The sequence below is a fragment of the Oratosquilla oratoria genome, chromosome 44 (assembly GCF_046742065.1).
Source record: "Oratosquilla oratoria isolate Oo_2021 chromosome 44, ASM4674206v1, whole genome shotgun sequence".
NCBI classification, from domain to species: Eukaryota; Metazoa; Arthropoda; class Malacostraca; order Stomatopoda; family Squillidae; genus Oratosquilla; species Oratosquilla oratoria.
Genome location: NC_134820.1, coordinates 23,482,805 through 23,592,804, shown reverse-complemented (window position 1 = coordinate 23,592,804; position 110,000 = coordinate 23,482,805). Strand labels below are relative to the sequence as shown.

General features: G+C 40.2%; 3 protein-coding genes across 14 annotated transcripts in view; 1 reads left to right on the top strand and 2 right to left on the bottom strand.

Moving 5' to 3' along the window:
* Positions 1–12,340: 12,340 nt before the first annotated feature.
* On the top strand, positions 12,341–39,139 carry Vha14-1 (V-type proton ATPase subunit Vha14-1). The gene is made up of 5 exons (XM_076180667.1): positions 12,341–12,479; positions 21,683–21,764; positions 21,899–21,981; positions 22,069–22,194; positions 38,922–39,139. Exons 1-5 carry the CDS (start codon positions 12,429–12,431, stop codon positions 38,940–38,942), a joined length of 363 nt encoding a protein of 120 aa, XP_076036782.1. The 5' UTR covers positions 12,341–12,428; the 3' UTR covers positions 38,943–39,139.
* fwe (calcium channel flower) lies at positions 38,885–73,166 on the bottom strand. 4 transcript variants are annotated; one of them, XM_076180665.1, is made up of 6 exons: positions 72,938–73,166; positions 53,271–53,343; positions 52,984–53,109; positions 52,734–52,841; positions 42,556–42,616; positions 38,885–40,641 (listed from the first exon to the last, which is right to left on the bottom strand). In XM_076180665.1, exons 1-5 carry the CDS (start codon positions 73,149–73,151, stop codon positions 42,583–42,585), a joined length of 555 nt encoding a protein of 184 aa, XP_076036780.1. In that variant the 5' UTR covers positions 73,152–73,166; the 3' UTR covers positions 38,885–40,641; positions 42,556–42,582. The 4 variants fall into 4 exon arrangements, with proteins under 4 accessions (XP_076036780.1, XP_076036779.1, XP_076036781.1 ...); XM_076180666.1 differs by lacking the exon at positions 38,885–40,641 and adding an exon at positions 41,501–42,126; XM_076180664.1 differs by lacking the exon at positions 42,556–42,616.
* Positions 73,167–92,723: 19,557 nt separating this feature from the next.
* Positions 92,724–110,000, bottom strand: part of LOC143022167 (proton-coupled zinc antiporter SLC30A5-like) — a 42,191-nt gene continuing 24,914 nt past the window's right edge. For all 9 annotated transcript variants that reach the window (XM_076180259.1, XM_076180263.1, XM_076180260.1 and 6 more), the window contains 13 exons: positions 108,638–108,855; positions 108,370–108,548; positions 107,607–107,774; positions 107,333–107,436; positions 107,052–107,215; positions 106,416–106,613; positions 106,123–106,279; positions 103,055–103,109; positions 101,814–101,941; positions 100,273–100,400; positions 99,888–100,114; positions 99,632–99,760; positions 92,724–97,624 (listed from right to left, as the gene is read on the bottom strand). In XM_076180259.1, coding sequence (XP_076036374.1) covers positions 97,460–97,624; positions 99,632–99,760; positions 99,888–100,114; positions 100,273–100,400; positions 101,814–101,941; positions 103,055–103,109; positions 106,123–106,279; positions 106,416–106,613; positions 107,052–107,215; positions 107,333–107,436; positions 107,607–107,774; positions 108,370–108,548; positions 108,638–108,855 — 2,020 coding nt within the window. In that variant the 3' untranslated portion in view covers positions 92,724–97,459. The remainder of the gene's footprint in view (positions 97,625–99,631; positions 99,761–99,887; positions 100,115–100,272; positions 100,401–101,813; positions 101,942–103,054; positions 103,110–106,122; positions 106,280–106,415; positions 106,614–107,051; positions 107,216–107,332; positions 107,437–107,606; positions 107,775–108,369; positions 108,549–108,637; positions 108,856–110,000) is intronic.

The window sequence follows — 110,000 nt, the reverse complement described above, 5'->3', positions numbered from 1 at the left end:
ATCTGCCTCTGTGTGTGTGTGTGTGTGTGTGTGTGTGTGTGTGTGTGTGTGTGTGTGTGTGTGTGTGTGTGTGTGTGTGTGTGTGTGTGTGTGTGTGATTCAACATGGTCTTTGGATCATGTGTTGGACTCGTGATCGACAACTATTTCCATCGCTGAAGAGAGCTCAGAGTTCATATATGACCGATCTGTGGGTAATGCTATGACCTTACACGCACACACACACACTCAACTCCCCGCCCACGAGAGTTGGAGTGGCGACTCGCAGTGCAGCGATACTGAAATTATTTCAGCCCTGGTCGGGATTCGAACCCCGACCACCGTAGTGGCAGCCGGGAGCTCTACCACCGCGCCATCGAGTCTTGTGGGGTGCGTGTGTGTGTGTGTGTGTGTGTGTGTGTGTGTGTGTGTGTGTGTGTGTGTGTGTGTGTGTGTGTGTGTGTGTGTGTGTGTGTGTGTGTGTGTGTGTGTGTGTGTGTGTGTGTGTGTGTGTGTGTGTGTGTGTGTGTGTGTGTGTGTGTGTGTGTTCTGGTATTTCTAGTAACCTTTCACCTTTTAAACATAAAGCCAATTCAACAATACTATAAGGATTCGTTCCAACTTTGAACACGCGACAGCATGTTAAAAAAATCTAGATACAGAAAAGAAAAGTATTTACTTATTATAATCTTTTTTCCAGTGCTAGAGATTACATTCAGTACAGATTCCGCCTCAGACCTGAAGCCAAATCTTCGAAAATGTGCCAATACCTACGATCATTAGAGTAAACCTGAAGCACATTTCTGAAGGAGGATGGATTTCGACCACTGCCTGAATATTATGGACTCGCAATACACAGAATAAATTGGAACGAACCTCACCCGATCTACGATTTAATCCTATTGACCTCCTGATGCTCAAATCACAAAGGACCTCCAAAATGAAGGACGCACGTGAACGGCTTTATGTTCTTTTGTTCAAACACATGAAAGGACGTCGTTGATGAGACCCTGAATTTCTTGAACTGGCGACGTGGTCATCGGTCGTTAGGCTGGAGTCCACGAGAGCCTCAGTACGAACTCGCAAAACAGCATTCGATTTTGAACGAAATGTCGTTGGAACGAGTATCTTTTATCATCTTAAGGGGCTCTCATGTAATCATTACCTTACTTACGTTGTTGGTTGGCAGACCGGACGGCCCTTGACCGCTTTCACTATGCCTCTCCAGATGGTTCTATCCTCTGTCAATTCTTTCCAGTCCTCTCTTGGTGCCACTCTCTCCACGTCCTTCTTTACTCCATCCATCCATCTGTACCTGGGTCTCCCTAATGGTCGTCTGCCCTCTACTCCTCCTTCCATCACCTTCCATTAATCATTACCTTGGAAGTGGTAATTGCATTGCCCCAGCACTTTCCTAATGAACAACTTTAACCTTCATTGTGCTTTCAGTGTCAAATAAAGATCCAGAATATCTCAGGATATTCATGAACATAACAGGATTAATATAATTGAAAATACCTGAGATAGTGCCAGTGTGTATGTATATATATATATATATATATATATATATATATATGTGTGTGTGTGTGTGTGTGTGTGTGTGTGTGTGTGTGTGTCTGTGTGTGTGTGTATGTGTGTGTGTACACGAGGGAGGCTCCAAAAGAATGTCTTCTTTTGTTTTATTCTGCATAAAGAGATCCGAGGGAATTGTTCATGGTATTGCTATGATGACTAAACCTTTGCGTTCATAACCTGAATTATGTATCTCTCTGCTGCAGATATTGACGGTGTGACAGTCTAATAAAGTTACCCCTGTCATTTATGTGCTTCAGAAGCAGAAATGCGTCAATGAATTCCTCCACTCAGAAATGGAACGAATCGACATTCACCGGCGCTTGGTGAACGTTCGCGGAGCCGAAGCAGTTAATGTCAGCGCGATTAGAAGATGGGCTCGTCGATTCCGGAGTGGCGACAGAGACGTGAGTAATAAATCGCGCTCCGGATGGCCATACACAGACCCTTGCTTATAGATGGCCAAAAGTGCATTGAAGAGGAGGGTGATTACGTTGGAAAATAAATTCTGAAGCAAAGATGTCCGCTCGTGTTAATGGTGCCACTCCCGTCTTAGTAGCTTTTCAACTTTTTGAGTTACGAGTAAAAAAAAATAGGAGGCAATTCTTTTTAGAACATCTCTAGTATGTATATATACAGTACACATATATAATGCAGAAAGATCACTAAAAACAACACGTGATCCACAAATTTTACTGGTAACCACTAAGGAAATCGGAAGAAAACAGTAATTCCCAAGCGCTTTCGTGTAATTACACGAAAGCGCTTGGGAATTATTGTTTTCTTCCGATTTCCTCCTTAGTGGTTAACGGTAATACATATATATCAATATCTACATACATATAGATATATATATAAATATATACATACATATATATATATATATATATATATATATATATATATATAACATTTCTTAGACTAGTCTTCTGTTAATGCTGGCATTCTTTGCATATGTCATCTTGTTATTGACACTCAGTTTTTTTTGTGAGTCCCGTGCTCACTTGGCTAAATTATTTCCGTAGTTTTGTGAAAATTCCTTTCATGGTGTTTCCAGTATTGTTTATGGAATTCAATTTTAAAGTAGTGAATTCTGCAACGAGCATATGCCGCTCCCTCCTGCCATGTACAGAGTTAGGTTTCTTCCTTCCTTCCTTCCTTCCTTCCTTCCTTCCTTCTTTTTCTTCCTTCCTTCCTTCCTTCCTTCCTTCTTTTTCATCCTTCCTTCCTTCCTTCTTTTTCATCCTTCCTTCCTTCCTTCCTTCTTTTTCATCCTTCCTTCCTTCCTTCCTTCTTTTTCTTCCTTACTTCCTTCCTTCCTTTTCTTCTTTCCTTTCTTCCTTCCTGCCCTTATTCTTGTAAGGTCCTCTGAAAGCGGATGCAGACGATAGTTCGTTATTGAGTTGAAAAAAGAGCACCAGCTATATTCTTCTCAATTTTATCTAGTTTCCTTTTTGCAGCTGAACTCCACAGGTAGTAAAAATTCAAGTTTAATTTGCAAAGCCATTTCAGTATGTCTTTCACTTTAGTTGGAATGCCTTTGAGTGTTGGTTTGTGTTTATTGCGTCGGAGCATTTACGAGAAGTGTGCACGTTGCACTGATAAGGATTTTTATTTTCATATTCATAGTTCAAAGTTCATGGTTCCTGAATTCCCTCATTCCATTGCACACTTTGTCCTGCTGTGACTTTCACTTGCTGAAAATCATCACTCCTCTTTCTGTCTCTTCTCCACTTGACGTTTTTTCTTTTGTTTTTATTCATTGTCCCACAATGCATTCTTTCTCCCAGTTTCATATTGCGCGCATAATTTCCGGTTTCTCCTCGTCTCGGTCCTTCAACATTGAATATGAGACCATCACGTCGAACTAGGAGCAAATCACCAGTATTTTTTCAATGTGTTTCCTTATCTCTACATTTTCTCGTTATCATCTAATGAAGCTCAAACTTGTCACTTATAAATCTCCTTTCTTTCTCACTTTTTATTCATTTATCTTTTTCATTGGCATCAGTCTACTGACGTTTAAACTAGTAATTACTCCTCTTTTTCTTACTTCTTTTTTCATTCGTTCGTTTTGAAATCACTCTTTTTATTCCATCTTTCCTTCTCAAATAAGTTCCTCTTTGATATTAACTCCTTGAGCTCTTCCTCCTCTAAGATGCATCTCTTCGTGTATCATATTATCCGCCCTATCAATTATTCCGAAGACCAATTTGGTGGCCCTTTGTTACGAATTTACAAGCCCTTAAGTGTCACAAATATCTACGTATATTTTGTCACATTCTCCCTCTTAACAGGTTGATATTTTTCTATGCAATTTCTTCCTTTAGATTTTCGAATTTCCTTTTCCTTTCTCGATCTCTGTATCCTGTCGACATTGAGTTTCCACTCTCCATTCAAACCTCAAGCACGGGTTTCTCCTGGGCGAACTATGCATTACCTCCCAGGTTCGTTTATCTTTCATAAAACTGCCCCCGTCCCCCACACCCACTCCTAGTCTCCAGCCCACAGCCTTAAGAATTGTCACCCTAGCCTTCGACAGGGTGACAAATCTTCATGTAGGCTATCCTAGGGTGACAATTCTTCATGTGGGCCATCCTGGGTTTACGATTCTTGTTGTATAAGTTGATAACAATAAGCATAACCCTCATTCAACCTAACCTAACCTAACCTAACCTAACATAACAGAACCAAACCTAACCTAACCTAAACTAACCCTAACCTAACGTAATCATTATTCCACTGTTGATATTCGGCGTACTGGGGTGACAATTCTTCAGGTGGGATGTCATGTGGTGACGATTCTTCATGTGGGCGTTCTGGGGTGACAATTCTTCATGTGACCCGGAAAATCACTTTCCACGCTACAACCTCATTTGACTGAGCTTTCCTCCATGGTCAGCTACTAGCCCCTGCCAGCTCCGTTTTCTTTTGTCTTTCTACACCACCGCCTCCTTATCCCTCCCCGATGTCCCCAACTTCCAGACCCGACTCTTTCTTCATTCTTTTCTTGTTTATTCTCTTCAAGTACGAACTAGACTGCACATATCCTTCGCCCTACTTCCACCAGCAATGGTCGTCCTTTTGATTCCCTCTTATTTTCATTTTTTTGTTTTGTTTTACGCAACTCTCTCGAAATCTTCCCAACTTCTCTCTTTCCTCTCCCAACCCCTGTTCTTCCTCATCCCAACACCTAACTCCCGGTCCTATCTTTCGATCTCACCGTTTCCCGGATTCACCCATCCTCTTCCTCCTACTCTATCCCATCCTCTCTACCTGTAAATATGGAAACCATCAAACCTATAAGCAGACTAGCAATCTCCCCCTGTCTCCACAAACTATTCCCATTCATTAACTCACCCACCTCCTAGATCCTATCATTTGCCTCCCTCATCTCCCATTCTCTCTCATTAATTTGTTTTGTTTTCATGTATAGATGTACGTAGTATATACAGACGCACAAGAACGTCCATTGCGTTCACTGCACCACTCTCTCTCTCTCTCTCTCTCTCTCTCTCTCTCTCTCTCTCTCTCTCTCTCTCTCTCTCTCTCTCTCTCTCTCTCTCTCTCTCTCTCTCTCTCTTGCGAGAGCGAGCCAAAGGATATTATGATGATGTCAACAAAACAACAGGTCAAGATCAGGCAGCCTGACCTCGATATGAAGTCGGAATGGTAAACACTGCACAAACATTCTTTCGAGTGTACAAATCATAGAGAGACAAAGGCAAGAACAAGGATCTTGTCCTTGTCCAAAGGGAGCTAAAGTGTATTCATAGGGGTCATTGGATCCCACTAGCTGGGTAAATGTGAGTAAAGCTCCCATGTACAAACCTTTCGATTGCTGCAGTCGTCACAACCCAATTAGCGCTAAACATTTTTGTTTACCCTCAATAGCTACACCCAGTCCAAACAAGATCTCTGCAATGTCAGGCCTGCAACACAAAAAGGAATTATCCAATCCTCTCCCAAATATATCTTTACGTGCTATTCTCCTTTCCCCTTTACCTTTCCTGACTTGTCCCTTGTATTCCAGTCCCCAAATATATAAAAATGGAAGTAAACAATACTTTGGCCTTGAAGGGATCTCCCCCCTCTCCCCCACCTTCTGCATTTATTTTTCCTATCCACCACATTCTCAGCCTCCTTTCTTGTTTGTACTGCGGGCAGCATCCTTGCGAAATATCTAACCGTTTGGCGAACCTCAGTATAACAATATCTTTAGCTGGAAACCTGTACTTCCTGTATATACAGTGGGATAAGGACATCAGTACGTTATCAAAACTTTAGAATATAAAAGGTCTCCATTAGAAAATAAAAATATCACAAACGTTTAGAATCCTTATTTTCTTAATCTTCCTGTATACGCTTTTGAGTTCATACGCAAAGACTCCGAAAGAGACTGAGTGTTGTTAGGTGGAAGACCTCGTGGCGTCTCAACGTGACATCTCTAGCTGAAGCCATTGTCAGGTGCCATCGACCGTCTGCGCCTAAGTACGGAACAACTGCGACAGGAGGTCTTGGGTGCTTTGGGCGTTCCTGTCGATGTGCCTATGCATGACCATGGTTGTGTTATGGTTGATGGTAACGTCATCAGCTATAACTTAGGTTTGGAGTTCGTCAAACGCGTTCTGCAGAGTAGACACAACATTTGGTTCGCCATTGTCGATGGCAAAACCGATCGTAGTTATTAACGTACTTCCGTCTAAACCCTGTAGATCTGTGTCTCAATAACAAAGATGAGGAAATCGAGGGGGCCAGTACTGGCTTCCTGGAATACACTGTAGAAGTACTTCGGCGATCGGGGGCAGCCCTCAGAACATCCTGACGGAATTTACTTAGGAAGCCAGTTATACTCACGAGCCAAGACGCCCATGCAATCCCGGGCCAATTGCCTTCTTTTGTGACTGACTAGGCCACGGTAGACTTGACCGAACGCTTTCGTGAATTTAATGAAAAATTGAGCTTTTGATACATCACGCTTGTCAAGGTTCCCGTAGATGCAAAATACTAGGACTAGGGTATTAGCTCTGGAGACCAGTCTGTTCAGCCTTTGAGAGGTGCTTCCAGATTTGGGGATGAGAATGACGCCAACAGACTTCCAACTGATAGGCCACCCCTCTGGACAAGTGCGGCATTGATAATGCGGCATACAAGTGCGGAGATGTCTAAGTAGGATTTTTCATAAAGCCTAATCGGGAAGTCTATGGACGATTCTGAGTTTGTTGTCTCACGGCGACTTGGATTGCTTGCTGTTAGTCAAGAGGAGAGTAAGATGGAATGAAACTTACGAGGAAGACTAAACCAAGAGGTGGTCGATACAAAGAATCGAGGAGGTGATTTTGTGTTCGTTTGTGGCTATTGTATCTCAAGGCGTTCTGCTGCTCCAGATGACTTAGCTTGGTCGGGGAGTGAGTCTTCTTTGCAGTCTCTACTCGGAATGCCCCGTCTGTTCAAAATGTTTCCGACTTCACCTCCCAGGGAGATCCTTTGGGCAGCTTCCCCTAAACTCGTGAATACCGTCCATCCTCATCATCCGACTCTGCCAGGAGATTCCCTCTATCCATAGCACCACATGGGAGGCAAGTTCGAAGCAAAAGAGTTACCCACTTCCTTTTGCACTCCATATCCTTACCACCCCACTGCCTTACCTGCTGCGATATGAATATGCGTTTCTGTGTTTATGTGTGTATGTATGTGTGTATACACACACACACACACACAGAAACACCACCGAATGAGCAACAGGTGGAGGTGACAGAGGCGCCTTCTGCTCCGTGTGGTGGCAGCAGGGAAAACGGCGGAGGTTTCGTGCAATCGATTGCTCGCCCGGGGAAAAGGAGTGGGGGTGGAGGATCGAGTAACGAGGCCGCGGGAGGAATGCTGCCGCCAGCCTACCTCGCCCGATCCTCTTCATCTTAACCCCAAAACCTGTGCACCAGCGGAGAGGTCGTTCCTTCCTTGTTGCCGAAGTCCTGCCCTCAACCCCCAGTGATTCGGCTGAAACAATACCGCCACGTAACTACCCACCCCCTTGAACACTCGAAAAAGAAACAATTTCCGTCCGTCTTAACCAGATGCCGTGCATTTCCACATGGGTCTCCGCCCCCCCCCCCGCGGTTATTTACCTGAGGGATTAGTAGCTCGAAAGCTCCCTGTGTAATTTCGAAAAACCATAAGCCTTTCTCATTTAGAAAAAAAGATACCAGGCGTATATATTCGCATTGTATTTATTTAACAGGTTAGGAGTTATCCTTGTAGAGTTCCGTTCACTAAATATTTGTGTGTGTGTGTGTGTGTGTATGTGTGTGTGTGTGTGTGTGTGTGTGTGTGTGTGTGTGTGTGTGTGTGTGTGTGTGTGTGTGTGTGTGCGCGGGCGTTTTTTTCACGTATTTAGAATTCAGCTCCTATAGAATACTGTGGTCGGTCTAGTCCTATTTCTACATCGTTCTATGCAGAAGTGAAGTCTGATAAGTCAATGGAACTCATATTAAGGCAAAAGTCTTCCATATTCGCCCTTGACAACGTATCTTAGGACTTACATGGACTGATTGCATACCACACCCCACAATAATACAGTTGACAGTCTGGGTTAGCTTTGGTATTTTTCACAAGTTTTGATTTATTCTCTTCCTTAATTAAGTTCCCCAATAATTTGCCCTTCATTGAGATATTATTGATGGTCTCCTTATCATTATCACATGCATTACGTATTTTGATCTGTCACAAGTTTCTTTTTTTTCTCATAATTTTATCTTATATTTACAATTCTCTCTCTCTCTCTCTCTCTCTCTCTCTCTCTCTCTCTCTCTCTCTCTCTCTCTCTCTCTCATCAAAGGCATATCAACTGAAATTATAAGGTATACTTTACACTTTCAACTTCATTTTTCACTTTGCTAATAATAGCTTTCATGAGCTTATGGTTTTCTGATCTTCATCGGTTGTTTTTATGACCAACATGTTGTTTATTAATTAACTTGCTCTTATGATTATTAGTCAGATGTCTTTTGTTTTACATTTTCAATCTATCTTTTCATTCAATTTATTGCGCGTCACTTCGTCAAGGCATCCTCATTATAGTTTAATTCAAAATTTTGGATTTTGTCATTCATTAAGTCGTTGAAATATGAACGCCACCAATTTTTATAACCTCTTCACTGTCTATTCAAATTGGCTGAAATTCGCATTTACTTCCTAGTTGCACATTCATTGTATCAAGAATTTTCCTATCAGTGTTTTTTTTTTTTTCTTCTTTTTTTTTTTTCTGGACATTTATCTTCCCAATGGTATTAGTTGCCAAGTGATCAAATTCTTCCCTATGAGTTGCTTATTTCACCAACACTCCACTGCACCACAAAAAAAAATCCATACTTGGGTTTATGATTTGATTTCTTTGTCTTATTTCTATTTCTTGCCTAGATGCGTCTGGAAGGAAATGTCTCCTTAGCACCAACCTATTTGGGACAACAGCGGGGGGACTACAGGAGGCCATCGCTGGTTTGGCGAGGAAAATGGCTATTGAGGACTGTCAGTACCTTGAGGCATACAAAGCGTGCAGACTTATCCCGCTGGATAAGAAGTCTGACTGTCGTCCAGTTGGTATAGGTGAGGTGCTAAGAAGAAGAATAAGGAAAAGTATCATGGAAGTCGCGAAGGACGAGGTGCGAGAAGCGGCTGGCAACCTTCATGTGTGTGCGGGACAATAGGCAGGTTGCGAGACAGCAATTCACGTCATGAGGAGGATATTTGAGAAACCAGACTGCGAAACAGTCTTATTTGTCGATGCATCCAACGTCTTCAACAACATAAATAGAGAGGCTACTGTACACAATATCAAAATAAAGTGCCTACTTTTGGCCAAGTACATGGAGAACACACACAGAGAACCAGCAAAGCTATTCGTCACCAACAGAGTTGAGAAGAAAGAGACGAATGTGGAGGTCATCAAATCATCAGAGGGCACCACTTAGAGAGACCCAGTGGCCATGGCAATGTACGCGCTTGGTCTTATGTACCTGCAGCAGAGGATACAACATGAGGACACCAGGGTTAAACAGGTAGCATATGCAAATGATCTCACGGTGGCAGGGAAAGTAGCGGACGTAAAAAAGTGGTGGTATCTGGGTAGGGCGAAGCGGTTGGACGGGAACCCGGAGGATACGCAAGTAAGCAGGTGGCCATAGGCGGGTTTTATCCGTGCCGTGGGCTAGAGTCTGGAGCGTCCTGTCGGCATCGGCGGCGGGCGACGGTTCGTCCCCGCGAAGCCCCGGCATTGCCGGTGACGACGCTCCTGACGTGAGGATGTGGATGAGCGGACGATGGTCCGTCATCAACGTGAAGTGGGGCAATTCAAACGGATATGGTTTGCATTTGGACGCGGTCCAGGTAACAGCAAGCATCTCCAGTGATATTGGCGTAACGGGTTTCGGCGTCCGTCAGGAACCGCGAGCCACACTGGACGAGACGTAAGTACCCCTGACCGTGGTCTTGGTGGAGGGCGTACCCGATGCTGTAGAGCCGCGATGCATCCGTCTGCAGTACCACTGGCAGGGCAGGGCGGGGTCGAAAGGCGCCAGTACGGACGGGGACAACAGAGCTCGCCTCACCGACAGGCATGATGATACCTTGCTGCACCATTGAGTCAAGTTCTTCCTTCACTTGATCCTGAAATCCGAACGGTATCGGCCTGGGTATGTGGCCAATGAGGTGCACCGCGTCGGCTTTTAGATGAATTCTCATGGGGGGAACCACCATCTTTCCGAGGGGGGCGGTGCAAAGGTCTTCCTTGGAGACCAGCGCGTCGCTAAATTCTCGTAGGAAGTAATCGTGAGCGGGTGGCTGGTGAGCCATCAACGGGTGGTGTTAGCTCAGCGCGCCTGTTTGCGTACGTCACCTCGAGGATAGGCTTCGGGAAGTCGGGCGTGACTATGGCCAATTCCCGACAGTAGCCAAAGGAGAGGAGAGAGGATTTGGATCCCCTCGTGAACCCGTATGTCGACGGTGCAGTGCCTGTCTGCGGGTTCCAAGGTAGCCCGGAAGTGTCCCATTGCGGGGGGCAAGAGAGATATATCGGCCACGTACATCGGCGCCGAGAGCGGAGGCTATAAGCTGGCTCTGGATATCCCCAACATGCCTAGGTGCCGAGTGTCTATCCACGTGATCCCCGCACCTGTGTCAGGTAGCATTCGGATGCTGACAGGTGGCGGAGGACGGTAGGAGCCATCAGACACTGGGCGGCAGATGCCGGCCTTCCCCGGGGGAAGGTGCTGGGGCAGGGGGGCCGCTGAGGCGGGGGGGGGTGTGTGCGTCTGGCGTGGAGCCCTTTGGCATGCTGACACGGTGCATGCGTGCGGGCCCTCCTTAACATTCGAAACTGTCACCCTTAACGCCTCGTGTGAGCGGCAGTTGGTCACTGTCTCCTGCAGTGACGTATTGCAGCAAGGGAGCTGAGGCGTTGTACGAATTTCTCGGCTGGGTGGACATGGCCTGCGTGGGTCAGCTGGGCTCCGTGCACGGGTTGTGGTCGCGGTGGGTAGAGCTTGGCTGGGAGGCTCAGTATCCAGGGGTGGGATGAAAGGCACCACTACGTGTCCACGAAAATGCGCCACACTGTTGCACGGCATTTCACGGTCCAAGATGCACACTGTTGCACGGCACTGCACTCATGGTCCAGCATGTACACTGTCGCCTATTCGTCTAGTTCCGTCAGTACTTCGTTCACGTACGCGTCACTGATTCGCTTATCGTCCCATGTTTCACTGTTGCAAGTTGCTAGCAATTGCAGGCAATTGCAATTAATCCTAGTCACTGCGCCATGTTTGCAAGCAATCCCGTAAGCAAAGGCAACAGTGAAACGCGGAGGACTATTAACGCGTTTATCAATCAATGGGTTATGCGTTCATGGGAGCGCGAGGTGCGCATGGGAATACAGACGGGTATCGACTGGCGTGGGGGGCAGCGTCTTTCGTTACACAGGGCGAAGGCGATGCCAGACCTAGTATAGATATGGAAATGGACCTTGTCGACCGAAACAAAGGGTTCCTCGTATGGGAAGCGCCACTGCTGGTCAGGGCACCCCACGACACTATGGTACCCTGCCCTATGCTAGTACCCTATGCTAAAGCGCATACATATATATTGTGTGTGTGTGTATAGTTGTAGTAGCAGTAGTAGTAGTAGCACTAGTAGTAATAGTAGTATATGTCTACTATTAATTGTCTTCGGTAAGTCTAAAAAAAATCAACGCATTATCTCGTTAAGATAAACAGAAACCCAACTGACGGACCTGAGATAACCCGTTGATAAAGTCCTTCTGTCTTTTTTAATACCGGATACGTGCCGAAAATACATAACTAAACAAAAATACAAATTCATTCTGCCACATATAACATTATAACGACCAATATAAACATTATTTTGCCCAATATTTTGCTTTAGCCGCTCTTTTTCGACCAAATACATTCTTTCATGTGATGTTTTTGACGATTGAAAACAGAAATATAATCTATTATAATTTATCAAAGTACTATTGATATAAAATTATATTATTTCTACTTTCATGATTTTGTCAGTGGAAATTCACAAAAATTTGAGAAAGAATCGAACGTATATGAGCGCTACCAACGGCATGTATAGTTAAACTATTTGTTCATAGTAATTTATGAAGACTTTCAACATAGAATACATATTTTGATAATACATATACATTATGAGTTAACTTTTGTATTGATAGTTTGTTTGTATATATATATATTAAATATTCTGAAAAAATATATACCAAAACATAAAAGAATACTTATTGACATGTGTATACTTTACACCGTACAGGCGACGTCGAATGTCATATGATTGTCTAAACAGAGCAGACGAAAAGTTGGAAAGATGGCTGTTGCTGCTGCTTTGGGAAAATTGATTGCCGTCATTGGCGACGAGGTAAATGAAGATTTCTCATTTTGTCATACATTTTAGAATGTAGATTCAGATTTAGATGTCTGCATTCCGTATTTTTGTCACCTTTACAGTGGAGCCTGGCTTACATACTACAAATGTATGGATGTAATCTGAAGCCTAAACCTTTGAAGTCATGTAATTTGTATAGATTATTATGTTATTGAATTTTTCCATCTATCCTCATCATTTATGTGTAAATGTAAGTGATATTAGATGGTAGTAGCCCAAATGCTATGCTCTGTTCAACTTAGACAGGGGGTGTAAATCCCAGGCAAAGTGGTTATGGTAGTACCTCATGATAATCACATTAATCATTATGATTATCAGTAATATTAGCCAGCTACAGTGTTTTATGTTCTTGGTTTGTGATTCCTGTGGAAAATGCATGGTAAATATAAAGTTGTTTGTTAGTCTCACATATGTAATTCTTATCTATATCACGGTCTCACTAATTGCTGAACAAACGGAACAAAACCGAGAAAACCCGAACAAAACAAATCCCAAACAAGGATGGGTTTTGCTCAAATGCACACTTCTATATATATATGGTTGCATTATTTGAACTATTTTCTTTAAAATGTGATTTCCATGTAATATGATAAATATCATCAAAGAGAAGTTACGTTTTTATCCTCTGCAAAATTACCGAACACAGCTACGATTCATCCAGCCCACCGTCTATGATCACTGGTGGTATGGATCAAACTACACTCTTTTAAGTTTCTTACTGTTGTGTTAAATTACATGAAAATCACACATTTTAAAGAAGAGTTTAAATAATTCAACTATATGCAGTCTATTACACTAATAATAAAGAAACTTAGAGTGTAGTTTGATTTATACCACCAGTGATCATAGACGGCGGGCTGGACGAATCGTAGCTGGGGTCGGGAAAATTGCAGAGGATAAAAACGTAAGTTCTCTTTGATGATATTACATGGAAATCACACATTTTAAAGAAAATAGTTCAAATAATGCAACCATGTATATATATGTGTGCATTTGAGCAAAACCCGTCCTTGTTTGGGTTTTGTTCGGCATTTCTCGGTTTTGTTCGGCAATTAGTGAGACCCTCTATATCATTGGAAAGCTCTCATACTTATTCTGAGTATTTTGAACCTCATAAAAAATGATGACTGAAAATTAATAGGGTATAATTTTAGAAGTGCACACCTAAACAATATAGTATTAGAAAATTAATTATTAATCTTATAAATTATACATCACCATAATATTTTTCTGGGCGGAAATCATTAAAAAATCTGGTATATTTTTAGAAGTGCATACCTATGTGGTAGCATGAGAAAACTAAATATTAATTTTATAGATTATAATACATCAATGTAATAAATATTTTTCTTAGCAGAAATCAATATCAGAAAACATTGCTAAAACATATATAGAAACAAAAAGTCACTTCAACTCCTTTAGATGCCATCTTTGTTTAGATAGATTCAGAGGTCGGAGATAACGATGACCCTGATGACCTCTAGAATTACAGATACCACATTAATAAATGCAGGTATGGTTAGGTGGGTTAAGGTAGGTTAGGTTAGAATAGACTTAATCCCCCGAGAAAAAAGTCCCACATTTGATAAGAACCACACTGGTACACCTGCACTCAAGATAACATTCAGCATTAGATTAGTACCAACACAGAATAGGCCTAGGCACAGATTTAAACTGGCCCAGATGTAACCACCATTCAGAAGACGAAGAACACCTCGTACTACAATGCCCTACACCAGTGTTTCTCAAACTTTTCCATGTAAAGGAACCCTTTCACATTTACTGATACTTGGCTGAACCCCCAATGACCCCCTCACCAAATATAGAAGGACCCACCCCCTAAATAGATGTATATAATTATTATTCATATACTTATATGTTCTGAGTTGTATATTTATAATAATATACTTTGTCGTGTTCCACTGTTCGTTCCTGTCTCCTTTGAGTTACCGTTTCTAAGAAAAAGATTTTGACAGACTTAAAAAGACTTAAGACTAACTGTCACCGGCATGCACGTTATATAGTCGTACACTTGTACAGTCTCTCTCCCTCTTTCTTTCCTTAAAAACAAAAGATTTCATCACTTTCATGTTTCATTTTATTCATTCCTGTTCAGATAATTATATAAATATATATATTTTTTTACGACGGAACCCTTGAAAGGTCTTTGCAGAACACAGTTTGAGAACCACTGCCCTACACTAACAATCGTCAGACAGCAATACAGTATATCTTACCAGAGTGACTTATGGTCTCACCCGGAGGCTGTGTATAAGAAAGACCAGAGGCAACAAAATGATTGATTGATTGATTGATATTTTTGAGCCACTGTTATGGATTGTCTAAATAGGTTTGGGTGTTCTTGGGTGTTATTTTATAGTTTCTAAACTGGATTATAATTGCCCTAAATCCAACTATCAAGCAGATGACACAGGCTGGTATCACTGACCAGCACAATAGTGAAATTGTGTGAAAGGATTGTAAAAGATTGATGGACCATATATCTTGAATAGATGAACATTCTGACAGTCAGTTTAGTTTCAGATCTGGAAGGTTGTGTCTGTCAAACCTTTTACTCAAGAGTAATTGATGTGATGCAAGAGAGGGGTGAGTGGACTGTGAACCTTAATCTAGAGAACACTTTTGATGAAGGTCCTCGTAGTTGACTTGTGTCGAAATTGGAGCCTGTTGGAGGACAGAGAGGCAAACTAAAAAAATTAATGAAATTTTTTTTGAAGGAAAGATATATGGAGACAGTAGTAAAGGATAATATTTCAGTATGGAGAGTTGATGGTGGAAATGTGTCTAGAAAGAGAGTTGATGATAGCAAATACAGTGTTTCGGAAGAAAGTCAAGCATAAGTACACATGGGAGAGGGTGGTGGAGGGAAGGGTGGTAGATAGAGCATTGATGGATTATGTAGTGGTAAATAGGATTATGATAGGAAGAGTTAAGGATGTACATGTGCTAAGGGGAGAGGGTGGGGGAATATCAGATCATTTTTTGGTGGAAGGTAAGTTGAGAGTGGAGGATAGATGGAGAAAGAGGAAAGGGACAAAAGGTAGGGAGGTGCTTAGAGTGAACTCTTTAAAGGAAAAGGAGAAGGAGTACAAGAAGAAGCTGAAGGAGGAGTGGGAGGGAGTGAAGGATAGAGTAGAGTTAGGTGTGGAGGAGGAATGGGGATGGTTCAAGGAGGGAGTCACAAAGTGTGCAAAGATGGTGTGTGCAACAAGAAGGACAGGAGGAAATAGAAGGAAGGGTAGTGAATGGTGGGATGAGGAAACAAAGAAGGTTGTAGAAGAGAAGGAGCGAGCTTTCACAGTTTGGTTACAAAATGGGACGAGGGAGTCATATGAGAGGTACAAAGAAAAGAAAAAAGAAGTATAGCAAAAGGTAAAGGAGGCAAAGAGGAGAGCAGATGTGAAGTGGGGTAAGAGTATGACAGAAAATTTTGAAAGTAATAAAAAGATGTTTTGGAAAGAAATTAAGAGAGGAAGAGGAGGTGAATCAAGAAGAGAAGAAAAGGTAAAAGGTGCAGACGGAGAGATGATAATGGAAGAGAAGACAGTAAGGGGAAGATGGGCAGAATATTTTAGGGAGTTGCTAAATGTGAAGTAGGATAGGGAGGGAAAGATAGTTGCAGTGGGAAATGCTAAGAAAATGAGAATGATGAGTGAGGAAAATGGAGGAGAAATAAGGAAGGATTAAGTGAAGGCAGTTGTTAAGATGATGAAAGCAGGTAAGGCACCTGGTCTGGATGGATGCCATGCAGAATGTCTAAAAAAAGGAGGTACAGTGATGGTGGACTGGCTAGTGAGGTTATTTAATGTTTGCTGGAGAGAGGGTAGAGTGCCAGAGGACTGGAGGAGTGCCTGTATAGTTCCACTTTACAAGGGAAAAGGGGACAAGTGTGAATGTAGTAGTTTCAGAGGGATTAGCTTGTTAAGTGTAGTTGGGAAGGCTTATGGGAGGGTCTTGATTGAGAGGATTAGGAAAGGAACAGAGGGAGTAATTGGTGAAGAACAGTGTGGATTTAGGACAGGTAGAGGTTGTGTAGATCAGATCTTTGTGGTAAGACAAATATGTGAGAAAGCTATAGGAAAGGGGAAGGATGTTTTTTGGGCTTTTATGGATCTGGAAATGGCTTACGATAGGGTAGATAGAAAGGCACTGTGGGAGGTTATGCAGATATATGGGATAGGGGGAAAGCTTCTAGGAGCTGTCAAGAGTTTTTATGAAAGTAGTAGGGCTTGTGTCAAGATTAGAAATGGAGAGAGTGAGTGGTTTGAGGTAAAGGTGGGACTTTGTCAAGGATGCGTTATGTCGCCCTGGCTGTTCAACTTATACATGGATGGGGTAGTGCGAGAGGTAAATGCAAGGATAGTAGGTCAGGGATTGGAGATGGTTAAAGAAAATGGAGAAAAATGGGAGGTGAGCCAGCTGTTGTTTAATATTTAACTATACCTATGCATTTATTTATGTATTTTATGTGTTATTTACATTATTATAGTTTTTATTTATTATTTTATTATTAATATGATTTTTTTTTCGCATCCGACCTAGATATGGATCAAAAGGTCTCCTGTCGGCATGCTCCGCCTTTGTAATCCTTTGTTGTTTGTTGACGACACTGCGCTTGTGGCAGGATCAGAGGAGGGGTTGAGGAAGTTGGTGACAGAGTTTGGGAGAGTATGTGATAGAAGAAAGCTAAAGATAAATGTGGGTAAAAGTAAGGAAGAAAGCTAAAGATAAATGTGGGTAAAAGTAAGGAAGAAAGCTAAAGATAAGTGTGGGTAAAAGTAAGGTGATGAGATGTGCAAGGGGTGAAAGTGGCAGTAGACTGGAAGTGAGCATTAAGGGAGAGCGACTGGAGGAAGTGGATAGTTTTAGATACTTGGGTGCAAATGTGGCAGGAAAAGGTGGAGTGAAGGTGGAGGTAGAATGTAGATTGAGAGAAGCGAGTAAATGCCTTGGTGGATTGAAGAGTGTAATGAGGAATAGACATTTGGGAATGGATGCTAAGAGGAGACTGTATGAAGGAATGATTGTGCCAACAGCACTGTATGGGGCAGAAACATGGAACATAAGAGAGGAAGAGAGAAGGAGTTTGAATGTGTTTGAGATGAGGTGTCTGAGAAGTATGATGGGGGTTACTAGGCTAGATAGAGTGAGAAATGAGGAGGCGAGGAGGAGAACGAGGGTGGAAAGGTTGTTGGGAGATAGGGTTGATGAAAGAGTATTAGGATGGTTTGGACACATGGAAAGAATTACTGAAGAAAGACTAGTAAAAGAGGTATGGAAGGCAGATGTGGAGGGAGTGAACATGAGGGGACGTCCTAGGATGAGATGGATGGATGGGGTGAAGGGGGCTTTGGGGAAGAGGGGAATGTCTGTTGAGGAAGGACGAGAGAGGACAGAAGACAGGGGTGAATGGAGAATGGTTGTATATGGATGATGTTGTGATGCATGAGGTGGAATTGGTGGTGAAGTAGTATGTGTTAGCAAAATTTGACACAGCCCGAAGATATTTCTCCCCATCTTCTCCTTTTCTGCATGGGGGGACGGAGAGGGGGGTCGCCGATTTAATGAAGCGGCCTTGCTGTGGATGTGCTGTGTCTTGCGACACTGCTTCTGACCTAGGGCAGTGGACAAGGTGCAGGGATGACCCATCATCCAGGAGGTGCTAAGATAAGAGGGAGGGTGGAGTGTATTCATGGATGGAATGGGTGGGAATGATTTTATGCCTTTTCCTTTTTGGCTACCTCCCTTCTAAGGGGGAAAAAGCCTTGGTATATGTATGTATGGAGAGCAGTAGCCAGCAGAGTACTACAAGGTTTGGTGCTTGCACCAATTATGTTTCTTGTCAATGTCAATGACATGATGGAAGGAACCACAAGCTATGCCAATGTGTTTGGAGATGATACACAAATGGTGAGAATAGCGAAAAATGAGGAGGACAGTAGACTTGCAAAAAGATCTTGACACAAACTAGACACTGCGAGATACAAAAGCGGGACACCACAAGCGTAGCTCCCCTTCCCGCAAAATATAACTAGGTAAATACTATATTTTGCATGGAGCCAAGAATGGGAAATGAAGTTTAATATAAAAAATGCAAAGTACTAAGATCATCCTTAAACTACTCCTTGAGAAGTGAACCCATTACAAAAGCAAAAGAGTAGATTGGGAGTGTTGATAAAAGACAACCTGTCACCTGACAGACACAGCAGGATTGTGTGAGAAACATACAACAACTGCAGAAGATCAAGGTGGCATTTCATTATATGGATGAAGAGATGATAAAAAAAATAATAATCAAAACCTTGATTCATCAAAGACTGGAATATTTATCAATTGTATGGTCCCCATACAAAGCCTGGCAAATAAACCATATGAGGAAAGACTAAAAGCACTGGGTTTGCCAACTTTGAAAGATCAATGAGAAAGAGGTGATATGATTACATTGATATGATTACAGCCACTAAAGGGGATAGATTGCATTGACACAATAGATCTAATTAAAGATGGGAAGGGCTTAGGAGGTCACAGGAGCAAATTAAGAAAAACCGCATGTCTAAAGGATGTGAAGAAATACAATTTTCCATATAGATGCATAAATACTTAGAATAGCTTAGGAAGTGATATAGCCCAAGCTCAAACAATACATGAATTCAGATCTAAATATGATAATTGGAAATCAAGGATATAGATTAAGTTGAAACTGTACATGAACTTGAGGCTAGGTAGGATAGATAATTAGAAAATATGAGATGGGACCCAATGAACATTACTCCTTTCCTGTATACTACAATTAGGTAAATACAGAGCAGCTCATTCTACAATGCCCCATATTAACAAGCCCTAGACAAAAGAGACCTGGGACCACAAATCGATTGATTAATTGATTGGGTATTGTTAGGTTATCTGCATATGTAAGTACTCTGTTGTTAAGTTCAGGACCAGGGGGTAAAAGATCACATTTGAAAAGATTGAATAGGATTGGTGAGAGCATTGCTCCTTGCATAGCCTCCTTGTCACCGAGATTTAGTTATTTTAGATTACTCAGTACTGCCTCCCTGCTGAGAAGTTAGTTAGCCTCTTCTTATTATTGTTGTGAATATCTGTCTGTGGTCTTTTTTGAGAGGTACAATTTGATTCATAGCTTAGGTAGAGTTTGAGGTTCAGGTACTAGTTCCATGGGGCTGGCATCCCCAAATTGTTGTTGTTCCCTAGACTGCCTGTCCAAGCAGTCCTGTCTCCCCCAAGGAATGCCACAGCCGAAACCGGGTTTTCCCACAAATCCTTTATGGAGTGTATGTTGTGTTGTTTGCATGCATGATTGTGTATAATGCAGTCTTCCATGATGTATTGAATAGTATGGGGCAAAGTGTTCCTGGTGCTGCAGCATCTTCGTCATGGGACCACCCCCCAACCCCAAGAGTTGGGGGCCAAACTGCAGCAAACATCCCTGGCCACTGGCTGTACACAGGTGGCACCTATCCCCAGGTGGGACTTCGGTCACCTGGGCGAGTACCACCCCCAAGTTGATGTGAAAGGGGGAAGATGATACTTGGACAACCATCCCACAGAAACGCTGGATAATTCTTGAAAAGAGGACCAAACACCCATGAGCCTGAATACCATATACTCTGCCCCACATTCATAGCAGTTACCCATTGGGAACCAGGATTTTTTTTTATGATCGAATATCTTTGTAGAATCAGGAGTATATAAGATGTATGAAAAGCTTTTCATTAATCAATCCATTGTCTTGGTTCTATCTTACAAGACCCACAGCCACTAGTTCAGTCAGTAAAGAGACTTTTTTTTTTTCTATGGAAATAGTGAGTGTAGGGCAGTGTAATATAAGAAAATAAAAGATTTTTTAGATATGTCCATTCCAATTTAGACACAAGTTTACTGGTAAATCTAGGAAAATTGTAATGGTGTGACAGGAGAAAAAAGTGTTTTACAGAGTAAGATGGACCATGAGACCAGGTTAAATCTATCGTACAAATTTTAGTGTTAAAGAAATTAATCCCATGAGACACAGTGATTGTGCGAGTTAGCTGATGGAAGTGAAAAGATATCATAGCTAAGAGGATTTTTTTTTTTTTTTTTTTTTCCAAAGACCTCGTGTTGCTCACGTATCCTAACATAGACCCTATTCATTTTCTTATTTCTTCTTATTAGGAGGGATCCAGTTTTTCTAATCTTTCTTTATAAGGTCTGATAGGCTGGGGACCATTTTGGTAGCTATTCTTTATACTCTCAATCTGCAAGTATTCTTTTTTGTGTGGAGACCATACTACTGCTGCATAATCATATTGAGTTTGGAGGGTGTTGAAATTTGTATACAGTCAAACCTCAGTTTTCGAACACAATTCGTTCCAAAAATCTGTTCTAAAATCGAATTGTTTGAAAACGGAATCATATTTTCCCATTACAAATAATGTAAAAGAGATTAATTCATTTCCAAGCACCAGATGAATGTTTATTTACCTAATTACACTTTATATATTGCATAATAAATAAAACATAAAAGTGTGAACCAAATGAAAAACATAACAGAAGTAAATTTAATGACACAGCAACACTATAGTTATTATGTAATATATGTACTGTACCCTTTTGGCTGCAACTTGACAACAAGCAACAACTTTTCCACTTCCTCAAGTATTTGCAGTCTTTGTTTACTAATGATGGTCACTCCTTTTGTGACATCAGCCGACTTTATCACTTCTTTATTCTTGAGAATAGTGCAAATTGTAGACTTTGCCATACCGTAATGCACAGCACGATCAGATACACAAATGCCATTTTTATGTTTTGCGATAATTTCTTTCTTCACTTCGATTGTTTTTCTCACAACTTTTCTTTTTCCTTGACCAGTATCACTTTTTGCTTTCTTTGGAGCCATGACTGAGGGCTAGTGTAGGAAGAATTAATGCTGAATGCAATAAAATTGATAACAAAAGCACAGCACAACTATTCAGGTCAGCGGTCAACAGAGAAATGTTTACATTTCCTCAGCGCCATTCGAGAACTGAAATTTTGATCGAAAACCGATTTGTTCGAGTTCAGAGACATTCGAGAATCGAGGTTTGACTGTACTGCTGTGTTTTAATCAGATTGTGATAACCCCCATATTTACAAATTCATCTTTGTATCTCTAGGACACCTGTGTTGGTTTTCTCTTGGGTGGTATTGGTGAAGTCAACAAGAAACGAGAACCAAATTTCCTGGTGGTAGACAAAAGTAAGTTTTTGATATTGATACTATATGTGTGTACAATTCACAATTATGGTCATCTGTAGCAGTTGGTTTTTGTAAGAGTGATTTTACAATATATGTGTAATAATTCTTTTATTTTTTTTTTTCTAACTTTTCAGACACAAGCGTTCAAGAGATTGAAGACTGCTACAAGAAATTTATGAAGAGAGATGATATTGACATTATTCTCATAAATCAGAATGTAAGATCATTGTTTTCTTATGGAAATATCACTCTTTGAGAGCAGAAAAAAATATTAAATTGACTAATTGTTAACCATATATTAAAGATTGCAGAACAGATTCGACATGTGATTGACAGTGATAATGACAACCCTCTACCAGCTGTACTAGAAATTCCGTCAAAGGATCATCCATATGACCCTGCAAAGGATTCTGTTCTTCGTAGAGCACGGGTAACTATTCATTTTGTTATATTTAACTTTCCTCCTCTCCCATCATTGGATTTCACAAGCAGGACATTATAATTGTCATAACATTCAGAGGGATATTGAATTGGCACAAGTTTAGCATTATCTGGAATCCACAATATAGTTTTTCTTTAATAATTGTTGTGTATAATTATATGAGATGTAGCACAACTACATGTACATACATATACATATGCCAAGGGCTTTTCCCCTTTACAAGGGAGGTAGCCAAAGTGAAAAGGCAAAATTCTACTTCCACCCATTTCATCCCCATCCACTCCACTCCCATTTACCACCCGTCCCTCCCTCCCTCTTTTCTTGGCTCCTCTTGGATGACAGTTCATCCTTTCATCTCACCCATTGCCCTGCATCAGGTGCAATGCAGCAAAACGCAACACATCCACAGCAAGGTTGCTTCATTCAGTCATTGACCCCCTCTCAGTCCCTTCATGCAGAAAAGAGAAGACAAGGAGAAATCCCTTTGGGCTGTGTCGAAATGTCATTCACACATAACCACTCCCTAACCCTCCTATCTCCCACCCACTCCCTTCCATGCATCACAGCATCATCCATACACAACCACTCTCCACTCACCCCTATCTTCTGTCTTCTCTTGACAGACATCCCCTCTTTCTCAGTGCCCCTTTTACCCCATCCATCCATCTCATCCTTGGTTGTCCCCTCCTGTTCACTCCACCCACATCTGCCTTCCACACTTCTTGTACTAATCTTTCTTCACTCATTCTCTCCATGTGTCCAAACTATCCCAATACTCTTTCATCAACCATATCTCCTAACTCCTTTTCCACCCCTGCTCTCCTCCTCACCTCCTTTCTCACTCTATCCAGCTTAGTAACCCCTACCATACTTCTCAGACATTTCATCTCAAACACATTTAAAATCCTCCTCTTTTAGGTTCCATGTTTCTGCCCCATACAGTGCTTTTGGCACAATCACCCCGTTATACAGTCTCATCTTAGCATCCTTTCCCAAATTCCTATTTCTCATTACACTTTTTAATCCCCCAAGACATTTACTTGCTTCTCTCAATCTACATTCTACCTCCACCTCCACTCCTCCCTTTTCCACCACATGTGCCCCCAAGTATCTAAAGCTATCCTCTTCCTGCCTCTCTCCCTTATTACTTTCAATTTGCTGCCATCCTCTCCCCTTGTACAACTCATCACCTTATAAGTATAGGTAAGTGGTTAAAAATAGGAATAGTATGGAATGTACACACACAGAACTAACAGAAAAAATATTTTTGGTTGGGATTAGAGGGCATCATGAGGTTCAGGAACAGATTGAAAAAAACATTGTGTCCATCAATCTGTCCATTGTCCCGGGAAAAAGAATGAGACCTAAAAGAGAAGACATAGGAAGGAGAGGGAAGAAAGTAAATACAGAGAGTAGAAGATGGAGAAGGAAAGTTAGGAAAGAAAAGGAGGAGAGGGAGGCTAGAAATTGGAGAAATTTTTGTATTTTGTTAAAGATGATTGCTCCTGTCCTTGGGACAGTATCACATCACAGAGATGGTACAGGAAAGGTTTAATGATACCCATTGCTCCCATTATGTTAGGTTTTGATTGGGAGGAAATTTGAATACTAACAAAACAGAGAAAAAATGTGTACTCTTTCTAAACCTCTACAACATGGGTATGAATGAGCACATCCCATGGAATAGTGGAATAAAATAAGAGATTGGTTTAATAATGTGGGATAAGCTTATAAAGCTAAAGATGTTGCATTGGGAAGATGTAAAAGCAATGGAACTAGAGAATGTAGAGTAGAAGCTGATGGTAAGAGATCTTAAATGCAGTCTGGAGTCCAAATGTCTACTTGCACCTTCAGATAATTTAGATCAGCGTTTCCCAACCTTTTCCGACCATAGCACCCCCTGTTGTCATATCTAAGCAGTCCAGCACCCCTATCTTGTTATTAGAAGGATAAAAGAAAGTGAAGTGTACTGCTTGATGATTTATTTTCTTGATTCCTTAGAACTGAAACAAATTGACAATATTGTTTGTAGAAGAAATAAGAACACCCTAGAAAAATCAAATAGCATGGAAAAAGTCAAATATGCACAACTAGGTGTGCATCACTTCCCAGCACCCCCTATAATTGATTTCAGCACTCCAGGTTGGGAAACGCTGATTTAGATAGAGGCAACGATATTGATGGGTTTTAAAGATGGGTACCAGGGAAATGGTTGATGTTTTCATTAGTTGATGTAATTCCTTCATCTCCACATTTTTATCTTTCAATTCAACATTTTTGTTCACATCCTTTTCCTATACATAGTAATTTTCCTTGAAAATAGAAAGGAAACTAATGTTCATTATTTCAGAATTGATGTCTCTTCATAGACCTCTCTTTCCACTATTAGCTGAAAGATTCCTTCCTTGAGTCAGTGTGTTGTTGACAATTCTGTAGAACAGTTTAGGTTCATCTTTGCATTTGTTAATAAAACCTCCAAGTTCTCTTCTTCCTCTTTTTGGATTCTTGTGTAATTATTTCTTACCCTTTTGGTTTATTGCTTATTTTTTCACCATGGGAGGTCTTTAAGAGGTCATGGAAGTAAATGAAGAAAGATCACATGTCAAAAAGATGTGAGGAAATACAGTTTTCCATATGTATTTTCCATAAATATGTGGAATAGCTTAGAAGGTGATATAGCCCAAGCTCAAACAAATACACGAGTTCAAATCAAAATATGATAATTGGAAATCAGCTTAGGTGATATAGCCTAAGCTCAAACAATACATAGAGTTTGAATCTAAATATGATAACTGGAAATCAAAGATATAGATTAAGTTGGAACCGTACACGAATTTGAGTCTTGGTATGTCAGAAAAATTAGAGAATAGGAGACAGGATCCAATGAGCATTGCTCCTTTCCTGTATACAGGTAGTCCTCAATTTATACGGTAGATGCATTCCAGAAGGGACCGTATAAAGCAAAAATTGTATAAAGTAAGGAATGCATACCCAACCTCGTAGACTTTGAATACCCAATCCCCCCAGTACCACTGAAATCACTTTTTACGAGAGAGAGAGACATTGCCACAACCATGTGTAGATGAACAATGAGCTTGGCGCGCAGCCAGGGTGAGAGGGATGCGGGTGGCGGGAAACAGCTAGCTAGCGACACCTTGTTGCTGCATTTCTGAACTAATTCACCATGCGAATTTTAACTTTCTTGAAACCGTATATTTCTGAGGAATTCGTACAATGTGATGAATAACCCCTATTTTTGGACACCATATAACTGAATTCATATAAAGTAAACTCGTATAAATCGAGGACTGCCTGTACTACAATTAGATGAATACAATTAGGTAAATACACACACCTATCTATCTACCTCCCTCCTGGCCTACCAGAGTTGGAGTGCTAGCTGACAGTGCAATGATGTTGAAATCTTCAGCCCTGGGCAGTACTCTGACTTCAATTGCTGAGTTAGTGCTTTAGCATGGTACCACTACACCATCATGCCATGGTGTGTGTATGTATTTAGCCAATTGTACATATTTAACTAATTAGTTTATAGGAAAGGAGGAACACTTTTGGGGTCCCATCTTTTACTTTCCAGTTTATACCTAGTTTCAATAATACTAGTGACCCACTTTCGGAGAAGAATAAGCAAAAGTAAAAAGATCTGTATATTTCGATCACTAACTGTGATCCTCTTCAGCTGATGTGAATTACAGAGTGGAGAACAACATGTATTTATACAGAAGTATAAATACATGTATTTATAAAGAAGTATAAATACATGTTGTTCTCCACTCTGTACTTCACATTTGCTGAGGAGGATCACAGTTAGTGATTGAAATATATGGATCTTTTTACTTTTGCTTATTCTTCTCCGAAAGTGGGTCGTTAGTATTATTTTACCAATGTGCTACGACATTACTTTGTGACCTAGCTTCAAATTCATGTATGGTTCTAACTTGGTCTGTATCCTTAATTTCCAATTATCTTATTTAGATATGAATTCATGTATTGTTTGAGCTTGGGCTAAACCAACCTCTAAGCTATTCCAAAAATTATGCATCAATTAGCAAAACTATTTTTTCATATCCTTTAGACATGCGGTCATTCTTCATTTGTTGTCATGACCTATCTATCTATACACCAAGGGCTTTTTCCCCCTTATAAGGGAGGTAGCCAAGTCAAAAGGCAAGTACCCACTCCCACTCATTTGCCTCCTATCCACCATCCTTTCTTCCCTCTCATCTTAGCTCCTCATGGATGATGAGTCATCCCCGTATCCCACCCACTGCCCTGGGTCAGAAGCAATGCAGCAAGACACATCACATCCACAGCAAAGCTGCTTTACTTATTTGGTGAATCCCCCTCTCTGTCCCATCATGCAGAAAAAGAGAAGATGAAGAGAAATCCCTTCAGGCTGCATCAAGATGGTATTCATACCTAACCACTCCATACCTCCCACCCCCACCTACTCCCTTGGATCTCAATACCATCCATACACAGCCATTCTCCACTCACCCCTATCTCTTGCCTACTCCCTTCCTTGCTCAACAGACATTCCCCTCTTGTTTATTGCCCCTTTCACCCCATCCATCCACTTTGTGGTCATCCCCTCAAGTTCACTTCAAGCAATTCTGCCTTCCATACCTCTTTTACTAATCTTTCTTCACTCATTCTTTCCATGTGTCCAAACCATCCCAATACTTATTCATCAGCCCTCTCTTTTTCCAACCCAGGTGTCCTCCTCACCTCATTTCTCACTCTATTCTACCTTGGAAACCCTACCATAATTCTCAGGCTTTTCATCTCAAACACATTTAAACTTTTCCTCTCTGCCTGTGATGACCTAAACTAACATATTTTCATTCTGTGCACTAGTGTCATAATAGGAAGTGCACTCCTGTCCAATTCTTAACAATGACTGTTACCTGCCTCAATAGTCCAAACACATAGTCGGTCCTCACCTTCTCATGACCTCATAAAACCAGATCTCTTCTGTCAATGTAATCTCCTCTTAGTCTTCAGATTCATTGCTTTTAGTTTTTCCTCACATGGATTATCGACTTGGCTGGGAACCAATATGGTTCCTGCCCTTTATATTCTCTTGATCTTACTTATATTCTTAACTCTGTGGGGACCATACCACTCATGCAGTTTCTATTCTTGGATGGATCAAGGTTTCTGATTTTTTCATCACCTCTTCATCCAAATAAAGTCACTTGTAATCTTCTACAGCAAACTGTATGTCTTCCTCACAATCCTTCTGACATATCTTTTATCAGCACTACCAGAAGAAAGATGAATATTTTGGCATTGAATGAAACAAAGTTGAAAGGAAGGGACAAGTTTGAGTTTGGGAGTGTAGTTGAGAGGGTGTCAGGAGTGAAGAGAGGATGGAGAGGTGTGGCTATACTAGTAAGTGAAGAAATAGGTAAATGTGTGGTGGAGTGGAAGGAGGCTTTTTCAAGGTTGTGGATAAAGGTGAAACTGGGAGGGGAGATTTGGGTTTTTGTAAGTGCATATGGGCCTGGTAGTGAGAAGAATCTAGAGGAAAGTGAGGTTTACCTGGATAGATTTCAATGAGGGTTTAGGGAGCAATGTCATTGTAGTGTATTGGGAGGTCTTAATGCTGGGGTAGGAAATGGAGTGGTTGGGAAGTGTGGAGTTCCAGTGAAAAATAGAAATGGAGAGATGATGGTAATGTCTAGAGGGTTGATGATAGCAAATGCAGTGTTTAGGAAGAAAGTCAAGCATAAATACACATGGGAAAGGGTGGAGTGCCAGGAAAAAATTGTAGTGGAGAGATGATGATGTGTCTAGAGAGTTGATGATAGCAAATACAGTGTTTTGGAAGAAAGTCAAGCATAAGTACACATGGAAGATGGTGGTAGGTGGGGCTTGAATGGACTACATAGTGGTAACCAGGAGAAGAGTAGATAGAGTTTTGATGTACATGTTCTAAGGGGAGAGAGTGGGGGAATATCAGATCATTTTTTGTTGGAAGGTAAGTTTAGAGTGGAGGATAGATTGAGAAAGAGGAAAAGGATAAGGTAGGGAGGTGCTTAGATTAAACTGCTTAAATGAGAAAGAAAAGGAGGAGTACAAGAAGAACTAGGAGTGGAGGAGGAATGGGGATGGTTCAAGGAGTCACAAGGTGTACAAAGTTGGTGTGTGGAACAAGGAGGACGGGAGGAAATAGAAGGAAAGGTAGCTAGTGGTGGGATGATGAAGCAAAGAAGGTTGTTGAAGAGAAGAAGTGAGCATTCACAGATTGTTTACAAAATAAGATGAGAGAATCATATGAGAGGTACAAAGAAAAGAGAAGTAAAGCATAAGATAAAGGAGGCAAAGAGGAGAGCAGATGTGGAATGGGGTAAGAGTATGACAGAAAATTTTGAAAATAATAAAAAGATGTTTTGGAAGGAAATTAAGAGAGGAAGAGGAGGCAAATCAAGTAGAGAGAAAAAGGTAAAAGGTGCAGATGAAGAGATAATAATGGTAGAGAGAGCAGTAAGAGGAGTATTTTTGGGAGTTGCTAAATGTGAAGGAGGATAGGGAAGGAAAGGTAGTTGCAGTGGGAAGCACTAAGAAAATGAGTGATGAATGAGGAAAATGGATAAGAAATAAGAAAAGACAATGTGGAAGCTGTTATTAAAATGATGAGAGCAGGTAAACCACCTGGGTTAGATGGGTACTATGTGGAATGTCTGAAAAAGGGAAGTACAGTGGTGGACTGGCTGGTGAGGTTTGGAGTTTATCTAAAAGAGTGTAGAATTCCAGAGGACTGGAGAAGTGCCTGTATAGTTCCACTTTACAATGGAAAAGGGACAAGTGTGAGTGTAGTAGTTTCAGAGGGATCAGTTTGTTGTGCAGTTGGGAAGGCTTATGGAAGGGTTTTGATTGAAAGGATTAGGAGAGGAATGGAGGGAGTAATTGATGAGCAGTGTGGGTTTAGGACTGATAGGGTTGCGTAGGTCAGATTTTTGTGATAAAGCAGATATGTGAGAAAGATTTAGGAAAAGATAAGGATTTTTTTTTTTTGGGGGGGTCTTTATGGATTTGGAAAAGGCTTATGATCAGGAAGGCTTTGTGGGAGGTATTGCAGAAATATGGGATGGGAGGAAAACAGTCAAGAGTTTTTACGATAGTAGTAGAGCCTGTGTTAGAATTAGAAATGGAGAAAGTGGTTTGATGTAAAGGTACAACTTCACCAGGGATGTGTTATGTCACATTGGCTGTTCAATTTATACAGGTTTGATGTAAAGGTACAACTTCACCAGGGATGTGTTATGTCACATTGGCTGTTCAATTTATACATTGATGGGGTGGTGCGAGAGGTAAATGCAAGGGTAATGGGCCGGAGATTGGAGATGGTTAAAGAAAATGGAGAAAAATGGGAGATAAGTCAGCTGTTGTTTGTTGGTGACAGTGCACTTGTAGCAGGATCAGAGGAGGAATTAAAGAAGTTAGTGACTGTTTGGGAAGATGTGTGAAAGAAGAAAGTTGAAGATAAATGTGGATAAAAGGTTGAAAAGTGCATTTAGTGGTTCATGCAGGGGACTTTTGTTCCATGTGGATGGTTTCTTGGTGTAGTTGTTTGAGTGGAACTGTTGTGGGGGGTTGTCTGACTAACTGACCAGTGTTTCCACATACGTGACTCCCAATTTGATAATCATGGCTCCTACAGGGCCAACTGATGCCTTCCAAGTCCCTGACACAAGGGACTTCCTTTTCATATTGGTATACTGTGCAGTCTAAAGATGATGCTGGGTAGTCTTTCTTGCAGTTTATATAGTTGGCTGGGTTTGAGCATGGGGTACCATGTCTAGGGGCTGAGTAATGTGCTTACCTTCCCAAACCACTGGCAGTTGAAGCAGTGACATGGGCATGGATATTATTTCTCTACTTTATATCATAACCTGCAGTCAGGTTGGAAGTTGTGGTTGATTGAAAGTCACAATTACTGTTGTAGTAATGATCTTGATACATATACCAAAGGCCTTCTCCCCCTTACATGGGAGGTAGCCAAAAAACAAAGGCATAGAAACCATTCGCACCCATTCCATCCCCTACATGGTTCACTCCCCTCCCTCTTATCTTGGCATCTCCTGGATAACGGGTTATCCCTGCATCTTGTCCACTGCTCTGGGTCAGAAGCAGTGTTGCAAGACAGCACATCCACAGCAAGGCCACTTCATTAAATTGGCAACCCCCCCTCTCTGTCCCCTCATACTTCCTGACCCCCCATCCCCCACCCACTCCATCTCATACATCAGAGCATCATCCATTCACAACCATTCTCCATTTATCCTTATCTTCTGTCCTTCCTCAGCAGACATTACCCCCTTTCCCAAAGCCCCTTTTACCCCATCCATCCATCTCAGGGCTGTGATTTTCTCATATTGGGTTCTTGATTCTAGTTCTGTTGTTAGGCCTACATATCACAAGGTGTTCCACAGTGGCCTTAAGAATTGTCATATACTCTCTTTGGGCATTTCTTTGTTATAGCTTTATTTTTGGTAGATATAAGATAATCCTAGTCAGGGTATAGGTCAAGTTGGTTACCAGGGCTGTGTTGATTCAGAAATGCAATATCTGTTAGTGGGAATGGAGTTGCAGTTATTGATTATCCTGCTTGGGTCTGCTAATAATGCCAACAGTAGCAGATATTACCCTATGTGGAGAGGATGGGTACTTGCTCTGGTGTCATTGTAGATTTTTCTTGAATTTGGTGGGCCTCTGCTTTTCTCACTAGGAAATATTGCAGGGTGAGGTGGGAGTGCAACAGAGGGACTTTGGTTTTAGGAAGGTTGTATTATTATAGTAAAAGCTTAATAAAAATATATATATATATATATTCATATTCATACATACTTGTATACTAAAGGCTTTTTCCCCCCTTACAAGGGAGGTAGCCAAAGTCAAAGGCATAAATCCACTCCCATTCACCACCCCTCCCTCTTTTCTTGGCTCATCCTGGATGACAGGTCATCCCTGTATCTTGCCCACTACCCTGGGTCAGAAGCAATGCAGCAAGACACAGCACACCCACAGCAAGGCCACTTCATTTAATCAGTGCCCCCTCATGCAGAAAGAGAGAAGACCGGAAGAAATCCCTTTAGGCTGCGTCACAATATCATTCACACATACTTCCTCACACATTCACACTCTTCCTCTCTTATGTTCCATGTTTCTGACCCATACAATGCTGTCAGCACAATCACTCCTTCATACAGTCTCCTCTTAGCATCCATCCCCAAATGTCTATTTCTCATTACATTTTTAATTCCCCAAGGCATTTACTTGCTTCTCTCAATCTACATTCTACCTCTACTCCCTTTCCCACATTTGTCCCCAAGTATCTAAAGTTATCTACTTCCTCCAGTCTATCTACCTTAATACTCACTTCCAGTTTGCTGCCATCCTCTCTCTTTGTATATCTCATCACCACATCTTCAACTTCCTTCTTTTGCATACCTTCCCAAACTCCATCACTAACATCCTTAATCCCTCCTCTGATCCTGCTACAAGCAGTGTCGTCAGCAAACAACTACTGGCTTATCTCCACTTTTCTCCATTTTCTTTAACCATCTTCATTCCACCACCCCATCCATGTATAAATTGAACAGCCATAGAGACATGACACATTGCTGGCAAAGCCCCACCTTTACCTCAAACCACTCACTCTCTCCATTTCTAATTCCAAGACAGGCTCTACAAGTCTTGTAAAAAATCTTGACTGCTCTTAATAGCTTTCCTCATATCACATATATCTGCAATATCTTCCATAATGCCTTCCTGTCTACCCTATCGTAAGCCTTTTTCAAATCCATAAAGGCCCAAAAAATCATCCTTACCTCTTCCTAAAGCTCACCACAAAAAGCTGATCCACACAACCCCTACCTTTCCTAAACCCAAACTGTTCCTCACCAATTACTCCCACTGTTCCTCTCCTAATCTATTCAATCAAAACCTTCCCATATGCCTTCTCAACTACACTTAACAAACTGATCCCTCTGACTATATTCACACTTGTCTTCTTTTCCATTGTAAAATGGAACTATACCAGCACTCCTCCAGTCTTATAGCACTCCACCCTCTCTTAGACAAACATTAAACAACCTCACCAGCCAATCCACCATCACTGTACCTCCCTTTTTTGTAGACACTCCACATGACACCCATCTAACCTAGGTGCCTTACCTGCTCTCATCATTCTAATAATTGCTTTCACCTCATCTGTTCTTATTTCTCATCCATTTTCCTCATTCATCACTGTCATTTTCTTAGTGCTTCCCACTGCATCTACCTTTCCCTCCCTATCCTTTCACATTTAGCAACTCCCTAAAATAATCTGCCTATCTTCCTTTTACTGCTCTCTTCCATTATTATCTCTCCATCTGCACCTTTTACCTTTTCTACTTGACTTGCCTCTCCTTCCTTAATTTCCTTCCAAAACACTTTTTTATTACTTTAAAAATTTTCTGTCACATTTTTACCCCATTTCATATCCACTCTCTTTTATCTTATGCTTTACTTCTCTTTTCTTTGCACCTCTCATGTGATTCTCTTGTCCTATTTTGCAACCAATCTGTGAATGATTGCTTCTTTTCAACAACCTTTTTGCTTCATCATCCCAACATTCACTACCCTTCCTTATATTTCTTCCTATACTCTTTGTTCCACACACCATCTTTGCTCACCTTGTGACTTCCTCTTTGAAACATCCCATTCCTCCTCCACTCCTAGTTCTACTTTATCCTTCACTCCAAATCTCTCAGCTTCTTCATGTACTCCTTTTCTTTCTCATGTAAGCAATTTACTGTAAGCACCTCCCTACCTTCTATCCTTTTCCTCTTTCTCCATCTATTCTCCACTCTCAATTTACCTTCCACCAAAAAATTCTCATATTCTCCCACTCTCTCCCCTAGGAATATGTACTTCCAAAACTCTTCCTACCTTTCTCATTAAAGCCCTATCTACCACCATTCCATCCACTACCTCTCCCATGTGTACATACGTTTGATTTTCATAAACACAGTGTTTGATATCATCAACTCTCTAGGCACATCACCATCAACTTTCCACTACAATTTTATTCCTGGCACTTCACACTCCCCAACCATTCCATCTCCTACTCTAGCATTGAGATCTCCCAACATTGACATTTCTCCCTTAACCCTTTATGCTCTCATTTAAGCTCCCTTTCCTCTGCAATCTTCTCACTACCAGGCCCATATGCACTTACAAATACTCACATCTCCCCAGTTTCACTCTCATCCACATCAACCTTGAAGAAACCTCCTTCCCCTCTACATGCTTACCTATCACTTCACTTATTAGTATAGCTTCACCTCTCCATCCTCTCTTCCCTCCTGACACCCTCCCTACTACACTCCCAAACTCAAACTCGCGCCTCCCTTTCAACTTAGTTTCACAGAATGCCAACACATTCATTTTCTTCTCACAAACATACTGCCTATCTCTTCCCTTTTACTCTCATCTGTATCACATCTATGCATCTTAAAAGACCCAAACCTTAGGGGCTACAGAGAGTAGGATGCCTACTCCTATTCCTGTCCCATTTTTGTCACCTTTTACAACTTAAGTGGTAATACTCAGTGGCAATATTCTTTCTCCCCTACCACAGGGTTTGGCAAAAAAAGGAAATGTATATTCAGAGAACTGGTACAGGACAGTATTAAGAGTTGGGGGACAACACAACAGAGAGACAGTCATAGTATAATAAAGTAGCATAATTTCTCTATGAAAAGAGTGTTCCTCTATCACAAAGCGATATGTAGCTCTGGTCCATAGGGACACCCCATATAGACTAAACTATCAGCTGCATGCTACTGAGCAGATTTTAATCTCATAATGATGACATGCAGCCAATACCCTGTCTGTGATATTGGCTGCCTACCATACTTTTCAGACATTTCACCTCGGAACCCATCTGGGATATTGGCTGCATGTTATTACAAGGTTAAAATCTGCTCAGTAGCATGCAGGAGATACTTTAGGGTCTATGTCAGGCACCCCTATGGGTCAGATCCACACATCATTTTGTCTGTGATAGAGGGAATCTCTATTCATAGATTAATAATGCTACTTTACGAAACTGCAACTCCGTTATGCAGCCCCCTCCACTCTTAATACAGTCCTGTACCACTTTTCTGAATATACATTTCCTTTTTCACCAAACCCTGTGGTAGGTAAGAAAGAAAACTGGCACAGAGTGTTCCCATTTCAGCTGTAAAAGGCAACAATAATGGGACGGAGATAGGACTAGGCAACCTACTCTCTGTAGCCCCAAAGGGCACATTCCTGAATAAAGCAAAGGCTTAAGAGGGTCTGGGAGTTTTCCAACCAGAACCCTAAGATTTGGGCCTTTTAATATGCATAGGTGTGGTACAGATGAAAGTAACAGAGAAGAGATAGACAGTATATTTGTGAGAAGATGGATGTGTTGGCATTGAGTGAAAGGGAGGGTCAAGTTTGAGTTTGGGAGTATAGTGGGGAGTCAGGAGTGAAGAGAGGATGAGGGAGAGAAAGGGTGATATTAGTAAGTGAAGAGATACAAAGCATGTAATGGAGTGGAAGGTTTCTTCAAGGTTAATGTGGATGAAGGTGAAACTGGGAAGGGAGATGTGGGCCTTTGTAAGTGCATATGGGCCTGGTACTGAGAAGAGTGTAAAGGAAAGGGAGACTTTTTAGATAGATTTAAACAAGTGCATAGAGGGTTTTGGGAGAAATGTCAATGTAGTGGTATTGGGAGATTTCAATGCTAGGTAGATGAACCAATAAATGGAGTGGTTGGGAGGTGTGAAGTGCCAAGAAAAAATTGTAGTGGAGAGTTATGGTGGAAATGTGCCTAGAGTTGATGATAGCAAACATAAGTACACATGGGAGGTGGTTGTAAGGGTGGCAGATAGGGTTTTAATGGACTATATAGTGGTAACCAGAAAAGTAGGAAGACCTTTGGATGTACATGTTCTTAGGGGAAAGCATGGAGGATTAGATCAGGATTTGGTGGAAGGTAAGGCGAGAGTGGAACATAGATGGAGAAAGAGGAAAAGGCTAGAAGGTTGGGGGTGCTTACAGTAAACTGCTTAAATGAGAAAGAAAAGGACTACAAGAAGCTGAGAGGAAGTGAAGGATTGAGAAGGGCTAGGAGTGGAGGAATGGGGATGTTTCAAGGAGTTGAAAGTTGTGCAAAAATGGTGTGTGGAACAAGAAGAAAGAGGAAGGGTAGTGAGTGGTGGGATGATGAAGCAAAAAGGTTGTAGAAGAAAAGAAACAAGCATTCACAGATTGGCTGCAAAATAAGACAAGAGAATCATGAGAGGTACAAAGGAAAAAGAAGAGAGGCAAAACATAAGATAAAGGAGGCAAAAAGGAGAGATGTAAAATGAGGTAAGAGTATGACATAAAAATTTTAAAGTAATAAAAAGATTTTGGAAGGAAATTAAGAAAGGAAGAGTAGGCAAATCAATTAGAGAAGAGAAGGTAAAAGATGCATGTGGAGAGATGATAATGGAAGAGACAGCAGTAAAAGGAAGATGGGCAGAGTATTTTAGGGAGTTGCTAAATATGAAAGACAGGGAAAAGGTAGTTGTAGTGGGATATGCTAAGAAAATGAATGTAATGAATAAGGAAAATGGAGGAGAAAGAAAAGATGAGGTGAAAGCAGTTATTAAAATGATGAGAGCAGGTATGAGTTGCATGGATCAGATTTCTGTGGTGAGCCAGATATGTGAAAAACCTTTAGAAGTGTACAGAAAACGTGACTGACGACCTGACACTCTCTGCCAGCATTGAGCTTGCTTGACCCGACCCAGCGTAATTATCTAATTACGCACCACAGGTAACTGGGCCACGAGTAGTATATATACCGGCTTCCGCCGCATGTAAAATCAGTTTACTTGTACCTTACAATAAAGGAGACGAACTCACCATAACCTCTTTCTCTTCGCCAAAAGTAGCATCGCTACACTGGGCGGCGGTCACCAGTGTAGCGATGCTACTTTTGGCGTGAGTTTGTCTCCTTTATTGTAAGGTACGAGTGAACTGATTTTACATGCGGCGGAAGCCGGTATATATACTACTCGTGGGCCAGTTACCTGTGGTGTGTAATTAGATAATTACGCTGGGTCGGGTCAAGCAAGCTCAATGCTGGCAGAGAGTGTCAGGTCGTCAGTCACGTTTACTGCCACGTGGCTGTACAATACTCCCCTCTTAAACTTGCCCTGGCTTAAGGGGGGTCCTGCACGTGAGAATTTAGTGGGCGGAGTGTCGAGGTGTGCAGGTTTTAGGCGGTCGATGGAAACCCATTCTGGCCTGCCGGAGATGGAGATGCGGAAGGTCTTGTCTTTACGTTCAAGGACAAGATGAGGGCCAGTGTAGGGACGGGTGAGTGGTGGGATATGAGCGTCCGTCCTCAGGAAAACGTGCGTTGAGGTATTTTGGGAAGTATTCTTTCACCTCCCGGTGATATGTCGGCACGCATGGGGCAAATTTGCCAACAGTGCGTCGAAGCTGTTGCAGGCTCTCGGGAGACTCCCGTGGAGGGAAGAATTCTGCGGGCACGACGAGGGTTTGGCCGAAGACCATCTCTGCTGGAGACACATTGAGGTCGTCCTTGATGGCTGTCTGAAGGCCAAGGAGTATCCATGGTAGCTGGGGTAGCCAGGAGCCGTTGTTGCAGCATGCCATAAGAGATGCTTTGAGTGAGCGGTGGGTTCACTCGACCATGCCGTTGGCTGCGGGGTTGTAGGAGGTAGTGTGGTGGACTGTAGTACCCAGGAGTTCAGCGAGAGAGTGCCACAGCCGCGACGTGAAGCAAGTTCCTCGGTCGGAGGTGACGTGTTCCGGGAGGCCAAATCTGGCTATCCATCCACTGAGAAGCACTGTAGTGCAGGATGAGGCGGTACTATCCTTCATGGGGATGACCTCCAACCAGCGGGTCGATCTATCGATGGCTGTGAAGAGGTAACGATGGCCTTCCGACAGGGGGAGTGGGCCGTCGACGTCGACATGAATGTGTGTGAAGTGTCGTCGGGGCTGATGGAATTATCCGATGCCTGACTCAGTGTGGCAATGAATTTTACTTTGCTGGCAAACAATGCAGGACCTGGCCTATTCCTTTGCATCCTTGGAGATGCTGTGCCAGATGAATTTCTTCTTCAGGGGCTTCACAGTGGTGTGCCCTGAAGGGTGAGACAGGTCATGTATTAAGTTGAACACTTCATGTCAGAAGGTGGCTGGGATGATGGGTCATGGGTGGCCAGTACTGATGTTGCAAAGGATGGTGTGTTTGTCGTGAAAGGGGACGTCTTGCCACTTAAGGGATGTGATGGATGTCCTGTAGGCAAGTGTTTCAGGATCCTCCCGTTGCTCTCTGGCAATAGCTGCGTAGTCGAGGCCGAGTTGAACTGCGTCGATGGCTATTCGGGAGAGGGCGTCCGCGACGGGGTTATTTGTATCGGGGACGTGCCTGATGGTGCAATTGAACTCGGCGATGGCGGAGAGGTGGCGGCACTGTCTGGCAGACCAAGCGTCCTGTTGTTTTGTGAAGGCGTGCACCAGAGGTTGATGGTCAGTGTTGATGATAAATAAGGAGCCCTCGAGGAAATGGCGAAAGTGGCGGATGGCATGGTGGATGGCGAGGAGCTCTCTGTCGAAGGTGCTGTAGTTGAGCTCGGCCTTGGAGAGCTTCCTGCTGAAGAAACCAAGGGGTGTAGGTCTGCCACTGAGGGTTTGTTCAGAAGCAGTGTCGCAAGACACAGCACATCCACAGCAAGGCTGCTTCATTTAATCGGCGACCTCCCCCTCTCCGTCCCCCCATTGCATAAAAGGAGAAGATGGGGAGAAATCCCTTCGGGCTGTGTCAAATTTTGCTCACACATACTACCTCACCCCCCATTCCACCTCATGCATCACAACATCAACCATTCTCCATTCACCCGTCTTCTGTCCTCTCCCATCTTTCCCCTCTTCCCCAAAGCCCCCTGTAGTGGGGGAAAAGAATACTGCTACCAAGTATTCCCTCTTGGATCGTAAGAGGCGAGAAGAAAGGGACGGGGATTGGGACTAGGCATCCTTCTCCTTGTAGCCCCACAGGGGACAATCCTAAAAGAAAAAGTAAAGGCAAGACCACCACCTATATTGCTTTAACCCCTTGAGTACCAGATGTGTGTTTTGTGAGACCTGCGTGTCACGGCTGAGTGCACCCGCCAGGAACCGAGCGTGCTCCCCGTGACACACACGTGTCACAGTTATAAGCTGTGTGTATTGAGGGCTCTCAAGGCCTCGGTTTCTGGGTTATTTCTACCCACGTGGTGGTAAGTGTCTGTGTTTACAAACATAAGGCTCCAGCCATTCATGGGACGGTTTGAAACGTTTGTTTACGTAAGGTTGACGGGTCAGTAGCGAAGGGGTTAATTAGTTTGGGAGTGCTAACTGTGGCCAAACTAAAGCAAAATGCACTGAGGAACATCCCCAGCTCTGGTATTTAATCCTCCTTTTCCACATTCCCAGTCCCCAAGTCTTACCTTGAGATCCTCTTCATAGTTGGGGGATGAAGTGAAGTGTCGCAGGTACTCTGAGCAAGATTTATGTATATATATGCATTAACCTAATGGATGTAGATGTGTAGGATAGGAAAAAAATTACTTCACACTTTTAGTAAAACCTCAACTGTTTAATTTTCTTTTCAGGGCATGTACAGTGCAGACTAGAGTAGTCCTGTCTGATACTTGGTGCCTGGTCAATGTAACTTCAACATTCCCTACCTGAAGTTCTTCCTGTACAACTGTTTAACAATGGATTGGCAATTGCACAAATTAGCTGATGCATATCTGCATGCCTGTAAAACTTTGTGTACAAATATGTTGTGTATATGGTTGTTCATATAAGTAAATCTTTAAATACATAACTGATTGTTACTCTGCTCCTGTAAGTTGTCATTTTTAGCATAATTTTCATTGAACCTCTTTACAACTTTGATTTCAAAATTAACAGCAAAACTCAAATTCTATTTTGGTTCTGTAACGTCAAATAGTTTTTACAATGCCAGGAGACCAAAATGAATTAGATGACTGAAAATGTGGTTTATTCTTCTGTACCTATATCACCATGATACTATTACATTAATTTCTTTATCTCATGAGACCTTGTCTTTACAATGTACTTGAAATACAAGTTTGAGGTACAAGACCACATATCATACACGTCTGATGCTAACATATACACAAAACAGACATCAACATCCATTGGGGCTCTGGGGGATAGAAAATTAGTCTTTAGATTTTTTAAAATGCTGAAATTTCCTTCCTTTGGGAAAGTTTCACTTGAAAACTAACATTGCCAAATTAGATACACAATACGGACATCATTTCTGTCGCATCCAGTGCCCCAGCCTCTACTAAGAGTAAATACATTCCCTATGTAATCAGTTTCTCACTGAACAACTTACTATTTACAACAAAACTGCCAATCAACAAACATGCTCCATTTAGTATATTACAATAAGCCTCACCCAACCCAATATGTAAAGTCTCTTGCCACTTCCTTGATCTACGAAATATTTAATTTACAAACTCAAGCACATTATGCGTACATGAAATAAAAGCAAATGATAATTTTTATCAAAATGGAATGATCTACAGTATTCTGAAACCAGAAGAAAGTTAATCAGTGAACACTTATCCTAGAACCTGCCACTACAAAATGTGCGGTCCCGTATGTACAAGCACTGCAATTACAATCTCTTGATAACTTGAAAGTTGAATATGTGCTATGTACACTAGAATCTGCAAGGGTAGCCACATCATAAACAATGTCTTATTTGATGTTATTTTTAAGACACTACCACCAAACTACCTGTGCCCTGTAGCACACTACACACTGCAGCTGGGCAAGTTCAGACTAATCTTCCAAATCTAAGATACCTTCCTTTGTAACATTGTTTACCATTTTTTCTCCACTCATACTCCCACTGTGTTAAGGAATTCACATGCTGGTCATTTCTTCACATAAGGAAGTAACTGTTCTCTAAAATAACAATATTAAGGGGTGGACTCTTATTTCTATAAGAATATAAAATAAAAGATTCAAATGTAGTTTATCAATCTATATACTGTGACATGAAATGAGAAAAAATAAAAGTCTAGTACCGGTAAGTAACAATTGCATACAAGAGCCCAAGCCTGACTCAACAGGTGTTCTTCAGTTAAACAAGATACTTGACTCTATAAGCAAGTCTTCCCAGTTGGTGGTCCAGGCCAGAGCAGAGCACACACACATACACAGCATGACCCTCAAATAACTGCAGCAGCTTAGCTTGGTACTTGGGCCTCCGAGTCCACCAGCACGTCCTTCATATTGCCTGGTCGTGTGGAATTCTGAGCTGCTGCGATCATGTCATCACGGGAGGCTCTACACCAACACAAATATGAGATGGGTCAATTACAACATTCATGAAAAGATATTTCATGCAGGACAAACATATCATTATGCCAAGTCCTAAACAAAAAAACAAAAACAAAATGTTAATCACTCAATGGATAATAAGATAAAAGAAGAAACAAATGAGAATATTGGATATTTACATTTTCTGTAAAAATAATTAAATGTATATACCAAAGATGTTAAGTCTTCTTATGGTTAGCTTTTGAAGTTTCAAACATTGGTGATACAATGACACCAAATAACCTACATCAATTCCAACAATCTTTCTAAAACTGTATAGTAGTCATAACAGTATTTTGATGACTTTTTCAGATATGGATATCTCTGACTGTAAGTTTAAGGATATTGACAGTACATCTGACTTTTTAAATCCATATAGTGATATGTTTTTTCCAACAAATGGAACCTCACAGTACTATCACAGATAATTACATCCAACTACAGTGTAGACTGATGGTCTTGTTACCTGAGGGACTATGGCCTTAAGCAATGACTGATTACCATAAAAAAAATAAATAAATAAATAAATAAATAAATAAATAAATAAATATATAAAAAAAAATCAAGATCATTTCTTCAAATAATTAAAGGTTTCACAATTCTTTCAGTTTCATTGTCACGACTTCATACCTTAAGATTAGTGTATAAAATCATGACAAGCCAGAGTAGAATATAGTAAAATTTGGGTTACATTGCTTTGGTAAGTTGCATATCTGTATTTCTATTCCAAGTTTGAAACTTCAAGAGCTGACGGTGCTTCCACAATTTTAATAAATACAAATTAGTCTAATATGATTCTCAAAGCATTACAAAGTGCAAGTGTAAAAATTTAAGTGTGTAAGCATTGGTGAAGGCTACGCCTATGGCATGCATGAAACAAGCAGCTGCAGCAGCAGTAGATGAACACTTCAGCTTTAGAATATACTGCTACCAACATACGTAACACAAAACTACAGAAAGTACTTCTCCATACTAGATTTTCTATCCAGTAAACTACAGAATACGAACGAGACATCAAAAGGATGGTTACCGTAAATGTTACCTTTGGATATACAAAGTATTTTCCTTAAAGAATGAAAAATATTAAAAATATCCAAAGTAATGTTACAACAAAAGAACTGTATGAAGAAGCAACCAATTCAAACGTAAAAGCAGATACCATGGACCAAGTCTCAAAATATCAAAATGCTACAGGGTCCCCATGGCCCTCTCTGAAGGAGAGCATGCATCCCGCCCTTCATATCACAACTAAATAGCCCAAAAACGACTGCTGCAGTATTAGTAGGATTATGCATTTTAGCCCCTGGCTCTGGGCTGAATGGCATCGAGTTGAGCTTGTCTCTTCAAGATGAGCGCCAAGCTTCAGGATCGTCCACAAGAATGGCGCTTTGAGTGTTGGGTATACCACCTTGATTTTGCTGTGCAGTGGCCATCATGTCCTCGCGGCTGCCCCTAACATTTGAACGGATTTTAGTAACGAGTTATGCCGACACAAGCAATGTTAGTATAAACGTGACTACACACCTCTGGTTGGTAATGTACTGCCAACATTCAAGCTTGGTTAGTAAATGCCAGTGCAGAAATGTCAAGTGAAGAAGTATACCAGGAAGAAGAGTGGTAGATGTTGGCATTAAATTACTTATTTCCCCAACTTCAATCAGTGCTGACCCATTCCAAGAGCTTGTGTGAGATACAGATGCAAGTATAAAATTGTTAAATCATTAACTTGTTAAAATTTCATCAAGATGCCACATGTCATGGCACTGTTCTCACTAAGCTCAAAGAAGTAGTTATTTTCCACATTTCTCCCATGACAAGGTAGGTGTGAAGTTCCACAAGAGAAAGAAAGTACAATGCAAGGGCTTGGAACATCTCAAATACCTTTCTTTGAACAGTGATGTCATTTTTCTAAACTTCCTCAGTGGTCCTTCTACCACCACCTCTGCCAAATGTCAAACAAGTTTTAGTATTTACAAATACTAAATACAGAGCCTCCCAAACAGTCGTACATCATATGGAAGACCTAAGTAGCTTTTAAAGCGAAATGGTTCCTAACATAAAATGAATGCTCAAATGAGACTTATTTGAGTTCCAGAGAGAGCACAATACAGCAAAAGTAATACAAGGCAGAAAAAAAAACTACCTGAATAAGCATTCAAGTAATTCCTATGAATCTGTGAAGGCACCTATGAAGGCTGTGTACATGGGCGTCTGAAGGGGATGGGGGGTGGGGGATAATTGACCCCCTAGAAATCTAAGGCATCTTTAAAATTTTGCTGGTCATCACATATAATTTCATTAAAACTTTAATTTATAGAATATTAGTGTATGATTGATTTTCAACTGCAAGTCTGTAATTTAAGTACATACTGATACTATACTTGATAGTGAATTATATGGCAACATTGATTGTTTCGACAGCCACAGTTCTTAATTCTTGTTCAATTGCAAATGAGTGGTTAAGTGAATTAATTAATTCTGTCACTTTGTGAATTAGATGGAAGTTGAAATGTAACTCGTGTAGATAATGTAAATATATGCCTATGTGGCCAATTTGAAGTTTGTATCTTGATATACTATACCAGACCATATATATATCTTTAATTTTGCCCCTCCATACAAAAATTCCTGCAGACGTCCATGACCGTGTACCCATAAACATAATGCTGCATTTCTCCTTGACCATTTTTTTTACATAAGGTATCTCCAAGTAACAAAAGAGAAGCCGTGTCAGCATGAGCAAAATTACGTGCCCCTAAGCATACCCAAGTGATGCATTGATGATCTTTTTTACAACCAACTCAATTACCAATATTAAAGATAAAGTTGAAAATATCCATGAATTCAAATTAGGTCTTTCATATCATTACATACTATTATTTAAAGTGACCCCTCAAGTAACAGGAGTCCCTTAAACTGGACCATCACCTTTAGATTAAAGATATTCACCACAGAGTTGTCAGTTTCCACCACCCCTTTTAAATATGCACACAAATAAATGGCATCATTCATTCATCCCACAATCAACAAATCAAAAGCCGTTGTAATATGAATGCAACCCACATGACTGCCAGTCCTGTATGAATGACCTGACAACCTACACTGAAATATGCATTACCAATGAATATGACCAGTTACCCAGGACCCACGAGGAGGTAAGATGAGAAGGATGACGAATGGGATACAGTGGGTGAGTGCTTTCATTTGGCCACCCCATTTACAAGGGTCTTTTAATGCATACATGTCCTTATGACTGTAAATGGAAATGAGTAATAATAATACATGTTTCTAGTTTCCTTACCAACAAAAAGCAATTCCCCCTTTACAATGGGTGTGGCTGAAGCAAAGCAATCACGTCATACACAAATTAAGTCTACTGAATCATCCCTCCACCTCAGCACCTCAGGGATGAAAGGTCACCCTGTAGTTTGCCACATGGCTTGAGCCACAACATTCCTTGGGCCTTTCCATAGATTTATGTGAAGAAAAATTATGAGTGTGGGACCAATGACAGGTACCAGCATGTGGTGGTCCTTCAAGATGGGCACCACCTACCACCTGTCTTCAAAACCTGTCAACACCCTCACCTTCATCTGAAGGTGCAGGGCTGACACTGTCTTCAGGCTATGCCCAGTACCTCTCTAACACCTTCAACTGTATTTCATCCACTTTTCACAAAAGAAGAACGTACAATAAGCAACCGCTTCCCTCGTACTCCCACAAGCAAATGACAAATGTCTCACACCAATACTACTACTACTACTAATCATCATAATCATCATAATCCTCATCATCAAACCAATGACATGTACAGCCATTCCTCTACTTGCGATCATTCACCTTATGGTTTTTTTGAGGTTACTATAGGTTTTGGTAGGTATAAAATCCCCTAGATTTAAATAAAATACTCTATATACCATAGAGTTTTCCCCCCTTACAAGGGAGGTAACCAAATCAAAAGGCACACACCTTCTCCCACCCATTTCACTCCCAACCACCACCCTTTCTTCTCTTTCATCTTAGCTCCTCATGTATTCAATGAATGAAATGTTGTTGTGTTATTTTCCTACATATAGATCAGGATCATTTATGATAGCTGTATTGAGTGTTATATTCAGAGTGCAACCACCATCCCATCCGTGCTGCCACTTCCCCAGTCTGTGCAGCACCCAACGTATTTTGACGTAAAATATTTTTGACCCATGATGGGTTTCTCAGAACCGAACCCCATCTTAAGTTAAGGTGTACCTGTACTTGTTTGTGGTGGTCCTACAAGTCACTGGAGCTGCCCATCTTCAAAACCCATCAAACCTCCCCCCCCCAGCCCCCACCTCTATCAGGAGATGCTGTCCTAAGGACTAAGCTCTCTGTCACTGGATTGGACCCAAGCTTTCTATCAACTTTTAACTATTTCTTACACTTTCTCAAGCATGAACAGCTGACTATTGACAACAGTTCCCCTTCTCCTAATACTTTCAGCCAGTGACACACACAAAGTCCCACATCAATATAACACAGACAAAAGTCCAAAATTTCTTCCTTTAGGAATCTAAGGTAGGGCCCACTTCGTGAAGCTTGGAGCAAACACAACCTGAACTACACGTGATGGCCACCCTATAGAAAAGGAAAACCTTATTATGACAAACATGAACTAACAGAACAAGAAAAAGAACTACACCAGTTGAATAAAAACACCGCTAAACTAATAAACCGCAGACAAAAAACTGGAGAAAAGCACAATAGATAGAATAACAAGTAACAAATATTGTGTAGTAAAAACCATCAACAACACACAACCCATGAAGCACTTGGGGCAATCCAAAAGAAAATACCATAAGCAAAAAATAAGCAATAAAACTTTGCAAATTCATCAACAAACACTTCACCAAAACGAGTTTCAAACCCAAAATTCAAGAAAAAATAAATAAATAAAAATGCAAATAATAAAACCAGAGACATATGCTACCTCCCTTCCACTAACAGACATGTAGAAGAAAATAAAAAAAAATCCCAAACAGACAAAATCTCAAACATCCACTTGAGGCACCTTGGTCCAATAGCAATAAAAACCTCAATTGATATATATTTTCAACCCTACTGAATGTACAATAAAATTCCAGCTATCTAGAAAAGAACTCGCATAATACCCATACTAAAACCGAACCACATGAAATTCCTGCATCATACAGACCCATTTCATTACTAACCACTACATCCAAGCTGATGTAAAGTTAAGTAACAGGAAGAATTGCAACAAAACTACCTACCTCCCCTAACCAACAAGGACTCAAAGAGGGCCCACTTTACCTACCAGCAAACTGCTCACAAACATTATCCAACAGGTGCAATAAGGATTCAACAGAGTAGCTCTACTAGAAAGAACAGTTATGAGCTATAAACACATACAAGGTACTGGACAAATTTCCCTGACCCATGCTATTAAAATAGATACGAGACACGTAAATATAACAAAAAATGCCAACTTCTTAGCAAGGAGACGGTGCAGCATAACCTCTAGTAAGTTCTGAATAAAGAAGACAGTATAATGGAGTCTCACAGGGAGTATTACTCTCATTTATGCTATTCAATCTTATGACAACAGAAAACTCCAGATCCAGAACTTAACTCGATGCACTCGCATAGATGATCTGAAAATCAAAACTCAAGAGTAGAAACTGCAAAATAACAACAAAAACTCAACCTTATCAATATTCCAATGGGCTTCTTTCCCCTCAATGGAGGTAGGCATCCAAGACAACCACCCAACCACTCCTATCCATCACCTATCTCCCTTTAATTTCAGGTTTTTGTGGTTGAAGGGTCTTCCCTGTTCCATGCCCACTACAGGGGACATATTTAGATTTGTTTTCATTTATCGTTCCAGCTTGGGCTACATCACCCGAACTATTCCAAGTATTTATGCATCTGTATGGAAAACTGTATTTCTTCATAGCCTTTAGACATGTAATCTTCCTTAATTTGTTCTTATGATCTCTTATAGCCCTCCTACCCTTAATCAAGACATCTCTTCTGTCACTGTAATCTATCCACTTAAGTGACCTGAATACTATAATCTATCCACTTTAGTGACCTGAATACTGTAATCATATCATCTCTTTCTCTTTGATCTTTCAACGTTGGTTGACACAGTGCTTTTCATCTTTCTTTAAAAGGTTTATATGCCTGGCTGGGGACCAGTTTGGTTACTATACTTTGTATTCCTTTCCACTCACTCCGCTGGATCTTGAAACTCAGGTAGATTCGGGTCCGCCAACAGTAATCCTCTCCATGCACTTCGGTCTTGTGCTGCTTCCATCCAGGTTGTTTTATTTATTCCTCTTCTGTCCATCTCCACATCCACACCATCCATCCATCTCATCTGGGGTCTCCCTCTGGGTCCTCTTCCAGGCATTCTACCCATTATAACTCGTTTTGGAATTCTATGGTCCTCCATACGCGCCACATGCCCAGCCCATCTCAATTTTGTTCAACTTATAACATCTGTTATTTTCGCTTGTTCAGTTATTTCTTTCAGCTCATTATTGTGTCACCCTCTCCACCTATTCTCATTTTCATAAAAAAATGGTCCAGTAATTCGCCTCAATATTGTATTCTCAAACATTGTATTTCTCTCCATCTTGCTTATATCCTTCATTCTTTGTGGAAACCATACTACTGATGCATATTTCAGTCTCAGATGGATCAGTGTTTTGATGAGTTTCTTCATCTTTTAATCCATATAGTGAATTGCCACTTTAACCCCTAGAATACAATGATGCCTACATAGGCATCATGAGTTTACAAGGATGCCAGTGTTGGCATCCTGATTACATTCATTTTGTAGTTGTGGATGACTGACCCTCATATTCTATGAAAAGGCTTGATCATTTATTTTCTGTGGTTATATTTATTCCGGGAGAAAGAGAATGAGTATAACATCAGTACCTTTATATCTTATAACTCGCATACTATGATGCATCAATGTACATAAGGTAACCTAAAGTGTGTGCAAATACTCGACTTGTATGGAAGAGGTTAATCTTCTGCAGCAGTCTAAACATCTCTCCCACAATCCTGTCAGGTGACAAGTTGTCTTTTATCAATACTCCCAAACCTTCCTCCTAATTTACTTTGTTATAGGCTCACTCACCAAAGAATAGTTTAAAGATGGTTTTATACAGCAATTGCCCATTCACAGTACTTTACATTTTTTCTATTAAAATGAGTTTCCCATTCTTGGCTCCACACAAAAATATTGTCTAGATCTTTTTGCAATAGTTTACCATCCTCCTCATTTTTCACTTCTCATGATTTTTTCATCATTTGCAAACATGTTGGCATAGCTTGTTCCTTTCATCATGTCACTGAAATAAGAAACATTTGTGCAAACACCGAACCTTGTGGTACTCCACTCATTACTGCTTTCCATCTTGACATCTTATCCTTTACTACAGTTCTCATGTATCTTTCCTTGTAGTAGTAGTAGTAGTAGTAGTAGTAGTAGTAGTAGTAGTAGTTGTAGTAGTAGTAGTAGTTGTAGTAGTAGTTTCCCTCTCAGTCCTCCAACATGCTCCAATTTCCAAACAAGTCAACTGTGAGGTACTGTGTCAAATGCTTTCTCTAGGTCCAATTACACACAGTCCATCTATCCCTCCCTTGCATCGCATCAATCACTCCTAAGTAAAAGCTTAAAAGCTTTGACACATATGACCTTCCAGATCTGAACCCAAACTGTCAAAATGTTTCTCTTCCAGATATTTGGTCTATTGTGCTGGCCAGTGACACTGGCCCATAATTAAGTGGTGTCTCTTTCTTTCCACCTTTGTGAATTGGCACTACATTTCCCCTTTTCCAATCAGGAGGCACAATGCCTTTTCTCAATGAACATGTAATAAGACTGTGAATCTTATCTACTAACTGTTCTCTACATCCTTTAAGTATCCAGTCTCAGATCCCATCAGGTCCTGAAGTTCTAGTAACATCCAATGATCCCAAGAGAACCACTTCCCTCACTTCCACATTTATATCCTCTAAGCCTGGGTTTTTGCTCTCTTCACTTTTCTCCAAAAGTGCTCTTTTGTGAAGACCAATTGGAAACTTTTGCTTATCAATTATTTCTGCCCGAGCTGAGGTTTCTTCAAAGATCTTACCACCTACCATTAACTTGGTGACTACTTCCCTGTAATTTGCCGTTTATAAACCTATAAAACAGTTTTGGTTCATCTCTGCTTTTATCTACTACACCTCTTTCAAAACTGCTTTCTTCCTCCCTGCACATTCTTGTATAATCATTCTTAGCTTGCTTGTAAGCTTCTTGTTTCATTGATTCTTCTCTTTCTGCATTTTTCCTTAGCCACATCCTTGGCCTTTTTGCAATCTCACACTTTTTATTAAACCAGTCCTCTTTCTGCTTCTCTCCCCAGTTGTAAATCTCAAGATTTCTCATTTCCTCCTTATTCCCATGGTATTCATGAATTCCTCCCAGTTTGGTTCTTCAAAGAATTTGTTCAACCCTAATTAATTTCCCTTGCCTGTGTGATTCATTACTCGGCTCTATTTCCTCATCCTCCAGTTGAAACTCAATTGATACATGATCACTTTTTCCTACAGGTCAAAGGTAGTTCAATAAGCTGATGATGTCTGGCTCTTTGGTTAGTAACAGATCTAATTTTGTGAGAATGTCATCTTCTCTTCCTTGGACCACTTCTTTTACCCACTGAATTATTGTATTCTCCATTGCTATACTTAACGAGGTATTTCCCCAAGAATCTGATTTGCCACACGCTTTCTATTCCTCCTAGTTGACCTCACTGAAATTAAAATCTCCAGCAAGGTCTATGTTGCTACTTTCAATGTTTTTCTTTAGAAAAAGAGCTGTATCCAATAACATTTCATGATAATCAGCTTCATTCCAAGCTCTTGTCTTCAGGGTACACATGCCACCATGAAGTCTTATTCTGCACTTTAGTACTAATTTTTTGATGAATTGATTCAGCCTTACATTTACTCAGATTTGCTTCTTCCACCTTTACGACATTTCTCACCACAAACATTACCCCTCCACCCAATTTATCTCCTCTGTCTATTCTCCAGGTGTAACTATTGTCCCTGAACTGTAGGTCAAAATCTTTTGGGAGTTTTATTTGCACTAGACACAAAATATCAGGCTCATTTATCCTAGTCATCTATCTCCAACCTTGCCAATAGTAAACCATCAACATTAGCATATACTACTCTACATTTCCCTGTGGTGTTTCCTTTGCAATATTACCTTCCTATTCTCTTAAAAACCATTTCCTTACCTTCTGATTGACAGATTGGGAGGGGAAAAAAAAAAAAATCCTCTTCTGTCCTCCCTTCATTTATGGCTTTGGCTTCTTCTAAGAACTCTCTTGTCTTTGCTCATTCCTCTGTTAATATCTTTCCTAATCCAAATATCTTTTAGCTTTTCTTCTCATGCTAACTTCCAAGACTTCCTGATTACTCCATTAACATTTCTCTTATATTGACCTAACCTATAAATGCTATCAATCTGACCTGTTACATACAAGTCCTTCCCTAGAGTTATTGAGGTAATTTCCATAATCCTTTGCATTTCTTGTCTGTAATGTAACTTGCATGAGGTGATGTGTTGTTCACGACACCCAGAAAATAAAATCCATCTAGACTTATCAACTACATCTCTAACAAGAGATTCTCTTTTTCTTATAACCTTGACTATTCCTTCTTCTAGACCAGTGGTTCTTAACCTTTTTTGGCAACGACCCAAAATTTTGCACAAATCAAGCATCGCGACCCAAGCCTACATAGATATACGAATTGTCTTTATAAGTAATATGATTATGGTTTTAAAAGCGGGTTTTATTTATTCTTTATCTAATCATGGTCTGCTTAGAATCCTAAAACTAGGCATCATGTATTTTAATTATTACAGTATATAATTATCATATATTTGTAATGGGAAAATAATTATTTTCTGCAAACCCTTAGCGACCCAATAAAATGGCTTGGCGAAACAAATTTGGGTCGCGACCCAGGGGTTAAGAACCACTGTTCTAGACTATCTTTTCCCTGTTGCCTCAAGATCTCTTTAAAGGTCACTATCTCTATCCTCATTTGTTGTTGACCTATCTTTTTTTTTCCTACATGGTGTTGAGACTTTTTCCTTCATTTGTCAGTTTCATTTCCCTTTTCTTGCTCAAGTTTTTGCTTCAGATTGTGCAATCTAGCCTCTTGTAAGGAAATTAAATCTCTATATCTTTTCAACTCTGTTAGAATTTCACTCACCTCCATGTTTGAGTATCCAATTTTTAATTATCGTTTTTCTCAAATTCAACATTGATCAAGTTTTTTAATGGACTTATTCAGCTTGTATCCCTCCTATGGTTTCCAGTTTTCTTAATAGTTTTTTGTGTAGTATTTTATCATGAGCTTCCCTGTCTTGGATTTAGTATATTCTCCTCCAGATATTTTATCCATCTATTTTTGACAACTTTTTCACAAATTTTGGCTACCGTGCTTGTAAGGGAAACTTATCTGTAATTTATTGGGTTTTCCTTGATTCCTTTATATATTGGTACAATAGCAGCATTTTCACAGTCTTCTGATATTTTTCCTTCTTTCAGTGAGCAACTTGTTATATTATATATTTTGTCTATTAGTTCTTTACAGTCTTTTAGTATCCAGTTTGCAATTACATCCGGGCCATGCGATTTTCTAACATCAAGATTTGTCATTTGGTCCATTATTTCTTTTTGTTACTATTACTTCCTTCATGGGGGTCATCTCACTTCTCACTCTTCATCCTGATGTTGTACATTTTCTCTAGTGAAAACCAACTTGATGTGTTTGCTCATGACTTCAGCCATTTCTATATCTTCTGTGTATTCCACATTCCCTAGGCAAGGTTTCATTATTTCGAGTTTGTTTTTTAGTTTACTGTTCACATATCTATAGAATAGTTTTAGTTCATCCTTAAATTTTTCTATTATGTCTTTTTCATAGTTTATTTTTTCCTCCCTGTGTATATTTACACACTACAAACACAGCTAATTAACGTCTGTTAATGAGAGGTCTCACTGTATTTTCTGTTTGTTCATAATTCCAGCCACTTCTACATGTTCTACATATTCCACAATCCCTTGCCCGTTTAACATTTCCTGTTTAGTCTTTAATTTACTATTTACATATCTGTAGAATAATTTAGGTTGATCCTTACATTTGTCTATCTTATCATATGTGTGTGTGCACGTGTATTTACCTAATTGTAGTATCCAGGAAAAAGAGCAACACTTTTTGGGTCCATTTCCTTTTCTCTAATTATCTATCCTACTTAGCCTTAAATTCATGTACAGTTCCAACTTAATCTACGTCCTTAATTTCCAATAATCATATTTAGATTTGAACTCATGTATTGTTTGAGCTTAAACTATATCACTTCCTAAGCTATTCCAGGTATTTATGCATCTATATGGAAAACTTTCTTTCTTCACATCCTTCAGACATGTGGTCTTTCTTAATCTGTTCCCATAATCTCTTAAATCCCTACCATCTTTAATTAGGAGATCTCTTCTGTAAGAGATGGGTACATGTGCGTGTGTGTGCACATGTGCATGTGTGTGCATGTGCACAACACGCATATGCATGCACAAGTAGGCACACACACAAGCAAATTAACCTAACCAAGTGTATGTGACCACAGAAATGTGAATCTCTGACAGTGTCTACATGCACAAAGAAATAATCAGCAGATAATTTGGTGAAATTCTACCTTAAATAAAGTCAGCTTTGCTTATCTGCCAGCTCAGCAAAACTTTTCAAAGCAAAATCCACAAGAACTCATAATTTTCATAAGATTACTTAAATAGGATACCTGGTATCATTTTTTTATTAACGCTTTGATGCCACTACATCAAAATTAGTATATCTAAATTCAAAATAGCAAAGAAAAAAAATCTTCTCCTTTATCTTGGTAACTGAAAGCAATTTGTACTCTTATGAAAACTTATAATGACTGGTTAAAGATCACTGAAAAAATGTAGTTGCTGGCTTGTACTTACTTGCGTCCAAGTGCCATCATTCCATAGAGAACTCCTGTGATAAAAATTAGCCCAGAACCAAATACTGTACTCAGGCCCGGACACAGGATAACAGCAGGCAATGACATGCTGTAAGGTAAAAAAAATTCCATATACATATTTTTAACTGAAAAACAATTCTTTTCTATATCAAAATGCTACTTCATTTACAATAAATTGGTAATAAATGTACCAAGATTTTATTTCAACATACAAGGACATGTTTACTTACACGACATATAAAACAGCCTTTTGCCAATGAGGTCTCTCTTCAACCCATTTGGAATATTGCTGTACAAAATCAACAAACATACAGCAGAATGGTGCTTCTGCTGAGACCACAATAAATCCAGCAATTCTAGGTAATAAAACAAGAGAAAATATTGTAAATCTCCACAAAATATATTAAAAATAAAATTTAAAGTACAATAAACAAAGTTTTAAATACTCAATGTTTTATTCACACTGTATCAGAAAAAAATACAATCACATGCCAAATAAAATTTGTATCTAACTTACACTTGCCAGATACCAGCAACAATGCAGATTGGGTATATGGTAATCGTGGTGACCACACCTAGGATCATGGCAACTGAAATAAAATAAATGATTGAATTATTCTATTACCCCAAGTCTTTCTTACAGGAGACCCATAGCTCCAAGGTAACTAGCAAAAGCCACCAGATTAAACAATGGGTGAACAATAAATAAAAAGACAAATGAAAATAGTAGTAAAAGAAAAGAAAAAAAAAAAAAAAATTAGCAATTAAGCCGAAGGAACTTTGGCCACAGCTATATTCCTTCTGGCATAGGCTCCTCACACCTTCTAACACACTCATTGTAGTTAACAATGGTCCTCAGACTCTCCACAAGTTCTCTCTTGGAAGTGGGACCAATAACAGGTACCCAGAAGTGATGGTCCTGCAAGACTGACATCAGAAACTCGTCTCCTTGCTGTCCATCTTATAAACCTGCCAACATCCTCACATCTCCAAACTGTGCAGTGCCAAATGACTTGACACTGTCTTCAGACCTGGCCCAGGGCCCAGAGGAAGGGGATGAGAGCAGGATGAGAGAAGAGGTGAAATTCAAAAGAGAGAAAGGAGAAAGGATCCTGTGAGAGGAGGGGGTCAAAATTGTGAAGGGGGGAAAGGGATGAGGAGAGAAAGGGTTGTACGGCTGAAAAGAGTTGTGAGGGAGGGGGGATGTTTATTCGTTTATATAAATTTATTACACTCATTGAGCGACAAACCTAGTACATTAGGTACTTTCTATTCATTTATAGTATGTGAGATGCACAGGTCACATTACTACGTACAATGAAGCTGTACATCAATAATAAGAACATAGCAAAAAGGAGACTGCAAGAGACCACAAAGCAGTGCCCTTATATCCTATAAGGGGAAATATATTGGTAATCAAGGTGAGGTGATCTTTAGCATCCACCAAAGTGTGGGTATCAAATTAGGACATTGTCTAGATCAATGTCAGTTGAAAGAAAGACACACACACAGTCTTGGCTTTGGGGCAATAGGTTTCTTACAGAGGGGCATTCAAGGCAGCAGTGGCAGAGACTGTTGGCATTGGGATGGTCACATAGCTTGCAGGAGGAGTAGTGTGGTATGTCCCCCACCTCAGAGACTTGCTACAGCAGTCTGTAACCCAGGTGAAGCCATGCATCTACAATATTGTGTCTGCCAATAGTCCATGCTTGTGATACCTTGGGAGAGAGACAGAAGTGGCTGTAATGTTGTATTGATACACTTTGTGCCTGCTCTGCATTCATGTGGTGGAGAATGGTTAGAAGAGCATCTGAGTGTGTGATCTTCTTGTAGCAGAGGGGATAGGGTGTGGCATTATTGGGCAGTAGCAGTTCACAGGCATTTTTGGTAAGATCTGCCTTTTCATTGGCAGAAATTCCAACGTGGGAGTGATTCCACATAAAGCTTATCGTCACCCTTGTAAAGAAATTGCTTAAGTCATTTTTCATCAATTTCTGGATTTTTTTTTTTTTTCTAAATCAATTTTTCATTGCTCCTTGTGGTACGATTCCCTGTTTTATTTTATGTCTGAGTAGGTTAAAACTATGTTAGGAGGAACATTACATACATTTACAATATAGAAAAACTTTTTTTTTTTTTCCCCTGAAAAGTTGGACAAATGACTTAGGTACTTTCTTTATGAGGCTAGCATTATGGTGAGTGTTCTTGAGCTGTGACTCTTGTAAAATGTGATGCATGAGGGGACAGTGTATGGGTTGTGGAGATGAGATGGCCTGTAGGGTGGACGAGTCACAACATTAGCACACCATTATGTCACTGCTGACAGAGCAGGTTAACAGCCAGCAGGAATGCCTGTAGTTCACAGTACAGTACTACCTCTCATTAACAGACTAAAATGGGGATAAGGGTGTCCATTGATGTGAATAATCTGTTGATTTGGAGTGGTTTTTGGATGGCATGGTGATTGCACACACTAAACAACAGCACCAAAAACTCAGCGAAAACACAGCAAACACAGATAATTAATGTCCATTAATGAGAGGTCTCACTACATAGAGGTGGATGAGTTGGGTAACCTGCGAACAACCCAGCCTCCCTCAGGAGGCTCTACATCCAGTGAATAGACAGCACAGCCCGGACTACCATCTGGCATAGCAGGGATGGAGGAGGACACTGCAGTGATGTATTCCAGGGATAATTGTTTCTAGAGGAGCATTGGGTTGTGGGTGTGGAGTGACATATGGCTGTGGAATCCTCCATGGAGGCAGTCCATGATCAACCTTGACCATAGGGACTTCAATGTGAACACACTGCAGGGTGGAGCACACTGTGTTAATGAGGGTGTGGATGGCAGGACACAGCAGAGAGTGGGGTGGGGTGTAGCGGGATCAAATGAAGCTCTTAGGACATGGAAATAGTGCAGGGCCAGATGGGATGGTTGGAGGCACTTGATGCTGAAGGAGGAGATGTTAACACATATTCTTTCAATAACTGAAGGAAGATAAAGTTCAGTCTGCACGTTTATTACTCTGAAGGAGGAGGGGGCATCCAAGAATGTACATCACTCTGTCCTGGAATCTTCCTAAAGGCACCAAGGAGGTCTTGGAGAGTTGACCAAGGGCTGGGGAGAGATTGTCTATAAATGACCAAATGAAGGCAAAATAGCTGGTTCTTGCCAAGGGGATAGTCCAGCAGCATTGTTGGTGAGCCATTTAAAGAGGATGGATAAAGTGCTGTTCTAGCTGGTGAAGATGTTGGATGATGGATTTTTATGGGGGAAGGGGTTGTGGGGGAGGAAGGAGTTGTGAGGGAGAAGCAGGTATGGGAAGGAAAGGGGTGTGAGGGGGAAGGGGTTGTGAGGGTATGGGGTTGTGAGGAGTAAGGAGTTGTGAGGAGGAAGGGGATGAGGTGAGGGGAATGGGATGGGGAGAGGGGAATAGGGATGGGATGAGGGGAAAGGGGATGGAGTGATGTGGTGGGGTGAGGGGAAGGGGATGGAGTGATGTGGTGGGGTGAGGGGAAAAGGGATGGAGTGATGTGGTGGGGTGCGGGGAAGGGGATGGAGTGATGTGGTGGGGTGAGGGGAAGGGGATGGAGTGATGTGGTGGGGTGAGGGGAAAAGGGATGTGAGGGGAAGTGGGTGGGGCGAGGGGAAGGGGGTGGGGCGAGGGGAAGGGGGTGAGGTGAGGGGAAGTGGGTGGGGTGAAGGGAAGTGGGTGGGGTGAAGGGAAGTGGGTGGGGCGAGGGGAAGGGGGTGAGGTGAGGGAAAGGGGGTGGGATGAGGGAAAGGGGGTGGGATGAAGGGAAATGGGTGGGGTGAAGGGAAATGGGTGGGGTGAAGGGAAGTGGGTGGGGTGAGGGGAAGTGGGTGGGGTGAGGGGAAGTGGGTGGGGTGAGGGGAAGTGGGTGGGATGAAGGGAAATGGGTGGGGTGAGGGGAAGTGGGTGGGATGAAGGGAAATGGGTGGGGTGAGGGGAAGTGGGTGGGGTGAGGGGACGGGGCAAGAAGAAGGGGATGGGAGTGAAGGGAAGGTGAAATGGGGTGAAGGTGAAGGGGTGAAGAGACTTTGGCAAGGGATGAAGAGACGAAAGGTAAACGAACAGGGGTGATAGATTATGGGGTGAGAGGTGACTGGGTTGGCGGAGATGGGGTCAGGGGTGAGGGATGATGAGGCAGAATGAAGGATTAAGAAGTGAGGGGGTTAAGGACTTCGATGTGGATTTCGGGGCAGAGACAGGGGCAAAGGGCAAGGGGGAGTGGAAACAAGATAGTGAGGAATGGATAGAAGGGAGAAAAGATAGACGAGACTGAGAGGGGTGAAAGACTGTGGGAGAGGGGAGACGAGACTGGGAGAGGGGAGAAGACTGTGGGAGAGGGGAGACAAGACTGTGGGAGAGGGGAGGAAAGACTGTGGGAGAGGGGAGAAAGACTGTGGGAGAGGGGAGGCAAGACTGTGGGAGAGGAGGGGCAAGACTGTGTGGGAGGGGAGGCAAGACTGTGGGAGAGGGGAGGAAAGACTGTGGGAGAGGGGAGACAAGACTGTGGGAGAGGGGAGGAAAGACTGTGGGAGAGGGGAGGAAAGACTGTGGGAGAGGGGAGGAAAGACTGTGGGAGAGGGGAGACAAGACTGTGGGAGAGGGGAGACAAGACTGTGGGAGAGGGGAGACAAGACTGTGGGAGAGGGGAGACAAGACTGTGGGAGAGGGGAGACAAGACTGTGGGAGAGGGGAGACAAGACTGAGGGGAGAGGGGAGGCAAGACTGTGGGTGAGGGGATGCAAGACTGTGGGAGAGGGGATGCAAGACTGTGGGAGAGGGGAGGCAAGACTGTGAGTGAGGGGATGCAAGACTGTGGGAGAGGAGAGGCAAGACTGTGGGAGAGGGGAGGCAAGACTGTGGGAGAGGAGAGACAAGTCTGTGGGAGTGGGGAGACAAGACTGTGGGAGAGGGGAGACAAGACTGTGGGAGAGGGGAGACAAGACTGTGGGAGAGGGGAGACAAGACTGTGGGAGAGGGGAGGCAAGACTGTGGGAGAGGGGAGACAAAACCGTGGGAAGACTGTAGGAGAGATGAGGGAAGACTGTGAGAGGTGCAATGGCTGGGGGAGAGGGTAGGAAGAGAGGCCGAGGAAGCGACACTACTACTAGCCCACCCATTTACTGGATGAAAAGGAATGTACAGCCATTTTAAACAGGCTTCACAGACAAGCGACTTTGGTAAGTTTTTTTTATTTTATTTTCTTTCTTCCTCTCTCTCTCTCTCTCTCTCTCTCTTTGGCAACATCATCAAAAATGGCCGGGTCAACGGACATGAGACGTTGGGCACCCGTCCTAGTACGACTTCCATCGTTTGTAAGTCGTTTAAGAGTAACTAGGTCAAGGACATAACGATAAAAAAAAGTGAAATTATTTTGGTAAACTTCCTAAAACGACTCCCTCTCTCTCCTTGCCTCTATATCCCCCGTTTCTCACTACCACTAACAAGCAAACACACTGGTATTTGAATGCTACACACATAGCCACGCCCCTGATCGTTAATCGAATTATTCCAACCTGCGACGACCCACGCAACAGTCGAAAAATCCGAGCACTCTCACCTCTCCCTCATCTCATCTTATATCACGCTTTCCTTCCCCTCCCACCTCTCTCTCTCTCTCTCTCCGTACAGACGCGTCAATTCCCGAAACAGCCTAAAATACGACACGACCCAAGCTACAACCAAAACACAATTTCAAATTTATGACGGTTAGAAGGGGCTGTATCCCATAACTGTGGCTATTTTCCTCTACATTACGAAGTAATGAGTACATTATATATTACATAGGTATATAATGCATTATATATCATACACGTGTACTATATATTCTATATAAGTATATAATGTAATATTATATAACTTGAGATAGTCCCCCTCCTCCCCCGCACCCTTGTTTTTCCTTCTCTCGCACGTAACTGCCCTGCCGCCCACACGGCCCGTCGTCGCCGTCATCTGTTCCCAGCTGCCATCACCCCAGTTTGTCCTTATCATGACTGTCACTTGTTTGGCTCGCCTCTTCTTTCCTCACTTCCGTTACGAAAGCAGGGAGGAGAGGATGTGGGGAGAGGACGAGAGAATATACAGGAGGAACAGGCATAAGTGAGTAGGATGAAGAAGAGACAGGCAGGCAGGCATGTAGCGTAAAGACAAGAATTACTTACAAAGTAAGTAACGGGGAGAGGGAGGATGGGAGGGGGTGTCTTCCTAACTCATTGCTTCTCCTGCTTGCCTCCGAGAAAGATAAGACGTGCATATCACGAAAGACATTTTAGGTTTTGCGCTATCAGCACTCACCTTCCCTTCTCCACTCTCACCCCCCCTCCCTCCCTCCCTCCTGCTCTTGTTTGCAGCCGAGTGGGCGAATTAGTCCGGGGGAAAATCGGAAAAGCGGCCTAAGCTAGCCAGGCCTGGCCGGGCGTGGCTGGCTCAGGTTCGTACACTTTCTACACAAGATTGAACCAAATGCGCATCCCCACCCCCATCTACCCTGGCCAATAATCATGTAACTAACTCAAGCCACACGCACATTTTTTTTTTTCGCATCAAGCAGTGCAAAAGGGATGTTCCGTGACAGTTCCGACAATCACGAAATGATGTGTGGCTGGAACGGGTTTTGATCAAGCTGCTGCAACATGAGATGGAGCGCTCGTCCCTACTCAATCCTCACAGCCCCATCTCTTTACAATTTCTTGCACAGTTGTGCATACCAACAATTTTATCTGAATATGCATGCGAATAAATCACAAAAACACGTGATTCACATAATGTGTAATAAAACCACTTGGAAAATAAAATTAAAATGTCTTAAATAGACGAAAACGTTCGGTCACCTTTCATTTTATTTTTCAAATGGTTTTGTTACACATTTTCTGAATATGCATACGCATCGTGTACCTAAATTTGCATATTTTAACAGCAGCAAACATAAAACACTGAATCCTATCTCTTCTTTGCAGAAGCTCAAAAGTTAAACCTTAGTTACTTGAACTTTCTAAATGCGTGGCTTGCTACTATCACAGGCAGTTCCAGCTCCTATTTGCTTTATCACCCCAAGTTTTCCTGTACGTGTGTTCGTGTGTGTGTGTGGGGAGGGGGCATGTCAATTATGAGTCAGAAAACTGGAGAAGGGAAGGAACTGTTGGATGAGGTAGAACAGAGTGCATAAGTGGTTTGGGTAAATGGAAAGAATGAACGAGGGAAGACTAGTTGAGTGTAAATGACAAACGGACGGCGTGAGACCATGGGGTGTTGAGATTGGGTGAGGAAGGATTTGGAATATCTATCCAGCAAAGATAAGAAAGACAGATATGAATTGGGAGGACTGAATTAAGGGATAATGTGGCCTTAAGGAATGTTCTTCTCATCTACATCATAAGCCAACACTGGCCAGACCATGCTGAGAGCTGTACCTTGCTGCATTGCTTTTGACCCAAGCAGTGTAATGTGGGGCAAGAATGACCCTTCATCCTAAAATGGTGGGTCGATTGAATGGGTATTATAATGTGAGTGTGTGCCTTGACTTGGTAATCTCCTTTATATGGAGGCAGGGTATTTGATATATACAAGAAGGGGCTGTCTATTTGGAGAGAAGGCAGAGTATATCCTGGATTGTTGGGTGTTAGGGGTAAGCAAGGTTATTGAGGATATTTAGGGTGATGGTGACATCCTGTTTTCCATAGGTAAACTTTCCAGCTCTTTGTAGCAAGTTTGTGTAACCTTGGTAGATTTTATATACAGTCTGGCTTTGGTACGGGGTGGCCTTGTGTAGGCTGAACAGTATTGTGAACATAATGCATCCTTTTTGAAATACTGAACCCACAAAATGAACAAATGGAGAATATAACATTGAGAGTAAAAGGTACAGAAGGTCATAAAAATACTTTCTTCCATTCTTTGATCAATCTTGTAACATGCTTTACACATTAACCACTTTATTACTGCCTTGTTCCATAATTTTAATCTTCACACTCCCTTTATCAAGTCCCACTACTTTCCCATACTTCAATTTTCCCACTGCACCCTTCTTTCCAAATTTCTTTTGTGATGATTCCCGAGAAGGCAGCAAGTCATCTGCAGGAGCAGGCCCTAAGTGCTAGAAAAAGGTGATAACACTACAGAAGGCGTCTTTTAGAGGCATTCTCCCAGATCAACAAGTGCTTGACACCCTCATCTCTCCAATTTTGCTGAAATTTGTTTTATAAGTAGTGTGAAAAAATATGTACAGCTGACAGACAACATATAAATATGGCACTCATTTATGTTTTTAAATTTTGATACCCTTAAATATTTGGTAAAGCGGGATTTTTTTTTAACCTAGAGTCCTAAAAATCTGACATTTGGATTCCTCATCTTTTTCAGATTCTAAATATACATACATTTAAACAACTATGATTTTTATCACCCTAGTTACTGGTCACCAAATGTTAGTGGCCTCTCATATGACCTCAAAATATCTGAAGTCATATCTCCTGAACAGTTGTTTGGATTGACCTTTAAATATCAGAAATGTGTTTAGGACCCTAAAACTACAGTACCTATAAACCAAATTTCGGCAAAATTGCAGATTTGAGGGTGTTAATTTGAAATTTTTTTTGCCAATCTCACAGAGAATGTCCCTTTAGTAAAAGACCAATGTCATCAGATGATCATTGTTTGCATCTGTGAGTCATGTTTTATTTCATGATTTCAACTTATGTTGACAACACTATTTCAAAGCTATTATCTCTAGTTAATGAATCCCTCCAAGTCAAGTAAGTTGGTTCTAATATATATATATATATATATATATATATATATATATATATATATATATATATATATATATATATATATATATATATATATATATGTTCACTTCAGTTTCCCTTTATTTCCGTTATTATTCCTCCGACAGTGGGTTTATAGTGAAATTTTATGTGTTATAACATACCATTTTCCAATATATATAGTATATATATATATGATATATGATATATGATGATGATGATATATGATATGATATATATAATGTATATGATGATGATGATATGATGATGATATATATATGATATGATTTTGATGATTGATGATTGATGACAATGATGATGATGATGATGATGATGATGATGATGATGATGATGATGATGATGATGATGATGATGATGATGATGATGATGATGATGATGATGATGATGATGTTTAACGTCACAAACTCCCCCCATCAGAAGGCTAGGACGGTGGCCCTCACAGAGGACTTTGTAGCATGGATTTTAATTAACCATGCCCTTGGTTCAACTTAAGAGTCACAGAAATGCAAAAGGACAGTTCCAAGTAAACAGCATAAAGGAGGGCCAGCTGTAGTACAAAATTAGCATAATTCCTGTATGAGCAGAGATTTTCGTATCAATCATCGCCTTAAGTTTCACTAAGTGAAAAACCCACAGTCCCATAGTGAATGGCAATGGTTCTCAAGACCTCCCACTGATCTCTCTAGAAAGGAATTTTGGACTGTTATCTGTGTTGTATTTACCTAATTGTATTTACCCAACTGTAGTATACAGGAAAGGAGCAATGTTTATTGGGTCCAGTCTACCATTCTCTAATTTTCGAACATACCTAGACTCACATTCATGAACAGTTCTAACTTAATCTATATCTTTGATTTCCAATTATTATATTTAGATTTGAACTCGTGTATTGTTTGAGATTGGATTATATCACCTTATAAGCTATTCTACATATCTATACATCTATTTGGAAAACTATTTCTTCACATCCTTTCAACATTGTTTTTTTTTTTTATTTACTTCCATGACCTATTAAAGCCCTCCCAACTTTAATCAGATCTCTTCTACCAATGCAATCTATCTCCTTTAGTGACCTGAATACTGCAATCATATCATTTCTTTCTCTTTGATCTTTCAAAGTTGGTAGACCCATTGTTTTTGGTCTCTCCTCGTGTGGTTTATCTGCCAGGCTGGGGACCAGATTGGTTGTTGTCCTTTGTATTCTCAGTCTTGCTTATATCCTTCATTCTGTGTAGGGACCATACTAATCATTATCATGGTTTCAATGAGTTTTTTCATCATCTCTTCATCCATATAAAGGAATGCCACTTTAATCTTTTGCAGTAGTCCATATGCCTCTCCCACAATTCTGCTATGTCCATCATGCGACAGGTTGTGTTTTATCAAGACTCCCAAATCTATCTCCTCTTTTGCTTTTGTAATGGGTTCGCTTCCCGTGTGGGACTGTTTATGTTAAGGGCTGAGAATGGTAGGAAGGGAAGAGCAGTTTCCCATTGTCAGTTCCCCATGTGTAAATTGTAATGCAGATTAAAGTAAAAGATATCCTGGGCCTGGCCCAGAGATTGAGTGTCAGCCCCTCAAGGCTACACCTCCTTGTGGAGGTGAGACAGTTTACAGGTTTAGAAAATGGGTAGTTTCAATGTCCATCTTGCAAGACCACTACATGCAAGTACTATAACACAGATAAATCATGTGTTTCTCTGATCCACAGAGGTGCCCAAAACAGTCCTTAAGATATTAGATGCATGTAAATATGCAGTCACTACCTCAGGCTGCAAATATCAACAAGTGATAAGTTTGGTTATCTGTTGGTTGACTCACCCCATGTTGCCCAAACATACACCACTACTACTCTCCCACACTCAGTTTTGACCACCATAGTGATCACATCTCATGTGTGTACCATTACTGATATCCAGCATATCTTTTGTGGTGACCCCAAAAAGGCAGCAAGTCACCTGTTGGAGCAGGCCCTAAGTGCTAGAAAAAGGTGATTTCCCTAGAGAAGGTGGAAATCATCATTGTTCTCTCATTTACTTATATGGATGAAGAAATTATAAAGAAAATACTAACTACACTAATAAGACCAAAACTTGAGTACGCAGCATCACTTTGGACACCCAGCACCAAAAAGAATATTAAGAAACTAGAAAGATTACAAAGAGTGACAACCAAATTAGCACCGACTCTCGCCGAACTAACATATGAGCAAAGACTATCCAAACTGAACCTACCAACACTGGAACAAAGAAGACAAAGAGGAGATTTGCTGACTATCTACAGAATAATAAAAGGAATGGAAGTTTTAGACAGGAACGACCTGTTAGTGTGGGAGAATGGTAAAATGAGAGGACACTGAAAAAAACTGAAAAAAGATAGCTATAGAAAAAACTTGAAAAGGAACAGTTTCCCACAAAGAGCGATTAATACATGGAACAAATTAGACAATAAAACAGTATGTGCAAACACTATACAAGATTTTAAGACAAAACTTGATGCGGAGAGATACAAAGACGGGTCACCACGAGCATAGCTCCCCTCCTGTACATTACAACTAGGTAAATACACAAATGACCTAACAATAATCACCCAGCACACTAAGTACAAAATAGCAGCAAAGAACAAGTCTACTTAAAGACTGAAACAATGGCTCAAAAATGACAGCATGGATGCTTTACCCTAGAAATCTAAAGCAACATTTCTTACACCAGACTACCATTAAAAAATAATAGTAAAAAATAAATAAGAGAAAAATTGCATGGTCAAATCCTTCTTTTTGGGAAAAAACTAAAACGGACTTTCAGCCCACATATCGATGATATGACAGCAAAAATCAACAAGAAAACAAACCTACAATCCATCTCAAGCACTGATTTTGGACTACAGCATGGTTCCCAACAATCAGCACGACAAACACAAGCAATTTACAAACTTCACAGAATGGAGAATTGAGTGGTAACAGGACACCAAAACCATCCCTTTCCTTTTCCTCACTCCATAACTCAACCCCCATCTTAACTTCTTCTCAAAACATCTTTTTATTCTTTCCAAAAATCTGCCAAACTTCTACCGCACTTTACTTGTCCTTCTCTTTGCTTCCTGCACTCTGCAATGTGCTTCTCCCTTCTTTTTATATCTCTTATATGCTCCCCTTGAGGGGACGGAGATGGGGGGGGTCGCTGAATTAATGAAGTGGCCTTGCTGTGGATGTGCTGTGTCTTGCAACACTGCTTCTGACCCAGGGCAGTGGACAAGATGCCGGGATGACCTGTCATCCAGTAGGTGCCAAGATAAGAGGGAGGATAGAGGGGAGTGGAGTATGTCGGGGATGGAATGGGTGGGAGTGGTTTACATGCCTTTGTCTTTTGGCTACCTCCCGTGTAAGGGGGAAAAAAGCCTTTGGTATATGTATGTATGTATATGATCCCCTTGCTCTAGCTTGCAATCAATCATCTTATGCTCACTTCTTTTACACTGGTGGCATGATGGTCTCACATCCCCTTAGTTGTGAATTCAAATCCAGCACCCCTCTCAGATTCCAAGCAGTGAATGTTACCTATCCCAACAGTCCAAGTGCATAAGACAAAGGTGACAGCTTTAGCCACAGCTAAATGCCTCTTGGCATAGGTTCCTCACTTTCTCTTTACACCACTGCCTCCACCTCTTCATCCTACCATTCACTGCTTCTCTTGTTCCCTCCCATCCTCCTCATTCCACATACCATTTCTGCACATTTTATTTTCCTGATTCAATTTATTTACTTTAATCATTTGTTTACCTCCTTCCTTTTTCCTCCTCCACTTTCCCTCCATTCTCAATTTCCCTTCTATCAAAAAATAATCTGACAATCCCTTGTTCTTTCCTCTGAAAACATGAACATCGAGAAGTCTTCTAATCTTCCCTTTGAGTACATTGTCTATTAATGTCCTACCAACCACCCTTTCCCATGTATACTTATGCTTGGCTCTCCTCTTAAATACCATATTCACTATCAATCAATCTTCTAAACACATCTCCAATATCATCTCTCCACTATATTTTACCTGACACCCCAAACCTCCCTACTACTCCATCTATTGGATATCTTAACATTGAGATCCTTCAGCACCATTACATTTACATCCCTCCCAAAAAACTCTATACATTCCTCTCAATAAGCCCAAAAATTCTCCTTTTCCTCTTCACTTTTCCCATTACCAAGACAACATGAATTAACAAAAACCCACATATCTTGTACCAATTTCTCCTTGAACCACATTACCCATGAAGACACTTCTGTTCACTCCACCACCCACTCTCATTCTCTCAGTGCATAACAATGATTTATATTCACTAAGCCCCACTTAAATATTAGAAAGTCTAATGATTCCCATCATTCTAGGAACCAATGGTGGGTGCCTGTTGTTATTGTCGTTTCCTAGACTGTATGGCCAAGCAATCCAGTCTCCCAGAGAAATGCCATGGCTGGAACTGGATTTTCCCACAAATCCCTTATACATAAGAATGAAGGAGACTGCAAGATTTCATAAGGCCTACACTAGGCAGTTCCATGTCCATTACCATCTATCATCCCTATCCATAAAGTTATCTTTCTTAAAACCAATAGTTTCAACACTCACAACATGGTTACTAAGTCTATTCCATTCATTAACTACTATTCATAAACTAGTTCTTGCCTATTTCCTTCTTAAATCTAAATTTGTCCAATTTAAATCCATTACTGCAAGTCTTGCCCTGTTGTTTTAACATGATGACCTTGTTTACATCAGCCTTGTTAAAGCCCTTGATCCACTTGAACACCTTTATTAAACCATCCCACACTATGTCTTTCCAGAGTGTAGATTAAGGTGCCTAAACCTGTCCTTATAAGGTAAATTTCTGAGCCCATGTATCATTTTGGTCATTCTCCTCTGTGCTGATAGTGAATTAATATCCATTCTATACCATGGAGACCAAAACTGTATTGCATAGTCAAGGATGGATCTAACTAATGCCAGACAGAGTTCAATAACTACCTCTGCACTTTTATTTGTAACTATCCTAGTAATGAAAATTAATGCTCTGTTAGCTCTATTCCTGGCACTAATGCAATTTCCTAGATTTATGGTCAGGATTCCCTAACATTCCCAACTCGCTCATTCAGTTTTCTCTACAAAGGTGTTATCTAAGTTATATCTGCTTTCTGGGTTGTGTAAACCTACATTTAATATGCTGCACTTTGAGATATTGAAGTTCATTTGCCATTTCACCAACCATGTGAACAAACTGTTATGATCTTCCTGCAGTATTCCAGTATCTTCCCGACCTAATTTGCCATTCCTATTTGCCATCTGCAAACTTACTAACATCACTAATAAGTCCACTGTCCAAGTCATTTACATACATAATGAACAACAAGGGACCCAAAACAGAGCCCAAGGGTAATCCACTAGTAACAGTCCCCTATTTGGATTTTACACCATTAATGGTGGCCCACCGTTTTGTCAGTGATCCATGCTCTAATCCATCTAATCCATTCAAACAAGTTTCCTCCTATATTGGCATGCATGACTATGTACAATGCAGTTTTCCATACTGTGTTGTATAGTATGGGGTGAAGTTTTACATCCTGGACAGTTGTCTATGATAATGTCATCCAGATTCTGGTAACTTAGAAGGGCCAGATGGCGGCCGCATCAGTCTGGCCAGGTGGACACTGTCCTCTCAGGGGAGAGAGGATTCACAGGGATGGATATCAGAGGGTCTGGCATGCAGCAATGTGTTGTCTTTCAGTTTGTTGGTGGAACAGTGATTGATATGATTAAGGATATGTTTCTGAATACTGATGTCTGGTGGTTGTGAAGTAAGAGAAGAGAGTATCTGTGTGTGATATAGATATTTGGGTGTTCCTTTGATGATTCTTGGTGTGTGTGGGTGTTCTGTCATGTGGTGTAGTGGGTGGTTTGTGTTTGTGGAGGCTGTGGCAAGTATTTGTAAGCCTCTCATGTCAAGGTGATCCTGGACTCTGAGTGCCTTTGTGTGCCTGTTTGTGGTGGTCCTACAAGAAAGACAGTGGAACTGCCCACTTTCAAAACCCATCAACCCTCTTCACTTCTATCAGAAAACACAGCTGTGATAGATAGATATTCTGTACTGGGCCCAAGCTTATCAACCTCAACTGTATTTCTTATACTTTTTCATATGTGGCAAGATGACATTTGGCAACCTCTCTCCTCATCCTATGGTTTTCACCCATTAACACAAACTTGTTATTGTTGTTCAAGGCCCCTCTCCACCATCAGCATGACACTCTGCGGAGCCTCCATCAAACTTTATCAGTAACAGTAGTCAGGTCTAATGCTTAGGTTATGTAGTTTGCAGGGCTCCATACACAAATAAGTTTGAGTTTTTTTCTTTAATCTCCTTGGAATTTGACAATCCTTGATATAATTTGGAAAAATAATTACAGAGCCTTGGAGCACGGTTTTCAAAAGCTCTAAATCCTATATTTAGGTTACATTACAGCTCCTTATGTCTCAACACCACTGCAAAATCTTTATAAAATTCTTTTAGCAGTCCCTTGATGTATCTTGGTTTCCCAAATTATAATGCTTGGTGGACCATGACACACAGCTTATAAATAATCTTTGCTTTTACTGGCAACCAATGCAAATCAATTTGAAGTGGTGTTATGCATTCACATGATGATATACCTTTTATTAATTTTGCAGCTCTATTCATAACAATCCCACTCCACTACAACAAAGATAAAAGTCAGTATTTTTTTCCATGAAAGAGCTGTGGGAAGTCTCAAGGACTGCCAGCTGTTGAAGGGATTTGGCTTTCTCCCTTGGTGAAACATGACAATAATTATTATTACCCCCCTCCCCCCTCCCCAAACATCAGGTAAGAACTCCACTAGGATGCTTGCATTCAGGACACTATCTAGTATTGAAGCCGTACTTACATGTACAACCACTCCTCATTTAACGACGACAATTGGGACCAGTGCGCCATCGTTAACCAAAAGTGTATACATATACGTACATGTACTGTATGTACAATGTCCAGCAATACATGTATCTTTATTTTCGTGTATTTTCCCTCTTTTATACAGTACATTAAAGCTTTATTTACTGTTTATTTACGGTGGTTAGGTTCCTAAAATTACCGTATATGACCAAATCCGCGTATACTGACATTCCATATTGAATACCGGGGTATTTTTTTAGTTTTGACCATAGGCGCAATATAGCAATAGAAATTTAATTATTAATTTTGTAAATTAGAATGTATCAACGTAATATGCAATTTTGTGGGCGGAAATGAAAGTAAAAAATACCATGCAACAAGAAAATATGCTAATGAATGAAGTCGGTAGCATAGGATCGTGATGCCATCTTGTCGTCTGCCAACGTCTCTCACGACGACGACGAGGACGAGCCGGATGACATTTAATTTGCAGGTAATTATTTATCAAACACAGGTTAGGTTAGTTTAGTTTAGGTTAGACGAATTTATCATCCTTTCATTTCTTCGACATCGGCATCTATCATGACAAACATGGTGTACCATTCGTCCGACATGACTTCGTTACTTACGAAATTTGTTTTAGCACCTTTTTTTCCACTCACAAAATTGCATATTACGTTGATACATTATAATTTACAAAATTAATAATTAATTTTCTATTGCTATATTATGCCCTTGGTCGAAACTAAAAATTTACCACTACCGGTATATACTGTACCCCAGGTAGTTTTTTCAGCTTGCAGGATGGTAATGTAGACCTAAGCTTCAGAACACTTTACCTCACAGGTAATATCCACCGTACAAGTTCATTTATAACATCATACAAATTTGCCTCAGCCAACTTAATTATCGTACATGATGTCGTAACTTCGGGAGATTTACGTTAAACTAATGTCATAAAGCCCGTCGTTACTCCGAGTTGTCGTTAACCGAGTAGATTGTTAAACGAGGAGTGGGTGTATATACCAAAGGCTTTTTCCTCCTTACATGGGGGGTAGCCAAAAAGAAAAAGGCATAGAAACCATTCCCACACATTCCATCCCCTACATACTCCACTCCCCTCCACCTTCCCTAACATCTCGGCACCTCCTGGATGACAGGTCATCCCTGCATCCTGTCCACTACCCTGCATCAGAAGCAGTGTCGCAAGACACAGCACAGCTATACCTAACCAGAATAAACCTAGTCACACATTCAAATCACCAGACAACCATTACAGAGCAACTCATACACACTAACAATCCCTTTGCAACACAATATACCTTCTTGAGTGGCTTGTAGTCTCACCCAGAGGTCATTACCCATTATCTGAACGTTGCGAGTCTTCTGCATGTGACCAGGGGCAATGAACTAATTCATCCATTCTAAATAGAAAAAGGCTGCATAGAACGATCATTGAAGATATCATGTGTTAAAGGTACGACTTTATCAGTGTCACAGTGATCACATGGTATTTAACATTCTAATCTCCAAACTGTCCCACTTCACGAGTTACACTGTTATTCCAAAATCCAAAACCTGAAACACTCCTAGTACTAAGCATTTCTGATAGAGGATTAAATCTTTTTCAACACCTACAGCTATGGCTGAAATTAACCAGCTATAACTTAGTCTGTCCCACCCAGACAGGTCAACAAAAAGAAATAAAATGACCACCAACTCCATACAGTAACCATATCACCATCACCATCAATTAGGAGAATATGTCAGGGGATGCATTGCTTTGTTCATAGCTAAACCTTAGTATGTCCTACCCAAACAGGTCAACAAAAAGAAATAAAATGGCCATTAACACCATACAGTAACCACCATCATCATCAATTAGGAGAATAAGCCAGAGAGTGTGTTGCTTTCTTCATAGCATGCCAGGGAGTGCAACAATTTGCTCATAGTTCCACATCAGTCCCCACAGTCTCTCTGGGCAAGCTACCATGCAGTCACCCTTCCTTCCCACTCCTAACAACTCTCAACAGGTTCAATCAACTTTTCCCAGCCATGAATTCTGTGGGTGACCACTTCATCTACATGGTGACAACCCTGCAAGTTAAATCAACATCAGGGAAATAAGCCACATGCCCATACAGGAGATGACATTCACAAATTATACCAATAACTGGCCAAGACCAAATCTCACAGTACAGTCTCTGGTTTCATACAAAGTCATTCCAAAGGTACTCCATGATTCTTCAAAGGCAATTGGTACCAAAGACATTAAGACATCTCTTCAAGTCATCATTCAATATCCATGTCTCACAGCCGTAGCAAGACAGGGAGCACAAGTGACTTGATTTTTTTAATTTTGTCCTTCTGCATAAATATCAATGTCATATACTCTGGGTGAGTCCATAACACCATGGGCAATGCCAATCCTTCAAACTACTTCCTAACTTGAACCACTACTGTTATGCACTATACCTCCAAGGTACGTGAATCTTTCCAAGAGTTCAATATCCTCACCATATACATAGAGGGCCTGTATCATCTAGTAAAGCCCCAAATGCATGGACCTTATACAGTAGCTATGGTTAGAGTATAATCACCATTTGGCCAGGTTTGGTAAATTGAACAATTCGCATCTTATTATGTTAGGACTTCAGTTGGGACAAAAGATGGGTACCTACTCTTTCAGGACCAAAGTTATCTCTATTAACTTCAAGTGTATTTCTTACACAGTTTCACACGTGGAGAGCTGACAACTAGTGACTACTCTCATACTAATTACAGCTGGTGGTACAGAAAAAGTTCCACACCAATATAATAAAGATAGGTTAATTTACCTAATATTGGGTTAAGTTTGATTAAATTACTTAAAGATAAGTTCTGCTAAATATTGGCTGGAACTTCCAAAAATAGTGCATTATTTACTGATGGAGATATGGATCCAATATGGCTGTTAGGTGGAAAAATATGGCATACTTTTTTTGTCTTATAAATTGTCTGTCAGAAGCTGGAATAGCAATGATGTGATGTCTCCAGCTTTGGCTGAAATTAACTTTCGAGGCAGCTCAAGAAAAGGAAATACAAGATGTAATCCAATCATAACTATGAGATGAAGTCCCCAATATGCTCTATTAATGTCATCCTATGAAAATTGTGAACTAGTCTAAGATCACCATATAATCACGACCCATCAGAAGGCTAGGATGGTGCCCCTTACAGAGGATTTTGTAGCATGGAATTTAATGAACCATACCCTTGGTTCACCTTCACCAGTGGCATGATTCGAACTGCCATCCATTCGACTTCCACCGCAAGTAACAACGCCCTAACCTGCTCAGACTGCATGAAAAGTTAAAACTTCCATGTAGTGAAAATAGTAAACACATCTTTACACTGTATGATGAAAATGCCACACTCCTAGTAAACAACATTTGTACAGACTGACACAGGAACCCCGGAGGTCCCATCTACAAAACAATTTTATGGTTCTGTTCCAGTAACACGCAATTACATTTTTCACTTTTTTTCTTTCTTTCTTGCAATTCAAATATCTATTTTTTTCTTTGAAACGGTAAATTAGGTTAGGGGTTAGGTTAGGTTAGGTTAAGGTTGGGAATGACTGGATAACATAAGTTTCACGATAAATATCCGTGTTTGGACGCATATAGAATTGTACCAAATTCATCCCCCAAACTCCAGTACCTAAACATGACAAATTTATTTCTTTCGAGATGAAAACATTCTAGAGAACACCCGTCCTCTTATCTCTTAACCAAAATCAGGAAAAACTTGTTTAATTTGAAAAGTAATAATGTGTTATCCAGTACATTTACTAAATATGTCAAAACTTGTTATCTTAACATTTGACTTGCAAGTCAATTTGAAAGTTCAAATGATACCCATATCCTCATACTGTAATAAAACATATATTTATAAAAAACTACCAAAATTACCGGAATAATGATAAAATCATCCCAAATTTTGCACCGCTCGACTCAAAATTGCCACGACAGCGATTTTGGGTCGAAAATATGATTTCAATACTACTTCCTTTAATGTCTACAAGCTTACCTAATTTCCAAGGTATAATGAACACTATTATAATTTACAATCTACATCATTTTATGGACCTTTAGAACCTGAACCCGCCTACGCAATTATACGGTACGTTTTTACATTTGACGCCCGCATCCATCGGTTCCAAAAAGAATCAACATGGAATCGCTTTTCCGATCCGCCATTGGAAATATGAAAATATACCTTTCCTTCACAATTTAGAATATCCCTATAATGTCATTAGTCGGGAAATAAGTGTGCTGGTTATTAAGTATGTTTACTTTCTGACGCGTCGTCACCTGACAACTGGAATCCAGTTGGAAAGGGATTATAAAAAGTGCCCATTTTTTACTTACGTAAACCACCTGCAGTACCCACACCTCTACCGGCATAACGTAACCACCACGGCACATCATTCTGTTGAGGAGCTGCCGACATATTTCCCCGTGAAGAGGCGACAGTGACGAAATCAAACACTTTACTACTCCCGTACGTGTAACCTGCCCTCCTGACAGCTGACAACAAATCTGTAGATGGCGACCGTGGATTTGATGGTGAAAATAAACTCATGTATCTCAAGGGGTAACATATCAACTCTTTCGCTCATTTTTCTCCCTTTCTCTAATTCTTCTCCCTTTTCCATTCCCATTTTCCTCCCAACAATTAATATAATTTCACCTATCACTGTTAAATTGGTTACCTGTTGAGAAACGTGTTGCTCAGTTAAAGCTTAATCATGTTCACCAAATTGTGAACGACTCTTGTCCCAGTTATTTTTCAGATACGTTTACACTTGTTAAAAATGCTCGTTCCCTGAGAACTCGTTCTAGTAGGTCATCTGTCATTGTACCTAGGTTTAATAGTTCGTAAGGGAAAAGTACTTTCAAATACACTGGTGCTATTGGTTGGAACTCTTTACCGACCAACATTCAATCAACTGTATCTAAAAGTAGTTATCTTTTAGACACTGCTCTCTGAAGAAAATAGTTTATATGTTTAATTTACACTTCTTATAATCCTAATTTACACTTCGTATAACCTAGCTTTTCTATGATAATCCTTTCCTAATTGTAATATGAGGACCACAGTGGAAATAAGTCTTTTGACTTTCTGTGCCATCCTCGGATGTACAATTATATATACTGTGTATAATATTGAGTCTTGTATGTATTGTACTTATTGTTTGTATGATTGTATCCGAATAAAATTCAATTCAATTCAATTCACACTATCAATTTAACAGTAATTTATGAGATAGATCCATATTTCATACCGTCACACTAACGGCCTCAAAATTAATATTGAACATGCCAAAAATATAAAATTTATATAAATTTACATCCACAACAAGCCGCTTCACTCGGCGACGCTCCTCATGCATAATAAGAGAAGACGGGGAGATATCTCTTCGGGCTGAGTCAAAATATTATTCACACATAAGCACCTCCTATCCCCCACCCCCGCCCTTCCCTTCCTTGCATAACAGTATCATCTATACACAGCCACTCTCCCTCATCTCTATCCCCTGCCTCCTCCCTTCCTTTCTCAACAGACATTCCCCTCTTTCTCAACGCCCCCTTCAAACCATCCGTTTCATCCTTAGCTGTCCCCTCAAACTCATTCCTCTCACCTCTGCCTCCCACACCTATTACTAATATTGTTTTCACCAATTCTTACAATAACTGTGCTGTCACAAAATCCCTGGACAGTGGAAGGAGGAGGTGGTGGTTGTGGGGGCGTGGGAAATACTCATACCTTGGGGAATTGGCGAAGGGGGATGGATATAGCTGTAGTGGGAATCCGAGGTCCAGGAGATTTGAGTTACCGACCGGGACCACGCGCACTCCCTTCCCGGTGCTCGTGTATATAACTCAAAAAGGGGGAGACAACTCATTCAGTAGAACACAATCCTAGGCTAATCAAACAGATCCTCCTATTGTGAGTTTTAATGATCAAGATTATTTCTACAATCAAACATTATTGGCATGCAACTCAAATCCTTAGTGGTTTCACTTAGAAATAATCAAAGTTCACTTATGTTATGTACCTAGCTAACCCCTGCGCTAGTCCTAGGACGTCTAGTACTTTACCACTAGGTCGATACACTCTCCCATCTCTAATTGACTTCTGCTGGTTACGGGGATGTCTTCCGATAGGTGCGGGTCCCTCTTTCCGACAGGATGCAGCTGCTATTGAAGGATAACTTTGCTGTTGAGCTCGGCGGGAAACCTGATTGTCCTCGTTGCGTGGCATCTCGTGGCGGGACGCGGGATCGATTCCGTAGGCGTTTCCAATTTTCCACGCTCTAAAGTTCCTTTCTGGTCAGGATGTCCAGAAAAGGGGATTCTGCAAACACTAACGTCAATTTCGCACAATTATTAAGTTTTGTAGTCACTGGAGGCGAAACATGTCGCCGCACCGATCAAAAACATTTCTGGTCGGGGTGGCACTGGATGCGGTGGCATTGATTACCGAATTCTCCGGGCATTAGTCACGAGGAATTAATCAGCATTACATGATTAACGGTGATTAAACAGTTCGTATTAACGAGTGGAAATCGCGATGGCCACTCTACAAGAGAATGAGGCGCATTTGGATCTTCCGAGGACACGTGTGCCCCACCCCACTATGTGTGAACCCAAGCCGAACTTGCACTCACAGGTCAACTGCCTGCCCATACTGTATGGCCTACACTGTTGCCAGTACTTCTTAATTTCAAATCAATAGTTCCGTAGGGAGCGCCGTGCAACGTTTATGTGGAAGCGGAATCATTTCTAGTTGTCTCTTGAGGGTAGTCACTACTCACGATAGTGGAAGATATGATCCTAACTAGTCTAATTAAAACTAGCCTGAACAATAAATGGTAAGCGTGCAGGGGGGGGGGGACCGTTAGAACCAATTCGAACGGTAACTCTTGGATGAAATACACCAATTCTATTCATAAAGTAGCAAATTACAACTGCATGGAGGAACAGTAAAACTGAGAGGTTATGGAATCCCACACTTAATATTAAACATTCGTGTCTTTGCTCGCAGACTATAGACACCTGGAACGAAAGGGAGGGGGGAGGGTTTTCCTGAGTAATCAGAAGTCTCTCTCAAAATCGTTAAGTTCACTGTAATTGACTGCCAAATTGGCGCAACAGTTAATGAAGATAGAGAGAAGGAAAAATATTAAGAAGTAGTTGATAGAGGCCTTAAGAGTTCCGGTAATTCCAAAGAGTAGAGGGAATTGATTGCCGAATAGGGCTGAAAGGAGATGAAAAAATGTGGAGCCTGCGTCGGCTAAGCCCTCGAACGAAAGTATTTGGTAACGGGTTTGAGAGCAGACGTAAGAAAATGAGAAGGAATAATAGGCCCAAGGTCCATATAGTATATGGACCTTGAATAGGCCGTGTGTCACAACCCAAAGTTGTAAAATGTGCCTTGCTACATTGCTTCTGACCCAGGGCAGTACGTGGGCGGGATACAGAGAGGATCCGTTATCCATGAGGAGCCAATATGAGAGAGAGGAAGGGGTGGTGGAGGGGAGTGGAACGGGTGGGAGTAGCTACGTGTCTTTGACTAGGCTACCTCCCTTATAACGAAGAAAAAGCTTTTGGTATATACTGTAGATAGACAGATAAATATAAATTTACAAATATATAGAGTAAAAGTTTCATGGACAAGTGGAAGCTTGCTTGAAGTCATTGAACGAAATTATTACGTTGTTTAAATGTCTTAAATTGGCGGGAAGGGAAGGATACTTATAACCGATTTGAAAATCGTGAAAATAACATTTAATAGAAAAATGTGTTTAGAGGAGCAGTGAATCACAGTGACTTACATCAAAGCATGCCGAGTTTGCCGGCAGGAGACATTTATTTCTATAATGGGGTTAGACGCAGAAAAAAACAATAAAGTGGAATAAGATAAGATAAGGAAGGAAACAATTACCTAAACATACAAAACCAGGAAAACAACAAACTCATTGTAGGACGTTGCATAACTTTATGGAGGCATTTATTCAAGTGAATAAAATCGCATTTGCCTCGGCGGGAATTTTATTCCATTTGGCGACTACGCGTAAGGCGATTTTCCTTTTCTTCTTCTTTTTTTCTATTTCTTCTTCTTATTATTATTATAATTCTTATTCGTTTTCCTACTTTGTGGTTAAATATCCATCCAACTAGTTTGAGACCAACAGGTCTTTTTTGTTTAGTATTAATCATGAAAATATTTTGAGTTCTGGTGTTATCATTTCTTACTCTCCAATTTATACCTAGCATCAATTTCATGTGCGGTTCCAACTTGACTGATATACTCAATTTCTAATTGTCATATTTATATTGTAAATCAGGTATCATTCCGGCTTAAGCTATACCACCTTCTAAGCTATTCTAAGTATTTATGTTTCTGAACGGAAAATGTATCTCTTCGTATTCTTTAGACATGTTGTCTTTCTTAATTTGCTCTTATGACTTCTTAAACCCCTTCTAACCTTAACAAAAAAATATTCTCTCGATGAAGTTTATTCACTTTAACGACCTGAATACTGTAATCATAACACTTATATGTCTTCGATCTCTCAATAATGGCGGACTCAGTTTTTATCTTTCCTCATATGGTTTCTCTGTCAGGCTGGGAACAAGTTTGGTTACTGCATTTGTATTCTCTCGATCTTGCTTATATCGGTCTCACTATGTGACGACTACACCAGTGACGCATATTCTAGTCTTGGAAAGATTAAGGTTTGTGTGTTTATTTGCTATCTCTTCATCCATAGAGTGAAAAAACACTTTACTTATTTACAGTAGTCCGCATGCTCACATATCTGCCGAACTGACAGGTTGTCTTTTATCAACACTTCCAAATATTTCCCCTCTTTTGCTTTTGTAATAGATTCACTTCCCAAGGAATGGTTTAAATGTGGTCTTTTGCAATTATTACCCATTTCCAGTACTTTGCGTTTTTAACGCTGAAATTAATTCTTGATCTTTGGTTCCATGCGAAAATAGTGTCTCGATCTTTTTGCAACAACCTAAAGTCCTCCCCGTTTTTTACCATCGCGTGATACTTGCATCATCTACGAACATGTTGGCATAGCTTGTTGCACCCTTTATCATGTAATTGAACAAATATGAAACATCATCGGTGCTAGCGCTGAACCCTGTGGAACTCCGCGGGTCTCCATTTTGACATTATATTCTATACTGCTGTCCTCATATATCCTCCCTTCAAAGTGTATTTCATCCAATCAAGTAGCTTGACTCTTAGTCCTGGATGAAATACATTTTGAAGGGAGGATATATGAGTACGGCATTAAATCAAGTGGCTTGGCTCTTAGTCTCCATATAAAACCGAGCAAATGGGTCTGCCCCACACCTATCATAACTCTAACTTCCTTCTATTTCATTCTTTTCTTACACTAACCCTCCAAACCCACCCTCTTCCCCATCTTACCTATCCTGCCCTGTACTACTACTCTTAGTCCTCCAACGTGGCCAAAATTCCACATAAGTCAATTCTGAGGTACACACAGCCACCCACCCCTCCTCTTACAAAGGATTACAAAGGCGGAGCATGCCGACAGTACAACGATCACTCTCGCGTAAAAGCATGGCCTTCCAGATCTGAAACCAAACTGACTGTCTGTCAGAAAGTTCGTCTATTCAAGATATTTGACCCATCGATCTTTCACATTCATTTCACATAATTTCATTATTCTGCTGGTCAGTAATACTGGACTATGATTCAGTGGCGTCTCCTTATTTCCACCTTTGCGAATTGATACCACATTAGCCCATTTCTAACAATGCAGCACTATTCCTTCTTTTAATGAACAAACGTTTAGACCGATTCTTGTCCGCCAGCTGTTCCCTACATTGTAAGTTTGAAATTTCGTCAGGTCTTGAAGCTTTCTCACATCCAATAATCCCAAAGAATTGAGCACTTCCCTGATTTCTTGCTCACTTCGCTTTCCCCTGAATAAAAAGTATGTTTTCCTTATGAAGACAGATTGGAAATTTCCATTCATAATTTCTGCATGAACTGAGGCATCTTCAAGGACCTCAGCACTCCCTATCTATCAGTTTTGTGATTTCTTCCGTTTTAACTTACCATAGATAAACCTGTGAAAGTTTGGGTTCGTCTCTACATTTATCTACAACGCCCCGTTCAAAAGTACTTTCCTCTTCCCTGCTTCTTCCATTCCTCCATTTTCCCAAGCCATGTTTTTAGTTGTTGTTGTTTTTTTTACCTCACACCGTTTGCTGAACCAGTTTTGATTGTGCTTCTTTCTTCTACAAATGGTCGGCACAAATCTGTTCACTCCCAGGCTCTAAATGTCTAAAAAGATTTCCCATTTGTAATCATGAACCCCCCTCCTCCTAGAATACTTCTTCAAAGAATTTCTTCAAGCCTGAATTATCTGCCTTTCCTGTGTGATTCATTCCTTGGCTCTATTTCCTCATTCGCCAGTGGCGTTTCCTTCCAGTTCTTGCACTAGGTCAGCCATCTGACGGGCTGCTCGGATATTAGGCCTCCTGATATTCAGTTGTCTAAAAGTACGTTTTTATTATTTCGCCATCCTTCCAAATTTATGTAGGAAAATGAACGATGTATACACAGGTATTATTTTCAAATTAAATAATATGGGTTGGTAGACTACCCTGCTGACGAATATGGTCCGACTCTCATTTCAACTCGCACCACATTGGATTCAGTTTTCTACCTTTGAAGAGATTTGAATTTTCACTATCCCTTCACTTAGGTTGTTACCACACCTTCAACAAAATCCTGGGCCGGACCGTAACATCGCAATGACGGATGCATGGGCAGCACGGAGAGCTAAAGAATATAGGCCTACTATACTGTAATAACAATGCATGTGTGAATTGTAGTATCCATGAAAAAATACGGGTGAACCTTTTCACACGGAGACGCTTTAATCATTAAGAATTCATTGTCTTAACTAACGGCTTATATACTTTACTCAATAAAGTGTCATGATGAATGAGTGGAAAAATGGAACAGCCAATGATAAAAGGTACGGAAGGACTTAGCACGTGATCGGTCTGTACATGCTGTTCACTGGTGTGATGGTAAGTATAAGATAAATTATGGTCAAACGTCCGATGAATCTTTCTCCAACGTGGGAAATTTCCCTCACGCGCGTAAAAATACGTTGCGCAGTCTGATGTCTATAATTTCTCCCAAGATCTAAGGATATAAGGTCTAACCACTTCCGACCGAATTTCGAGGGAGTTGGCGCAGCGGGCCCGTGAACGTCACCTGGCTGTTCAAAGTGGGGTTCGCGGGTCCTATAGCTGTCAGTTGAAGCTGGTGCGTCGTTCGGGAATGTCGTTGCTTTCGCTCGCACCGCTCCACGCAATTAGTTATATTCTGACAAATATTATATAAAATATATATATATAAATATATATAAAATATTATAGTTCCTGTCTATATATATGAATATATAATATATATAATATATATATATATATATATTTAATATTATAGTTCCTGTCTTGGCGTTTCAGTTTTCTTCAGTGTTTCACAAAGAGAAAACGGACCCAGCCTAATGACGTCAGAAGCTGCGCACAATAATTCAAACGGTCTGACCTGTATATTTAGACCTTGATTTCTCCAAGATTCAACTGACGTGAGGAAATTACCTGATATATTCGCTCAACCTGCTCCTTCCTGCTGCCATTCTACAGCCCTCTCATCTTTACTTTGTCCTTGGAGGATTTAAGCCTGTATCCGTTTAATTCCTCAATCTAAGGTCTGTCATTTGAAATGAATTTGAATAGGTGCGAGTGGTATATACAACGGACAGGTTGGTATCAACACAATCGACCAGCGAGCGACTTGGTGGGGCGAGTTGAATCTACTACGGAATTTTATCCGCTGCGATACTGTTTGAACTTTAATCACCGTCTGCAGGATGTCACGGGGTTACTGAATTTGTCATTTGCTTTGTCGGTGGATTCCCAGCAAAAACAAGAACATCGTTTATTTTTTTCACGAACAGACAAGAGGGACCATCTTCATGGAGCCCATGTTAACTATGGCCAGAAAGTGGAAATGCTCTCATTTCATTTACATGATTTACCTTATACATAGTATGCCTTTCTTTCAGTTTGCAGGGGAGTCACTCCCAGCAAGGTCACCTCATCTGACCCCACAGAAATGAAACAGTACAATTAACAGGTGAAGGGAGGGTGCACTAGCCCTTACAAACCCTACAAGTTGGGTGCACTAGCCCTTCCACTGCTGAAGCATATCAACGTACCAGGCGGCTCGATAATTTCTAAGTAAGATTATTTTGGAAAGTAGAGGTTTCGTCGAATATTCTGGAAATGGTCATTCACTGGAGCAATGAAGTGAATCGTTTCGCGCTATTTCCCGCCAGAACGTCATATGGACATTGATCAAGCCCACCATAAGTCTGTGATACACTTACCTGCGAACAGTTATTTATTGTACCCAGTGTGCTAGACTCACAATGCAAAGCTATACTCGGGACGTGGTGGCCATAATATTATTCACACTCGCAGAGAATTTTATTGTGTACCCCAAAAGTGTTTCCCAGACATAATGTGAGGTGGCTGTGGAGTGTCACCCAACAATCCGAGCACACAGGACAAAGGTGACGGTTTCGGCCGCAGCTACACGCCTCCAACCGTAATCCCCTCACCTACTTCTGGAGTGACAGTAACCCATAAACATAGAAAACCGGCCAACACGTTTTACTCGACAAAATTCAGGAGACCATGCACTAAACCAGGAAAATGTCATGCAATAGATAAACAGTTAATATATATGAAAAAGAGGTTACAGAATGACCCAAAGTTGTCTATTTTCTTATTCGGCAGCCGCTGCTGGAATACAATTTCCGTGCAGCCTTCACCTGGCATGTGTCTGCCATGCGTGTGCTTTGTTGGTGAATGGTATTTTCCTGCTTAGGCGGCATGCTTCCAAAGATACACATTCTAATAATACTTACCGGTGAGAAAAAATACAGTACTAGAAGACACCGTATATATCTACTACTAAAATATGTCTAAGATTGTATACCTATACGGTTTTATGCAATAAAATTTCTAAGAAAAAAATAGGATGCAGTTACCTGCCAAAATTACGTGCAGAGGAGGAGGACGTGTGGGAGGGCGAGTTCCGTGTTTTTTTTCCAAGGATGTGATGGTGTGGTCACTGGCGTCTGAATATATACTTTAGAGTTGGTATTATTTTAGCATAGAATAGTGATCTGATCAAGACAGATAATGCCTTCACACTCAAGTTGTAGAATGCAATACACATATGCGAGTGAATTTTGTCTGAAATCTACAATTATGGAAAATATATTGGCAAATGAAATGAGTCTTGTCTGTGCTCTCCAGTACGTTCAGGATGTGGCATACGTCGTGCAGGCCTCTTCTGTTACTTCCGGCCTTGCTGTGGATGTGCTGTGTCTTGCGACACTGCTTATGACCCAGGGCAGTAGACAGGATGCAAGATGACCCGTCATCCAAGAGGTGCCAAGATGGGAGGGAGGGAGGAGGGGAGTGGAATATATGGGAAATGAAATGGATGGGAGTGATTTCTATGTCTTTTTTTCTTTTTTGGCTACCCTCCGTGTAGGGGGAAAAAGCCTTTGGTATATGCATGTATGTATTATCTTAACATTGGATAGAGACCCGAGCAAGACAGATAATGCCTTCACATAAAACCTGCAGCATGCAATATACATATGCGAGTGAATTTTGTCTGAAACCTAGTGATGAAATATATGTTGATAAATGAAATGAATTTTGTCTGTGCTCTCCAGAACGTTCAGGGTGTGGATACGTCGTGCCTTAGTTGCCTCTCTCGCACTTCCCATCTGTGCATTTTTTTTATTCTGTATATAGTAAAGGAACATGTGTAGTACAATGAGTATCCTTTTTCAGGATTATGACAACGATCACCCAACCCATCCCACCTGTCTCCCTGTAACACCTCAGCGTGGCATATTGGAAAACAGCTTTGCCACGTCATACAATTTACTCAAATCGTTGTTATAATTCTAAAAAAATATATACTCATTGTAATCTACAGCTTCCTTTACTACATACAGAATATAATGAAGATAAGACAGCACATAGATGGAAAATAAGTGAGTGAGAGAGGCACGTTCCACGGTTGATTAGGCAGAATCTAGTACTAAATCACAACGTATCACCCTGAACATCCTTTGAGCGCAGACTACTGTTTTTTTTGTCAAATAATCTAGTATAGAATATTTATCTCTTTATTTGTAGACCTTGTCTCAAGTTAGTAAATTTCACATTAACTGTGGCTAAGTTATGCACACAAGCGACATAACTGCAATGAAATTATAATCTAAAAGGAAATGACGCAATACCAATCGTAGCGAAGCAACTCTTTTCCCCGAGAAGACCATTCACAACTGAGTTCGATCGACTTTGTAAACGTTTGAATGACAATACACAGTTGAACATTCCACCAACCCACCATCGCTCTCTTTAATGCTTTAATACTATTTTCCTTCCGTTGTTTGCAGCCGTTGCCATAAAATGCAAACAGTATCAAGTGGCGTACTCTTATTGGGAACGCTTCGACTTAGTCGTACAGTGCATTGGGTAGTACAAGCGTATTTCCCCATTATGTCTCCCTGCCAGGCATGCCTCGTGTTGTACTGCACGCAAAATACCGCCCCGGGGCAAAGTTCTCAGAAAAAAAAAAGAGAGACGCCCCCTTCCACCATCACCACTTCCCTTCATCTCCACCATCCCTTACAGCATGTTTTAGCTATTGGCTTGCGAAATAATTAAACGGATTTTAAAATTTATATTTGTCCCTATTGCAGTTAGGATAAGGGAAAATATTTCATATTCTGTTGATTCTAACGCAAAATTCGTATATTACGGTAAAATATTCAGGGCTTCTTTGACCTTTTTTATTATAATAATTTTGTCAGCCTTGTGGGCGGCATGTCCAGACTAGAACTACTGCCCCCCTAAATGTGCAACCCCCCCCAGGTCATACAGTATACACCCCCCCCCTCCACATGTGAGGGCAATGACTACACGTGACTGTATTTGTGCTAATGGAATTCCGTCTCAATATCTCCATTAATCAAAAATTGCCTTACATTAATTGATGTTGTTGGATTCGATTGTATCATCTACATCATTCCCGCCCAGGGCTGAAATAATTTCAATATCGCTGCGCTGCGAGTCGTTACTCCAACTCGTGCGCGGGGAGTTGGGTGTGTGTGTGCGTGTAAGGTGCATTATCCATTGATCGGTTATATATGAGCTCTGAACTCTCACCGGGAGGGGTAATAGCTGTCGATCACAAGTCCAACACGTGATCCAGACAACTGTGGGTGCGTTCGTGTGTATATCTACGCAGTGTGTATTTACCTAGTTTTACCTAGTTGTATTTTACGGGACGAGAGCTATGCTCGAGGTGACCCGTTTTCGTATATCTCCGCATCCAGTTTATTCTTAAAATCTTGTATAGTTGGTTTACCACGATTTTTGATCACGTGTTGGACTCGTGATCTACAGCTCTCAGATGAGTTCTGAATATACGGCCCGATCTATTGGTAATGCTTTGACCTTACACACACACACACACACACACACACACTTTCAACGAACGGACGGCTTGAAGAACGTTCTGAAGAAAAGTGAAGATTGTGGATCCCAACGCAAAGAGAAGTGCCTTTTTGTATTTACAGGGTGGGGGGAAATTGCTCGTGGGGTAGTGGGAAAGTAAGGAAAGAGGAGAAGGGGAGGGATTGCTGGGAAAATGGAAGGTAATGAGGAGGTAGAGGACTTGGTCCAAACAGACCGCCGTAAAGTAAACAAACGACCACAGGACGAGCTGGAGGACGACGGAATGTCTAATAAGAATGTAAAGATTAGAAGTATAGATAGGAACAATACAGTAGAAAGTGATGAGAATATTTTCAAGGGATTTAAAGAGAGTGGGGGGGACACAAACCCCCCCCCCCCCCGACTGACAAGACTAGAGAAGAAGGTTGATAAGGTGATCGAGGACTTGGAGAGTAGGTTAGGTCATATGAACACCATTTTACAAAGGGTTGAAAGATTGGAAGAACTGGAAAAGGCGAATAAAAACTTAACTGATGAAATAGAAGACCTAAAAAGACAGTTAAGAGAGGTAAAGGTGGAGAATGAGGAATTGAAGAAGAATAGTAAAGAAAACAGAGAAACGATAGCTAAAGAAAGTAAAAATTGGAAGAAAACCCAAGAAGGAAATAAGGTTTCATTCACTGACATAGTCAAACAGCAATTGAAAGAACATACTGAAGACTCAGTTATTAAAGTGATGAGACAAAAGGAGAATATAGTAAGGGATTTAGCAGACAAGAAGAAATGTATAATTATATTAGGAATGGAAGAGAAACACAACACAGATAGAACCACAAGAATCAAAGAGGAAAATGAAAAAGTAAGCCAATTACTAGAATCAGTTCAGGAAGATGAACCAGAAATTATGAAACAAATCGAAGAGAAATTTAGACTCGGAAAGTATAGCACAGACAAGACCAGACCAATTAAGATTAAATTCAAGTCACAAACAACGGCAGAGAATATCTTATCCAAAACAGGGAAACTAGCAACAAGTGAACAATACAAAAAGATATGGATAAAAAGAGAAATGAATAAAGAGGAAAGAGAGGAAGAAAAGCAGAAAAGACTGGAAGCTAAGGCAAAAAACGAGAACAGAACAGAGTCAGAGAAAGAGAGATTCTATTGGAGAGTAGTGAACATGAAACTAAGGAAGTTCGACATACAAAAGAAAAACATAAGGGAAACAGAGAACACAATGGAAGTGGCAGAAAACTAAGAGTGTCTTACACAAATATAGATGGATTAATAACAGGATTGAATGAGCTGAATGATTATTTGAAAGAAAAAGAACCGGACATAATGGGAATTGTAGAAACAAAATTAAAAGGCCCACTACCACCCAACAGTGTAGGACATGATGCATACAATTATTGGATTAGAAACAGAGAGAAAAAGCAAGGGGGTGGAGTTATGTTCCTGACTAAGAAGGATATAAACGTGAAAGGTGTCATATATGGAAAGAATACAGTAGAGATGATTATGATAGAAGTGGAAGACCGAGATACGAAGAGCAGAAAATTTGTGATCAATTATGTGCCTCCGAAAACAGCCTCATGGGAGGAGAGTGAATATAAAAGTATGTTAGAGGACACAAAGATAGCATTAACTAAAATAATGGAAGACGGAGGAAGAATAGTTATGATGGGCGACTTTAATTGCAAAGAAATCTGCTGGGAAGAAATGACAGTAAAGAGTGGTGATGACTCATGGGGAAATGCTCTACTTGAGATGATTACTGACCATTCAATGACACAATGGATACAAGAGAACACTAGGTATAGAAATGAAGAAGAACCATCGAGGCTAGACTTAATAATTACATCTGAACCTAGAATAGTGGACAAGATTGAATATAAAACACCAATAAGTAAAAGTGACCACATATTGATTGAACTGGAACTTAATGAAGAAAAATATATGAAAAGAAATGAACAATATAGAAAAGGAAGAATGATGTATGAAAAAACAAACTTTGATAAAATAAGAGAATTCTTCCAACAAGAAAACTGGGAAGAAATATACAAAGAAGAAACATCAGTGGAAGAGAAATGGAATATTTTGACAAAAATTTACAAAAAAGGAGTGGAAAAGTATGTCCCAAGACAAAAACAAGAAAAAGAATATGTAAAATGCTGGTACAACAAAAGTTGTAGGGAGTTAAAAGACAAAAGAGACAAAGCCTGGACCAGATGGAAAAAAGACAGAAGACCTGAAAAATGGAAAATATATACTGGTTATAGAAATGAATATGTACAAAAGTGCAGAGAGGAAAAAAAAATATGAAAAAGATGTTATAGAAAAGTGTAAAGATCAACCAAAACTATTCTACAGATTTGTAAACAATAAACTGAAAAACAAACAAGACTTGGAGAAATTAAGACAAGGAGGAGTTGAATACACTGAGGAAATGGAAATGGCAGAAATTATGAACAAACATTTTAAATCAGTGTTTACAAGGGAAAATATACAACCTGAAGAGATGGAGTGGAAAGAAAAAGTCCCCCCTATGGAAGAAATAGAAGTAACAAAGAATGAAATATTGACACACTTGGGTAATTTTGATGTCAGAAAATCGCATGGGCCAGATGAAATAGCAAACTGGATTCTGAAAGAATGCAGGAATGAACTGGCAGACAAAATACATAGCATAATAAGCAGTTCCTTAAAAGAAGGAAAAGTTCCAGAAGATTGGAAAAAAGCAAATATAGTACCTATATATAAAGGAGGAAATAAAGAAGAACCTACCAACTATAGACCGGTCTCTCTAACAAGTACAATAGCAAACAATTGTGAAAGAATTATCAAAAGTAGATGGAAAAAACAACAATTTGGAAAAAACAACGTACTAAATCTAAGGCAATTTGGATTCAGACAAGGACGACCATGCGTCACCAATTTAATATGTTTCTATTCAAGGCTAATAGATATAATACAAGAAAGAGATGGATGGGCTGATTGTGCATTTCTAGACCTAAAAAAAGCTTTTGACAAAGTACCACATCAGAAGCTGCTTCAGAAATTAGAATATGAAGGAGGAATACAAGGTAAATTGCTAAATTGGATGGAAGACTTTTTGCAAGAAAGAAAAATGAGAGTAGTGATAAGAGATCAGCACTCAAAATGGAATGAAGTAATAAGCGGTGTCCCGCAGGGAACAGTTCTGGCCCCAATAATGTTTGCTATATATATTAATGATATGGATGAAGGAATTGAAAGCTATATGAGCTTCTTTGCAGATGATGCAAAACTACTGAAAAGAGTGAAAACTGAAGAAGATTGTGAATCACTACAGAGAGATCTAAATAAAGTACAGGAATGGAGTAGGAAGTGGGAGATGGAGTTCAATACAAAAAAGTGTAGTATAATGGAATTTGGAAAAAGCAAAAACAGAATAACAGGATCATATAATTTGGGAGAAGAAGGAATAAAAAAAGTAGAAAATGAGAAGGACCTGGGAGTCATTGTTATGAATAATATGTCACCTGAGAAACATATAAATAAGATTTTTGGAGAAACTTATAATATAATAAGAACAATCAAAGTGGCATTTACATACCTGGATGAAGAAATGGTGAGGAAAATCCTAATCACCCTGATAAGACCAAGATTGGAATATGCAGCAACGATATGGTCACCAAGTACAAAAAAATGTATAAAAAAACTTGAAAGAATACAAAGAGCAATCACAAAACTGGCACCAACACTCTCAAAACTATCATATGAAGAGAGACTACAAAAACTTAAACTACAGACACTAGAGCAAAGAAGAGAGAGAGGAGATTTGATAGCTATTTACAGAATCATGAAAGGCATAGAAATTACTGATAGAGAGAATCTGATAAAATGGGATGACAGAAATACAAGAGGACACGGAAAGAAAATAAAAAAAGACAGCTATAGAAGAGATTTGAAAAAGAACAGCTTTCCTCACAGAGTAATAGACAGTTGGAACAAGTTAGATGAGAAAGTGGTGTGTGCAAAAACAATACATGAATTTAAAAATAGTTTAGATAAAATGAGATATGAAGACGGGACCCCACGAGCATAGCTCCCCTTCCCGTAAAATACAACTAGGTAAATACAACTAGGTAAATACACACACACACAACAGTTTAGATAAAATGAGATATGAAGACGGGACACCACGAACATAGCTCCCCTTCCCGTAAAATACAACTAGGTAAACACACACACACACACACACACACACACACACACACACATGAGTAATAGACAGTTGGAACAAGTTAGATGAGAAAGTAGTGTGTGCAAAAACAATACATGAATTCAAAAATAGTTTAGATAAAATGAGATACAAAGACGGGACACACGAGCATAGCTCCCCTTCCCGTAAAATACAACTAGGTAAATACACACACACACACACACACAAGATATGAGATACAAAGACGGGACACACGAGCATAGCTCCCCTTCGCATAAAATACAACTAGGTAAATACACACACACACACACACACACACACATATGCGAAAAGAAGCTAAAGAAGGACAGTTGCAGAAGAGACCTAAAAAAAAGATAGCTTCCCACATAGAGTGATTGATGACTGGAACAAACTAAACGGAGAAACAGTGAGTACCAAAACTATACACGATTTTAAGAATAAACTGGATGCGGAGAGACACGAGAACGGGTCAGTGAAAGCATAGCTCTCGTCCCGTACACTACAACTAGGTAAATACAACTGAAATAAAATAAAACTAGGTAAATACAACTTTTTTAGGTAAATACACACACACGAAACTCCGCGCGTGTGTGCGTGTTTACTTCATTGTAATAGACAGGAAAGGAATAACGTTTATGGGGTCCTGTCTCTTACCAATTATCATACCTGACTGAATTCACATATGGTTCCAACTTGGGATATATCCTTATTAATTTATTAGTTTATTATAATTATCATATCTAGCTTTGAATTCATGTATAGCTCCAACTTGGGCTATATCACTTAAGCTATTCTAAGTATTTATGCATCTACTCGCATATGAAAACTGTATTTCTTCACATCCTCTAGTCATGTAGTCTTCCTTAATTTGTTCTCATGACATCACCCCTCCTATTCTTAATCAAGAGATCTCCTGTAGAAGAGAGGCCGAGAGCAGATTATGGGATCCAATTTATTCAACATTTCGCCCAGCAAGGCTTCTTTCTGAATAAGCCCTGCAGGGCGAAACGTTAGATCTATTGGATCTCATACTTAATTTTTGGCCTCTCTCCAACACTTCTATTGCAGTCGTTGCTGCTTTTTTACTCAAAAGGTCTTTTCTTGTGTGTATTTACCTATAGTCAGCGCAAGGAGAAATGACCGATAAGGCGGGGCTAGGAGATTTCCCGGTGTTGCCACATATGGGCATCCATGGCGAGAATGTGCGTATGGATGCAATGTTTTCTGAATGCAATGTGAGGGGGGCGGGGCCAGAGATTAGATGTAGCGGCAACGTCGCTCTCTCATGCACATATGCCATATCTAGACTTAAAGAAACGAAACCTTTGTATAGAAAACATTGCTTTGATTTTTATCTCAGTGGTGGTGTGTGACAAAAAATTATGATATAATCATATGAGGCAACATTATAAAATTATAAAATAGAATTATAAAATAAAATGAAATTATAGAATAATTATATGTGGCACCACAGGGGAACTCCCAGTGCTCCGCCCTAACGGCCAGATCTCAGTGCAACGGGTATAGTTGTATTATACGGGAAGGGGAGCTACGCTCGTAGTAACCCGTCTTTGTATCTCTCAGCATCTAGTTTGCTCTTAAATTCTTGTATGGTTTTTGCACACACTATTGTTTCGTCCAATTTATTCCACACATACACCACTCTGTGCGTGTGTGTTTCACAATGGTCTTGGATCACGTGTTGGGCTTCTGATCGACAGCTGTTACCCTCCTGATGACGCGATTCATGGTTGATCAGATGCACTTCAAAAACCACGTTGGTTGTACATTGGGATATTGTATGGATATATATAAGGCAGCGTTTCTCAACCTGGGGTGCTGAAATCAATTATATGGGGTGCTGGTAAGTGATACACATAAAAATCACATTAATACATGTATAATTGATTACCTAGTTGTGCATATTTGGCTTTTTTATTGTTATTTTATTTTTCTAGGGTGTTCTTATTTCTTCTACAAACAATATTGTCAATTTGTTTCAGTTCTAAGGAATCAAGAAAATAAATCATCAAGCAGTACACTTCATTTTCTTTTATCCTTCTAATAACAAGATAGGGGTGCTGGACTGCTTAGACATGACAACAGGGGGTGCTATGGTCGGAAAAGGTTGGGAAACGCTGATATAATGATTCCATCTTAGTTCGTATCAACGGTCAAGTGAATGTGCAGACGAACACCGATTTTCGTTGCCTCTCAAATTACATATATGACCCCAGAAAATGTCATCAAACATAATCTGTATTTTTAGCGTTACGAAATAAGAGACAAGTTTGTTCTTTGAACAGATTTAATGGGAATGCAATGTATATAAAGTAAATTTATTTTGTAGTTATAAGTGTAGTCTAAAAAAAGAACAGTAAATTGTATCGAAACAAAGTTTTTTTCCCCACATGGTAGAACAGGCCCGTGCAGAGGGGGGAGGGAAGATGCTGGAGGTGCCCGAGCACCTGCCCCTTTGCCCTGTACCCCAAAACTGCCCTTCACAGAAATATATAAAAATGAATGAAAAATTATTTCTCACAGGCTTTTTCCATTTTCTTACCATTCAGAAATTATGTGGGAAATTGTGTTGCACCCTACCGGATAGTTGCCAAATAGGAATAATACTAAAGAGTGAAGTGCCCAATTTCCCGCCCAAAGCACCTGCCCCTTGCAATGTCTGTACATGTTACTGTGGTAGAAGAATAAATCTAGAAAATGGCAAGAGTACAACTTTCGCAAGTTTTCAAACGTGAATGAAAGTCTGCAGCACAACCTTTGCGAATACATACATATACCAAAGGCTTTTTTCTCCTTACAAGAGAGGTAGCCAAAAAACATAGGCATAAAAACCACTCCCACCCATTCCATCCCTAACATATTCCACTCCCCTCCCTCTTATCTTGGCACCTCCTGGATGACGGGTCATCCCTGCATCTCGCCCACTGCCCTGGGTCAGAAGCAGTGTCGCAAGACACAGCACATCCACAGCAAGGCCGCTTCATTAAATCGGCGACCTCCTCCGTCCCCTCATGCAGAAAAGGTGGGGAGAAATCCCTTCGGGCTGCGTCAATTTATTTCTCACCCATTCTCACCTTTGAGAATACACTCGTGAATTACACGCTCGAGCTCAACCTAGCTGATTAGGCGCGTATACACTTTTGAGCGTACGAACTGGAAGGGAAATTCTTCCGAACGTATGGACCGACTCAATTTCGCTCTTCTTTATTCTACAAGACCTAATTTGTGTTCGATTTGTGAAGTAAACGCGTGAATAGCTCACTCGAGTACAACCAAGGGGAATGTACAAGTATGCGCGTGGATGGTTGGCTCAAGTGCGACCTTCGCACGTGAATAGTATGCTCGAGTACGACCCAAGATCTATATAGATCTTGGTACGACCTAGGGGCGTACGAAAGTATAAGCGCGTGAATGCCTGGCTTGAGAGCGACCTTCGCACGTATGCGCGTGAATAGCACGCTCGAGTGTGACCTTCGTGTGTGAATAGCACTCTTGAGCGTATGAGCTGGGAACGAAAAAATATATATGCCGAATATGAATGGCTGCTGTGTTACGCTGGTCCATAGAGGTGTCACTAAGAGGGGGTTTACACGGCCTAACGGTTCGTCGAACGCGGTTCGACAGACGCGTGTTTAAAGTGATGTGTGAACGGGGTATTTGGGGTTTAACCAACGTGTTCGACAACCAAATACCCCGCTCACACGTTCACACATCACTTTAAACACGTGTCTGTCGAACCGCGTTCGACGAACCGTTAGACCTGGAGCGGCATATTTAAGGGGCAGCGATTCTAGTCTGGGCATGCCGCCTACAAGGCTGAAGAAAATAATTACAATTCAGGGCTCCTTTGACCTTTTTTTTATTATAATAAAAAAGGTCAAAGGAGCCCTGAATATTTTATTGTAATATACGAATTTTGTATTACAATCAACAGAATATGAAATATTTTACTTTCTGCAATAGGGACACTAAATATATTTTTTAAATTCTGTTTACGGTAATCATTTCACAATCCAATAGCATAAACAGGCTGTAAGGTATGGTGGAGATGGGTTTTAGTGGTGTCACTCCCACAGGCTTTGTTTGAGCCCGTGCATGGGGGCATCACTGAGAACTTTGCCTCAGGGCAGTACTTAGGCATGTAAGGCTCTGCTGACTGCTTATAATTTTGCAGCAAATACCCCAGTTTGAAGACATTGGGAAAAAATCACAATTACTTTCCTTTTCATAATATTTTGTAAATAATTTGATGAGATTATATGAGGAAAATCATACTTTCAGTTTATAAAAATTCATATTTATTATACAAAAATCTGTAAAAAGCATTCCAATCCACAATTCTAAATTGTGTTCAAGATAATGATACATGTTTCCTAACTTACCCTACCAAGGTTAACTCTAACAGGCACTGAGTAAATTACCTCCTTGCACATAATTACCAAATGATAGTAAATGGTCCCCCACTGACAACAAAAAGTATAATAATGAACCCTTGCACAACACATGGATAAATTACAGACTTCACATCTCAACCTCATCTACTGGTTCACAACTGAGTGGTGTTTGTCTATGTATTTATGTATTTATGTATGTGTAAGCCCATTTCACCTTTTACAACACATGTGAACAATTACAGAAACTGACATTTAGGAGGACTAAGATATACTTCTTGAATGGATGAAAGGTTACTTGAAAGGCATGTACATGAGGCCAGTAGTACATACATACATACATATACCAAGGCTTTCTCCTCCTTAAAAGAGAGGTAGCCAAAAAGAAAAAGGCATAAAATCCTTCCCAACCATTCCATCCCTAAATACACTCCACCCCTCTCCACCCTCCCTCTTATCTTAGCACCTCCAGGATGACGGGTCATCCCTGCACCTTGTCCACTGCCCTGGGTCAGAGGCAGTGTCGCAAGACGCAGCACATCCACAGCGAGGCCACTTCATTAAATCGGCGATCCCCCCTCTCCATCCCCCCATGCAGAAAAGGAGAAGATGGGGAGAAATCCCTAGGCCAATAGTAAAAAATAAAAACTCAGGATGGAAGGCAATGAGTCATTAAGTCCCGTAAGTCATTACCAGCTCCTGTAATGTTCTTTGTCTATGTAAACAAGATGATGGAAAATACAATAAACCTGCAGATAGTGCAAAGATCATGAGAAGAGCGAGAGACAAGGAGGATGGTACGTTGTTGCAAAAATATTCTGATAACATACATGCCAAGAGTGAAAAATTAATTTCAATGACAAAAAATGCATAGTATTGGAAATGGGAAATAGCTTATAAAGACCATGATTAAATTATTCAATGGAAAGTGAGACTTGCAAAGGTTTCATCCACAAGATCAAATAAAATGGAAAACAATAGGTGTGAGATGGATGAAGGGTGTGTACATGCCTTGACTGACCACTTCGCTCATAAGGATGGAAGAATCCTTTTGGTATATACACAGATAGAAAGGAGAAATATCTGGGAGTACTGATAATGGATAACCAGTATCCTGACAAACATATCAATAAGACTGTGGGGAAGATATATGGATGAAGAGATGATGAAAGAAATTATATAATAAAAGTATAAACATAGATACATCAAAGGCTTTCTTCCCCCCTTATAAGGGAGGTAGCCAAAAAACAAAGGCATAAAAACCACTCCCACCCATTCCATCCCTATCATACTCCACTCCCCTCCACCCTCTTCCCTCCCTCTTATCTTGGCACCTTCTGTATAAACAGTGTCAAGATAACAATAATAGCCGGGGCCAATGACTAGTACTTCCATGTGGTGGTCCTGCAAGATGGACAGTGAAGTTGTCCATTTTCAAAACTCGTCAACTCCTTCAACCCTATCAGGAGGTTCAGCCCTGAGGGGCTGACATAGTCTCTGGGCTGGACCCAAGATTTCTTTCTTTAACCTCTTCACTCCAGGGCACATCGCACGTCTGGCAGCATTAGCTGCTCGACATGCGATGTTGTGTCATAATAATCATATTATAAAAAATAAAGTCAGTGCTCAATCGTTCGTTCTCTTTCACCCGTGTATTTTGATAACCATAGAAAATATGATGAAGCCAGTTTAGAGAGAATGGAAGTTACGTAGGTACGACTACAATAAATATAATCAAGATGCCGACGTCAGCATCATCGAGTACCCACTTGCTCCTCATGCCGCCTACGTAGGCATCACCGTATGGAAGTGGTTAAATCTCAGCTGATAGAGACTGCTCTCCTCTCCCTACACTTTCAGCCAGTGAAAAAGAAACAGTCCCACATTGATACAAAGGATTACAAAGGTGGAGCATGCTGACAGGAGACCTTTTGGTCCATATTTAGGTCGGATGCGAAAAAATAATCATAATAATAATAAATAAATGAATAGATAAAAACTATAATAATGTAAATAATAAATAAAATACATAAATAAATGCATATGTATAGTTAAATAATAATAAAAGGTAAATAGTAAATAATAATAAATTGACATATAACTAATAATAAATAAGAATCAAGCAAATAATGATAAACAAACAGACAAATGATAACAAAAAAATAAACAAATAATATAAAATAAATGATAATCATTACAGCATACAGTTCAAAGTTTCTTTCTAGAGAGTTCTGTGGGAGGTCCTGAGGACTGTTGCCAGACACTGTGGAGTTGCAGGCTTTCCACTTAGTGAAACTTATGTTAACAATTGATTGACTGACTATGAGAAGCGATAAAAATTATTCCTAGCCCTGCAATTAAGTCACATGAGGAGAGACTAAAAACACAAGGCCTGCTAAAGAAAATAACAATAAAAAATAAATGAATAAATAAATAAAAGAAAAAAAATTGAAATAAAATGAATAAATAAATAAATTGTGGAGAATGAGAAGACTTGATTGCAGTGTTCAGATCACTGAATGAGGTGGACAAAATTATGCATGAAATGGAGGGCATAATGTCACGGAAACAAATTCAAAAAGACCACATTTCTGAAGGACATGAAAAAATATAGTTTTCCATACAGATGTGTAATCTCCTGCAATAGCTAAGATGATAGAGCCCAAGCTGGAACCATAAACAAATTTGAAATGAGGTATTATACTGGAGAATAAGACTCGACCCCATGAGCACAAGAAAAGTGGGTGTTGTCCTAGTTGTAGTGCAGGAGAGACTTTATAAGAACACCAGACACAAGGGCTCATAAAAGCTAAAAATTAACTCAATATACTTCTAAAACTAGAGATCTGGCTCCAAATATAAGAGACTGCTGCTTGACTGATCATTGGAGTATAACTATGTCCCTCAAGTACAGTATTGACAACATATAACTATGCACCTAATACTCAAGTACGGGGATAACTAAAGATACCTCTTAATTTACATACATTTGAATAGTGGACAAGATGCAGGGATGACCCCTCATCCAGGAGGTGTCAAGATGGGAGGGAGGGAAGAGGGTAGAAGGGAGTGGAGTATGTAGGGGATGGAATGGATGGGAGTGGTGTCTATGCCTTTGTCTTTTGGCTACCTTCTGTGGAAGGGGAAAAGAGCCCTTGGCACGTGTATGCATGTATGTATGTATTTTTTGACTAATACAAGGTTTCACTGGGGATAAAAAAAATTAACTATGCATACTGTTTCATAGCATATGAGAAAATAAAAGAAAATACTAGTTTGTGGGATAGCCACACTAGAGCTGAAGTTTGTTTATGAACACAGTTCTGTTCTGTGTGTTGCTATTGCTGCATGTAATGCTATTTCTGCTCTTTAGGGCCACAATCTTGTGTACATACAATTAGTATTTCCGTTATCATTACTGAAGGGAGTGAGAGAGGTGAATAGGGGAGAAAACTATTTTGGAATGAATGTGAATGTGAATATTGAGGATTAATTGCCAGAATAAGAGATGATCCAGTAGATGGTGTACAAACAAGGTGTGGTGTGCCAAAAATGAACAAAAACTGAGATGTATAATGCAAGAGAAATGATGAGAGAGAATAGCATTCAAGAAGAAAGATGTACATAAGTATATATTGGCCAGGTAGTTTGTGGGAGGATAATCATGGGGGCATAATGGATTATGTAGTGGTGCCCATAAGGATTGGAGGAGTTCTGGATCATCAAGAATGGAATGAAAGCAGAGAAGGAGAGATGAGAGAAAATCACAGATGCTGAAATGGAATTGAATGAGAAAGAGAAAGAGGAAGAATACTATGCAAAGCTAAGAGAGTTATGGAATGTAGTGAAAAAGAAAGGGGAAATGAGGTAGAGGAAGAATGTCTGTGTATCAAAGACGAGTACCAAAATGTGTAATGATGGTATGAAGGATGAAGAGGATGGGAGGGAACAGAGGGGAAGTCAGTGCATGGAATGATGAAGTGAGGGTAGTGGTAGCAGAAAAGAAGCACACTTATGAGGAATGGTTGTAAAAAAGAAATGAGGAAGCATATGAGAGGTGTACAATAAAGAGGGGGGGGGAGGCAAAATACATGTTTAAAGAGGCCAAGAGAAGATAAGGTGTTTGTTTAAGAATAGAACAAAATATGTTCTGGAAGAAAATGAAGAGAATGTGAAGAGGTAAGTTGAATAGGGAATAGATAAATGGAAATAGATGGATAGTGTCTCAAGGAGTTTATATACTTCTTTTACACACATCTATAGTGCACTTTCAACACAAATACTACTTAATTACTAACACAAATTTCTCAAATCTTACCACTGGATTTCAATTCAGATAATTGCCAACTTAAATTAAGAGTGCATATAACTAAATAACAATATTTTAATCAAGTTTACATATAGTTTCCTCTTCTCCCTTTATTCACCAAATCCAAATGAAAACCCCACAACCTTAACTTTCTTATACATGTATCAGTAACTTGAATTAACATGGGGATGCATTTAAAGCCTTTATTTGTATACAAAAAAATAATTTATGTCTCTATAATCTTTTAAATGCAACAATAAATTAAGCTCTAGGTGAAATTCACTAACATACTTTCTACTCTGTATATCTAAAGCTCTTCAAATGGCCCAGACAGCAGATTTTTGCAGTTCTAACGTTGACCGGGCCACAGTGCCGAGGCTCCACTTGTTTGGTTGAACACTGTGAGCAGCATCCAGCTTGGGCACCACTTCTACCTGCACGGTCACGTGATTAAAACCAGCACCGTGCACCAATTTAGTCACCTGATGAGTGAAAGAAATATCTTCGGTTAATGAAACTGTTGGACACTGTCAGGGGCTAAATTCCCACATAAAGGAAAGTGACAACCTTTTGAAGACACCTGTAGTCTAAGTACAGGTACTACATATTGCTGTCCTTCATGTAGGAAAGCTTTTTGGTAACTTTGCTTTTCATTTTACTGCATGGAATAATAAATTTTAATTCTGTTGATAATAACCAGAGTTGCTATCCATGAGGGAATACATCACAAATACATTCATATACACATACATCATAAATAGATGGAATAAATAGATGTGGTGACAGCGAGATTAAGGAAGGTAGCTTAAAGGAGGGATAGCAGAAGTTAAAAATCATTGGCATTCTTCTGAGTAAATATTTTATTTTATATTATTTGTTTTCTTATCATTTGTCTGTTTGCTTATTATTATTATTTGCTTGATTCACATTTATTATTAGTTATATGTCAATTTATTATTATTTCCTATTTACCTGTTTATTATTTAACTATACCTATGCATTTATCTATTTATTTTATTCATTATTATTTATATTATTATATTTTTATTTATTTATTTATCATTATTAATTCTTTTTTTGCATCCGACCTAGTTATGGACCAAAAGGTCTCCTGTTGGCATGCTCCACCTTTGTAATCCTTTAATATACAGCAAGTACACCAAAGGAAAAGTTCCAAACAGTGGTGTCAGCCTTTAGGAAATATGTGTCACCTGGGACCCATGATGAGTACCTCCAAATGGTGGTCCTGTGAAAGGGACATCAAAGAGAATCATCTCCCTATTACCTGTCTTCAAGACCTGTCAACAGCCTCACTTCCATCTGACAAGCCTGATACTTGGTCTATGGACCAGACCCAAGATATCTATCAACTTCCATATATCCATAAGGACAGCTGATAACAGCAAATGCTGCATGCTCCAATTACTACATGAGCCATTGACATAAATAGTCATACATAAATATACCAAAGGCTTTCCCCTTACATGAGAGGTAGCCAAAAAACAAAGGCATAAAATCCACTCCCACATACTCCACTCACATCCATCCCCCTCCCTCCCTCCCTCTTATCTTGGCTCCTCCTGGATGATGGGTCATCCCTGCATCTCACCCACTGCCCTAGGTCAGAAGCAAGACACAGCACATCCACAGCAAGGCTACTTCATTAAAATGGTGACACCCCTTCTCCCGCCCCCTCATGCAGAAATGGAGAAGACAGAGAAAAATCCCTTCGGGGTGCATCAATTTATTTTTCATACATACTCCCTCAACCCCCATCTCCCACCCACTCCCCCTCATGCATCACAGCATCATCCATACACAACCATTCTCCACTCACCCCTATCTTCTGTCCTCTCCCTTCCTTTCTCAACAGACATTACCCTCTTTTCCAATGCCCCTTTTACCCCATCCATCCATCCCATGAATACAGTCATACACTAATAATACATAGACAAATGTTGACAGAATTTGAAGATGGGTGACAAGGAAGTGATTTTCTCTAACATTTATTCCACAAAACCACTATTTGCAGATATCAATGACTCCTGACACGAGGAAAAATATAGGAAGAAGATTAAGGGTTTATGGTAGCATGCAAAGTAGTTTCCAAGAATATGAAGAATGAGACAAATTAAAATACACATAAATACTGTCACAGGCTATACAGTTTGACAAAGACAGCATACAGGGAAAATTAGACATAAATCTTGCAACATGAGTGTTATGTTACCACAATCAATGAAATGGACAGATTCATACAAACATTCATACTAAAAGGCCTTTTCTCCCTTATATGGGGGTGGGTCAGTCAAAGCATAGACCCACCCTACACCCAATCCACACCCATCCAAAACCAATTCATTGCTCCTCCTATTCTAGCACTTGGTGGATGAATGGTCATCCAAGTTAAGATAGGTTACCTTGTCATGATTTTCAAACAACAACCATAACTTATATTTCACAAACTGAACAGTTTAAGTGGAATTTACCTGATGAATTATTCTCTGTTCCATAGCATCAGGTGTGCACTGGACTGTGATATTTGAAATGAGTGTATCTCCAGAATGCTGCCAGAAGCGAGGATTACTATAGCTTATGACACCATCAAGCTGTAAAATCTAAAAAAGAAGGTCATATTATCTAAACGGTAGCAAGGAGGGGGAAAGAAAATAAATCCACCACAACCTCCACAAAATAAAAAGGTCAGCTTATAAATCATCTACTAAAAACTCTAAAGTATAGAACCTGGTTCAATGCATTCTTGAGTGCATCTTCATATCCATGAGGGACCCTCAATACTAGCACAGCAGCAGACTGCATCAGCAGAGGGAACACTGATGCAAGAATGAGAGCAGCAAGAACAATTGAACATAGGGGATCAGCAACAAGCCAACCATACCAATCAATGAGGAGGGAAGATATTATAACAGCAATGCTTCCCATTGTATCAGCCACAATGTGTAAAAATACACCTGAAATGTACATAAAAAATAAATCAATAAATTGTGACTGGTAAATGAAGCCATAAATTTTTTCCAATTTTGCAACAAATTCCCACTTACAAAAGTTCTAGGGGAAAAATTCCCTAACTGATGGCTAATATATCCCAAATGGAAAAAAGATAACAAACCTTGCATATTGGCATTATGACCATGGCTATGCCCATGCTGATGACCTTGAGAGTGACCATGACCATGTATATGCCCTTGGTGGTTGTGCGAGTGCCCATGAGCACTATGGCTGTGGGAATGGGTGTGGCTGCAAAGATAAATGATAAACAGGAAATAATTATAAAACTTCATAGAACACACTAAATTCTTAAGTCTCTATAATCAGCACCTACAATTTTCCTTACATAGTTCAATAGTAGTACTTCACTGCCAATATGTACTTAAATCCTTGGGGACAATATTATTACAAAGAAAGAGTAAGAGATTGATCCTTTCATCTAAATAGCTCATGGCTACAGCATTTGATATTCAGTTATTACTTATACAACTCCCCATCTGGGGTATTGACTGTGTGTTGTTGTGAGGTAAAATCTGCTCAGTAGCATGCAGCTGATACTTTTGGGCCTATATGGGGTGCTCCTATGGATCAGAGCCATGCATCATGTCTGTGTTTGAGGAAATCTCTACTCATAGAGAAATTATGTTACTTTATTATACTGCGACTGTCCCTCTGTTATGCTGTACTCCCCTACTCTTAATACTGTTCTCTACCACTTCTCTGAATGTGCATTTCCATTTTTGCCAGGCCCTGTGGTAAGGGAGAAAGAATATTGCCATCAAGTGTTCTCACTGAGTCGTAAAAAGTGACTAAAATGGAATGGAGGATAGGTATTCTGCTCTCTGTAGCCCCAAAGGGGAAATTCCTTGAAAAAAAAACAATAAAAAAAAAGTGAGACTTGCATACACACATATCTTCAGTCAATGTTTTCTTTTATTATTTATCTATTCATCTGTTTATTTATTTACTTATTTGATTTATCTATTTACCCTGTACTGGGGTACTGACTGCATTCATCATCCAGGTCTCACTCTCATATATAACAGGTGGCACATCGGGTGGGAGTGGTTTCTATGCCTTTTTCTTTTTAGCTACCCCCCATGTAGGGGGAAAAAGCCTTTGGTATATGTATGCATGTACATCTACTATTTCCTCTGATATCTTTCACTTTTCCGTTCTGTTCTCAGGGCACTCCCTCCCTACTCCCCTACCTCATTCTATGCTCAGTCTCCTTCTCCAGTCTTCCACTTTCATATATATTAATTGACACATATCTATAGCCTCTATTAGTATCCCGCTTCTCTTGTAACATATATTACACACCTACTGTATATTTACCACTCTCTCCCTGCCTCACCCCATTTTGTCATCATTTCCACACTCACATCAGTTTCCCATTTTTTAACCTTGCCGCTGCATCTTCCAATCCTTTTTCACCAATTTCTTCCCATTCAGCTCTCTCTTTGCTTTTCATGTTTTCTTTGATATATGCTCTCCATGTGAGTTCTGTGGGAGCCAAGTTCAAGTTTTCCCTATACCAGAATTAGCTTCCAGTTTTCAATCCAAAATAAAGTTAAAATCTCAAATACAATAGCCTTCTTAACATGTGTTTGGCCTTACTGATATAACTATTTCTACTTTAAATGTCAACTTTTTACTCACCTGAAAGACATAATTCCTATCAAGTTGACAATAAGTCCACATACTGCCACTATCAACAACTTCTCAGTCTTCACTTGCGGTGGTTCAAAAAGACGGCAAACTGCCTCATACAACACCATAACACCAATCTTGGGGAAAGAGGTTTTCAGTTAATTGCCATGTAACAAAAAACATACCAACAATTGTGGGAAATATGATTTTCTATGTTATCTTTTACAAAAATATTAAATTCAGCAGATAAACATCTATACTTCATTTGATTGGATCCCAATTTGCAAGGGTTCTCCACATGAAGAGATTAAGTTTCTATTAACCCTAAAGCAGGGGTGTGCAACCTTTTTTCCCAAAGGGCCACTAGTCACTACTCTGTTGGTATGGAGGCCCACATAACCTTACTATTTCATGTTATTTACTACGATCGAAGACATATTATGTGAGATTATACTGATAAAGATAGATAAGTAGTTTGTTACAGATATTATTTAAATTGGGATCACAAAAATAAGAATTGTCCGAAACAAATGTATTTTTCTTACTATAAATGAGCAAATGAAAGGCTACCGTACCTTATTATTATAATGTACAAACATAAATAATCACTTAATATTGGTTAACTGGGTTCATTATCATAAGAATGATTAAACACAGACATTTTCCTGACCATTAATTAGCAAATGAAAGGCTACCCTCTCTCTGAGGGCCGCATTATTGCTTATTTATTTTTAGGAGAAAGGGCCGCAGGTTGCACAGGGCTGCTCTAAAGGGACACTGAAGCAAAGGATGCTCTACTGGTAGTGTTAAGGACCAAAACTTTTGGATAGTGTAGTCTAAGTTTAGCTTATCACAAAATGGAGCAAAGGGGTTATTTTTGACGTGATGTTTTTCAGTGGTATGGGAGAAGCAGCAAAAGACTGTTAAGCAGCTGTTTTGATGTGGCAACAGTAGCTATTATTCCCTTTTTTAAAGGGAGAGGGTAACTACCATTACAATTTAGAACAGGATCATAGGAGTGGCAATCTAGAGCTAATGGAGGGGCACAGCAGAGCTTACTGCCTCAGGAATGTGCACTCAATTAATCCTGTGTATTTTCATCACTTGGTTTGGGTACATTTGTCATTACAAATGTTCAGGTGAAGTTTTGTGTGCCTCATCTTTTTCTACATATTCTAACCCAAGTTAAAGAATATTTAAACAAAATCCTAATACATCTTAACATTAAAATTATGACAGCTTTTACTTACCACAGTTAAAAAGAGTCCATTTACGAAACCAGATAAAATTTCTATTCGACCATATCTGCAGAAACAGAATTTCAAACTTATCAATAACTTTTATGATCTATGTGAATGATTATTCAACTTTTAAACCACTGACAATACCGTAAACAAAAACATCTACCATGAGATACAAGGCTTCCATCATTAATATGTATAGCAAAAAGCCCTCTACCCTACACCTTTCCCACCCACTCTTAGGTCAGAAAAAATAGACCAAAATAGAGCACCTCCACAGATGGAGCTGGTTTATACCCACCATGTTATTATAAGGAAACCCTTCCCCTCATCAGATAAAAAAAATTATAAAGGAGAGAGGAACTCCTTTCAAGTGGCATAAATTTCTAATCCCTTAACAACTACAGGAATACCTAACTATACAACAGAGTGCTATAAAGTAGGTAAAACAAATGTTGGATGTAAGTGAATGCCCCAGGAGGCAAAAATTGAGGAGGGGGATGACAGGGTCCATGAACACAACCCCCCTATTTACATGTAAAACCCACCTCAATATACGAATTTTCGCATTGCGACCAGTCACCTGGGAACACAACTCGTTTGTATAGTGAGGTACTCCTGTATTCTCCACTTGCACTTTTCTCTTGCCTTCTCCCTTCCCTACTCAACATACATTCACCTTGTACCCAAAGCCCCCTTCACTCCATCCATCCATTAATCCCATGTACTTGGTCTTGCTCTCAAGTTTAATCCATCCATCTCTACCTTCCACATTCTTTTTGCTAGTCTTTCTTCACTCATTCTTTACACATGCCCAAACTATCCCAGTATTCTTGGTTCAATCCTACCTGCCAACTTTCTTTCCACCTCCACTATCTACCTTACCTCATTTCTCACTATCTATCCTTGTAACCCCCACCACATTTCTTAAATACTTCATCTCAAATATATTTTAACTCCTTTCTGCTTCCCTTAAATTCCAAGACTCTACACCATACAATGTCATGGGCACAATCAACCCTTAGTAAGTCTTCTCTTTGTATTCATCCCCAAGTACCTATTTCTCATGACACTTTTTATTAACCCAATGACATCTACTTGCTTCCCTTCTCTTTACTTCCATCATGTGAGCAAATATTCTGAGAAAAATGAAAAGAAATTAAAATTAGTCATGCTATCCCGAGGGTGGACATGTTGAGGGGCACAGAAAACTATGAGAGGAAAAAACAAAAGGTAGCTAGTAAATATATGTTACTATCTATCTATATACCAAGGGGTTTTTTCCCCCTTGTAAGGAAGGTGGCCAAGTTACTACTACTGTAAAACAAAAATCGAACCAATTGTTGCATTTACAAAACACCAAACCCATGTCCATTTACAAACTCCATCACATTTCTTAACTCCACACCTGACCCTCTAGCATGTCATACCCAATGTATCTATAGAACTCATTCTTGCACATTTTACCCAGGATTCAATCCCTTACACAACTGTCACCACAACCAATGTTAACCATCTACAGAATTATGAAAGGGATGGAAGTCCTTGATAGAGATGACTTACTAAAGTGGGATAGAAGAAAAACAAGAGGACACGAAAAGAAACTTAAAAAGGATAGTTACAGAAGAGATCTGAAAAAGAATAGCTTCCCACACAGAGTGATAGATATCTGGAACAAACTGAATGAGGAAACAGTGAGTGCAAAAACTATACAAGAATTTAAGATCAAACTGGATGCTGAAAGATACAAAAGCGGGTCACTACGAGCATAGCTCTCTTCCCGTAAAATACAACTAGGTAAATACACCCTTTTAATTACTTCCACTGGCATCTTTTTATTTTTATACATAGCTCTTAAGGCACCTCCTACTTTCCCTCCCTTCCTCATTCTATGGTTGATCCCTTCCAAATATTTCCCATATTCATGTATATTTATTCCCACGAATGAACTAGTACTGTTTTTGGGAAGACAAATTGATTTAATTTTCTCAAAGTTTAAGGGATGTGTGAGATGGGAATGAAATGGGTGAGAAGTTCTCTTTCTTATATTAAGTGTCTAACTTCAAGTTTAGTGTTGAAAAAGCTGAAAAATTAAAGCGAATGAAAACAGGAGAGAGACGGAGAAAGTTAGTATGAGTTGGGGAAAAGACCACAGGCAGGCTTCATACATACACTTCACATTAAAAGACCCAAACCTTAGGGTGCTGGTCGGAAAACTCCCAGACCCTCTTAAGCCTTTGCTTTTTCTTTTAGGAATGTCCCCTGTGGGGCTACAAGGAGAAGGATGCCTAGTCCCAATCCCCGTCCCTTTCTTCTCGCCTCTTACGATCCAAGTGGAATTACTTGGTGGCAGTATTCTTTTCCCCCACCACAGGGAAGGTAGGCGAAAAAGGAAATGAATATTCAGAGAAATTGTACAGGACAGTAACAAGGGGTTGGGGGACAGCATAATGGAGGGACAGTCGTAGTATAAAAGTGTCATCATTTCTCTATGAACAGAGTTTTCCTCTATCACAGCCAAAATGATGTGTGGCTCTGGTCCATAGGGGTGCCCCATATAGACCTTAAAGTATCAACTGCATGCCACTTTGCCACAGTAACATGCAGCCAATACCTGCTTAAAGAAAATAGCTACAATACTGATACTTATGTTTGGAGGAGCCAAGAAAAGAGAGAGGGAGGGTTGGTGAATGGGAGTGGAGTGTGTGGGGATGAAATGGGTTGGAGTGGATTTATCCCTTTCACTTTGGCTACCTCCCTTGAAGAAAAAGGAGAAAAAGGGAGAAAAAGTCCTTGGTATATGTATGCATGTATGTTTGGACAAAGGAAGACAAAGGTTAAGGAACTAGACACGAGAAATAATGCAGAAAAGGGACTAAGGGAAAGCTTATCAAAACACTCATCACTATCAACAACTGATGACAAAGTCAATGTTTGCAAGGTTAAAACTTAGTTCAAATGTTACATATACAATAAATTCAAAATATTTCATCATAACTCTTATTAGTATAAAATCTTGAAGTCCACATAGTAGCAAGGGTTTCTACAACTAAAATCAGAGCTAAGTCTTGCCTTACCCAAATGGAAATGTTTTCGTAGGTTTCCATCGTGCCATAACAGCAGCACAGAGTCCCATAACTAGGGCTGAGCAATCAAACAGCATGTGAAACCCATCAGATATCAAGCCTAAACTATTGGTCCACATTCCATAAATTAGCTCAACAAATGTGAATCCTGTAAATTAAGATAAAAATAAAATTATAATAACAATCAACAAAACCGAACCAAAACTACTCATCAAAATTAGAAATAAAATGATTACTAATACATTTCCAGCAAAACTGAAAGACCTAGGTCTTATGTCAATTACCTAGATTTAAGCAGAGGAAGTAGAATATGGTGCGACTGTTCCTGTCAGCCAGGATATCCTTGAAGGTGCTCGAGGCAAAATTTACGAAAGAGTGTGGCCTGTGGAAAGCCTCTCCTCGCAGTCCATACAAAGGTAATCCTGATTCTCCACCACCTAAACCTCTTCTCATGTCCTTGCTTGATGTTAATTGCAAACTGGCTGCAGATCAAAGGATATACTTTTAAGTCTTTCTACAAGAATATGGTCAACAAATGCAGGGTTCAATCACATGGCTTGCTTGTGTATAGGAGATATAAAGTACAGATGAAAAAATTATCACATACATATACTAAAAGACCTTTTTTCCCTTATATGAGGGTGGCCAAATTAAACCATACACCCACTCACCCACTAAACAACCACTGTACACCTGTCCAAACCCATTCATCACCCCTCCCATCTTGTCACCTCTACTTACAAAGACTTTGCATAAACATACGCTGAAACTCTCACCCTTATATGGGAGTGAGTGAGGAAGAAAGAGAGTGGGAGAAAAAGAGAGAGAGGAAGAAATGAGAGGGGGAAGAGAGAAAGAATACAGAGAGGGAGATTTAACTTTTAATTCTGACTGAACATTTCTAGCTCCAGCCCACTCACCTGCTGAGAACATGATGAAGCTGAAGACAACACCACCAGACATTGCATGTTCAGGGATAATTCCTTTACCTTCGCTTTTTACACTGGGTCCAATAAAGCTAATCAACACACATGTAATAATCATGGCGAGACTTCCAAATCGTGCTGTACGGACAACATCTAGCCTGTTACAAATGCAGACATAATTTCAAAATTCAAGATGTGTAAGAAATCTGTCCTTGTAAGATATATCACTCTCCTTGCAATAATACATATATAACTACTGAAACTTGGTAGCATACCTTTGTACACATGCTGATTCAATATAGTAATGGAGCACGAAGACAAACAGAGCTACCACAAATGCTTGAGGGAAGAACTGCATAATGTTTGGACTGGTAGCATCCTGGAGAGAAAAAAAAAATAATAATAAATAAATAAATAAATAAATAAATAAAATAATAATACATAAATAAATAAATAAAATGAGTTCTAAAAATTCGGAATTAAATAAAACCTTTTTAATATGAGATATGTGACTACTGCCTGATTCTAATACATCTTCATTTTTCTTACCTGAGTATACCATGTGAGGAATGATGCTGGGAGAAGCAAAGCCACTGACACTAAAGCTGAAATGGCTCGAAGACGTTTCGCTCCACCAATTTCAACCGAGATTCTTTTCCCTTGGTTGTTAGCATATACTTGAAGGACCGAGGAGATAAGCAGCACCACGATACCACCCTTGAGAACAAAATTATAAAGATGAATCACTCAAAAGTAAACTACTGTTAATGTGTACTCTTTTCACTCTTTTCTTCTTCATCCAATTTGGTGTTACTTACAAAGTATGTTGATTAATGTTGATTATAAGGAAGGTAACTAAGGGTATACACCCACTCCCACCCATTCCAATCCCATCCACCACAAGTGACCCGATAATGCTGGTTTCAATGTCAGGTCACTTCTACATACATACATATACCAAAGGCTTTTTTCCCCTACACAGGGGGTAGCCAAAAAGAAAAAGGCATAGAAACCACTCCCACCCATTCCATTTCCTATATATTCCACTCCCCTCCACCCTCCTCCCTCCCTCTTATCTTGGCACCTCCTGGATGACGGGTCATCCCTGCATCCTGTCCACTGCCCTGGGTCAGAAGCAGTGTCACAAGACACAGCACATCCACAGCAAGGTCACTTCTACCAACTATTAATCTTATTGAATAGATACTAGTGAATATGGCTACCTCCCTTGTAAGGGAGAAAAAGCCTGGTTTATGTAAGTACTAGTGAATACAAAACACGTTCTCCAATTACAACCATTTTCTATCCTTACTTCATGATCTGAAAGTCCTGTCCAGGCCAATAAGTAATATGCCACGTGCTGGACTCCGTGATGAATCTGCCCTTCTGGATGCTCCACTTGCCGAACAGAGTCATTGTCAAACAAGAGGAGGGACAGGATTCCAATAAAAAACCATAAAGATCCTCGTAACTTTCTGGGTCCTCCAACACCTGTAATGTTTCCATTCTTATATAAGATACAGTAATTGACTTAGGAGACCTGAATAATGCATTCTTTACATATCACATCAGAAACATACCTTTAATAACTGCTCCCCAGCAGGCCAGAAGAACAATATCTGAATGTTCTGATAGTAGAACTGTCCGCAATGGCCCCACTCTGGCTAGGCCATACAACCACATTAAGTTAAGAACTGTCTGTAATGCTGCATGTCGACTAACACTTAGCCAGGAGTGTTTTGAGAGAGGCTTGCCATTTGCAAAAGGCCTTTGAACAAACACAAATGCAAATGCACATCTGGAAGGAGGAAAAAAAAAACCCAGCTTCATTTCAATGCACTATGTTGTCTAGGGGGTTATCACTTGAAATATCTTGATCACTTTGTTAACTAAAGGTGTGTGTATATACTCATCTGCTATGTTGATGCATATCTTATATTCTGTTCTGGCTAAACTTAATTACACAAAAGGCTTTTTCCTCATAATACGGGCAGCAGTTGAGTCAATGCATGCACCCATCCTACACCTATTCCACACCCATCCATTCATTGTCCCTCCCATCTTAGCACACGGAGAGCTGACAACTGGTGACTGCTTCCTTTTTCCTATCACTTTCAGCCAGTGACACAGAAATAGTCCTACACTAATAAAACATACTGCTCCCCTTTTCCTACCACTTTCAACTGGTTACATGTAAATAGTCCCACACTAAAACAACACAGACAACTGTATGAAGTTTCTTAGAAAGATCTGTGGACTGTTGCCAGCCACTGTGGGGTTGCGGGTTTTCCATTTAATGAAACCTGAGGCAATAATGTATTAATTAAGGCTAAGATTATCTTAACAGTTCATTGTTATAATGCACTTCAAAGATTGTTATATTTCTAGCCAGGCACATTTACCATAAAGCAAGCATACAATACAAGAAGACATCACACTAGGAGGATGAAAATATCTGGAACAAAATTAGGATTTCTTAACAGCCTTTACCTACCAGATATGGTGGCTAGGTCACCACTGTTGCTAATTAGCCCAATGTCAATGGATATTGGAGTTAAGAGATAAGAGTTATGAGGGAATCTAAACAGAGGTCCTCCATCCCAATTATGTTGTAGTTATGTCTGTGTACTGCTGTGGTTAAATGATGACTGATTTGGTTTAACATCACAAACTCGCCCCCTATCAGGAGGCTAGGATGGTGCCCCTTACAGTGGGCTTTGTAGACTACAAAAATGTACCTTATCATGCAAAAGGTAGTTTGGTAGAATGAATGGAGAAGCCCAAGCAGCCATATTGCTTCCATCTAGTTCATGGGTCCTCCCACAGATCTCTCTGGGAAGAATCTTTGGGCTGTTGTCTTTGGTGTGTTAGTGGGAGACTGTTTCTGTGTCACTGGCTGAAAGTGATTGGGGAAGGAGTGCAGTTATTGGTTGTCAGCTCTCC

Coding starts and splice junctions, on each gene's coding strand:
- Vha14-1 (XM_076180667.1), top strand. CDS start 12,429: ATGGCTGTTGCTGCTGCTTTGGGAAAATTGATTGCCGTCATTGGCGAC. Junction 21,982..22,068: donor TTATTCTCATAAATCAGAAT/GTAAGATCATTG, acceptor CATATATTAAAG/ATTGCAGAACAGATTCGACA. Junction 22,195..38,921: donor CTGTTCTTCGTAGAGCACGG/GTAACTATTCAT, acceptor TTTTCTTTTCAG/GGCATGTACAGTGCAGACTA.
- fwe (XM_076180663.1), bottom strand. CDS start 73,151: ATGAGTTTATTTTCACCATCAAATCCACGGTCGCCATCTACAGATTTG. Junction 53,110..53,270: donor GTTGCTGGTATCTGGCAAGT/GTAAGTTAGATA, acceptor TTTATTACCTAG/AATTGCTGGATTTATTGTGG. Junction 42,127..52,733: donor ATGATGGCACTTGGACGCAA/GTAAGTACAAGC, acceptor TTCAAATGTTAG/GGGCAGCCGCGAGGACATGA.